The sequence below is a fragment of the Cyanistes caeruleus genome, chromosome 14, assembly GCF_971803275.1.
Source record: "Cyanistes caeruleus chromosome 14, bCyaCae1.hap1.1, whole genome shotgun sequence".
In the NCBI taxonomy this organism is placed as follows: domain Eukaryota; kingdom Metazoa; phylum Chordata; class Aves; order Passeriformes; family Paridae; genus Cyanistes; species Cyanistes caeruleus.
In genome coordinates, this window is record NC_141714.1 from 16,149,487 (window position 1) to 16,257,274 (window position 107,788).

Sequence of the window (107,788 nt, forward strand, 5' to 3'; positions counted from 1 at the left end):
CATGAGAACGTCCAATAAAAAAGTACTAAACAACTTTAAAATCAAGGATTTTTAAATTATTTAGAAGAAAGCCCTATTCTGAAGCAGGAAAACTTTGCTTTTTGCCATTTAAGGTTCCTGAAGCACTACAGAGCATGGAGGACAGGGAGCATGTTTAAGTCATTCTTGTAGGGTCTTCTAAAGAACTAGATCTACATAGGAGAGAGACTAAACTCTGTTCTTGATACAGTGCAAACCTTTAGGCCTCTTATTCCAATCCATTTGACCTTGCCTTAAAAGCCACCAGTGAAGGAGCAAAAACTCAGATTTCTCTCTGAAATGCCCCCCTGAGTCCCAAAAAGTCCCTCATGGGAACACAGAATGGGGGAAAAGAATATAAAAATTACATGAGGCTTCTCCTGTGTTGGACCCTCCAGAAGTTCTCTGCTCCTTTAGGGAGCTCCCCTAAATTTCAGCATACACAATATCCTACAGCAAGGCACTTACAGCTCAAGAACTTGTTCCATGGAAAATCATCTTGTTTTATTAGATTTGGATACTCTGGATTCATCTGCTGCCCCTATAAAGGGGGTATATAAAGGTCCTATAAAGGACTTTCTCCAAAAATTTTGGGAGGACATAAAAGTTATTTTGGGAGAAAATAAAGTTATTCTTTCGTCAATGAGAGTTTTGTCTGATTACACCAACATCACCATAACAAAGTGACCATGGAAAAGTCCCTGTGAGATCTCTTCTGAAGAGCAGGAGTGGGTCAGACCATGGCTTTGTTTCCATAAAAACAGCTTTTCTGCAGGGCTTCAATATCCTGAATGGCAAATACAGCAAGGAGAAGAGTGTGGGAAGGACTCTCCAGCTGCACAGTGAGCAAGAGGGGAATCTCCTCCTGGAGGTCGTTTTACTGCCTGAGCCAAAGCCCCTTTAGATGTATTTTATACAGAGATTGATTGCTATTTAATTAACCTCCCCTTTATGCCATAGTCAATCTTTAATTAAATGCATCCTTAAGCGTAGAATTTAGAGCATCACCAGAATGAGTTTAAGTGCAGAAAGGGATTTTATGTTTTCCTCATAAACAAAGGGAAGGAGGGAAATTGGAAGGAGGGAAATTGAAGGAGGGAAATATTGGAAGGAGAAGCCTCCTCAGCCAAACACAAAGCTCTTTGCAGGAGCCATCCCTGCAGAAGGAGATCCCAATTTCCCACTGGGTGGGGATTTCAGGAGGGGGAATCCAAAGCAGCAGCAAGGTTTGGAAGGAAGGAGACTCCTCCAGCTGCCCTGAGCTCCTTGGAGCCTCATTTCTTTGTGCTGCCTCTGAAAAACCAACTCCAGGAAAGAAAAAAGTGGGGAAAAAATCCAGAGGTATTGTGGATGATTTTCTAATGTAAACAGAAGTGATTAATTTTAATATCTTAAGGAGGTAAATATTGTTTAAATAAGACCCAGCAGTGAAAAGAAGATCATTATTTTATCGTTTGCAACAAAAGCCTGTGTCTGCTTTCTCTGCAAAATTCTGAGCTTTCTTACACAAAAATGCTGAACATAACAAAGTTTAGAATCAACTTATTCTTCATTGCCTCTTGACTCTCATCCTGCTGTGCCTGCCTGGAGTGGAACCCCCACTCTGGTCACACCACAGCCTGATTTCAAACAAATGGTGATGGCTCTGAATTTTCCTCCCAGTTCTGCATTACACAGAGGTCAAGAATCACCACACAGGTTTTGAGTCATTTTTAGCCAATTTATTAATATCAAAGTGATGATTTAAGAGGAATTCACATTATGGATCATTCACACGAGTAAAAGATGTTCTCACCAAACAAGGCAATTTCAAACCAGGTGTAACCATTTCTGAAGAGAAAAAAAAACCTCTTTATCCTCCACAGAAAAGAACCTCCTCTACAGGGCAGTGTATGCCCTCCGTTTTCATACAGATTTTCTTAAAAAAGACATTTCTCAGGCATCCCACTGGTAACTGTTGAGGGTTTTTTCCCTGGATGCAGCCTCCCATGGAAATCCAGAGAGCCCCAGAGCCCTGCTGGGTTTCCCTGGCAGCAGCTGGGGTTCAGCACGGTGAGAACCAGCCCGAGCAATGCCCCTCTGTTCAACCCCACCAACAAACAGCAAGCTAATGGGCAGAAAACATAAAGACTGACACTGAATTATCTGTTTTCTCACCTTGTTCGTTAGCTGTGCTCCTGTGATGTGGAGAAATGAACTTTGCAGGTCAATCCTGTCATTTTTAACATCGTCAGGAAGGGTTGGAAGGGACCTAAAACATCATCAAGTTCCAACTCCCTGCCATGGGCAGAGTCAACACAGCGTGGGTTTGAGATGCTGTCCTGCTTTAGAAAAGTTTTTAGAAACTAAAACAAAACAACTTTTTGGGTGTTGCTGTTGACAAACCAGGAATTATTGAGTGTTGCAAGTGACAAGCAGGAATCTCATTTACAGGAAACACGAACTCCACATGATGTCAGTGCACAGCTGAGTCCAGGGCAGCACCATTTATTTTTATATGTGTCAAGAACAGGGAAGGAAGGGGAGAGAAGCAGAAAAGGATAATTCCCAGCTCAAGGAGGGAGAATTTGGGTTTGACCAGCATGAGATCACAAACTATCAGAAGCAAACTAAGAGGTACTTACATTTACATTAATCCCAGAATTTCATCTCACCCAGAGCAAGTGATGGTGTGCATCAGCCCAGATTTCATCTCCATTGGTGCAGAAGTGCCTTTGGGGCTGGTGGCCACGTGTTTTGGTTGAGTTGGGACCTGGGCATTTCTCTCTGCACACAAGTATTTCTCCCCAGAGTTCACACTGAGTTCTCCCATGGAGGATTTGTCACCCTGGTTTTCTCCCAGAATTAAAAGCATATTTGTTTTGCTTCCAGAAAACCAATTACACACAAAGCTCACCTCGCCTGAATTAAAAATAAGAAGACTGAATGTTTTCCTTGTAATAGCCCAAAAGCTCAGACAGCCCAGCCGACTTCCATGTTGTATTTGAAAGGAAAAAGGAACCCATGTGTCCTGGCAGATCTGTGCTAAAATTGCACCTCATTGTGGCTCCAGATTTTTCCAAGGAAAGAATCTCGAGTGCAACCATTTCTTTTCAAAGCTGACAAACATTTCTATGGCTCCAGACTTGCAGTGGTGGAAGGTCACAGGCTCCCTTCAGTCCCTTTGGGTCTCTTTTCCATAGACGAAAGGTCTCACTGAGCAACCCAGCTTGGAGACAATGATCCATGAAGAGACTCATGGCTTTCCGAGAAAATAAAGTCTGTCTAAATCATTTCAGCAGGATAACGCCTTCTTCCTTCGTGGAAAAAAGTGTCTTTCACTGCCTGTCTTATCTTTGTTATGAAAAAAAAACGCCTTTCATTCAACTTGCAGCACAATGATCTCGTCCTACCAGTGCTAGACATTCCCTCTGCCCGAGCCCATGTCTCCTAGCATTGGGTCTCCAGCATGAATAATTGCTCTGCACGGGCTGGCAGTGGGCAGGGAGCAGGTTTTCCTGACATTCCTACCCCAGGCAGCTTTCCTTCATCCCTCTGGCTCCGTTCTCTCCGCTGGCCTGGCTGGGAAGGTGCGGAAGAAGCGAGCAGAGATCGACGTGGTGCCACACGATCCTAAAACAAGCACCTCTGCCAACACCCCTCATTGATCCATAGTGAAGAGACTCCAAAATTCCCCCAGCTGCCCAAAATCTGGGCCCAGTCCTGCCCTTCCAACCTGTGGCTGCTTCCATAGCTGGCAAAAACGGAGCGTGCCTGGACCATCGTGGGCTGTCGCTCTCTCTGGGGCTGCATCCAGCTCCTCCTCCACCCTAAAATGAACTCATGGATTTGGCTTTGTGTCCCTTCTCCAGGATTAGCCAGAAAGAGAACCCGTTTTTGGCAGAGTTCATTAAAGGGGGGGATGAAAATGCTGGTTAATGGCAGTAAATAATGAAACCAACTCTTAGGTCAGCTGTGATGTGCTTACAGAATTCCTGACATCCCTACAAAACTGCCCAAATGGAAATGTGAACCTTCCTAAAGGATAAGGGATTGTACTAACAAAGAGTGAGCAGGATCCTTGATATTCTGACATTTGAAATATCCAAAGTGAGGAGAATTTCTCTATTTAAGTGTCAGCCCCAGTTCAGCCAGAAACTCAGAACCTGACACAGTGAACACAACTCAGCCTTTAGGATCAATCACCTCCCTGGCCTTACAGCACATCATATACAAGCCTCACACCATCCAGACACTTCAAAAAGAACTTTTTTCCCAATAAAAAAGCAACCTGAGTGCCATCCTGGCCACCTTCAGCCCAAAACTTTCTCCCTGACTAAAACAGACCTCCCAGGTGAGCCCCTGCCTCTGCTCCATTCTCCATTTTTGTGTTATATTCAGTAATTTGCTTTGTTTTCCTGATATTTAGGATTAAGTTATTACATTTCCAGCTATTTCCCCATAGACATTTTCTTAAATAGCTCACATTGCAATAGTAATAATCCTTTGGATGGTCCAGCTGATTGTTCACCTGATTTCTTTTCACCAGGGTAGGGCTGTAAATTAGATCTCTCTTCTCCAAAGTTTCCTTGGATGAATGGTTTCATTAATAAGAAAAGAAACAGAAATCTATTCCAGCGTTCAAAGGGCTCCTAAGAAAAATAATTTCAAAGTAAAGAGAATTTAGGAAATTTCAAAGCCCAGAGAAAAAACCAAAAATTAGGACTTAATCAGTTTTCTATAAATCCTAGCTTAAAAATAAGGGAGAAAAAATACATCAGGGTAAAGAAACTTGCCACGAAATGCAAAAATTTCACAGGTAGAGATTTTATAGTGTTTCTTTCCCAATGATGCTTTTCAGAATAACTTTATCCTCTAAGCCTTTAAGAATTTTTTGTTGTTGTTTTGTTTGAAATCTCTTTTTCTAGTCTCCTCCAATCACTGAATTCCATCTGGCCTTTTATCCCCACATCCCAAATAACATTTCCCTCCCGGTGATCTCCCACCTTTCTCAAGCAGCAGGGACACCCAGGTCACATCTCACACCTTCTTGGTTCTCCAAGGTTCTGTGTCCTCTGCTGAGGAGGTGTAAAGCCAGCCCTGCTCAGAGGTTACTCCCTGTTGAAGAAATGCTGGGACGCTCAGCCCCAAAAAAAAGGGAAATTTAGAAGGAATTTCTCTTTTATTGACCCCACTGCTGAGCAGGAGTTTCCTACTACAGGAGCTGCTGTGTGAAAACACTTTTGCTGAACAGCCTGCAAAGTGTCACTGGCAGCAAATCATCCCCTTCTTAGCCCTGGATAATTTGTAAGGACGTTTGGAGGCTTGTGCTGGGGCATAAATCATTGGCTGCACACAATTGATTCATGGGGAATTTCATTGAGTTCACTCTCAACTCCAAACAATTACCACTGGGCTGATTTCAGGAAATGTCTCTTCCCTTGGGATGAAAGCATCTAAATCAAGCTCAGTTTCAAGCCACAAAAAATTAATGGCAGGTATTGCCATCCCACTGTGCAGGGAACTGTGCACATAAATCCCACCTCATGGAATTTTACGCATCACACAAGCCCCAAATTCAAAATTTATATTAAAAGCTCATCTAAAGTATGAAAACCTCATTCTCACAATTCCATTTGCACTTAAAGAAACTCCATTATATTAAAATAACCAGAAAGCCATGGATTTATATAAAAACATGTACCTTTGATATTGTATTATCCCAGGAAATGCTTGGATATATCAATTTTTAACAGGGCAAAGTGCTGCTCATCCGAGGGTTGGGGTTCAGAGCAAGGTGTCCTCAGAGTAAACTTTTGTCACCCCCTTGTCTAAAGGACACAAAAAATGGATTGGAGACTCCTGGAAGGATTGGAGATTCATGGAAGAACACATGGCCACAGCAAAGGGAAAACTATTTGTGCTTTAGTAAATTATTCCAGACTTCAACTGATCCACTTTGTATTTTCCTTCTCTTTGCTTTCCAACAATTTAGGCTTCTTTTTTTTAATTAAATTAAAAAGGCCTTTGCACTTTTCAGATAATTAATCACTTTTGGCATTTATTAGCTATTCATTTCTGTTTAAAACATGCTTTATAATTCATTAAAGTACCTCAAAAATTAAATTCTTAACAGCCGTAGGCCCAAATTATATTTAAGTAAGAAAATTAAGCACAGTAATAAATAGTGAAGAATTTTGAAATATTAATTTGGCCTGTAGCATTTCAAATGTTTATTTGCAATAATTAATTTGAAACCAAGTTTACATTGCCTTTGCCAGGAGTTTGCTGGGAACTTTGAGTTACGTTACTAATTTCCTCAAATCTGCCCTTATTCCCTCCCTGACAAGCACTGCCAGAACACTTAAATTAATTCTTTCAGCTGTTTTGGAGCTGGATCATTTTCCACGGGGCACAGGGAATGAGCAAGCCCACTCTTCCTGGGCTGGTGGGGGGGGAATTAGCAGCTGGAGCTGTTAATTAATTTGAGGTTCATTTTCTGCTCCCTCCCCCCTGCAGCACGAGCCTGAGCAGCACAAGGAAATCCCTTTTTTGGGTTGGAAAGGACCTTTAAAAACCATTTAGTCCAACCCTCCTGCCATGAGCAGGAACACCTTCAGCTTGATCATAATGTGATTTTCTAACCTGTCAAAGCATGATCTTACTAATTTTTATTCCTAAATTGTTGTCTTAGTATCAGAATTTAATGAGATTTTTTTTCTAGCATACAGTTTACCCCAGATGCTGAACCCTGGAGTATCAGAGCATTTTAAATTGCATTACATTTCCTAATGAAAACAGTAAATATGCACAAAGTTCTGTTTCCAAGCATACAGATGGTTAAATCACCTTTCCTAGGGTTTAATAGCTTTAACAAATCACTGAAAACATACACCTGGTCTCTGCTTGGACCCAAAATGATTCTATTTACCTCAAAAATCTGCGATTTGGGGTTTTTGCTCTTCCAGATTCACCTTGTGCTGCTGTTTCCAAATCCCAAGTTTTTGTGTTTGGCTGCACCAATTCCAGCTGCTCAGGAGGAGCTGCAAGAGGGAAGTTCCACATCCAAGCACTGCCCAGACATTTCCATGTGGGAATCTGTGTTCCCCTGGATGGAGCCGCTCTCCTGGGAACGCTCCCAGCCCAAACCCTGCCAGAGCTCCAGCAGAGTTTGGACACCGCTGCCAGGCCCAGGGTGGGGTTGCTGGGGGATCTGGGCAGGGATAGGAGTTGGACTCGGAGATCCACATGGATCCTCCCAGTTCAGCACAATCCATGATTTCATTATTCCTGCTGCTCCTCCTTTCCCAGCACTGGGAAATCCTTGCCAGGGTGCGACCTCTGGGTTCAGGGGATGCTCCGAGGTTGGCGCTGCCTCTCTGCCCCTCAGCCAAGAGCAGCAAGATCTGCTTCTGGAGCGGCAGATCCCAAACTGTTCTACTCAATCCTTCGGGATATGGACACCATCCCACAATCCCACAGGCAGGAAAACAAGGGAACCAGGAGAACAAGACATTCTCAAGCAGGAGAAATAAATAAAAGAACAAAACACGAACTAATTCCAATGGCACAACTCGGCTCCAGTTCCCGGCCGCGCATCCCTCAGCCGTGCTGACCTCGGAGCTTCCAGGAGGGACCAATCCCGCCGGGAATGTTCGGGGGCCGCTTGCGGGGCGCTGCCTCCATCTCCTGGGAGCGGCGGGGAGCGCAGCGGCTGCACCGGGATACACCGGGATACACCCGGGATACACCGGGATACACCCGGGATACACCCGGGATACACCCGGATACACCCGGGATACACCCGGATACACCCGGGATACACCGGGAATGGGGGCCCGGGATACCCGGGATACACCCGGGATACAACGGGGTACACCCGGGATACACCCGGGATACACCCGGATACACCCGGGATACACCCGGGATACACCCGGGAATGGGGGCCCGGGATACACCGGGATACACCGGGATACACCCGGGAATGGGGGCCCGGGATACACCGGGATACACCGGGATACACCGGGATACACCCGGGACACACCGGGAATGCCGGCACGACACCTGCACATCCCCGGGACAGCAGGAGCAGTGGCCGCATCCCGAGCGGATTTGGGGTCACCGGTACCCGCTCCCCCAGAGAGCAGCAATAAAGAATTGCATCCCCCTTTCCCTACACTGCTCCTCATCCCTGCTCCTCGCTGCTTTCTCAGCCCTGGAATGACGGAATCCAGCCCCAAACGAGCAATGGTGACACAACTGTGCCTGTTTCTAACGAGATCAGCTTCCAGTTCAGCTGCCAAGACCTCCAGACAAGGCTTTGAGCAGAGCCAGGTGCCAGCTGAGGCATCCAGGGCCTGGAGCAGCACTCCACAACTGCAGCTACCACAGGAAAAGATTTGTGATTCAATAAAAATGGGAAGGGATCTCAAAGCCCCTTAAATGAAGAGATATCCCCCACCCCTCTGTAATTCCAACCTTCCCCAAAGAGACCAGGACACAAACCTGGATGCTGAGCTCCACAAGAGCCCCAAATGCACCTGCTCAGGAATAAAGGGATTTGCACAATCAGCCAGCATTAGGGTATTACACTCCTTGTTTAAACACTGCTTGGTACAGGATTGCTCTGGGGAAGAACACTGCATGCCAAAAATCAAACAGCAGTTCCAAACCCAGCTCTGGAGAGTTAAAGATTTGCTCCAAGGCTGGAAATGCAAATGACCCAAAGGGAAGGGAGCTGCAAGGAACCCCTGCCCAAACAGTGCCTTAAGGGGCTGCAGAACTGGCCCCACCTCTGCCAAAAGCTTTCTGTGTCTTTCAAGAGGCCCACAAGAAGCCCCAGACTCTGAGAGAAGTTCCCCAGAGGTTTTTTGGGGGAAATTGTTTAAGAAAAGTTAAAATAAATGCAGTTAAATCCGTATTTTGGCAGAACTGCCAGGAGACACCTGCTCCCTCTTCCTGCTATGACTGGGACAAAGAAAGGTGGGAATGTCTTTACCTTACCCCATAAAAACACAAAAGAGATGTGGGAAAGTGCCACTTACAGCCATAAAGCTTCAGAGATGAATCATGGGGAAAACAGCTCCTGAGAACCAAAATTTGCAGGAAAACAAAGAGCAGGACACAATTAAGGCACATTCTGGAGTCTTTTAACACTTGGCTCGTTCCTGTCCCTGATTTCTCCAAACATTCAGTAAGGTTGGCTTTTAATCCATGACTGGTCTCCTCCCACCCAGCAACACCTTCACCAATCCTGCAGCTCTCAATACCTGGAACTCGGGGCTTTTGAAGTTATTTTGATGTTTTTGTCCAATTTAATTAGTTTTTCCTGCCTACCTTCAATGAAATCAAACAGACCATCACAATCTGGGAAAGTTGTACCTGCTCCAGTCCTCCACTTATGCCACCAGTGCTGCTGAAAGCAGTGACTTGTGTGAGCAAACAGCACCTGGGGATGGACCTGAGGCAAAGGTGGGAAAACTTTTCATTCAGAAAAATAAAGTATCTCTAAACCATTGTAAATACCAACAGCACCAGCAGTTATCAAATACCTCAGGAGGATTTTAAACCCAGTTTTTCATGTCATCCCTGCCACTTGTAATGCAGGTGTCTATTTTTAAAGGATCAGGTATTTGCAGGAAAATTACTTCTTCTTAATATATGGAGTCAAATTTAAGAGGTACCTAAAAACCACAAGAGGTAGATGATCCCACTCATGAAGTAAACACATCAATCTTACCACTGAATGCCTGTTTTGCTGCATGAAACACTTGACTGAATATAAACTTATATGTTGTTCTTGATGTATGTGAGATTTTTGGCAAGGTTTATGAAATAATTCATATACATTTAATTTAGGAATGTTTGCCCATTTTTTTTTATATCCATTTAAAAAACAGAAGCAAGTGAACTTCCAAAGCAGAAGTGATGGATTTCTGTCAATTACCAAATGTTATGAATTTGCAACCCTTTTATTCTAGTACTCAAGGAACTGCCAGCTAATTAAAACTGTACCTTTATGATTATTCAGGGAGTTTGACAAAAATAAATACAATTTTGAAGTTGTCTTTGGTGTGTTGTAATTGAAGGCAGCAGTGCCAAGAGAAACACCACTGCACTGCCAGACCCAGCCTTGCAAGAAGAGAACGTAGTACAATGCAAACTTTAATGTCAATATATACAGAGCTTTAAAGAAAACATTTCTTTTAAAATTAAATGAAATAAATACAGTATGATACAAAATCCACAATATGCTTAAGAGAAAGAAATGACAGTTACAATATCTGATAACGGGGACCTTGTGTAGAGTTTCATCTTTGAAGTACCTCAGAGAGCATGGAATTCATTGCACACTGTTCTCAATTAATGCCCTTTATGGAGATTTTGCCACGTGCCAGGAGAGTTTCATCTTGAACCAGAGCATCAGTGCAAGATGCCAAAGTGCTTGGGACATTATGATAATGCAATCAATTAATTAATTAATTAGCAAACACTGCTCAAAAGCCTAATGCAAAACACCCAAACCTGAACACTTGGTCCTGCAAAGCAGATCCACCTCCAATGTCCTCAGTCCTCGTGTGAAAAACCCCACAGGAGGATTCAGGGTTATTCAAACTCACTGTTGGTAATAAGGTATCAACCAAAAATTAATAATTAAGAGATATAATCAATTAAGTATCTTTTAAAGCTTTCAGAAAAAGTTTGCTTTCATTACACAGGGAAAATCTCAAGAAAACCAGTTGCTGATGATTTTGTGGGGGACTTTCTAATTATGCAAATTCTTACAATACTCAATCAGCTTCAGCCATACATTAAGGATGGGGGTTTTCAAATTTGTATCCATTCTTCTACTCCCAAGGAACAGCAGAACTTGGAGGAGTAAATATTTAAAAAATAACTGAGATGCTGAGACAGAAGATGCTGATGCAGAAGGCTGGTGTGGTATGAATGAAGTGCAGGGGTGCTACTAACAACTATCAGTGCACACCTAAAAGAGCTTTGGAACAAACTTTTAAGGACAATTTTATGTTTTTAACCCTACAGAGCTCCTACAGGATTACATAAGGACTCTATTATGATCACAGCTTCAGAAGCTTTCTGGAAACTTTGAGAAAGAAAAACCTGCTCCTTTCTCCCCTCCCACCAATATTTGCAAACTTTTAGTTCTGGATAGGACTGAAAAGCTTAAGTGCTACAGAAATACATAAAGCCCTGTGTCTGCATTGATGTTTTAGCCTAATTTCACTGATACAAACCAGGAGAATTATTTATTATAATAAACCTTGTGTAATTAATTTAACACAGCTCTACAGACCAGTCTCTAAGGACATTGCAAGGAACTCCCACCTGCTGACAGTTGCTAGAGGTTATTTTAACTATTGGACAGCTGAAAATCAGCTTTGGAAAAGAAATTAAACCATGGAAGACAGAATTTAAGCTTGATTTGGGTTGAGGTTTTGGATGCCTTCTCTGGCTGCAAGAACATGCAAACAGAGGCCTCAAGAGAACAGCAGGCTCAGCCCCCTGCACCTCCTGGCGTGGGCAAGGGGAATTCACTGATTTGGAGCACAGTGGGAAAAAAGAACAGCACACAAGGCACTGATCAGTGCCTTGACTGGACCCAACCAGGAAAGGTCTCAGGAAGGGCCCTATGACCCCAACATGGGCTCACCATGGTGCCACTAAAGTTTTTGGATATAGAACAGGAATACAACAGTTTCTCACTTTATATCCAAAGGATAAATGAAGGTACAAATTGAGATATCCTGGGTGAAAGAATAGCAAAAGAAGTCCTGAGCCCACTCCAGCTCCAGTGGGAATCTGCTTTGTGTGCACCAGAGCTGGAACTTACTGATAATGATCCTTACCAAACACCAGAGCAGGAGTTTTTTTGGCAGGAAGCCACAGCCAAAATATTCTATCATTTAAGATTTAGTTTTGTGGAAATTCCTTTAGTGTGAATGCCTGTGTAACTGGGAGCCTTTGTGAAAATCTTGACTTTTATTTCTAATAAAAGTCAAGATTACAGTTCCTTACAGTAAGGCAGTAAGAACATCACCAGTTTGTAAACTTGAACTCTGCCCACACGATACGAAATAAATTCCACTAACCTTTCCCTGCAGCCAGAGCACTTTCCCATTACCTGCTCTTCCATCTCAAACCTTTAACTGACAGCTCATGAGCAGACCATGCTACTTTTAGATATCAAAACCAAAGCTGGGAAACAAAGGGATGAGAAACAGGCAAGGAATTCCCAAAGGAGCCTCACAAAGATGATCATTACATACAGTAAAAGTAAACTTCAAGTGAACTCTTTCGTGTTCCTGCATATCCCAAATATTTCCAAACTGATATGCTGAAATAGTCAGAGCAAGGGAGCTTTTCCCCCAAAATAAGGATTATAATTGGCATACCAGGGTACACTGGCCTGTCAGATATAACACATCCATATATTTTCCCCACGAAAAGACAACTTTGTAATGTTGCAGTCACTGAAACGTTGTTTTTACCCCTGGAGTACCACTTGCACTAAAGGCCAGCAGTGATATAAAACAGGGATAACTACTTTGCAGGAGATATTTTAAATACTCTGCAATGGATCAGAACATCCACCTTGTTTGTGTTCTTTTCCTCTCACCACCTTTGTGCTGCACATCAAGAACAACTTGAGTCCCTTCACCTGCTTACAACTGCTCTTGTGCAAAATGCTTTTAAGGTGCTTATACCGTGGTGCTTCTAAGCAAGCTAAAAGAAAATACCAACAGAAACAGTGTTAAATGACTCATGGGTAAAGCCATTAAAGACCAGATGCTGCCTTTACAGGAAAGCTGAAGACAATTCAAGTTTGACACTTTCATTGTATTCCAGGCCTTGCATTACCTCTTATTCCCCAACACAACTTTTAAGACTACATTTCAACCCACACTACACCTTGACCTGGGCTCAGGAGGTTTAATTTCCACCACTGGTTTTTTGGGTTGGTTTTTTTTTTGAGTGAATTAAAAATCTTCTGGCAGTCATCTTTAAATTTACATCAAAATGACCCTGACAGAGTGTAGACAAGAGGTTCCCAGGCATTCTTGCTGGAAAAGGTCTTCATTAAGGAAAAGAAGGATGGAGCAGCTGCAAAAGGGGGCAGATTTTGTACTAAACAAGGAGCTTTCCAGTAAGCAGTTGTGTTCTTTGATAAGCTTTCAAGCATTTCAAACAGGCACCTCAAAACTAGGCACAAATGGCCCCTAAAGCTTCCAACATCTATCAAACACTCAAGAAATTCCATCTGGGGGATGTTCTGCATGATACAAAGGGCACACTTATGTTTGCTTATATTATTAAGTCTCAAATCTACATATACTCATACCTAACTATTTGGCCAGATAATGTCCATCTTTCCCCACCACAACAGAAGAAAGCAGCTTATCTAAAGTATTTCCAACACCACCAAGTCCTTCACAAGTATAAGCAAAAACCAGCCAACACCTCTTGTGAGATCTGAGTTATCACCACCACTCCTGGTGCTTGGGCCAGAATTCTCCTCAAAGGTTTTTTTCTGCTGAATCAAAACATTGATTTCTGTCAGCCCTGGGGTCTTGCACTTGATAATTCAATGATGACAAATGAGTCTGATGTTTGAGTTTTGGTCACTTCACAGTCTAATGTCACTAATATATTTAATATTTAAAATCATCCTGCTATGTCACTACAGTTGCTCAGTGTCTACAACTTTTGAAAACACTTCTAAGCATATCTCTGAATCAACTACCAGCAGTAAGCATTGGTTTTGAGTCAGGAAACCCCAAGGTAATTCTGGCCCTGAAATTAATTTCCTCTCCATCAGAGCATTAAGGAACAGCTGAAGTCCTAACACCAGACAGAGAGGGTGAGTGAGTGCTGGCCACAGGATGCTGAAAGGAATTTGTCCCTAACTGTGAAATTTCTTGGTCAGAATTCCCTTACCTGGGCACACAGCAAGGCTTATTTATTTTCCCAAGCTACCCCTACAGTTAGGCAAAGAGAATTTTGCATTTCTGCTCTGTAATATTTGTACATGCGGCGAGAAAGTCAGAGAGAAGCAACCTTCTATTAAAAAAAAAAGTCAAATAAATAAAAAATAAACCCCAAGTGCCAAGTTGATTTAAATAAAGTGTCAGTTTGTCTCATATGCCAAACAAACCTAATATTGGGTGTATTTAGTGGAAAGACTGCTGAGGAAAATAACACAGTAGTTGTACTAATGGATGGGAAATGTAAATAACAAAGGATTGAGCTGCATGATGTTGTTTTCAAGTGGCACCAATGTTTCTGAGCCTGAATTTTGACAGTTTATGCACATATTGACTTTCTCCAGCTCAGTGCAGGACACAATTTGTGCTAAGAACCAGAAATGTTCATTTTCCTGTTAGAGGCCATAACCAGCATTTCTTTTGGGTCACAAGGGATCAAATTGAAGTGCAGGATCTTGCATATCCCTTTGGTTTGTGTTTCCACAGAACCTCCTCAGTAACTGGCACCATGCAAACACAGACCTGCCAAATCAACGGTGATGAATCAACTCTGGCACATCACATTGCTCAACTCTGCATAATAGTCATGGGCAAGGGAAAGGAATTGAGTTGAATCAATGAAGTGCCCAATTACAAAATGAAGAATTTGCCCTTCACAGCAGGGTCTAAAGGTGTGAAGCAACAAAACTCACACTGACACTTTATGTACAACTTGGTCATGGGCAACGGTCCCCTAAACCATTTTTTTTTAACTGAACCCAGCAAAACTATACAGAATGTGAAAGAATATTTCCAACAGATCTCAAAGGACAGTGTAGAGAAATTCATTATGGTGTACCTGATGTTTAAATTAACTTAACAGATACGGCCTGTAAAACAAACACAGTATGAACCTGTGGATTTTTTTTTTTCTTTTTAAAAAAAGGACTTTTACAGAATTCAAGTAGTGTAGCAGGAAACCATAGATGCCTTTTGATCACAGGTCAGGCAAAATAGAGCCACTTGTTGGGTTTCCCCCTTGCTTGTGTCTGCTCAGGTGTCCCAGTGGATCTATAAGTCTGTGGATGTGAGCTTTTTCATGCTCCGTCGCTGAGCTAAACTGGAGGCTGCCACAGGCTCCAGCACTGGCTGAAATGTCTTGTGATTCAGTGCAGAATATGTAGCAGCCATGGCTCCCTGGAGAAAAAGGAAATAGGCAATATTAATTCATATATATATAGAAGTTTTATTCAGAAAATAAAGCAATTAAGCATTAAATACTCAATTAACTCCATTAAAACCACACAAGACTTATGCCAGGTCATGTGAATTCTCTAAAGTTTGTTAGGAAAAAAAAACACCTCTTTTTGATTCCTTCCAATGTCTAAGTGTGGGTGTCTGACACTTCTTTCTCTTTCTTTGGTACCCCTTAGATGTAGGAGTCACCTGTTAATGTAGGTCAGAATTTGTACCTTTCAAGCCAGATTAGCACCAATTTCTCAAATACAGCCACCTCAGTGGCTCCTCAGGTCCTGACCTTGGAGATAACTCAAGAACTACCTTACAGGAAATACAGACAAAAATCTCTTCCTCCACACAGAGGTTAAAAACAACTATTTACTAATTTAATTTGTAGAGGGACTTTATCCAAGGGTATAACCCAGGACAAGGGGAATGGCTTCCCACTGCCAGGTGGGATACTGGGAAGGAATTCCATCCTGTGAGGGTGGGCAGGCCCTGTCACAGGGTGCCCAGAGCAGCTGTGGCTGCCCCTGGATCCCTGGAGGTGCCCAAGGCCAGGCTGGATGGGGCTTGGAGCAGCCTGGGACAGTGGGAGGTGTCCCTGCCATGGCAGGGGGTGGATGGTGGACGGCCCAGCCTCAAGGTCCCTCCCAACCCAAACCATTTCATGAATTTGTCCCACCATGTAACTTAAATGTGTTGGTACTACAGAAAACAAATAGAAAAAAAATGGGATTTCTGTCTGTAGCTCTAAACCAACTGAACTCCTTGCACAACCCCCAGCTGAAGCAGCATCCCAGGTGGGTTTACCTTTACTAGATGTGGGGCATCTTGCCTGTTGAGCTGATAATGAGGCAGCTGGTCCCTACAGGCAATCCAGGAATGCTTCAGCACCTGCTCAGCCGTGTACCGCTGGTGGGGATCCACATGCAGCATGTGTGACAACAAGTCCTGCAGGGAAGGGAAACACAAAGATTGCTCAGTCCAAATCATCTTAGGTGGCCTTTAAAGCAGCAGGGATGGCAGCAATGAGAGAAGCACCCGATGTGGAGGGATTAACACAATGCCACCACACAGAGATCAGCAGACAAACGGGATCATTCTGTGCCCTGACACTGCAGAAGGCTGAGAACAATGTGTGGTTCTATTGGAGCAGTTCAACAGAGCCAGCCTTGATTGCAAAGCAACTCACTGTTGTGCTTTTCATGTTTATTATGAATATAATCTTTAAAAGACTAGAAATCCTATTAAAATGTAGCAGGCAGATTTTATGGAGGAAAGCTATTATTTGCAAATCTCTCTCCTTGTTCATTCTGCACTTTGGGCTCTGCTGACTCCTTACTACAACTGAATTCAGAGACAGTGAGACACCAGCAAGGAATTTTTCCTTCAAGAAGCCACATAAAGCATAAAGCCAACAGCAATGGACACTTGTTTTTGCCTGTTAGAAGCATTAGCAATAAGCTACTGATTAATTACAATGTTGGTCCAAAGGAGAGGTGGGTGGGAAGGGCACAGAACAGAGACAGCAACAGTTTGAAATAAAACCAAAATATGAGCAAGCTGACAGAATGTTCCCTTTGTTTTAGGTACAAAATGTGAAGCATTCTTAAATCCACAGAAGTGAATTTCTCATGCTAAGACAGGAGCAGCCAACAAGCATTCTGAATCACTCCTACAGAAATGAACAAATAATGCAGTTCCAAAGGATCGGGAAAAAATATTTAAACATTAATATTTAATATTAATGCTGATCTTTTTAAAAGGTAACCCTGGTGATTAAGATACCCACAGAGTGGGTCAACCCCATCCCAGGGAACTCATATTGATTACAGATGGAGTCTTTAAATAAAATGTTGGAGCAGATACCCTTCCCTGCAATAAAGTCTGCAGATTAAAATAACAAACTACACTTCTGGAGCAGTCTAGCTGACAAAGCTCAGTAGATTTCATTGGAATTCTACAAAAATATAAAACAAAAACACATTTACACCTTTGCTGCATCTGAAACAGTGTCCCAGTTGCCTCCACTTAGAGAGAATTTTCCACTGCCTATCCGTACTAGGATCTCCTCAGGAGTATCATTGGGACCATTGGCAAATGGAGTATAGCTGGTGAAAGAAAAAAAAACAACAAAAACACCTTGTTTGGCAAAATCTCGTGAATCAGAGTGAATATCCCACTGGCAACAGAAACATATCACAGAATATATACATATACTATTAAATATTTCTAATATTAAATGGGAAGTACAGATTTATCAAGAGAATAATTTCTGACAGGATTTAGCCATAAGACTAAAAACCTGCTCTTTTTCTGTTAGAGCAGAATTCAGCAAGCATCTCTCATTTGGCCACTAGATGCTTCCTAGAGCTTCATGAGGTTTGGATGTTTAGGAAACTCCAAAGATCACAACCCAGAGTATTCTACACAGGAATGCAGCAGGGGCAGGAGACACAGCGGGAGTAAAGGGATGGGGTGGGAGCACAAGAGGCTGGAGGGTAAAACAAAAACCCACCACGTATTTTCACAGCCTCAATTCCCTCCTGAAAACTCGGGGCAGTCTTTGGCACCCCCAAGTCCTGCACTATGGGAAGAGAAACCTTGAAATATTTGTGAGATAAATCTGGGGTTTTTTTTGGCTTTGACTCAGAGCTGCTTGTCCCACCTGAGTGTCTGTGTCATTCCATGAGCCAATGCCTCACCATTTCTATGGAAGCAAGGATTCAGGCAACATTCTGGGATTTAAGGTAAACAAAACAGCTCAGAAATATTCTCACCCTGCCAACATTGTGTAAAGGAGAACTCCCAAGCTCCATATGTCACATGCAGCATCATATCCCTGTCTCATGAGAACCTATGAAACAAAGAGTGTTAAAGACTTGCCATATATTAAAAAAACCACCCCAAACCAACACCACAGCCTAAGGAAGGGTAAGGACCATCCCTGCATCATGTCAGAGATTTGACTATTGATATTCTAATATACAGGTTGCAGTAAATACCAACAGTATTTCTTCTTCCTAGGTCATCCCTTTAAGATTTTCACCAGGCTCACATCTTATTTTTGAGGGTGGACTTAGCTGTTTTTAAAGCAGTTTTATAATAAACACATGCACTAGTGTTTAAAAAGCTCATATGATTATATTTAAAGAAAAGTAGCAGAATGGTTCAAGTTTTTTCCAAGCATTGCTGAAAAGTTTTAGCATTTGATGCACCAAAAACAGCATAAAGAAAACACAGAGCAGATTGAAATACCTCTGGTGCCACAAAGTTCGCAGTGTAGCAGGGAGTTAGGAGTAGTCCATTTTCTCCTCGAAGTTGTTTTGCAAATCCAAAATCACAAATCCTGATGGAATCAGCATTGTTTGAATCATCAGTGTATAAAATATTACTGGGTTTAAGGTCTCTGTGCACCACCTTTAAACAAAGACATTTGAAAAGCCATATTTAGGAGTAGGTACATTTGTTTGTAATTTATCATTTATGAAAGCTGTTCTTTAGATTAATCTAAGAGTTTTAAACAATTATATAACTTTAAAGTACCAAAAAATTCTAGTTCAAGTAATGCAATGAAAACCTCCTAGTTCATAATGCAACTGGAACCAACATCACCATGTGGCAACAAGGAGAACAGGACAAAAATCTGCTGCTTCATAAAGCGCAGAGTCCAAAGGCTTTGCCAGGATAACAGGATAAGTTGTTTCTACTATTCACCTTTGTGATAAAATACAAAACCTTGTAGCATGAGACCAAGTCAAGCAAACAGGGTAAGGGAGTGGTAATTCCAGAGCTGTGGCAGGGGTGTGGGGTGGGAGGGCTCACTCACCCCCTGGCAGTGCAGGTAGTCCACGGTCTTGGCGATGGTGAAGAGCACAGCGCTGGCCTCCCGCTCCGAGAAGAATTTCTGCCGCAGGATCCGGTCCAGCAGCTCCCCCCCCTTCATCAGCTCCGTGACCAGGTAGATGAATCTGCCATCATCATACACCTGGGGAGAGGTTTAGCAGGGCACTCAGAATACACTCAGAGCTATTAAAAGGCAACATCTGGAGTTACACATCCCCATAAATCCCCTCCCTCCCACCAGAGCGGGCAGCACAAACAGCAGGGGCTGCCAAAGCAGGGAGTGCAAGGCAGCAGCTCATGTGTCATCCTGGGAGTTCATGACTCAAGCTGTTAATTCATCACTCTCAATTCAAGTTGTTAATTCATCACTCTGAGTTATATTTTTCAGTGTAAGAACTTCCGTTAGAAGAGGAGAGCAGCCCTACAACTCCCTACTGCTCTTCCCTTCCAGGGCCATTCTGGCACAGACAGGACAAGATGCAGGCCACTGCTTTCTCAGCTTGCCAACACATTGGCTGCTCCTTGAAACAAGAAAAATGGCATTTCTAAACTTTATATCATTTCTCACTTCAGGCTGGTTCAACAGCCTTCAGAAAAAATTAATTTAAGGATAATGTTGTATTTTGAAACACCCCCTCTACTATTATTTACTGCTCTCCCAGTAGATTTTTCTATGTAAAAGAAATTTAATGAATGCAAATAAACTGCCTACATCTGTATTTATTTTCTCAGCACTGTCTAATAAGAGGCAGCAGAAAAGGAGGTACATACATCCTTTAAAGTAATAATATTTGGATGTTGCCCATAACGCATGAGAATCTCAATTTCTTCTGAGGGATCCCTTTTGCTTTTATCAATTATCTGCAAAACATAACAGGAAAAACAACTTGTATAAACAAAGACTATTAAATAAAAACATTTTTTGTATTTATATTCTCATTTCAACAACAGGAAAAAAAATTCTGGAGTTCGTTACTTCTTACTAATCGTCTTCCATTTTCTCATCTCATTTATTCATTTCTTGCTCTATCCTTGTTAAAATTCTATCATTAATGCAGCCTATCCTGTTCCACTGAACAAGGAAATGCAGTGGTCTGAAGCATCACTAATTCCCTGCAGCCCAGTTCCACCATTGTGAATCTCCTTTTATTTCAGGTGTTCCCATTATTGTAGAGGATTTTCAGCTTTTAAGATTGTAACTTATAAACACATAAACAATAACTGGAAAATTCACAAATACAAGTTTTCAAATAGGCAATATTTTCAGAGTGGGATTCATGCCAATACCTTCACAGCAAACTCCATGTTTGTAGCTATGTGGATACATCTCTTGCAAACAGAGTAGGAGCCCACACCAATATCTTCCTTCAGTTCATAGACATCAGTGAACTGTGCACTGTTCCCATGAAGCTGCTTTAAGAAAACACAGGCAAGTGGTTATCTAAAGCAACAGGATTCTCTTTGCCATTACTCTGGTACCAACAGCAGAAGTTTCTCCTGCTTGCTCGTGATTTTTCTTTGAAATTCTGCCTCCAGAGAAACAGTAACTCACTTTTTCAAATCAGGAAATATCCCATAGAAGTATTTCATAAGACACTTTTCATAATGGTCTCCTCAACGAAACAAGAACAACTGTAAACACTGAATATTGGTCAGCCTTTGACACACCAAAGAAGTTTCCCAAAAGCAAAGCATTACCTGGACTATGGGCAGGATGTTGGTGAGGGGTGATATTTTATGGTCTTCTACAGTAGTAGTTGCAACAAAACTAAATCCCTTGAAGAGCTGGTGGGCGTTTGCACTGGGTGGGACCCCTGGAGAATCTGGGGCAGACAGACACACAGGATTAGTGTGGCTACATCCCAGCAAGGCCATTTCCTAACATTCAGGAGAGGTATGTTAGAAAAACCACCCTGAGGGAAAGGAAGCAATCAGAGGAACATCAATGTTAAATAATAAAAAGAACTTCTAGTTTGTTATCTGTGCTCTTCAGTAACAAACACAAACAAGTATTCCAGGGTTTTATCTAAAACTGCAAAGCACTACAGGAATTTATGTATGAACACATGTTTTAAGGAAGAAGTTTACTGAAACAAAACTACTTATGGGAAAGAAATAAAGATGATTGTGTTGTGCTCAACAGCTTTGTAACACAGAAGAGCAACAACAGAATGTGCTGGTTGAGTGGTAAATGAGCTGCTGGCAAGGCACAAGTGAGACAACAGAAGAATATCCAATTAGTAAATTTTCACTGAAAGAAATGTTCCTGAACAATTAGAATTAAGTTTCCTCAGGTTATATTCTGTGTACCTCTGAATTCATTGTCTGAAATCTCACAGTGAACACAGCTCAATAATTTTGTGTAGCCTATTAAAAGCACAGACCTTCTCCAAGAAAATTTGGGAAGAGGGTTTAAAAGCTGGATGCAGCAGGAAAGAAAAAAAATCACAAAAGTGAAAGTGAAATGAAACTTGAAGCAGACCAAGCAATAATAATGATAATGTTTCTTAAAGCAAGGCACCTCAATGAAATATTGACCCTAAAAAGAATCACTGCTGAAATCAAATTGCATTTACTTGAATATTAAATACTTCCCCTCAAACACTGCATGCCTGACTTTAATCATAACTAGAAACCATAGTCCAGTTTTTAATATTCCACTTTTTTTTTCTCCCTGAGTCTAGCATAATATTCAAAGAACAGACACCTGCTGAGTGGGGCATCCTCCTTCAAAGCACTGGAACCCTGATGCAACCTTTCCTTTTAGCTTTGTCCCTGGCTTCTCTGCTTGTTGTTTTAGCATTAATTTGACCCTCCTGTCCCACAAACCTCACCCATTTATAGCCATGCACAGTTACCTTTTGGTGTTTTTGCTGTGAATTCTGGATCAAAGCAGAAAGTATCTTCTGGCTTTCCAGAGGCAGGTTTGAATGGAGGCTGAATTTCTCTTCTGAACAGTTTCTGAAAGAGAAGGACAAAGACTTAAGAGTCAGTGAAGCTTCCATGGGTGCTGTTATTTTGCCAAGATAAAGGGTAAAGGACAAAGCCTCAACCAATGTCAGGCACGTCCCTCTTGGCAAGGAACTGCCCATTCTCAAAGCTCTAGTCCAGGTTTTTCCTAATCCACCAAACTAAATCAGGGAAAGATCTCAAACGTGCAGTAAATCCCATTTACAGCTAAAGAACAGAAAACTTCATGTCAAAAGATGTTGAATCCCCATGCAAAATTCAGGAAGTTCTAAGAGCATTTCCTTGCCTTTTCTCTCCTCCTTTCAGATCTACTTTTTGTATTTTTTTTTTTAATTTAACCTTCCTACACATAGCATACAGTGTATTTTAGTTCAAAAAAAACCAAAACAACCAAATCAACCAACCAACCCCAAGGAAAAAGGGACCTAAATTCATCCCAAAGAAATAAAGAGGTAAAATACAGAAGTGTCATCAAAACTACTGGAGGGAAATACAAATTACTGTCAAACTGAAAAAAAAATAAAAATAAAGAGCTAGAACTGCAGAGCTTTCAAACTTCCCTGCTGGTATTTATTCCAACATCAGTCCCTTCAAAAGGAAAAAAATTAAACAATTAAGCCAAACAAGACAACAACTGCTGAGGTGTATTCACATAAAGCAGTGAAGTTTTGTGCAACTGAAAACTTGTTGCTGAACAGACTCTGAAGTAGCTAGGTAGCTGCTGCCTGAACACAGCCAGAAAATCACTTTTCAGAAATAAATACAGGAGATAAATAGATTGATAATGATGAGGGGCTTTGAAGAATAGGTGAGCATAGCACTGCCCTGTGTGGGTGCAGCTCTGTCAGCACAGCCACATCTTACTTATTCCATCAACCACTGCAGCACCACAGCAAAGGGGGGATTTATTTCACACAGCACCTTGGCTTTGAGAACACTTCTGGCAAACACAGCTCAGAGGATGAGTGAACCACAGAGCAGAATCATAAGGTGCTCATGAGAAACTGAAGCCAGAAGTTGTGATCTTGTAGCCTTTGGATCACCTTGGAGCACTTGAGTTAACTCCTGACCTGTACCTGGGATGGGAGTGATGCAGAGGGAAGTCCAGGACAGTTACAGCCACAGGGAGCTGTTGTGAGACACTTCCTGAAGGATTCCTGGGAACACCAGCAGCTTTCTCCCAACTACAAATGCTCTAATGGACTATTTCAGCTTGAGAATGCTGCAACTCTGAATTATTTAAAAAGTAAATGCACTATTTATAATTAATACTCTCTATCTGCAGTAAATACTGCAGCTCAAGATGCCAGGAATTACAGGAGAAGCCAGGATGTGCCAGTCAGCAGTAATGCAGTGTTTGCTGTGCCCTATGCAGATGTAAATGCTTATATAAATGCTACAACACACAGAAAAATTAACAACAGCTTTATCATTCAGATCCTTTTGTACTCACATTCCAGTCAACAGTAGAAAAAAAAGGATGTCTCTTAATTTCTTCAACTCCATCTGAACCAGCTCCTGAACAAAAGAAATACTGTATTTAACACACTTGTGGGTAAAGTCTTTGAAGATTGCACTAGAAGTTAGTTCATTTCTAAAAAGTCTGTGCAGACATGGTTATTGAGGGAACTGTGAACACAAAAATATTCCAAGGATGTAAAATATTCAGGGAGGCAAGAGAGCAGAAGAAGCCCAAAAGTACAGTGTCAATATTCTTTGCTGTGACACTGGCAGAGCTTTGGCTCACTCCTCAGTCAATAATCCCACACTGTGACCATTCCTTGGCCAAACCCAGGAACTCATGATCCAAACTTACAGGAAATGTTACCCAAATGGTTAATGGTTACTGATCACCCAGAGCTTGACAGTCTCTAGCAACTACTTTTTTTTTTTTTTTTAAATAAAATGTTAGGCTGAGTTGATTATTTAAAGATCCAAATAAATGAACCAACCTAATCTATTTGATGGGTTCCTTTTAAACAACATCCTCAGGAGACTTTGTGCTTCGGGGCTGAGGAACTGAGGCATTCCCAGCTTTGCTCTAAAAGAAAACAGAACAAGTCAGAGAAAGAAATTTATCTTAGTAAAAACTGTCTACATAGATTTCCCTGCACAGTTTGATGTGTCAAGGATCTAGTCCAAAGCCTTGTAGAGTGCACATACTTAACTAATCAACTTTTTAAGTTTCTTATTATAGGAGTGGTTTAAAATAAAACCCAACAAGGAATAAACACATCAGACCACAACGACCAGACCCCACCCAAGCCCCCAAAGCAAGCTTTATGCTGAAACAGAGTAAAATAATTATCTCAGGAATGTGTAAGTATTTTCAAAGATGTCTTCATGTCACCATGAGGTTTTTACCCAAGTAACTACCAGTAGTCTCAGAAGAGACTCACCAAATCCCCAATTACCTGCCCTTGAAGTGATTGTTACTATTCCTCCAGGGTTCATTGAGCCATTATATAGAATGATCTATACCATCACTGACTTCACCATTTATTTTATTTAATGGAAACTCTAATGCCAAGGCAGGAAGCTACTGTGCAGAACTGCAGCATCACTGGGAGCTGCAAGTGAGGCAGCTCGTGGTGTAATCCATCCTTTCACAAGCAGCACCACCATGAACTCCCACTCAGGGCAAGCTCCAAGTGCTCTGTGCGGGGAAGAGCAGAGTTTCTCCCTCCTCCCCTTGCCCATCACCCCTCAGAGGGCCCAAGGTTCTGCCTGTGCCAGGAGGAAGCTTTGTTAGCTGAGCACAGACAGATGAGAACATATTTGCCCAACAGCTCCACTCGCTGAGCACCAGCTCACCCAGTTTGTCCAGTCCAACAGCTTCTGTTGTAACTGGGGTAATTTAAGATGAGAATTTGAGCACATAAGAGCCCTCCACACATCTGTACACAAAGCAACACCTGATCACCTGCTGCTTACAAAACAAGGTGTGCTGTAACAGTAGCAAGGGAGTGTAACAACAACAGGAGTGAAAAATCAAGCTGCTCTCAGTCACTGGGCTGTCCTTATCTTTATTATACGCCCACAATCAAAGTACAGATTCATCCCTGAGATTTTAATTTCTGGGGATACTTAATGGTACTTCACAGTCTGAGATCTAAAGCTTATCAAGGGGTTTTGCTTTTTGCTCCTGTTGGAGCTCAGTGCTCTTAGAATCATAAAATGATTTGGGTTGGAAGGGACCTTAAAGCTCATCTTGTTCCACCCCCTGCCATGGAGACACAAGACCAGGCTGCACAAGGAGTTGTAACAAGCTGTTAAAACACGTTTAAAATGACATTTTCGGACTTCTGAAAAAGGAAGGAGATATACTTACTTCAGTATCATATTCATAGTCTCATTTCGATCTTTACCTTGAAATGGCAGGGTACCAGTAAGCATTTCAAACTGGAAAGAACAAATGTTAATCTAAATCAACACTTCTTCCCCCAATTGCTGAAACAAAGTGTTAAACATTGCACTCTTTCCTACCTCTACATCACACTGGCTGAACTCTGAAAAGATTATGGAAGTGTTCCCAAATCTAAAATTCTGCTCTCACTTGTGGTTTACATGATGACAACAGTGGCAAGTGTAGCATGATGATGATGGAGGAATATTATACATCAAGAAGCTACTTGAAAGTGATAAAATCTCCTCCACAACCAGGTTTTAGATGCTGCCATATTCCAAAAACTGCAAGAATGGTAAATTCTAAAACAGTAGTTTACTTTTCAAGTCCCATCATGTCAGGCTGATGCTCTAACACATCCCAACAAGGGCAGAAGTGGCAGCAGTTATTGACTTATCTCACTACTCCACTCCAGCATCCCTTCCACAGGCTCACTCTCACAGAAATGCCATTAATACCCCTTCTTCAAACCAAATCTTCAAGTCTGTTTTTAAATTTAACTATCAAGTAGCATGCAAAATAAATACACAAAGTGAAGTCTCACACTGACTACAACTGGTTTTAACTACTAATGCACAACACAGGATTTTTCAGGTGCCTGACAAACATTCCGTAGAGGCAAAAAGTCAATTTTATTCCACCCAGTAGCAACTCAGTCATTGAATTAATTGTCCCCCTTACCCAAGCATCCCTAATCAGAACTGGACAAGCTTATTCTAAGTGTATTTGTGTGAGCTTAGCAAGGGAAGCAAGAGGCAAATACAGTACCATGAGGACCCCAAAGGACCACCAGTCAGCACTCTGGTTGTGCCCTCGCCTGTTTACCACTTCAGGAGCCATGTACTCTACAGTACCACAGAAAGAATAGGCCTTCTTCTCTTGGTCTACTGATTCCTTGCTCAGTCCAAAGTCTACAACAACAGCATCACAAGAATACAGCCAGTAAAGAACTTCAGGGGAAAAGAAATCAATCAATATATGGTAATTCAAAATGCAAGTGTTGAGAGGTTTGGGTTGGTTATTTTCAGAAATATGATTAGCACAGCTCTCCATGAAACAAGAGACTGCAGGTATCTGGAGATAGCACATTTAGTTTACTACACGCCTCCAAAACCATTCTAAAAGTAATTAAATTCATGATTAACCATCAAAATTATTACTGAAATAACTTGACATTTGAAATCCTACACGTTTAGAGCTCTAAGATACTCAGAAGTTCTCATTTTCTCTGTTTACTGCCTGCTTTATTCACACAAAAAATTGGATGAAAGTAAAAATCAGTTTCAAAGGGAATGCAGCCTGCATGGTCTGGTCTTACTGAATGATGAATAAATGAAATGACACTGAAATTATTGTTGTTACATAAGGCAACGTGGTTCTGTAACCTGCCTCAGGTTCAGCACAGAACATCCTGCATTCCCAGCATATTTCATTCTCAGAACGCTTTTTTCCCTTTTTAGAATACAGTGAATACACAAGTCCTTGACACTGGCTCAGCTCTCAAGCACCATTTTTTTCAGAGGGGAAAATGATTGCTAATCAATGATCCCATCCATTATTTCCATTCTGAGAAGGAAGTGACAAATTTAGGATTGAATTGTATTTAAATATAGCAGAATTTTAAAAGGTATGCATTTTATAAACCTGATTTCCAGCACCATTGTTCTATCAAGTCTTTGAGGGTTTAAAAAACTTCATTTTCTCTTGGAATCTAACAGCAATATCTTAGATTAAAATATATGATGAAATCTCTAGAAAATCATCACCTTCAATATAATTTAAAACTTCCAGTAACTTACAGTAACTTTTTTTCCAGTCAGTCCTTTATATACATAATTTTCTAGAATATATGTATTTGGATTGTTCCTCACAGGATTACTTTCTGCAATTTCATATGCATTTAAAATTGATAATACAGAAACTCAAAAAAAATTCTTTACAAAGGGCTGTATTAATGAGTGGTGCCTACCTGTTAACTTGATATGTCCTGCTTCATCAAGCAAAATGCTGAAAATTAAAATTCACATTCACCAAAACACATAAAGAGCAATGTTTACATAAAACATTTAAAATACAAGTTAAAAATTATGATATCCAATTGTTATTACTTTAACTAGCAAATCTTATTTCATTTAAACCACAGACAGGTGTTTTATATTTTGTATTTGTTTACGAAGTCTTAACAGAAATAGTTTTAATTATTTACAGTGGAAAAGGCAAAGCAACAAGCAAAATACACATAATAGTGGTAAAATACATTTTACTTTACTTTTCTGGCTTCAGGTCCCTGTACACAATTCCCAAGCTGTGAAGGTGATCCAAAGCAAGGGCCAGTTCTGCGAGGTAGAATTTCACATCTTCCTCTGTAAACATAACCTAATAAGAACTGTATAGATTTACCTTCTGATCTTGTCTTTAGTTTTTAAAACTGCAATCTAAAAAAAATATAGTCCTGTCTACCTAAATTTCAAACTTAGTTTTAAAAGTCCCTTGTGAACTCATAATTCATGAGTTCAGCCAAGAGAAATTATTTACTAATATCTGTTAATTATAAAGTACACAAAGAACTACCTGCAATACTTAAATAAAACCATCAGCATTACTGCAGAGCATTAATTAACTTTCAGACAATAAATTAATTATATTTGATGTAACTGACACCCAGCACTCCTCTTGCCACAATCCCAGACAGTTTTCCACTGCATCATAAAATCTAATATACGGCTGCTGTATTGGGTAAGTGTGAAATCACATTAACAAGATTTAGAAAAAAAAAAAAGCAAAAATCATTTAGGAAAAAAAGCATGCAGAATAAAACACTGCTGGCAATAACAATGACAGCCTGGGAACTGAAGAACCTCCTCTGCTCTTACAAAAAGGAAAAAATAATTAAAGAATCCTGGTGAGACACTGAAATACTGATATTACTCCTAGAGCAGAGATGCACTTCTGTCCTGAACACTCCACAGGTTGCTTCTAATTTAATATACAAAACCTGTGCCTGCTTTGGCTCTTGTCATGTTCTACAAATTCCTGCAGGAGCTTGGAATCTTTAAATGGATTGAACTTGGGCTTTAAATTCCCTTATTTGCTGAATCCAGCTGGAATGGGGAGTGCAGCCACTCAGCAGGGCTGAAATGGAAGTACCTGGGCTCCCTGACTCAGTGCCAGTGCTCTGTATCTGAACTGCTCAGGTGTGAGCTGTTCTCCAGGCACAGAGTATTCCCTGATTTCCATAAGGACAGGTGCTGACCTGGGGTGAACAACCTGTGTCACACCCCACACAGTGTCACCTTCACACCTTTAATGGGAATGGTGGGTTTCATCTCTTTCAAAAGAGCAAAGGGAGACCTTGGATTTCATTACTCCTCGGATTTCATTACTCCTTGGAGCAGCCAAAATGCAAATCTCAGAATACAATGATGTTAAATGCTAATCTACCATCTCCCCATAATTACATCTAAAGCTGTTCTCTGGGTCAAGTTAAACATGATGCAAGTCAGCTTCATTAAATATTACCAATAAAAACTTCATTACGCACTCACCTCACTGCCACAGCTGAAACTCTCATACCCACATTAGAATTTAAAGACCAACAAAAGTCTTTTAATAACTTCATACTAAACCAAATTAATTTAAAATAATCCTTGTGTGCAAGGTATGGAATGCCTCAGGGAATTTATCCCCATGTGCATTGTCCATAGGGATGTCCATAGGGACTAAAATACACTGTATGGTTTTGTGTAGGAAGGTTAAATTAAAAAAAACATAGGCTGTGTTTTACCATGGACTTTAGAAACTACCTCACATTCCCAACAAGAAATAAAAACCTGATTTTTTTTTTTTGTATCTATATACTTTAAACCCCGTATAAAAGGGAACTGAAGTGTTTCAAAAAATAGGTGGAGTCTTAGAAAAAAACTTCAGATTTATGACTTCTTGAGGGAACACACCCCCCCTCTTTCAACCCCCAGCAAGAGTTTTTTATGGATAGCCTTGCATCCCTTATTTCAGAATGTTCCATAGGGGATAATCCCAGCTGGGTTAGTGCAAGAGAACAGCTCTTCCTGCTAGTCCAGAATTCCCTCAGGAATTAGATATTGCACATCAAAGCAGAGCCTGACCTCCTTCCTACCTCCTGCTCCAATAACCTGCGACAAGTCAGTCACTTTAAGTTTTTAACAGCCATTTTACCTTCCAGATTAATTAACTTTGAGCTCAATTTTTGGACATAATCACTGTGTTACCAAGCTCAGCTTTTAACAAAAATACCTTTTCATTATTTCTTTTTTGCCTCTTCCTGAAGTAAAACCTGTATTTTTATAAGGGGAAAAAAATTCTCCTGGCCTTACATACTGGGAATAAACAACCTCCTCCATGCCATGAAAAAAATCAGATAACACAGTTTTCTCATTTAAGAAAGTGGTTTTTCCTGTGCTTTGGCAATATAAACAGATTTACAGTGGTGGAAACATTGAAAACCTCTCTTGCTGTGAAGCTGTTGAGAAAGTGCCATTAAAAATTCAGACCTTTATAAAAGGTTTGTCAAAAGAAAACAAAAGTCTTCTAAACATGTTCATAACACTTAAGGTAACATGTAATAAATATTTGATGGCAAATGTTTTAAAAGAAATAACAACAGCCTGTAGCTGCATCCCATTCCCTCCTCTGGAGCTCTCCCTCCAGGAAACAAAAATAGAAATGAAAAATTCAAGGTCCAGTTGTGTGCCAGGGTTGGATGGAGGGGAGTGGGCTCAAAAGCACTCTGTGTTCTCACTTTGTGGGATTCAGGGTGAGCATTTGCATTGCAGCACGAGGCAATTTTACAGTGCAGCAGAAAGCTCTCAGGGCTGCAGGGTTCCAGGAGCACCTAAAGCTGACTAAGAGCATGAGAACTACACATCCCCTTCTTTCAGTGCTAAATATTCATTTACTTCAGTTGTGTTTCCAAGCAACAAAACATTTTTAGACAAAAGAACTGTACTTTGCAGATGCCAAATTAAAACTTGGGCTACTCATCAATACACACTCGGGTTTCTTAAGGATAGAACAGAATCTAGAATATGTAAGGAAAGCCCAAAAGTTATTAAAAATTTCACTATGACAAGAAATATGGAGGAAAGCAGGTTTAGAAGCCAATCCTGTACCAACAAAACCCAATTTCTGTCTAAGAGTGAGTGGAGATAAAATTTTAGGTACTTACCTCTTTGGATAATCGTGTGAATACATCTCCTCCCCTGAGAAAATCCAATATTAAATAGAGCTTCCCTTCAGTCTGAAAGGCTTTAAAGAAATTTTTAAAAAGTAAATAAAAATCAATAGGTGTATGACAAAGCTACAAAACAGATCTGAATGCTTTTACAACTAGGAAATTTCAGTCACAGGCAATACTTTTGTTGTGGAACTGAAATAATTCAGCAAAACACAAGGTAATTTATTGAATGATTCCTCACTTCCTCACAGAAGAAAATCTTAGTCATGAGAGATGATTAAAATAATGTTCTTTTATTTCTCCTCTGTTAAACAGGGAAACAGCAAAGATGTCAATTACTGTGGTTTGATTTAAATCAATGAAAAGTACAAAATCCCTGCAGAACTTGAAAAAAAAATTTGAAAAGTTCTTACAAGAGGGCTCCTAAAACTTTTATATAGATATGTATTCACATTCCCTTTTTTTTTCCCCAAGCTGCTAAAACCTAATGTGAACCCTCCAAAAGTGAGACAGCACAAGAGCAGCTGGGCCTTCAAGCAAGGAAAGGAAGTGTAGGCAAAGCAAAGGAATCTGTACCAACCATAGTGCAGTTTGACGATGAACGGGTGATTTACTTCTACCAAGATGTCTCGCTCCATTTTGGTACGGACTCTGTCCCGAACTGAGGGGAGACAGGCAAAAATCAGCAGCAGTGTGAAACAAATGCATTTGCTACAACATAAACTCAGCAGAAAGGCTTTGCTGGCTAAAGGAAAATCTTCCCTCATCACCTTGTTTTTAATGTTCAAGCCTCCCACAGAACTCCTCCTTTCAGGCAGTGAAACTCTGGTTTGTTTCTTGCCTGCCCCAACTTTCCTCTTTGCATCATTATATTTCCAGCACATGCCCATATCTTGTGATAATCCATACTGCTTTCAAGAAAAAAGTTCCCATCCACATTCCCAACTTCAACTTTTGAATTAATTCTCTGTCCTGAGAAAGTTAGCATTCTAATATTATTCTATATTTTAATAATATTAAATATAGAATAATATATTAAATATTATTTAAACACACAACAATATATTTTGATGATTATATAATATTATCTATATTATTAATTTATATATTGTTTTTAAAATATTAACTATTTTAAAGATTACTTTCCCACCTTTAACAGTAACAGTCCTATTTACACACAGTGGACTCACACCCATTCAAGTGTTTCCTGAAAGCCAAAACACTAAATTAAATTGTTCTGGCTCTTGCAACAAGGGAATGACTTAATTTTAACCACAGCAGAGTTCTGACTTAACAAAAGACAAAAGGAAAACTGTTTATGAAATTAACTTGTTTTCATATAATGAAAAGTCTAAACAGAATTAAATAATCCAATTTTAAACTTTGAAAGAGCATTTCTGACCACATAATTAAAGCTACCTGGCCAGATTCAAAATAATACTTGAACATGAATTTGCAAGTTACTCTAAAAAAAAAACCACCTCCTGTCAGAGAAGAGTTATGAACTCACTGACAAATATTTAAGATTAAAAAAAAAGCTTTTAAATACAGGTGCACTAAACCCAAAGTCTCAGTTGAAAGACAAACCTACCTTTTAAAGAAGCTTTTTTCAACACTTTCATTGCATAAAGCTGCCCAGCATCAGGCCCAATTATCTTCCTCACGAGGAAGACCTGGCAATATAAAGTCCATTTTTAGATCACTGCAAGGTCAGGAATGAAACCCAAACTCTCACAAAGCATTTGCAAACCTCCCATTAACGTCATGAGACATTCCAGTGCTCTGTACCAAGCACACACCTTTCTCAAGCATTGACACTGGCCAGAAACTTTGGATTCTTTCCTGATTTATCAAAGAAGTTCTTACAGAAAGATGTTTCTCCCTATCACTTTCTTGGAGAATGACAATTCTGCCTGGTCTGCCACCTCCCAAGAGGTTTTTGAAGTTTAAGACCCAAGTCTCGAGTATGGAACATTCATTTTTATTAATGAATTCTGTACAAGTGGTGAGATGAAAGCAAGGAAACCTCACCATTTAAGATCAAAGCGTCCTTTCCCTCTGGAATAGCAACTCTAACAGGTTTTTCTACTTTTTTCTCTCCAGAAGAGTTTTAGAGATAGATGGGCTATAACTTGACACTGAGAAAAGCGTATTAGATAAAATATTGCAGCACAAAGACACTAAGCTACACTAATTTTTAACCATCAGATCTTCCAATTTACAAAATGGTTTGATATGTGCTCCTTCAAAATTGCTGTTCCTGTAATAGCAATTATTAGTTATGAATTATTAGGTTTTGCCTTAAAAAACAGCATACAAATCACAAGAGAAAGCCAAGAGCTCCCCAAAATTACCCCTCTGATCTCACCTTAACCAGACTTTCATTTACAATTAATTTATTTTCAGTTAGAAATTATATGTATTTTTTCAGTGATCTTGTCAAATTTTCCATTCTAGAATCAGAAATTCAAGCACTGTCATGACTAAGTTGTACAAGGTTGGGAGAGGGGTTGTTTTTATTTTAAGCTCTGGTTAGAAGAAAAATGTCATCATGTTTCAAGGTTGTCTGGTTTTTTGTTTTAATAAGTTTTGCCCATTAACTGACCTACAACAGTGCTCTCTTATAGGCCAAGGTGATAGAAAATAATAAAGGGAGTAATTTGAACACCAGCAACTAAGAAAACAGCTGTAGGTGAATATAATCACAATTATAAATATTAATAATAAGCACATAGGAATATTTTAGTCTTAATAACCAACAACTTGTGAGAACATAAGGAATTCACGTACAACTTACAATTTTTAGCTAATAAGACCCAAAATAGCTGAAAACTACTGAAGCATCACCTATTTATTTAATTTGCAGACAAATCCTCCATAAATCCACATCTGCTTTAGAAGGCACATCATTCCAAATAATGAAGAGAGAAATTGAGTAATTCAGGAGGTTTAACCCTTTATTTCTGTGCAAGTGTTAAACCTGCACTGATGTCAAAACCAGGCTCTGGGAAACCACCCTTGTGCTTGCCAATCCCAAAAGAAAAACCCTGGGAGTAGAAACTGGGAAGAGAAAACACCGTGAAGGCAACGGCCACTGATCCTCCTTGTCTGCTGTCTCCTCTCAGTGGAAAGAGCAGAGATGAAGAGCCCTGAGCTCAGGTGTGCAACAGGCACCGTGCAGCTCCTGAAGCTGCTTCCTGAGAGGCACTGCCAGGATTCCAAAGCTCCAGAGCACGTCTGGCCAAGCTGCTGGGATTCCAAGCAGGAGCACTCCTCAGGCTGGCAGAGCCCTGAGCTCTGGGAAGCCAAATCTGAGTCAGGGCTGGCTGTGCCAGCTGCGCTGAACCCTGAGGTAGCTTCAGACAGCTCAAGTCAGGAGTAATAAATATACGGAGCCTTTCAGGCTCCTACAGTGAGAAGTGTGTGAGGGAATTGGCAACCAACATTACCAAGTAAAGAAATGCTTCTGAAACCTCAAAATATTAAGAAATACTTGAAGTCTGATCTCTACGGTATCCCTTATGCACAGATTGCTTTCCTAATGTCACTTTTTTCCTCTCTCATTGCACTCATGCAGGTTTGTTCCTGCCTAGACACACACAGAACCAGCAGAAGAACAGGAAAATGGGAACAAATGTAAAGCTGATTGACTACTTTAGATGTTGCAAAAGATGTAGTTTGAGTCTGGTTCTAAAAAATTAATTACCTTCCTATACACTAGGATTCATATTTCAACTACTGTGTTCCAACACAGTGACTGAGAGATCAGATTTTCAACTTCATTTCTGCAAAGTGACACCCAGTGGCACATTACAAAAGGAAAATATTGTAACAAAAACCCTGCCATATTTCTTCTCTGCGCCATTTGAATAATTAGTGTCTTTTAGCTGTAAATCACTTAATAAATACAGCAAACTAGAAAACCTGAAATACATTTCCCAGGTTATTTACTTTAAGTTCCAATCAACTTTTCTGTAGCTACATAAATACAGATTTTGTGTATCAAAAAACCCCAAACATTCCTAGCATGTCAAGTCCCATCTTTAAAAGACAAACCACCAGTTCCTTCAGAAGGTTCTGTCCATGGCACTGCAGCAAGGCTGGGAAAGGATTCAATTACTCAATACATTTTCAAACATTCCCAGCAACCCTGCTGGCCACTATTTCCCTGGAATGTCTGGACAGGTCTATGGAACAAGTTTATCATCTTACCTTTCCAAATGATCCCTGTCCAAGAACCTTAAGTAGTTCAAACTGTGCTGGATCTGCTTTCTCACATCCTTCTTTCACATGGTGTGTAATAGGAATTTCTTTCACACTTCCTTCATCCTGTGATTTCAAAGCAAACAAAATACAACAGTGAACAGGCCTGCAGTAACTAAGTCTTGCTAAAAGTGCATGTAAATACCTGGATTTTTCTTTGTTTAGTTTTATTTTAGTAAAATATTTGAAATGCTAATAAGGCTTAAAGGAAAACTGTTCAAATGAAGAGGTTTTCCCATCTATCTTTTCTTAAATAGATGCACCTAAATTTCTACTGAAATACTGAAAACTGAAGGAAAATTCTCAAAGAATGCTCATTTCCTTTTGCCATAAATATTTCAACTACAAAAAAGCTGGATTATTTTACATGAAAGGAATAAATGCACAGATTTTTAAACCAAGACTTCTATGCTTCACCTCTGCTTAGCAGCTTTAGTTTTCCCAGTGATTACTCTTCTCATCTTTCCCCCTTCCTGAAATAAGTCTTAATGAAAGCCAAATTGAATTTCATCATTTGGGGTAATTATTGCTTTTCACAGCAGCAAATAACAACTCTGGTCATCCATTTGTAGCTGGAGGAACAGGCAGCATTTGAAGACCATAAATAAGAGATGAGTCATCTTAAGGACTCTGAGAATTCTTGCATCCAAGAGAAGAAACAGCTCTGGGGTACAGAGCTCCTGAGAAGATTATCCTGTGTGGGGACCTCCTTCAGACAGCTGAGGGTAATTCTGAGCTAGGTGAGTGATTTAATGTTCTCTTGACTTTCTCATGTCCCTCTCATCTTCAGCAAAGCAGGGCACAGCAGCCCCAGTTGTGAAAAGACAAACGTTTCTGATGACAACAAATCCCATGATGGATTGCAGCTTTTATGGTGTAAGAGAAGTTTCTGAGAGCCAAAACAAGCAAAGTGTCAAAATAAGCACCCTTGAAATTAAAAGCTGAGGCCCACAACAGCAACCTCAGCTTGCAGGTAGAAAAGGAGCAGCACCCTCAGCCCTACCAAGAATATCAATAAAGTTCCTCTACATAACAAAATCACAAGAGAAAATTCCATCTGATTTGCAGTACTTCACTTTTGGGGCATCAAATGATTATCAGCTCTCTCCTACCCTCTCTTCAGGAGTTCACTTTAAAAGCTTCTCTTAGCAGAAACCAGAAAAACACCCCACCAACCTCCTGTGAGCTACAGCCCTGCGATGAGAAGTGCAAACAGCATCAGAAAAGGAACCTGAGCACTGGATGGAACAGCTGGGTTTTGGAAATAACACCATTCTATTGTCAGGTGAAATTACTGCTCAAGACTGTGCATTAAAACTTCCAATCAGCTTTATCACAGCTCTCACACAGAAGTACCTGGATGAAGTTCTAGTTTTACACAGAAATTCAGAGTAGAAATCTGCTCATCTGAATTTGTACATACTGCAGTAATTAAAGGAAAAAAAGAAGCAATCATCACACTGCATTAATTGCTTCTGCCTTAATTGCTTTGCTTGTCCAGAGGGGGAAAGAGTTCAAACAAATATCTTGGTATATTCCCAAACTGTAGTCCAGCTGTTCCTGCACATGAGTCCTTTCCCTTCCCCTCTCTTATTTCATCCTCCTTCTGGGAAAGGCCTGTTTGTTCTGCCTGCTTCCCACACAAAGGTGAATATTAACACCAGACACTGCTGGAAAACAAAGTTAATTCTATAATTCACAACCAAGCTACTTTATTTCCCTCTCTGGTCACAAACCCCCATCACACACTGATGACACAGTGTAAACATCCCAACTTCCCCTCATCCATCCCTCTTGGTGACTGTGCATTTAGGCACTCAGAGGAAAGATACACCTATCTTCTCATTTTCCTTTACTTTTTAAACACATGCCTAATTTAAGGCAGGTAAGAACAGCAGCATTTCGAAGTCATCTGATGACAGATGAAAGCAGCAAGTTGTCTAATTATACACCAAGTTGTACAACAGACTTAATGGCTGCTTCTTCCTATGAAATATGTAAATACTCTATTTAGAAGCCTTTTTTCTTCACCATCCTAATTTGTATTCCTTAACACCGTGAAACTTTGCATGAGAAAAGCTCTTTAAGAGTTCAGCCTCTCCTGTGTTTATCACCCACCTCGAGCCATTAGCCTGTGACATCACACGTGGTTGCTGAGGAGACTGAGAGGATTTCTAAATGTGAACTCAGGAGAGAAATGTTTTCCATGCAAATAAAGACTAATTTGAGATGGATGAAATGAGGTGTTTTTTTTATATAAAGTGTTTTATCTTCACAAAAGGTATCTATATAATTTCACTTACTTAACTACCACTAAGGTACTAAAAATTGGCATGACTGAGGTCTAGAGAGACCTCGTCATCACCGCCAAGGAATGAGCACACTGAGCTGAGCAGCTCCAAGCCACTTTCATTTTCATTTCTACTCTGGCCTCCACAAACTGCAAATCTATCTCATTTTGTGTTCTGCTGCTTGAGCAGCAGAATTCTTTCCAAGCTGAGGCACCAACCCCTACCCAATGGCCTTGCACAAGAAGAAACTCTTCCCTGCTCCCAGCAGGTTCACCAGGAGCTGAGGAGCCGAAGGAAACACCTGCATCACTCGTGGCTTTGTCACAGCTCCCTGGAACGTGGCTCCAAGCACCCGAGAGCTCAGCAACCTCCTCCTCCTCCTGCAAGAGCAGTAGAAAACTCAATCCACTGCTCCTTTCTTTGCTCCATGTGAGACCACTCTGACACTTTATTTACCCACTCCACACCAGGAAATGTCCAGGCACCACCTGGGTCTCCGCCTAAGACTTCATTTTCCAAATCCCTTCCTTGTAAATGTTGTTATAGTAACACAAAGCAGTGGTTACAGCTGGTGACAAGATCTTATCCCAGAATCCCAGACTGGCTGGGGTTGGAGGGACCATAAAGGCCATCCAGTGCCACCCCCTGCCACGGGCAGGGACACCTTCCACTATCCCAGGCTGCACCAAGCCCTGTCCAGCCTGGCCTTGGACACTTCCAGGGACTCTCTGGGCAACAGATACCTTTGTGACCCTGCTCAAAAACACAAGGATGAGAAATGCTGGCCAATATTTCCATGAGAAGTAAAGCATTTCACCACACACAGGATGAGCCTTAAGTTTAGCCCAAGGTTTAGCCAGCACACAGAACACTTATCTTCAGCACCTCCTACACAGGCACTGGACAAACCCCATGCTGAAGAGGGGCTTAACTGGGATACTTCTACATAAAAGCAAAATTAACATACTGGTGTACCCATTAATTATGTTCTAAAAAAGCAGAATTAAGTACCTTTGAGCTGAAGGTACAGCAGCTACACTAAAAATTACAAAGGCAGAACAAATGATTGTAGCAAGAGCAGCATTCAGCACTCGGTATGAAAGGTTCCACATTGGCCTGAGCATTTCTGAGGTTGAGGGATCAGCAAATGCTCCCTCCAGCACAGGGACTCTTTCCATAAAGCTCTGCCTCATGCAGCAGCAGATTTTCCCAAACAAAGCATTTACAGTCCCTATCCAGGTACTAATTTCCAAAGCCATCTTGGAGACTTAGAGTCTCCTCAGATACTGTCCAAACAAAATGATGGGTTCAGAAGTTATTAAAGAGCAGGGAATGCATAAATTTTGCTTTAACAGGAGGTCATGCTAATGAGTGATGAAGTGAGCAGGAGTCAAACACTTACGTGGTAGGAATATGGTTCACCTTCTTCCATAGGCTCATCTGCCATTTTAAGGCCATTTAGCTGGAGAGGGAAATGCAAAGAAACAAAAAAAAAACAAAAAAAAAAAGGAGAAAAAACATCATTAAGACCCAGCAATTTCAAATTAATAAGAGTTCAAAATTCGACCAATTTACATTTCAGAGCACACAAGTGAAAACTGGTGGTGGGATTGCTCTAATTTAAAGCTGTAGTTTCAAACAAACACTACTACTCAGTAGTTATATTTAGCATCTCCCTTATGTATCATTTAGCATCTCTCTTTGTAAATGCCATCATTATTATTATTATGCCAGTGTTATTTAATTGGGATTAATTTAAAGCTCCTTTAAAAGCTACAGATACCACCCCTACAGGATGATACTAATGAAGAATTCCTCAGTTATGCACAAAACTTATGCTGCAGATGCTTTTCAGAAACCTAGCGTCTTCTAATGAAAATTAATTTGGAGTTTAAAAGAGAAAAGATGCAAAAGTGATTCCAAGCCTTTTGGAAATACCAAGTTCACAGCTGCAGTAAAAAAAAAAATATTCAAAACTTAGCTTAAGCATTCCCTAAATCACAAATAATTCAGTACTCAAACAAAAAAAAAAACAAAAACCAAACCCCAGAAATAAGAAGGACAGGCTCTGTTTGGACATGTAAAGCATTCATTAAAAACTGGAAATACCTGACAAAAATGGGTGAATTCATTATGGATTTTGCTAGTAATAATTGTTCATTTATTTATATATTAATTGTTCGGCATCTCTACCTTTATGTGGCATGGATCTCACATAAAAATACTAACTAGAAATGACATAAGAAAACTTAAACTTTTTTTTTATGAGAACAGGAGTTGAACCAATTAAATTCTTAGGCTGGGTAATGACTTTTTTTCTTGTACTTGTGAATTGCTCTGAAATCCCTGCCTAAGATACTGAAAGATGGTACAGGAATACAAAGAAATGTCCCACAGATTCCTCTGTTCAGAACCAAACCCAGGATCTGGAGGAACAGGTGCAGGGACAGGTTTGTACCACGACTGTGTCACCCAGGCAAACCCTCAACCACTTCCACTGCTGCTACAGACTCCTGGCTTTGAGAGCTTTTAAGTGCTAATTCACAAATTAATGCTTTTGATAAAATTAAATCTCCAATTTTTCTAACAAGATACTGGCATTTATTTTTGTACTGCCTCCTCACTGGGAAAAAAAACCCAACAAAACAAAACAAAAAAACCACAGAAAGCAGATCAAGGAAATAGCATAAAGCTTCATTTATTTTCACTCTATAAGTTTCTATTTATCATAACTCAGTTTAACCAATGGTAACTCCAACCCACGGCCATCATTCATCTCATGTGTTGCCACCCCAACTCCAATGGCCAAAAATCACTCATTTATTACCCTGGATCCAGAAACCAAAACTACCCATTTGCTGCATAACTTATTTCTTTTTTACATAAATATTTTTCCAGATTAGACAGTGGGAGGGACAAGACACTCACTATGTTGTTACTGTATGAATAACTGAATAAATCCAGAAGTAACACCAAAGTTCAGCCCAGCTCTGACCTCCAACCTCTTTTCTATTAAATTTACTTTTACAACATCATAAGACTACATTCAAGTGTGAACCAATGTGAAGCCCACCAAAATTGTCCAAAAAGCTTATTTGGAACTAGAAATAAACTGGGATTCTACTCCAGGTGCTCAGAAACATAACAACAATGCTCCTCCAAGAACTTTAATTCAAAGTGATTTTATTGTGCATTTCACCTTTTCTTTCTATAAATATGGGCAACCTTTTCCAAGTTTTGTTGCTTAAATTTAAACTCCAGAACCAACACTACAGATACAAAAAATGGGGCTGGAGTTGGGTTTTGAACTCAAAACCAGTGTGCTGTAAGTTGTTCCTGAGAACACCATTTAATGTACTTTTACTTGCTGGCAAATCAAATACACTAAGCTATTGGATTTTTATGGCAGGTAATCATCTTAATTAACAATTTCCTATAATACACTTTTCCGCTTCACTGTTGCTCCTTGGTTTGTATTTGTTTTTTCCTGTCCAGTCTCTCTGTACTGATACAGACTGGGATACCTGCCAATTTCTAGTCCAAAGAATTTGATGTTCAAGGACATGAATCTGCTTTTATCGCAGATACACACAGTTGTAGATACACACAACTACACTTTTGCCATATTTGTTTGCGAATCCTGGTCACTGCCCATTAAAAAGAACAAAAAACAAGGAACAAAAATCTGCAAACTTGTTGGAATAAAACCCAAAGTCTGGTAGCTTGTTAAGTAATTCAGCTAAAAAAAGTCAATGACAAAAATCAAATCATTACTGTCTTGTACAGTCACTTAATTGGCCAAGTTTCAATAACCAGAAGCTGGCAAAAAAGAGAAGTGACAGTTAATACTTATTTCCCACCTCTGTGGAAACCAGATACAAAATGCAGCTTCCACAGCCAAGTGAGGCTTCTTTTAGTGATTTAATCATGAATATTTATGCATAAACATATATAGAACAGAAGGATTTTAACCTCTAAGTCATTACTTACTAAATATCTACGAATGCACAAATTTAATTTATTATTGAGAATTAAAAAGCACAGTTCTCTATAAAAAGAACAGGTAAAGAAGTCACTACTATGATTGTGAAGGAGACTCCTTCATCTTTCAATCATTTTGCTATTCAATGCTGCTCAAGCCCTACAACTGAACATTTTAAATATTAACTCCCATGAAAGCACAAACTGAACTCAGACATTTAGGCAAACACTGACAATACTTTCCAAACACACATTCTGGAAATGATACAAAGTACCCCACGTTGTTGATTAGTATAAAATAACAAAAGGAACTGTGTAAACAGATGAGCTCAAAGTTTAGGTCAGAGCACCTGGCAGGTCAGACACTCACATTTGCAGAGGTGCAGGCTGAGGGTCCCAACTGCTGAGCAATGTGCCTCTGGATTGAAATAATGCCATGGATCCCATGGCTGGGATCATCCCTGTTACCTTGGGAGAATATCCAAAGGGCTTCTGTGGGCTGGGAAAAGGCTTAATGACTGTTGCACATGTTTTTCCTCTGATTAGTACAGCAGAACAGAGGATTCCCAGTATTTCCAAAGAGTTGAACCATATGCCCCCCCCCCACATTAAAGATGTTTTCACATGGTAAATGCCTTAGGACTTGGTGGGTCTACAGGTTTTGGTTGAAAGAAGCCAGGCAAAAGGTCAACAAAAATGCCTGATCCCAGGAAAAGCAGTGGGAGATGCAAAGCAGGTTCATCCTGCCCTGGATTTACATGTCTTCACTGAGGCATTCAAACAGAATTTTCAAAGTTCTAGAAAAAGCAGAACGGGGAATTTTATCATCATACTATATATAGAAGTAAAAAACAGTATTCAGCACCACTCACCAAAAATCTTGTCTGGCTTCAAACAGGCAAAATTCTACCGAAGGATCACCATGAGCTCCTGTATCCTCCACAGTTCCTCCTTCCATTTGGGAAGTTACTGTGGTGTTCCCAGAGCTGCACCTCAGTTCTCCCACATGAACAGGAATAAGCAGTTTCCTTCCCCACACACAGAAGGAACGCTTCAAATACTTATTTCAAAATATTTGAGTGGAAGCTTAGATCGGAAATCCCAATTATGTCAAAAAGACTTTGGAAAAAAATACCCTGACAGGACGACCACATTTGTTCCTCATTTATTCTTAATTACATCTATAGAGAGTTTGCATCATTAATTTAATTAGCAACACATTGGCCTACTGAGGATTTCCTGAGATAGGCCTGAGGAATTTGAGGGTTCTGGACATTTCCACTCCCCACCTGCACAAACTCTGGGCCAGCCCCAGTCCCTCAATTCCCCCCACAAAGGGAAGAGGCCTCTAAACTCCCTCACACTCTTTAACACACCAAGTAAAAGAGGGAGATAAAGCAATCAAACACCTGAAAGCCATAATCAATTACTAGGGAGAGCTACAAAGTTCTTTTCCTGTGGCAAATAAATCATACATCCAGAAAGGACACCAAACCTTCAGCAACATATAATTAGTGATTTTAAAAGAACATTTTGATCCTTGCCATTATCAGATCAAAGGAGAATTACATGTGCCTCCTGACAAGACACAAAGCTGACCCCAAGCACAGGGATCGCTGAATTAGCAAAGGACTTGAGAACTTTTCATTCCTGCCTGTGTACATGATCTTAACTCCAGAATCAAAGAGCAGAAAGCAGCCAGTCTCCAAATCATGTTTAATGGCAGGTAATTCTGGAAAAGGATAAGATTTAAACTTGAGGAAAGCAACTATTTCCAATTTTATTCTTAACGTAGTGAGCTACTACATAAATAGAACTCTACCTAGGATGAGTAAAAAAAAATCACACCATTCTTTGGATTTAGGGTTACTGTGAAGCGTCTCCAAAGGTATCCTGCAGGAAGCAAGGTGAGCTACCTGCAACAGACTCCTGGCTCCTGTCAGAGACTCAGAATACTATAGCAGATTTCCAAAATTCATCTCAGAAGTGGTATACAAACACATCATCATCGTTATTGTATTGCAGCACTTTTCAATGCATAAAGACACTCATTGTTTTCCCTTTAAGAGCATTAATCTGAATACTTTTTTCTTTAAGTCAACTTGTTCTCCAAGATCTTTACAAAATCTGTACATTGTTACAATGGCCGAGGGCACTCAAATTAGGGGCAACGTTTTACTTTCTCTCCTTAACAGAACACCAGCCGATCGTGGAGACTCTGAGAGATGCACAAAACTAGGTAGAGCTGAGTCATCCACGTCACTGCCAGTAATTACTCACAAAGGAGTTATGCAACTCCTAACACTGACAAAATTCAGTGGCCTTTGACAGACCGGGCTCAGAACGTGCTCCAGAGGATGGACTGAAAACACTGGCCAAAATCAAAAGATGTATTTATTTCAACTGGCAAAGGCAGCAGCTTATGCACAACAGCAGCAGAGCTCAGCTCACCAAAATGCCTTTTGGAGGGCAGCAACTTTCAATGCAGCCCCATTTTCCAGTAGAATAGTTTTCAGGCACTTTTTTGTTTCAGCCTTGTCTTGCTTGTCACAATCAGGCAATTAAGCAACTGGTTCCTGAAGTATTTGTTGCAAAAATAAGTATTTGAGAAGGAGGTTGCATTTATGCAATTCACAATATTCACGTCTTGCAAACAGCATGTGCTTCAAGCAATTACACAGCTCGTTGTAAATGCAATCCTCCCAGCTCAAGGGGCAGAAAGTGCCCAAATTACTGTGTTCTGCCCAATTCCAACTATTTCTGCATTTCATTCGGCTTGGTCAGTAAAATGTTAATGTTTACTTTCCTGTTTCTTTGTAGACTGTAATTACATTTTAATAATCTACAACAGTTGATTATGATCAACATCCTCAAACCTATTTTTATTACCATGGAAATACTTATTAATCCAATATCCAGCAGGAAAGAAGTTCACTGAATATTTGAAGCTTTAACAGCACAACACTGATCCTTCATACCTGGGCTCAAGGAATTCCCAGAGTCACAAAACAGCTTCACAAGTGATACTGTCACAGGAATATAAACACAGAACAGCACAGTGAACAGTCCCAAATCCTCAGCACTTCAAAGACATGCCCCCCCCCCCCCCAAAAAAAGAAGGGCAAAATAATTCAATCCTGACCTTCAATAATTTCTTCCAAAAGTTCATGCTGTTCTTGTGACTTGAAGCGTGAAAATTTGTTTCCTACTTTCAAGATCACCTCCTTTCCTTGCCAGGTGTTTTTACTCCAAGTCAACACAAGTGCTACTGGAAATGCACTTACTGCTAATAACATAATCCTTAATTTAGTCAACAAGCAGAGTCCTCAGAGAAAACCATTCCTCGGATTTTTCCTCCTGTGCCACAGCTGATGGACAAGAGCACCAGAAGGCACAAGCTAATCTTCAAAATAAAAACCTATTTCACAGTAGCTCTGTTGCCTGTAGTTCCAGCAAGGCCAAGGTCAGAGATCTCTCAGACTGCCAATACAAGGCTGTAATGAGTACTTTGAGCTATCCTTAATTCTATAAAATTTAAGTGAAAGTCCAAACTAAAAATTATTTTGACATAAAATACACCTTTGTTGAATCCTCAAGCTACCTGGATGTAAAAATCCAACAAGTGATAAGTGCAGCACGCCCCTGAGATCACTTATAGAAAGGGTTATGACAACACGAGTATTTGCTCCTGTAATTTGGGAACTTCACACTCAACTTGAAGAAACTGGTTTGGCACAAATGGGCTTTAAGTGCTGCTGGCTAAACCTAACACAACAAACACCAGGTCCCCTTTTAATCAGGGCACAACTGGAGGAGCTTTACACAGACCTTGTGAAACAGCTCAGGTACAGGCCTGAGGAAAATACAATTTAAAGAGTGACTGTCGCTAACAGTTGCCTTCAGATGTTACACACACACACACACGGCCCTTTCGGCTGGACACCCCTGTGTTCTGCTGGCTCCCCTTGCTGGGTTGGGCTTGTCCAGCCAAAAATCACCCAGGGATGCACATCCCAGTTCAGCTGCACCACTCTACACTCGATTATTTTAGCATTGATAAATCATAATTTCTTAATATTTCCTAAAGAACTGATCAACGGGACCAAGAAAGTTCTCAGATCCTCGCTAAGTTTCACACCTCAATTACAACAAACTGCTTTTACAGACAATATGAACAAATAAGCCTTAATACTTCTGCTGATTTTCTGATCATATAGCTTCACTAACATAATTAGAAGTTCTCTAATATTAAGGTAGGGGGACTGCAGGAAGTATTATTAATCATTAGAACATTTTAAAGTGTTAGAGTGTAGCAGCCATGCTATAAAAATGCATATTCAGTAATTACAGTACTTGGCAGTGGTACTAAAATGCCCAAATATTAAACGCACTAGGAAATTCGGGGTTTTTTCCCTTTTCAATTTTTATCAGGGAAAAAAATTTCAACAGGACCCTTTAACGGACATCCTTTCACTCTTGCACACTTTGTACTTTGAGATGATTTTGCTACAGACCCTTTTTACTTACAAAAAAAGTCTGCTGCACTACAGAAAGCAAGTCTGACCAGTTTTAAGCAGCTTTATTTAGATAACATCTTTTGTACGTCTAACAGACCTAGGTGTAATCTTTTATTTGTCATAGCTGACGATACCTGATACGCAACCCTTCACTACTGATTTCAAAGTGCAAGAGTTTTAATACTGGAGCACCACGTTCTGCTGAGACACAGGAATCATTGCAACAGAACCAGTTTTACCTTTTATTTTCTTTTAAATTGCATTTGCTCCTTGCTGATGAAGCTCCTCGAACACCAAGCAATACCTCGAAGTCATTCCTCATTCTTTAACACGTTTAAGCACCCAAACCTCAGCCAGGCACTCCCGGTTCTCTCGGCTCATAGTGTTTATGATAATCATCGCAGAGTTAGTTATTCAACCTTTAAGCATCCAAACCTCAGCCAGGAACTCCTGGTTCTCTCAGGTCGTTGTGTGTATGATAATTAATGCATAGTTATTCCAGGAGAAGGAAAAGGGACCTCTGTAGCGACAACCTACCTGGATGCGCAGCCACATTAGCGCTAGCAAATTTCCAGCAGAACTTCAAGTAACTTTTCACAGGAGCTACGGCCATAAAAGTGAGTTTACAACCCCTTGCACGCTACGTGCAGACGGACACCTGTGACACGAAGCAGCCGGGAGGCGACACAAAGCACCGGCCTCCCCCGGGCGCCGGTCCCGCTAGCTCCACACGTGTCACGGCCCGCGCCCGGGGGGCACGGCCGGGCCCGGGGCGGCGGCGGGGCCGCGCGGTGCGGCGGCGGGGCCCGCGGGACGGCGGGGGCGGGCGGGGGCCGGCGGCCGCGGGCCGGGGCCGGGCGGCGGGGCCGGGCAGGGAGGGCGCGGGTCGGGGCCGAGCGCAGGCCGGGGGGCCGGGGGCGGCGGGGGAGGCGGGGGCGCGGCGGACGGGCTGAGGGGGCAGCGAGGCGAGGCCGGCGCAGCCCCGCGCGGAGGGGCCGCGGGAGGCCGAGCCGGGCGCAGGTGCCGGCGGGGCGCGGAGCCGGCCCGCCCCGTCCCCCCCCTTCCGCCCCGCACTGACCTCGGCGCCGCTCACGTACAGCTCCATTTTGTGGCAGGGCTGCGGCTCGTCGTCCAGCGGCGCGCACGGCACCATGTCCCGGCTGTGGGGCCGCGGCGGCTCGGCCGCTGGCGGTGGCCGTGCGGAGCGGCGCGGGGCCGGGCGCGGGGCGCGGAGCGGAGCGCGGGGTGCGGGCGCTGCCGGCCGGCGGGGGCGGCGCCGCGCTGCGCTGCCCCGCGCACGCCCCCAACATGGCGGCCCGCGGGGGCGGGGCCTGCGCCGCACCGCGGTGACGTCAGGGCGGGACGGAGAATCCCCTGCATGGGGAGGGGGGAGAATGACGCGCGGTGACGTCACCGGGGCCGCGGGCGGGCGGGCGGCGCCGCGCTGAGGGGGATTGGGGTTGGAGGGATTGGGGATGGAGGATGGGGGTGAGGGAATTTGGGATGGAGGGATTGGGATGGAGGGATTGGGGATGGAGGGAATTGAGATGGAGGATGGGGGTGAGGGAATTGGGGATGGAGGGATTGGGTGAGGGACAGGTCTGAGGGGGATTGGGGTGGATGGATTGGAGGTGAGGAGACGAGACTGCGGGGACAGGTCTGAGGGGGATCAAGGCTGAGGGCGCGGGGGCTCAAGGGGCCGGTGATGAGGACTGGGCTGAGGGGACAGGGATGGTTGGGGGCAGGCTGAGGGGACAGGGATGGTTGGGGCAGGCTGAGGGGCCGAGCGCTCTCAGTGATCGGCACTGCGGGGCTCCAGCCGCGGGCCCGGCGCGGGGAGGCTCTTCCTCCCACGGAACTGACGGGGGAAGGAGAAAAAGCAAAACCCGAAAGTTTCGTTTGGTTTTGTTTTTTTTCGAGTTCGCGAGGTGTGGGGACAGGAAGCGCGGGCGGCGGGGAGGCTCAGCCCGGTCCCCGCCGTGGGAAGCGAGAAGGAGCCGGGGCGGCAGCGGAGCCGCCTCGCCGTGGCCACAACAAACCGGCCCCGACGCCTTTGTTTGCAGGCATGTGTTCCGAGAGAAACACGGCAGCACCGCCGAACGGGGCCGGGAGAGAGAGCGTGCCTGAAAAAAATAATATTACCCCTTCACCGTTCGAGTTTGGGAGCTGGGAGACACTAGATGATACTGTCAAAAGAATGTTTTTAAAGGAGAGTAAACTGCGTCAGTGACAGTTTGTATTTGAACACGCTGTATGACTTGTCAATAAGGCCTGCCCTTTAGATAAAGCAAAGGAAGACTCAAACCGTTCTTAATTGCCAATAATTTCGATGAAATGAGCACAAACAAGGGAACAAGCTGGTGCACCCCATAGCTCAAACAGTTTCCATGCTGATTTTTTTGGCTCAGAAGTCAACCACTGCACAGACAAGTGTAGGATGCTTGCACAGCCCTTGATTAAATCCGATTCCCACTCCCCCAAAGCTGCCCATTCCCAGTTCCCTGTGGCTGAAGAGTTGCCTATTGTGAATGTGTCACTGCAGCAGCCGCCAGCTGGCACGTCAGCATTTCCATTGCAAGCCTATTTTTAAAGGTCTGGAACTCAACCATGGAAGACAAATGTTTTGGAGTGTGTACCGGGAATGTTTGTCCTTCAGAAAATAAAAATCAGGTGGGAAAATGGAAGAGCAAAGTCACAGGTAGTTAATGTTGACAGAGAATTTATGCTTTAAATATAGAACTGTTCAGGCTAGGTCACTTTATTTTTGTTGTGGTAGGAGTGTGTGAAGACGGAGATTTTACAGCAATTAAGTGACAGGAGATGAAGTTGGTGCACACAGCCATATCCCTGTGCCTCTACTGGTGACACTGCTGTGGCCAAATCTTCTGTGAGATTAAATCTGTACATACTTCATCAGTGCCATCAGACACTTAATTTAGATATAAAGGAAATCAAGTGAGAAGTGATTTTTGAAAGTTCTTGGAGTGCTCAACAAGAATTTTTGTCTGAAACTCCTGTGGCAGATGCTGTTTTCCTGCATCTGATTTCTCCCATTGCTCCAAATAATAACAGGCTGCAAACGAGTGTTCCACATCCCCAGGGATTTGAGAAGTTCAGAGGAAAGCAATAATTAAAGGAGTTAGGATTGTTATTTGTGTCAAAGGCTAGAAAAGGGAAATTATTATGTATGTAGATATGAGAAAAAGGAAATTCAGAATTTCTTCTACTCTGGGTCTCACAAACAAACAAGGTATTCAATAAAAAGGCAACATTATGTTACTGAAATGTAAAAATTAGCAAGATCCCCCTCAAATGCTCTTTTAAAGAGAAAAAAACCTTCGAATACATTCGCAGATTTAGGAGGACCAGGGCCTCATGTCTTGTGTTTCAAATGAATATTTGGATATTATATACCTGGATATTATATGCCCCTATTTCTAGTGCATCTGATCTGCCTGTAGGGGTATCAGATCTCATTTGGTGCCCAGGTTTCAGCTGGGGGTATCACATCCCTGCTGTGCAATTTGCAGCTGAATATTTCTGACATTTCAGCACCTTCATCTGTTCAGCAGGTTCTGCCCATTCCACCCCTCAGGAGCAGCATGAGAACCTCTGAGAAACTTTGATTAGATGAAGGGTTCAAAATAATTAGTTTCTTCATATAGATTCACTTCAAAATTAATTCTCCAGCATGGTAAAGTTGCTGAGAGTAGTATTTTACTTAGTCTAATAGGAAAATAATAAAAATAATAAAAATAAAAGTGATAATAATATTTTAATAAATGGGATCTGCAGCCAAAATTCAGTTTGTTCAGTATAAGAAAGATGAAATCCAAGCACTCAGTTGTCCCTTTTATGTAGCTGCAGCCACCTGACAGCATCCATACTTACTTCACTATTCAATTTCCCTGAAAATCATCAATCACATGTTGATGAATATCAATAATGAACATACAAACAACAGCTGATTTATGAATTTAAAAAATCCCTGCCCATTTCCTGCACGTCATTCCCAGCAGGACATTTCTCAGAGAGGCCAATTACAGACTGACATTCCCTCTCCAGTTTTCTGGTAATCTATAGCTAGCCTAAACAAGATAATTTGAGAAGAATCCTGCAAAGTTTGTGTTCATTCACCCAGCAGGTTTTCCAGGAAAGGAAAAATAAGAATATTATCATCAGGGCAGTGCCTTTTGTTCCCCTCCTTCCCCAGCTTAGTGACACTGGACCCGAGCCATAGCAAGGACAGCAGAGCTTTCCCCTGGAGAGACAAGCAGTGGAGAATGTGTGGATAGTGCCTCATTTAGCAAGAGCTCAGGAAGGAAAGGCAAAAAGCACAGTTTGAGGAACCTGCCTTTGCTTGCTCCATTCTGCTTTTACGACTCAGGTAACACCCCTGGAAGGGAACAGGTACAAATTTGGCTTTGGGGATTCAGTTCAAGGCAAGCTGAGCTCTAGGATTGATTGTGAAGCTGGTTTGGGGGGATACACTGAATTCCTCAGGGCGAGTTTGTTCAAGTTCATCATCATTTCACCTTTAATCTGTTGTACAATATGGTTTCAGCACATTTGCAGAGTCAGAGCAGCACAACCCTTCCCTGTTGTGTGGATGTGGGTACAAAGCACGTCCTGTTTGTGCCACTCACTCTCCTAGGAGGAGGAAAAACAACTGTCCTGATGCAACAAAAATGTGTCCTTGTATCCTTGAGTCCCTGCCAGAAGGGCTCCAGAGGAGGGGCTGCTTCACACAGAGCCTGGGGAGCTCCCACATGGGCTCAGTGGGACAGCTGTGGCCATTAAAATGTGGAAATCCTCACAGAGGATACACACAGAGGAAATTGCTCGGGTCCTAAGGAGGTAAACGCAGCAAAATTTTCATAGTTTTAGACACTGGTGTCCCAGTACCAAACATCTGTATCCAGATTAATTTATGGAACAGCATCCTGACAGAACCCTCAGTCAATGCTATATTAATGTGAATATAAAACAGAAATGTGAGTGTCCATATCCCACCCTGCATATTCTGATATTTGAAATATGCACCTAAGCCAAGCTCATTTATGTGTATTCACAGAGATGTGGTACCAAAAACAAACAGTGTGAACTTGTTAAAGAGTTTATTGTGTGCTTTGCCCCACAGTGTGAAGGCAAGAGGAGTCACTCTCACGAGGGAGCAGCCAGAACCACTCTTCCACTCTGTTGTGGTTATGTCAGAGTAGAAAGTGCGAGGGAAGAGGCCCGTGCTGAATCCCTGCCTCAGCTTCATTATATTTCCCCATCTCATCTTTGTGCTTCCGTAGAAAGGTTTTAAAAGCTCACTTAGGGATAAAAAAAGGAAGCCAATTGGGAGATGATGCTCCCAGATCAACACCTTAAGAAAGATCTACTATTTCGTTCTCACCGTCAAAGCAAACATATTTTGGGGGATATTTTGGAACCACAGGACAGACTTAGCAGCAAATTTTGCCACATTTGTCCAAAATGAGCTCAAGAAATATCTCAGCCATATGGAAAATACAATGAATTTATCTCTGCTGATCACAGTGCTTTGACAGTATGGGATGAAAACTGCAGATAGGCACAGTGAATGAAGATCCTACTAGACTTTCATGCTTGTATATACTTGTTTTCACTTTAAACCTTTTATTTTCCTTCATTTTGAAATGCTTTTTGAAATCAAATGTCCCATAGTTTATTTTTTTTTCCCCCAAAATGAGTGAATGCTACAAACCAGCCAATTGACACATCTCAGTTCTTCTTTATCCTCCAAGAAAAAGATAAATTAAAGATGCAGTATCCTGTCTCCACAGTGGCCAGGAAATCAGATGCCAGACAGGACCTACAAACAGGGTAAGCAATAGCTGAAAATACAGCTCCAGATTTGTGTTCAGGCTCAAGCAATTCATGTTTCATAACCCAAAGGTAAGAACCTGCACGGAACACTCTTGTGGGATATTTCTTCCATCAGTTTGCCCAAGTTTTCTGGAATATTTGCATTTACAGTGATTATAACACCTCGCAAATTTCCCCTTATACCTCACTCTGAGCCTGCTGCTTAGTTGGATCTGGTGTTCCCTGGCTTTATATTGCAAGGGAGAGGGATTCATTCCCCTCTACAGTTGGGATTTCACACAGGTGAATGTTCCACCTCTCCCATCCCACTGGGCACTGCTCTGTTCCCCAGGCTGGGGATTCCTGGGCTGGTCACTCTGAGTTGAAGAGTGGGTAAATTCTTGTTTCTCTGCACACATTTGCACTGCTGATTTGGAATAAACATAAAAGAATTGTCAATAATGTGCACAAAGAGAAGGAAAAGTAATGAGCAGTCATCAGCTCCTCAAGTCCTGTGGGAAATGACAAGAGACTCAGAGCCCAAATCACAGCCCCACCACGAGGGCACAGCAGGGATGGAGTAAGGAGAGGTTGGTTTTACACCCCAGGGTAACTCTGCAGGGATGCAGGGGCTGTTTTTACACCCCAGGGTAATTCTGCAGGGATGCAGGGGCTGTTTTTACACCCCAGGGTAATTCTGCAGGGATGCAGGGGCTGTTTTTACACCCCAGGGTAATTCTGCAGGGATGGACACTGAGGCTTTGTGGGCACTTTTGGAGAGTGAGTTTAGGAAAGCCCAGCAGAGACAACAGGAACCCTGCAGCCTCCACATAATGACTCAGTGAAAACCCCAAGGCCCAGTTTTGTCCAAGCTCCTCCTAAGGACTCATCAACAAGAATTTCTTTGGTAATTCATCTCTTTCCAAAAGCTACTGACGAAAACATGACCAACTGTATTTCTGATAGAAATTCCCAAGGTAAGCTGAGCCAAGTGCAGTCAGAAAACGTAATTAAATACTGAAATAAGTCACTGCAGCAGTGTGCACACACCAACAGATGGCAAATCTACCACAAGCAATTGATCCTTTTTTAAAAAAAACTGAATCTCACATACTTTTGTCTTTTTCCAGAACTTGCTTCGTTATAGTTCTTCAAACCTGATTTATCCTTGAAGCTGAAGCCAAGCCTGAAAAATCCAACTGGAATTCAGAGCGAATTTTGCCTCAGAGCGCAGAATAAACCACCATGATGTTCCAATATGCAAATGTATCAACAATGATGAATACTTAAGGGATTGATTGCATCCAAAATCATCGTGATCTCCATCTTCTGGGTAGTTCTTGTGACAGCAGAAGGTGTTACTTCTGCAGTGAGAGAGAGCCAAAGATGTTGCCAGTTCCTAACTTTAGCTAGGAGCCCACATACCATGCCTCAAACCAGTATCCTAATCATCCCAGGTGAAAATTCTTCCCGTTTTGGAAGATTATAATTAACTTCCTACTGAGCCATGCTCAGAAAAATGCCTCAACCTGAAAGATTAAATAGGAACTTAGTATCTGTCAGAAATAATTCAGCAGTAGCTGTTTGTGTCTTGCAATATAAAGATACTGATTCCAAATTATATATTTAAAAGTTGTTTTCTCCTTATTGTGTAACAAAAGGACTTGACTGGATGAGTAATAGCTTTACTGGAGCAGAGAGGAGGTCGTGAATGGCACTTCAGAGATATCAGTTTGGCTCTTCAGATAATTGCTGAATTAATCTGAGGTGATATTATCAGTGAGTGCTGAAAGGGTCCCCACTGCTGAGGGACAGAGATCCACACCCTTCCAGTGCCCTGCTGCTCTGGGGCTCCTGGGGGTCACCACAACTCCGCTGATATTTCTTCTCCACCACAATCAAGGTTATTTTCCAGCCGTCTTGACTTTGCTCCTGTTCCAATTGGGGCACAACTTGACTCATCAGTTCTTTATTTGGAACACACATCACATTTCTGCACTTCATCAGTTCTTCTCCCAGTGAGGTCACTCGTTTGTGGCCATTCAATACTTCCTGCAAGTGCCCAGCTCTCAGTTTCACCTTTTCCCACTGTCCTGAGCCTGGAGCCACTCTTCAGCCAAGGGTGCTCTTTGTAGCCCTGTGACTTTGGGTTTCAGCAGGACACAAGATGAGCACATTCTGGAATACATTTCAGAATCAGTCTCTTAAGCCCAACTCCTTTTCCCATTAACTCTGGTGACAACATTCATAATAATTTCAATGGGAGCATGATAATTCTGTAAGTAATTGCTATCAGGAATTTAATTTAAACCTCATTTGACTGACATTTCTTGTTTGCAAGATATCTATTTTAGGAACAATGTCTTGCTAGTATATCTCTCTTCATCTTAGTCATGACTGATAACAGAATAATCATCTCAACCACTTTTCTTTTCCTGCATAATGGCTTTACTGCATTTTACATAGCAAACACACAAGAATAGAAACAATTAGACAAATAACAGTATTACATGGAGACGAGCAGGTAAGTGACTAGAACTCACTTGAAACTCTTTACTAGGCTGAGAAGCCTCTCGAGCCACAATGGGGTTGTTAAAAAGACTAAGGAACGATGCAAGTTGCCTCTAACTCATGTTTCCCTCAGCTGGGCTTACACAGGTGTATTAAATACAGAATGTCACCGTGCCACAGCTCCATCCTGCTCCTGATTTCACTGCCAGAAAGACATTGAGGGAGTCCAGGGAAGGGAGTGGAGCTGGGAAGGGGCTGGAGAATTCCTGAGGATCTGGGAAAGGTGCTCAGCCTGGAGAAAAGGAGGCTCAGGAGGGACCTTCTGGCTCTGCACAAGTCCCTGACAGGAGGGGACAGCCGGGGGGTCGGGCTCTGCTCCCAGGGAACAGGGACAGGAGAGGGAACAGCCTCAAGCTGTGCCAGGGTGGGCTCAGGTTGGACATCAGCAGGAATTTCTCCATGGAAAGGGGAATCAGGGTTTGGAAGGGGCTGTCCAGGGAGGTTTGGAGTCCCCATTCCTGGTCTCTAAGGAAGGTCTGGACGTGGCACTCAATGCTCTGGGCTGGGTGACAAGGTGGGCATTGGGCACAGGGTGGACAAGGTGATCCCAGAGGTTTTTCCCAGGCTCAGGGATGCTGGGATCCTGTGTCGCTCTGCAGGAGTTCACTGCCCATCCTCCAGCACTATCCAATAGCACAGCACCACCAGCAAAGTCAACACTGTCCCAGTCTCATCCTGCCTTTCCAGGACAAATCTGAAGCAGCAATTGCCAGGCAATGGATCTTTAATCAGTGTCTTTCCCACAGGGAAATGTCACAAAACACTCTGCAGGTCATTACCTTGTTCTTAATGCCAGCCACGGGGCAGCCGAGTGCTGAGTAAGGAAGGACAGGGCTCACCACCACTCCCAGTTCTTTGTTGTATTTCCTCCTTTGCTGTAAATCTACAGGGACAAGCAGTTATGAAGAGTCTTCAACAAGTTGACTTTGACACTGAAAGAGCTGCTTCTTTCACTGAGGAGCTGTCACAGGCATCGATGGAGCTGTGGCAGAACAGCTGAAAGTGGTAAAAAATTGACAGACGAGCAGACTTTCAGTGATAAGGAAAAAAATCCCATCCACGCCATGTGAGAGGCAGATTCTCACCGCCCTTAATGGGAGGGTTTTTCAGTAGATGTTGTGAATTGGCTTCAGTGAGAAGCACAAGCACTCAATGGAAGAAATATCTCACAGGATGAGGTCAGACTTGTAAAGAATGGCTCTTACCCAGAGCCCAGCCCAGCAGCAGAGCCATGTGGACAATAAATCACCTGTAAACAGCAAGAATAATTCTGGTTTACTTCAACCTCCCTAATGAAGCTACAAAACCTCAGCTTCCACCTAGATTCAGTTTACATTTCACCAGTTTGTGGTGTTTTGAAGCAAGTTTAGAGAATGTAATTCTGAGCATCAATATTTATATCGTAAAAGGAGGAGGAACAACCTTTGACTTTTCTTCCTGCAGCAAACACAGTGTGGTACCACCTCTGGAAGGCCAGCAAAAAAGCACCAGGGCAGGGCTCCTCAAAAGAGGAGGATCTGCTTTTTTAATACAAAAAATTAATAAACCTCACTTTTAAAATCTGCTAACAGTAATCTCGAGGAAAAAAGAAATAATGCTGAGTTTGTGTGGGAAGGAAGCAGATTTAAATCTCAAATGAATGACGTACCTTGTAATTACAGGAACCATTGAAAGAGATAGTCAGAATTAAAATACTTCCAATATTCACGGCGAAATATTAATTTGAAAATTTTCAAGGATGGATAACTGCACATAATCAGAGGAAAATGATCAAGGGTTGAAGTTCAAATTAACTCAAAGAAAGAAGTCAGCCTTGTTAAATGATATCTAAAATTGTCCCTGAGCTCAGCAGCGAGGGCTTGAGGCAGCGTGTGGCTGGGAGAGGAGCAACTTGGATTTACTGTGAAATTGTGCCTTTGTGGGTGCCACAACTGCCTTCCAACCCTTTCAGAAGCACATGAACTCTGAGAACGCTTCAAAATTTAAATTAAAACACCTTTCCAAATTTTCAATCACCAAACAATGGGTGATTAAGCACAATCATTAAGCTTGCAGCAACAGAAGTAACGTGTTTCTTCCGTTATGACAAAGTCCTCATTGCTTAATGAATTTTAATAAGACAGTTATAAAGTATTTTATGTTGCACCTAGCTATTAATATTGGTTATTTAGCACTCTAGGTGGAAGATGTTTTCACTCAGAGATGATTCCATCTGTATTTATGCTACAAATAAAACTATGAAGCTGTTTTATATCAATTAATGGCATTTTTTTGGACACAGTGGACCCAATGGATTCAATTAATGGCATTTTTTTGCACCCAATGGACTCAATTAATGGCATTTTTTGAGTGAGGGAGATGATTACTTGAGCACAGAACCAGCAGGAGACCCCCAGACCCCACAGGTAAGATTTTAATGGGATAAACACACGCTATCAATTTTCTGTACAGAACATTTTGCCATAAATATTTTCTCCACAAAGGATTTTTCCTCCATAAAATGCCACACTGATTGCTCAGCATTTCCCTCTGACTCCCTTTGTGTCACTCTGATGGATCTGCTGAACCCACTGAGAGCTGCAGAAAGCTCAGGGGAGCCCAAAATTGTCATTCCCTGTTTGTCTGCTTGTTTGTTTAACTCCAACCCCGCGGTTCTGGCTTCCTCCAAACTCACTCAGAGACTCTGGGAGTGCTTTTTCAGAGCTGTTGGCTTGTCACGATGACACCTCTGTTTCATTCTGCTCCATACAGCTGGAAAACAGGGAGAGCTCACCTTGGCTGCTGCTCCCGTTCCTGGCTCGGCCAGGGAACAGCCAAGGAATCCTCACAGGTTGGGAAAAGCACCTGCCAGAGCAGCTGCCATGGCACTGCAGCTCACCAGGACTCAGATATTCCAGAGGAGGCACCAGGATATGGAGCAGCTCTGCTGTATGGAAAGGCTGGGAGAATTGGGATTGTTCAGCCTGGAGAAGAGACCTCATTGCAGCCTGAAGGGAGCCCACAGGGAAGATGGAGAGAGGCTAATTCCAAGGCCCTGGAGTGCCAGGACTGAGGGGAAATGGCTTCAAACTGCCAGAGAATAGGGTTAGGTGGGATATTAGCAAAAAATTCTTCCCTGTGAGGGTGGGGAGGCCCTGGCACAGGGTGCCCAGAGAAGCTGTGGCTGCCCCTGGATCCTTGGAAGTGCTCAAGGCCAGGTTGGATGGGGCTTGGAGAAGCCTGGGATAGGGGAAGGTGTCCCTGCCCTGGCAGGGGTGGGGCTGGAGGGGCTGGAAGGTCCCTGCCACCCAAACCCATTCTGTGTCCTATTGACACCTCCCAAGGACTCGATTCCCTCCTCTCTCAAGATATTTTTGATCTGGAAATCATGGTCTGAATTTTTACAGGTGTCCTTAACCCCTCAATGCCCAGCAGGCTGATCAGCCCTAAACACATTTAGAAGCCTCAATGGTTATATTGCAAATTACAAAGCAGTTCAAGGAGTCACCCCAAAAACCTAAATTAAAGATATCCAAGGTAAGATCTTGGCATGAGAAAGCTGGAATGGTTCAGTTTATCCAGAGTATGAGTGGGATCTGTTCAAGCTCTCATACATTGAACTAAGACATGCTTCCAGCAAAAATACTTGTCATTATAAAAGCTTTAGGATATGGAAAAAAATAAATAACTCAACATTATTAGTAGATAAGGGTAAAAACAGCTTTTAAAACCTCTTAAGCAGGGGATATTCTAATGGATTGTATTTTAATTTTTGCTTATTACTGCTTTTAACACAAATCATTCTTTTGTGCACGGGTTTTCCTTTCCTTGCACGTATTCCAGTCCTAAAACATTCCAGTGAAAAGTCCACAATATGAAGCTCGTAGTGAGGCTTGAAACAAACAAAAAAAGGTTGGGTTTTATTTTTTCCTTATTGAGCCAAAAAATCACCCGTCATCCCAGCCCACAGCTACTCCCACGGGCAGCGCCGTCAGCGCTCTCGCATCCCGCCCCGCGCCGCTTCCCGGGAGCTGTTCCCGCTGAGCCTGGGCTGGAACGGCCCCAGGTGACACCGGGTGACACCGGGTGACACCGGGTGACACCGTCCTCTTGAGGTGACCGCTCTGAGCCTTCTGAAGGGTCAGCCAGGGCCAGCCCCTCACGCCCCACCGCGTTGTTGTGTCGTGCTCCCGTTCCCAGCTGCTCTTGCTCTCTCCCCCAGCACCTAGATGTCCATGGCTGGCACTCTGAGCATTCCCAACTCTTCTCCTTGTTTTTCCAGTTTCCCTTTCTCCATCATGCACGGAACACTTGGTGTCTCGGTTTGACCTTTGTTGCCTGCAATTCCAGATTGGATTGGTCCTGTTCCCTTCCTGCTGTGGCCCAAGGGATGGATGAAAGGAAGGTTTCACAGAATCCTCTAGGCTGGGAAAGAGCTCTGAGGTCATGGAGTCCAGCCTTTGGCTGATGTGTGATCCTGGATCTTGGATCCCTCCTTTAAGTCCAAATCGTGATGGTGGCAAAGGTGGGAGGCCACAAATCCAAGTCTTTGTTTTCCCTCTGCTCTTAGTGCACTTCACAGCTCGTTCTGGGCTCAAACAAGGAAAGCTCTGCTTTGCCCAAGCTGAGCTCATGCCAGGCCTTGAGGTTTGGGTGAGTGTTGCTCCTGCTGGAGAAGCCCAAAGCAGGAGTTTGGGAGCTCTGCCTCTCCAGACACGTCCTGTCATTCCTGCTCGGAGCTGCAGCAGCAGAGCCACTCCAGGATGGGGTGACCTGTGTGTCTCTGTCCCCATCCACCTCCCAGTTACCTCTGCCTCTCCTGTCTGCTTCAGAGCTGTCCTCTCCCCTAGGTACACCGGTTTTCTTTCCATGCCCTGAAACCCTGAGCTCACAAGATGTTGTGTGCAGCTCCAGCTCTCACAATACCCAACTGACTTAACCTGCATTTCCACCTTTGTGGGGCTTTATTGCTGGACATCCAGAGTGAGGTCACAGCAGTTTCCTCTCCCTTCTTTGGAGATTTCCTTTATCCAGGAAGCAAACATTCACTGCTGGAAGGGAGTGATCCCTGTGTGAGCCTGGCAGGGGTGTGGAGGTGATGGTGAGGAATGACAGGAACAGCAAACAAAATGTCCCTCACCTGGCTGCACCAGTCACTGCCCCAGGTGGGAAATCTGGGATCACTGCTGAGAGGGAAAATCCAAAATCAGTCTCTAATTACTGCTCATGGCCTGGCTGTTAATTGGAGCTGCACTGAACCCCAGCGTGGTGGAGCCAACTGAGCCACGGTGAGATACTGATTTTGTGGTGACTCAGAGGGGCTCCCACTGCCCCAGCCCCCTCAGAATTCCAGCCACACACACTTCCCTGCCCAGCCATCCACGGCCCATTCCCAGAGCCCATCTGAGCGTGGCTATAAATACACACCCAGATCATCCATCGACATTTAAATATAATACACTGCCAGAGAGAGGGGTTTTAAATATCTGAAGGATGTGGTATCTTGGAAACCGATTGCCTCGAGTTGCCCAAATCAATTACAGAGTGAATCAACACATGGCTCTGGCGTGGGAGCAGCGAGCAGCTGGCACTGCCACCCGTCCCTGTCCCCATCCCTGTCCCCATCCCTGTCCCCGGGCTGGGAGCACGGCAGGGAATGGCTCCGGGAGCCCCAGCTGCTCCTGCTCCCCCAGGACAGGGCACATCAGGGCACTCCGTGGTTTCATGTCTTAGCTCAGCTTCTTCAGCTGAATTAAAGAGAGGAAAACCCATGGAAAACAATCTGCAAAGGTGATAGGAGTCTTTATCTGGGAATGTTAGCACAAATTCAGTTTTACTGCTAATTGCTGACATTGTTTTGTCAATATTTTCTACCTGTCTTCAGCAGCACTCTGAAAATTGTGATTCCTGGTTCTTGCTGAGGACACAGGTCAGAGCCAGCTCACAGCCCCCCATGGCAGCAAGAAATGTCATTTTCAGCCACACACTCCAGGGTTTTGTATGAAAAAACCCCAGATTATTTAATATTTTAAAGAACGGAAACCCAGAAAATCAGATATTTCTGAAGTGTGGTTGTAGAACATGTAAAAATGGATCCATCCTTTTCCCATGGCCCAGATTAGGCAAAAGACACATTCCAGCAGGATTTTTCCCAAAAAGGGCTAAACCAGGGAGCCTGTGCCAGCGTTACTGGGCTGAAATCAGACTCTGCTGCTGGGCTGTGCAGGTGTCTCGTGAGGAGCCCACGATCTCATCCCCACACAGGAGCTGAGCACCTTCAGCTGCTTCATTCCCCCCTGATCAGTTTTGATTCCCTGGCCAAGCTCTGTAAAAAAGCCTGAAATTTTAAAAAATGGTCCAAAAACGGGATGATGTAGCCGGTAGAGTGTGGGTTGCTGAGAGAAGGCTGAGCTAAATATTTGGCAGAATTAAGCAAACCAGGAAAGACATGTGGGCATAAAGAAATAATTCAATATTCAATTTCTGGCAGAATTCATGAAATCTGTTTATAGTCGGGATCAGAGTGAGCCATTTATTACTATTATGGGAATGAAGGCCTGGGGGGGTTGGTTGCAATGGGTTTGCAACTGTTAAATGATTAACAGAACATTAAATTCAGGTTAATGAACCCGTGGTCTTTGGCCTGATGGGGAGTTTATTCCCAGATGACATTCTGAGGATTTGGCCTTCCCAAAATGGGCTCTCCTGGTGTGGCTGCTGCTCTCCTGCTCTGTCCATCCTTGAGGAGGTGGGACCTGCTGGGTGACTCCCTCAAATTCACTTCAAATTCCTCTGAATTCTGACCATGCCCAAAACCTTTGGAAGAAAGAGGTAAAGGGCTTTTAATTGAAAATTTCATGTTTAACAGAAAAGAGGAGACTTCCAGGGAAGATTGACACTGAGTTTTCCTTCAAAAAAAAGTCAAATGAGCTTTTTCTAGTGAAAAAATTCTACACAGTCCAAGATTATTCCAGATTTCCAGCAAGAAATAACCAAAAAGCAAGATCAAATAGTAGGTAAAGTCTGATAAATTTTACATTTCTTGTCCTTTCCTCCCCCTTCCTTCCCCACTCAAATAACAACTGCAAGTAAATAACCAGAAAACACCTTTTTTTCCTGTTTCTTTCTCCTCCCATTGCCCTTTTCCCCAGTCTGGAGTGGCCACTCCAGCTGTCCCTGCTGGCCACACATCCTCTCATCCCATGGAGCAGCTTTGGTGTCCCCAAACCTAAATCCACACAGGGAAATTGAACTGGAACATGCTCCTGGTTCATGGCTGCACCTTCAGTCTGATCTCAGTCTCCTCTTTACTAAACGCCAGATTTATTTTAATATTTGATTTTTCATTGAGACAAAAGTAGTTGTTCATTCTGAAATATGGAGTATGGGGACAGCTCAAGGCATTTTTCTCCAATTCCTGGGTTTTTTTGCCACCAGGTGGCAATGGAGCTGCAGCACCACCCGGCTCGGGAGGACTTTTCCCAAAACACCCGAGTTCAGGGTCCCAGAACACTTGTTAATAAATCTTTAGGGTCAGACAGGTTTAACTCCTCTCCATCCATGCTCTCCCTGGTTTTCCCCTCCCTTTCTGCAGCCGTAATTCCCAAGCTGGAATTTGGAATCTGGGCTCCAAAGCTCGGAGTTTGGGTGACTTCGGAGCGTGGGGAGTTCCATGAAGCGGGTTCTGCAAAGCCCCGGCCAAACCCGCAGGCACGGAGAGCCGGGAATGCGGCTGTGGGAGCCGGGAATGCGGGATCCGGGAATGCGGGAGCCGGGAATGCGGGAGCCGGGAATGCGGCTGTGGGATCAGGGAATGCGGGGTCCGGGAATGCGGGTGTGGGATCAGGGAATGCGGGAGCCGGGAATGCGGGAGCCGGGAATGCGGGAGCCGGGAATGCGGGATGTGGGATCAGGGAATGTGGGATCAGGGAATGCGGGTGTGGGATCAGGGAATGCGGGATTTGAGATCAGGGAATGCGGGATCAGGGAGTGCGGGATCAGGGAATGCGGGATTTGAGATCTGGGAATGCGGGATGTGGGATCAGGGAATGTGAGATCAGGGAGTGCGGGATCAGGGAATGTGGGATCAGGGAATGTGGGATCAGGGAATGCGGGATCAGGGATCAGGGAATGCGGGATCAGGGAATGCGGGATCAGGGAATGTGGGATCAGGGAATGCGGGATCAGGGAGTGCGGGGTCGGGAATTGCAGAATCCGGGATTACAGGATCCAGGACTGTGGCATCCTGGAATTCTGAGATACAGGAATTGCGGGATGCAGGATTGCAGGATCCGGGATTGTGGCATCAGTGATTGCGGGATGCGGGAATTGCGGGATCCCGCTGCCCTTTCCCGTATCCCGACACCCCAGGATGCACCCCGCACCAAATCCCTTTTCCGTTCCCTTTCCTGGCTCGGAGTGAAATTCCCGGGCTGTTTCCCAGCCTGGAGCCGCTCCGGGAGCTCCCCAAGCAGCGCCAGCTGCAGCTCCCCGAGCCCCCAGCCACGGGCACTGCCAGCGGGGTTCACACACCGAACTCGGGAAATGCCAAGGGATGGGATGCAAAGAGCACAAAGGGCTCAAATTTGGCTTAAAAATGGCTTTAAAAAAGCCCCAGAGCTCAAACCCCCCTGATGTGAACTGAGCTGGGTCCACTGGACACAAATTCCCCTTGGGAAGGGACATCCCACTGCTCCTGGGATATCTCACTGCTCTGGGACATCTCAGTGCCCCTGGGACATCTCAGTGCTCCTGGGACATCTCACTGCTCTGGGACATCTCACTGCTCCTGGGACATCTCACTGCTCTGGGACATCTCAGTGCCCCTGGGACATCCCACTGCTCCTGGGACATCTCATCTCACTGCTCTGGGACATCCCACTGCTCTGGGACATCTCACTGTTCCTGGGACATCTCACTGCTCTGGGACATCTCACTGCTCTGGGACATCTCATCTCACTGCTCTGGGACATCCCACTGCTCCTGGGACATCTCAGTGCTCCTGGGACATCTCAGTGCCCCTGGGACATCTCACTGCTCTTGGGACTCCTCACTGCTCTGGGACATTTCAGAGGGCTCCAAGTTCTGCATAAAATTCTAACTCTGAAAAGCCACTCCGTAAATAATGAATTAATTTCTAATGTGGGAACTGAAGAATTAGGGTTGAGCCCCAATGTGGATTTAATTCTTGTTGCTCTGAACAGAACTGAACATTTATAAGGCCATAAAAAAGACAGAAACGGAGAAGTTCATATAGGAAAAGGAGTTAATTCACCTTTATTTCATTTCTCCATAGTCCCAAACTTGACAGACGTAGAAAAATATCCTTGAGTCAGTAGACAAATTTACCAATGCTAAATAGCCCTTTTCTCTGACTATCTGGGCCACCCTAAATACATTTGTACAAGCATTACTTCAGGGGGTTTCAATAAAAGGTTCTTCTAAACCATAAACAATAAACTACAGAGGAAAAACTCGAGCTACCAAAGCATGCAGATGAAGGGATCTTCCAAAACTTAAAAAATATAATAAAATAAAGAAAGCAAACCAACCTTGAGATGCATTTGGGAGAGAAAACAAATTAGGACAATTTGAGGAAAAAAATAATTAATTAAGAGAAGTCAAAGCAAACTCTGTAAAGGATCTGTGGATAAGTTAAATTATCTATGGCACAACTTTTCACCAAAAAAAAAAAAAAAAAAATGAAGGCAAAGACCAACGTTTTATATAAAAATAGCTGAGCAGGCTTCTAAAGCAGGAAATCAGCATTTCCAATGATGACTCTGTTAATACAAGATTATAAATACCCTTTATATACACAGAAAACCAACTCAATACAAACGTCTGGACTGTTTCTCCGGGCATCTGGCACTCCAAATGCCCAGATCAGGTGTCCTGGACCATAGTGGAGGTACTTCAGTTGAAGGTTTGTAGTAGTTTCTTTGCTACACATACTGATACAAATGATAAAAATGCAATATAAATAGTGATTTTCACACAGAAACTTAGGAATTTGCTCAGGTTACAAAGCTTAAGGAATTGGCCCAGAAGGAAATGATAAAAGACTTAAAATTATCAATTATCCTGTTTTGTAGGTGAAGGAAAACATCCAAGTTATATAATAATATCTAAATTTTCATAATTTTTTTTTTTTAATGAAACTGATTCCTACAGTGAAAACAAAGCAGAAATTATCATGGCAGATAAGATTCGTTATCTTTTCAGAAATACAGCAGTTTATTTCCAAGATCACTTAGAAATACCATTATTATGGGTATTTTCATAAATTTCCAGGCCTCAAAGTTACCAGTTGCAAGGACATAAACAATAAACCATATTTGTATGGATGTATCTGACTCATTTTCAGAACTATGCAATTGATATGCAGCAAGACACAAAAATAAAGAGCAAATGAAATATCTTTGAGAAGAATGCCATTAACGTTTCAAGTTAAAATACTTTTGTAGAGCTACCGTGATCAAGTTCAGTGTATCTGTGCACATTGTAAATCTGCATCTGTGTGCTCACACACACTCAGTAACCCCAGAAATAACCCCAGAAATGATAAAATTTCCACTGGAAAAGGCAATTTCCCCCCAGCACGACTCAGTGGATTTGCTAATGACCTTTTGAACTGTGTTTCACAAAATCTGCAGATAAAGCAGAAGCTCTTGTTTTCCACAGCACAGAAACCTTTCAGTTCATTAAAATTTTCTTAACTACAACTAAGCACCTTCATTTCTGCCTCCTTGTGCCTGATTCCCTCCATCCCCCTTGTGCATCCTGCCACCCTTCCCCTGTACTCCAGGGAGAGAAATGTGACGGGGGAAATTCAAGGAACTCCTTTCAGATGAAACCTGAATACAAACGTGGTCTAAATCTACATTTGACCTCGGTTTGTTACTGACCCATTTTCATCTAACACTTCAAAATTCTTTCTACAAGGTCTCTATAAAGTTATGCCAAAAAAGGGAAACAACTGAAACAAAAATCTGCAGAGGTATTTATGAACTGTGATGTCTCAGAAAGTGTAAAATCCTTTTCCTTACAGTGCTGAGATCACTGACTGCTCTCTCAGATTAAGTCATCTGATGCACTGAGCAAGGTTCCAACAATCATTTATACCAGAATTAAGGATAATATCCATTTCTCACAGTAACTGCACCAAAACCAGCACAGCCATCATCCTTCAGCTTTAACAGAAATATTTTCTCCCATTAACACACGCTAAGCTTTTCTCCCTAATATCCCATTATTTCCTTCTCCACGGATTGTGATAAACACAAATACAGGAAAATAGCACTAAATTAAAAACAAAAGTGATGGCTCACACTCAGCAAAAACCAAGCACAAACTGAAGGATGGATGTTGGGAATAATTTATTGCCTATAAAAGGTTAAAAAAAAATTCCTAAGTTCACATTTTCTGTGTGGGTTTAAGGGGTGTCACGTTTCAGAGGTAGCATTGTGTAAAATGTAAAACAGAGCTGGAAAAGAGTTATTGACTTAGTTCAGTAACATGGGAAACTGCTCCCAGAGCCAAAGCACTGACCTGAACTGTTTTCCTTCCAGGAATATCCTTGAACACCTCCTTTAGCCAAGAGGATTTGCTCCTTTGTGGGAAAAGAACCCCCACAAGCCCAAGGCTCTGACCCGTTCCTGTCGCCTTCTGACCAAAGCAGCTGCTGTTTTTCAGAGCAATAAACACCCAGATTAAACTCCTGTTCTTTCATGAAAAACACCCATTTTGCTGCACTGACTTTCTTTTCCCCCAAAACTTTTCAGATTTCACATTTGGTCGATGTGATAAAACGTTCTTGATTAAGGAAATCAAGGACCACGCTCCAGCCGGTGTTCTCTGGCAGCCAGCTGGAGTTTCCTCACTGCCCACCCCTAACTTTGCTCAGGCACCTCCCAGCTGAGCTGGGAGCATTTGGGGCAGAAAAGGCAGAGTCTGGCTGGGCTCCAGCCCTGCAGCCCCTGGGGGAGCTGGGCAGGGGCTGGAGGCTGAGACCCGAGAGCAGCGGCTCCGTGCGGAATGACGAGGGGAAGGTCAGAGCTGTGCAGGAGTTTGTGTTCAGGGATGCAGCAGTGCAAGAGATCCCAGCGGGGAGGGCAGATCCATCTGAAGCAGGGATTCCCATTCCCAGGCCAGGATGTCCATGGTGCTGCTGGTTTGTTCCATCACTCCACCTGTCTGAGCCCGGCAGCACACACAGCTTCTCCCCTTGGAGAACAGACTCTCTAAAGCTGCTGCCCAGTTCAAGATGAGTTCAAGTTCCCTTCCTCCCTCACAGGGCTGCAAAGCCCCAAACTCCTCATTTCACACTTTTTATTGCCTTAGTGAAAAGGAATACTTGGAGAGATTAAAGTGCAGAGCTGCCTCAGGGCTGGGCACTCCAGAAACCTCGTATGGTTCATCTGCTCAGGTACCTTTAAACCTGCCCCAAAGTCACCTGCTGGAGTCTTTTCTGTTTTATTGGAGTATTTCCTGATACTGCTACTCCTGTCAGACCTACGGATGAGACTGAAACATCACCTGCAGGGGGAGGAAAGGAGGTAGAGCTCCAGCAAACAGGGTTTAAACCATGAGCAAACCTTCCTGCATCAAAAACAGCTCCCCAGGGAGAGCCTGCCCTGCCTCCGGGTGAAGTGTCTGTTCTGGGCTGCTTTCCCACCTTTTCTTCAGAGAGGTATCACTGATGTTCCCATGGATGCTTTAGCAAAGAACAATGCCAGGGAAGTCACTGTTCATGGACAAAATAAATGAGAGACTTGGCAGGAGGGTCAAACATTGATACATGGCCACAGAAAGGTGATAAAACCACCCACACATGGCCCTTCTGCTGCAGGGATAATTCACATTAGAGTCACTCCCTGCAACAGAAAGGGGGCTGATTCCTGGCACCCTGAAAAGCACAGGATGAGCTTTATCTCCTATGGAAGGTTATGAAATGATGAACTGCACTTAAAGCAGGTGTTTGTTACCATCCTACAGACATGGGAAACACCCTGAACCCAAACCCACCCCAGAGCCAGCCCCACTGCTCTCCACCAACATTTAACCACCACTAATGGTAACAGGCTTTTGGTGGAAATACACTGATTCTGAAAAAAACCCAGCCAAGAAACCCAGCCAAGGAACTGTGGAGCATCCTCCTCCCCAGACTTCATTATTCAGGGATAGAATTTATACCCTTTTTCCCTGACTATCCTGTAGTGTTGTCAAGGCTGTGTTTTGTCTCCCCACAGGAGAAAGGACCACAGAACATCCCCCAGGGATGGGGTGGGCCTTGACTGCAGCTCATCTCAGCTGCACATCCAAGAGGATTCCAGATTCCTGGAGAGCAGGGACTGACATAATTGCTTGTATCTAGCAAACAGTTTTCAAAATTCACTCCTTCCATCTGTTTGGATATGAAATAGCAGCAAGACAACAAAATAGGAATCATCAATAGAAGTTTCTCTTGCAGGAAGGCAGATGATTTAATTGACCATGAAATTGGGAACTCCTGTTAGAGTATCCTGCCCTCTGTCATGGGAATTCAAGTGGAAGAAACAGGAAAGCAGGGTCCAAATAGTGTCAAATCCCAGCACTGTTTTGTTTTTTTGTAATTTCACAGAAAACAAGAGGTTTCATTGTCAGTGGCACAAATTTCCTATCTAAAAAGAACACCAACAGAAACCATTGTTGGCCTGGCATAGAAAACCCTTTATAAATGAGTTTTTCAGAGTGAGAATTCCAGCTCAGCTCTATCCTCCCTGTGAAGGACAGCTCTGTGAGCTCTGCTCTCAAACCTCCATTTCCAGCCGAGTTTTAATGCCTCAACTCACACACAGGCCCAGCAGCTTGGAACTCTGGGCTTTCTCTGTGGAAGGGTAGGTCTGCTGGGAACTTACAGAATTGTGCAGGAGGCAGAACTGTGAGGCTTTTGGGTTTTCAGAACACCTTTTAAAACCATTCCTGCCCTTTCTGCAGCTGGTATTTAACAGTATTGCTAAAAGCTCCTCGTGCCCAAGGAGAGGAGAGACTAAAAACCTGAAAGAACAGAGCTCACTACTCATACTAAACAAAAAGAGCCGTACAAGTGGTTAGGGAGGAACTGATCAGACTGAGAAAACCCTAAACCCCGAGTTTAATCCCTGTATTAAAGAAAAAAAGGTGTTATTTCCCCAACACTCTGGGTTTTCCGAGCTTAGACCTCCCACTGAAATTAAGGGGATTACTCACTGCATGAACAAGGATTCCCCAGAGTCAATTATTATTTGGCATAAAATGGGAAGATCAGGTTTTTTACCAGACTGAAGTATCTGTGTGAAAAATGCTTGCTGAGGGATATTCAGGTTGGAATTGGAGCACCAATGCCATGGGCAGGCACCTGCAGCATCCCACAGAACCATCCTGGAGGAAAAGAGCTCCAGACCTGCCTTGGACTGGTCACCACCCTGCCAACAGCACTGCCATGGCCAGGCACTCCCTGGCCACAAACACACCCCACTGAATCCATCTGAACATCTCTGCACATCCATTCCACCACAGCAGCGAAGGGATCCAGTGCCAAAAGCTCTGGGAAAGAAGAAATTCTTTAATTAACTTAACTTTAAATTTTAATTTTTAATTAACTTAAATTTTTACTGAATATTCAGTTTAGCCCCTGCCTGCAATTGAGATCCAAGTTTAGAAATGGCACTTGCCAAAAAATGCACCTGGCAGGGCTTCAGACCAGATCTGCAAAACTCACTTCCAAACACTGGGAAACCTTTCAGGATGCAATGACAGCTGTGAATTCTGACTGGCTTGGTAAACTGGAGCAAAGTTTGTGAAAAAATATATAACCAAGACTTAAAATAATAAGCATAAAATTAGCATTCAGGCTTTGACAAATAGAAACCGTGACTACAATCATTAAACTCTAAAGAGTGTAAACATCCAATCCCATTGCTACAGTATTAGGAAGTTGTGTCCTGCAGCTATCAGGGTTCCTATTTCCACCTCATTTCTTCCAACACTTATCACTGCTTCTTTGCATTAATAATTTATTGATGATAATTCAATTTTTTCAGTTAGCCTTTCAAGGTTTTTTCAGCTATTTTGGTCAGAAAAATGGAAGATTTAACAATCTCAAGTCAGAAAATGAAAAACACTTCAGTTTAATTTCAGGTTTGCAAGCACAACTCAGAGAAAGCCTGTTATTCTATTTGGATCCCCAATTTTTAGTCCACCTACCTGAGTAAAAATGGGGAAATTTATAATAAACAGGCCTGGGGAGCACGTGGAGCTGGAGAATTTGCTTTGTGTCACATGACATTTGTTTCCCACTCTTGCATCCCTGCTCAAAAAGACTTTGCTACAGAGCCAGAGTTGTTCTGGAGAGTCAAAGTTAATCCTACCCAAGACCAAGCTGATACCAGTGAACCTTTCCCTCACCCAGTTCTTTGATTTTCCAAACCCAACATTCCCAATTCCTGCAAGGCTGCGAGGAGCCACAGCCGCCCTCCAGCACAGCTCCTCCTCCTCGGGCTGAGGACACTGCAGAGCAAAAGCCTCTCTCTCTCCTGAGCCCTGCACCTCCCGTGGGGTTTCTGTTCTGTCTCTTCCAAAAAAAGGGAATCACAAACTGTCTGAGGCGTTCTTCTCCGACAGGGATGAGAGGCTGAATGAGGTATCATCGGGCTCCGGGGAGGTGTGGTTGAAATCCATTTCTTCAAGTTCAGGAGGTAAGTCTGAAAGCAGAGCCTACAAGGGAAAAAATATATCTAATATACCGGATATCCACTATTAAGTGTGGTTTTTATGTCAGCAGTGCTTTAAACAAAGAGTGAGAAAATGAATTCAGTTTTTCAATCATAATTTGAGCCTCTGGAATAATCCCAAGGGAGGGGCACAACACAAAAGGACAAACATCCTCTGATATTAAACACAGATATTAAAGCTGCTCCAGGATTTACCTGCTGCTGTTCCTTATCATCTGCTTTAATTGCAAGTATCAAACTCCGGGTAAACGTCTGCAGTTCAAAATATTTCTGTTTGTGGTTCTCCAGCTGACTCTCAATGAACCTGACTTCTTCACTCTGTGGGGAAACCAGAGAGTTCTGGGAATAATCTCAGAACCATGGAATCTTTTAGGCTGGAAAAGCCCTCTTAGACTGAGCCCAACCATTCCCCAGAACTGCCAAGGCCACCACTGACCATGTCCCCAAGTGCCACATCCACGTGTCTGTTAAATCCCTGCAGGGATGGGGACAGGACAGAGCTCTGCAATAACCACACCCAAACACCCTTGGGTTAAAACCAAATTGTCACTAAAGAATTGTTACTAAAAACTATTTTTAGTGTCAATGACAACCAAAGCCCAGATCTCTTCCTAGAAGTGATCAGGGGGCTGTGAGAAGAGACAGCAAAAAAAAATCCATTATTACAGCAGAAGGCTTGACACAAAAAACAGGGGAAATGACTTGAAAATTCCTCAAAGCTACCACGGATTAAAAGATAACATCCTCCAGTGCAGCTGGCTTTGACATGGATCAAGTGTCAGCTCACCAAGCTCCTCAGGATCCCTCGGGTTCCAGAATAAACAGGAATATCAGAGTGACAGAACAGTTTGGAAGGGACCTTAAAGACCATTTAGTTCCAACCTCCAGAGTTGTTTATGGGGCTGGAACTGGATGTAATGTATCACAAAATGAGGAAATATCAATAATTTGTGTGCTTTGGCTAAAAAGGCATTTTCCCAATCTATACTTGCAAATCTCTTAATTAAGAATTCAGATTTGATAAGAATTTCTATTTATTACAAGTATCTCTTCTCTTTCGACATTACTGGATCAAAATGCTAAACTTGTAGATCAGTGCAGAGCTAAAATTCATTTTGTCTGGTTATTCACCTTTGCAAACATCATGAAAATCAAACTGTTTATTTAGGTTACAAGATCAAAGGCATTGCTCATTTTTGCAGCAGGGCTCTGTTTAATAGCACCAAATCATGAGAGAATAATTAAAAAAAATGTATGATATTCATACTCACACTGGCTGGAATTCAGCTTTAGCTGACATGAAGAGCTATGACTACATGATGCTCTAAAGGTTTGCAACAAACCTTTAAAAATGGTTGTATTTTTGTTGGGTTTTTTTTTCCCAGAAAATTCACATTTTTTCAGTGAAAGCACTGCTCACCACACTGTTCCAGGTGACAACAGCTCTGGGAATGAGAGAGCAATATTCTGAGGCTTCCAAAAAAAATCAGCCGAGTTCTTCCCAATGGATACTCAGCAGCTGCCTGGTTAGCTCTGGATTTTGCCCAGCCCAGGAAGAATTCAGACTTAGGCAGAAAATTCAGGGAGTGATCAGTGCTGTCAAACAACAGCCATGGCTCTGCAGGGCACTGTCACAAGCAGCCTCTCACTGCACTGACAGGTGACATTAAGAGAAGGTCATTCCCTCTCCTGATTCATTCTCCACTGTACTTCCCAGGAAACTGCTGCTGGAAGGAGGAATTTTTGTTCTGTAGAGATGATCTGTTTATTATTTTGGTAATTTATTTTCAGGACAACAGACCTGGTTTCTAAGGGAAGAAAACAGCAATGGAGGTAAAAACTCCAGGAAACGTGGAATTGTGGCAACTCCTGGGAGAGCAGTACATGTAAAAACCCCAGCGAGACAGGAGCTGGCAGGATCCAACTGCTTCTCCTCCCTCCCACAGCCACCACTTCCAGGCATGTCCTGGGGAATGATTTCTCCTCAGATCCCCCCATTCCAGCAGAGGATTCCAGCTGCTCAGTCCCTTTCAGAGCTGGCAGCACCACGTTGCGGGAGAAGTGTCGCAGCATTCCAAGGAACAATTCTGGTGGAGTGGGTCCATAAATCCCTTTGTTGGGACACATGGAGGGAGCTGCAGCTCTGTAGAAATGGGGTTTTCCTGCCTCCATTTGGGTTGAAATGTGGATAAAGTGGCTGGAGGTGGGATGAGGGCATAATGTGCACACTGGGAAAAGAGCAGAGGAATTCAGGATCCCACAAGCCTTTGCTGAATTCCTGACACATCCACCCCCCTGAACTCCCTGGGGATTATCCCACTGTCCCTGACATGGCCCAATCACTCACCTTGTAATCCAAAAGAGAACTCATCTGATCCACTTCAGAATTGCTGATCAGATCACTCTCTTCATCATCTAAAATTTCTATTTTCTGAAACAGAAGCAAACAGCTCATTCCAACGCACAGAGGAGACAAACAAACGAGGATCCTCATCCCAAACGAGTGGGAAGGACGAGGGATGAAGGATGAAGGATGCACAGGAAGCTCTGTGCTGGCTCCTGAGGAGCTCTGAGCCGTGCAGCTCCCATTAGATGGCAATCATGCACCTCAGCCAGGAGATCCAGCAGGAATCCAGCGGGAGCTGCTGCCATGGAGACTCTGGCTGTTGACACAGGAGGAGCTCCCTGGCCCAGCTTTTTGACTTTAAGTTGCACATTTACGCTTTCACAGCCCCTGCTCTGCTCTGCTGTTGCAAAGGAGGGTCTGGAAATGTATCCCCTCTGGACAAACCATCACAGCAAGTCCTGAGCTGCTACTCACCTAAAGAAATCAAGGAGTTCTCTCCTCTGACCTTCCCTGACCAGAGTGCAAGGAAAATGCCTCTAGCTGTAGGGGATGCTGATCCAAAGGACACTTCCAAATGCATAAATGTGGACATTTTCACCCAATTCACAAAAATCTGGGGAGATTTTTATACTGGCCTCTAAAGACACCTAAAGCACAGTGTTAAGGCCAAGCTTAACACTGACTAAGACTCAGAAATACGTCCCAAGTTTTTTTACTGTTTTTGTTTTGACAGTTGTGATCATTTATGAACCTGTCCACAATAAGATAAAGCAATTTTCCAATTATTTTGGATGGTGTTTAACCAGTGTAGGGAAGGGCCCCCACTGGCCCAATCCATGTCCATGGGTCATTCCTGAGGTGTTAATTCAGGTTTTTCCTGCAGCATGTGGTCCCTCCTGCCTGCACACCAGGAATTTCCCTGAAATCACCGAGGAGAAATCCCTCCAGGGGCATTCCCAGCTCCCCCTGGCAGGACCCACCAAGCCCCCAAGCCTGTGCTGAAGGCAGGGAGGATAAAGCACATTTTGTGTGGCTGGCTGCCATCCCAGCTGAAGTGACAACAGCTCAGAGCTTCAATGTCCCTGAGTTCTGCTGCTCCACCAGACCCTCAGTAACACTGGCACTCAAATATTTTTGGTTTTAGACTCAGCTTGAGGAGAGAGTCTCTAAATAACTGCCATTCACATTCCCCTTCTTAGACACACTTTTTAAGATAGGAGGGGAAGGAACAGATTAGAATTTCAAATAGGAAAACCGTATCTCTTATGCAAATACAATGTATTTTTGTCCAATTTTAAGTGCATTTTTACAGTTTTGTTACAGTGTTTTCAGAAAAAAGTATGAAGAAACTCTTCCTTGGTTTTTTTCCGGTGTTGTATCAAATGACAAAATCTGGGGTTCAGGGGAGCTGAGCCTCTTGGACACCATCCCTGCAAACCACTTCTACTGAAGGTTTTAGGGTTTTTTCCTGCTGTGTCTAAGTATTTTTAGTACAGTTTTAAAGCTCAAATAGGAAATAATAGGAAATTCTCAAATAGAAATTTAACACACACAACTGAAGTTGTCAACTAGTGAAAAACACAGGTGCTGAACAACCTCAACATTAATTAAGGAGTTATTAATTGGTGGAAAAGGAAAGGTAAACATACCACATTATCAGTGGAAACTGGATTCTGGTCATCGTCTTTGTGGCCAATTTCTTCATTTTGAAGAGCTTCATTTGTCTCTTCTGCAGAAATAAATTGGTTTTGTCAGATTTCATTCCAATTTTATGCTGTAGGACCGTTAATGGTGTTTATCACTAAATGTCACAGCTGCTAAATCCAACAGCAAAGTCATGGTATCAATGTCTAATCATAAACAGAATATCTGCCTTATTAAAAAGACATCTTGTCACAAGCATTTCAGGCCGACATCAAACTAATTGTGACCTGAAACAATAACAAAACTCAGTTATTCTCTGTACCAAAACCTTCCCATTTGTAGGTTCAGGTTGGAATATTCAAAGTTGATGAAGAGTTTCACATCAGAGGTGTGCAGAAGTTGGGGTCTTTTTAAATGAAAATAAATTCCCACATGAAAAATTCTGCATTCCCTGAAATTCTGGGGGGTACATATCTGAATCCCACTTCCCCCTTGGTGACACTGATGGGTTTGGAACCAAAAACTTATCAGATTATGGCAAACACTTATCCCCAGTGAACCTAAAGTGCTTTTTTATGTATAAACACCTGAAAACAGAGCTGAGATTTCAGCCACAAAGCGTAAGATGATTCCATTGCCCTTAAAGGCCAAGGAGAACACAAAACCCACAAAAAGGGAAGCCTATTTACCCCTAAAATTTAAGTTTGTTTCTCATATTTACTTGACTTCTGCATATTAAAACATAAATCTATTACACATATTAAATATAAAGAGGAAAAGAGGGAAGGGGCAGCAGGTTCAGGAGATTCCAGGGACTGTCACCTTCTCTCAAACACAGGGATAACAGGATTTCCCTGGCATTACCAAAGACAGGGGAATGTTTAGGCCAGACCATACAGAGCCAGTTAATAGTTTTAAACAACTTTGATGTTAAATATCTCTAAACTGTGCTAGTTTGATTGGAAATTGTTTCAAATAAACTTCATGTGCCACTGGTCACAGCTCCATAGGACACTTTGTGCCAGGAGCACGTGGGATCAAAGGGGAGCAGGGAAGGGTGAAGGTCACTGGGTGAGGAAGCTCCTCAGGGACATTCCAAGGCACCAGGAACTCTGTAACCCTGGCAGTCACCCCTTGGATTCAACAGCTCCCTACAGCATTCCCAACTGCTTAAATATTCATCCTCAGCTCATGGAACCCGGCACAGCCCTAAGGACCTCCACTTACACACTGTGGATTCAATTAACACACAATTAAAAAAGGTGAGGCAATATGAGAGCTTTAATGATCCATTTTGCACCACAGCACAGCTTGTTTTTTTACATTTACACACTTCTTTTTAGAAGCAGAAATCATCAACTGTAATTCTAATTAGGTGACCAAAAATTGCTTTTGTTTGTCTTTCAGAGTGTTTTTTTGCTGTTGTGGTTTCGGTTTTTTAATAAATTAGGACCAAAAGTTATAGTTCTCAAACATTAGAACAATTCTCTATCTTGTGACTGAACACAGCCCATGAGTATTGGGGGAAATATTTTCCAGGAAGTTCAAAACCAGCTGAGCTGCAGCAGTGAAACCTCCTCCTTTGAACTGGAGAAATGAACAGAAATAATTGTTGTGGGAGAATAAAGGAATGAAAGTGGGACTCCTGGATGCTGTGGAAATCCTGTTGTTTCCTTGCACTTCCTTAGGCTTTGACACCAATAATGCACCCAAGTGCTCAGCCTCACCTTGCCTGACGAAAGCCTTGCTCAACAAACATGGGAGTTATTCCTCACTTGAACTACAACACATCAGACTCTTCCCTGTCACCATTTGCTCTCAAGCAGATCTGACTTAAATCAGCTCCTTCCACACCTCAGGTATATCAAGGATTCTGAGATTCCTCATCTCACTTGACCCATTTCTTCATCATCTTATTCCCTCTACAGCCAAGTATGACAAAGCTCTCCCAAACTCATTCCCAGCCGCTCTCCGTTCCCCTGGCTCTTCCCTTTAAATTGTTCTGAGGAAATGACAGGATCCAGCCTGGCACACTGAGCTGCAGCAGCAGCAGGCCCGAGGTCAGACTTTCTTTCAGCTTGGAGAGCAAAGGCTCCATTGATCTCCTCTAAGCAGAAGCACTGGGAGCAATTAGTGAGTGGGGGATGTGGCAGCTCATGGACAGGAGGGGCAGGGAGACATCGATCCCATGTGCTCCTGGGAGGGAAAAGGGAATTAACTTGAAGGCTCTTCTCACTCCAGATGCTGCAGTTTACTGAGGACACCCCCCTGTGTGTGCAGTTCCAAGGCTTCTGAGCTGGCCCCTGCTCCTGGCTTTGATCTGCTGGGTTGTGTTTGCCTGTCAGACAGAGCAGCAGGAGCCCTGGGCAGCTCCTTGCTCCAGCCTGAGCCGAGGGGTTCCCTGCCAGGAGAACTGGGAATGCACAGTCCCAGCAGCTCTGCTCAGTCCCAGCAGCAGCTCCAGCCACACCTGGGGTGGCTCAAGATCACAGGGACAGAACCATGGATTCACATGGAATCACAGCATGGCTTGGGATGGGAGGGACCTTAAAGCTCAACCTGTTCTACCCCCTGCCAAGGCAAGGACACCTTCCACTATCCCAGGGTGCTCCAAATGCCATCCAGCCCAGCCTTGGGCACTTCCAGGGATGGGGTGTCAAATGGAATGGCCACTCCAGCTGGCTGGGAAGAACTGAGCAGTTGGCAGAGAGCATTTCTTAAATCTGGCTTCCTTGTGAAGTGAGGCTTCCCCACCCATACTGACTGCCCAGCTCTCACTTGCACCAGCAAAACGTGAACTCTTGATCTGATTTCAGATGAATCTGGCAGAAATGGGGCTCCTATGATCAAAGGTTTATCCCGTCTTCGTACAACAAACCAAACAAAACTCTGAGACACAGAAGAAAGAGACCAAACAGTACCTTCAGCCCAGGTGGGGTGGAGCACTTGTGACTCTGTCAGACGTTTTTGAATGTGTACAACAGAACCCAAAGCATGCACACTGCACAAAATGGAAAATACAGGCACAGTAGTAACTGCATTCCAAATACCTTGTGAGCTTCCTTCAGATAAGCAGATTGATACTTCATCATTCCTATCATTATCATCCCCCACTTCAGTAGCAGTTTCCTCTCCTGGATTAAGTGCTGATTTAGAAACAAATTCAGATTGATCAGAGAAATCAGCAGGACCTCCTCTAGGGGGTGGGACCTCAATCCCCATTAAACGATATTTCCGTCTTCGATTCCCAATCCAAGTCTTGGAAGAGAAATAAACATGAGTGATATTAGAAACTATAACAACCAAGTGACATCAGCACATCTGGGCTACAGGAGCAAGGATGCAGCCAGCAGTTCAGGGACCTGATTATTCCCCAGTATTCCATCCTCCTGAGGCTGTTCCCCGAAATCCTGTGTCCAGGTTCAGCTTTCCAAGGGAAACAGGAAGGTGCACAGCAAAAGGAAAAGAAGCAATAGGCACAAGCAGCAGCCAAGGGAAGCTCTGACTGGAATTGAGAATATAAAAGAAAAAATAATGCTTTACAGTGAAGCAGAGGGACAGTTTGTCCATAGGAGCCTTGGTACATCCAGCCTTGGATGTACTCAACGTTTTACTGGACAACATCCTGAGAAACCTGACTTGATTCCAAAGTCAATCTTGTTCCAGGTAAAGAGCAGGAATAGGTGACTTTGTAAGGCCCACCTAAATTATTCAACAAATTTAACATAAGATCTTTGATCCAAGTTCTCCTCCTCCCCAACTTCCATAAGGAGACTGAAGCATCCGATGACCCAAACATCCCCCCTGTTCTAGGATTTCCTACAGCACAGAGGGAACTGGCCAAGGTGACACATCTACAGCACTCCCCTTGGAGGACAGAAAGCAACTTGGAAGAATAAAGCTCAGAGCAGCTCATCCTTCCAAAGTCCCCTTTGGCTGCAAGACAGAGCTTTAGGAAAAGTTGTTTGCAGTGAGTGCAGAGGAGTACACTGGGAACAGCCTGGGACATGAAGGAAACTTTGCCATAGTGGGATGGAGAGGGATGCTCTAAGTTCATCTTACATCAATAAATGATTTTCAAAGGGGAAAAAAAATAAGAAAAGGCCAACATTCTAAATTCTCCAAGTGGATCTGTACACCTGGTCATTAATTTGCCTTCTCTGACGAAGAAACACCTACACGAAAAATTATTAAAGATTCAGCATTTAACATGATGTAACAAGAATTGTCTGCAACTCTTCACCTCCTAAGAGTCTCCCTTCCCTTGTGTCACTCAGGCTTTCATCTTCTCATCTCAACTCTGCTCAACAGCCCCTGTACCCCAGACTCTTCATTCCATCAAAACAGTTCTCCATTGGCAACCCAAGATCCTTCCCAGAGCCAGGAATCCATTTCTTCACCAACTGCTACTCCCACTCTTCTTGGGCTGGCTCTCGTTCCCCTGCCAAACCACCTACACCCCCAGAAATAGGAGCAGCAGTTCCTGGGTTTGAAAACATGATCAGGTCATGGCAAAATGCACATCCTTTTCATGAGGCCTCTGTTCCAAATGGGTTTCCCAAGATATTAAAATATTTTAGGATTTTCTTTAAAGACTGACTAAACATCACTCTGGCCTTATTTCAGAAACACCTGCCCTGTTCCTCTTCCTAGGGTTCTGAAAAAGTTGAGTAAAAAACTTTTTGCTTATAATACTTTGATTACCAAAGAGAAAAAAGCAAAGGAATATTAACAGCAGTCTCATCTACTAAACACAGTTTCATGCTGTGCCAGCCTTAGGAAAAAAAAAGCCCTTTTAAAGCTGCATCTCTAACAAGCTAAAAGATAACATGCTGAACACTATTTTTAGCAAATCATTTTTGTTGGCTCATATTTGCTTTCCCAGCTTGCTGATTTTCCTCTTTGAAGAATGCACAACAGGTATGAAGAGAACTACCTAGATAGTTTTTTCTATTGCCTACAGTTTTGAGGAGAAAAATTAAAGGAAAACCCCCACACAAGCAGCCCTTTGAGATCTGGGTCTCTTTTTTCCAAGCTATGTATTGCCATTCTTTTAAATTTTCCCATTGTCTCGTGATTTTAACAAACAACGTTAACAAAATTTAAAATTGAATCTACCTCTTTTTTAGTAAAAAAGGCACTTGGGAAAGGCAGATCTTTTTACAGACTCTTCAAAGCAGAAAATCATTCAACATACTGAGAATGTCAGAGAAGATGAACATGTTTTGACAGTGTCTCAAATTAAATGGGGAAGAGAAGGTTCCACATCCTGCCTGCTCTGCTGAACAGAGAACATTCTGGAACAGCAGAACAGTGAGAGCAAGAGCAGACTGGAATTGCCATGAGGAAAATCACCTTGAGACTCCCAGCCCTAAAATACATTCTCCTTAAACATTTCCTTAAACATGTGAAGTGCATGGGATCATTTGTGAGTCTGTTCTGGTGCAGGTGATGCCAGAGCCTTCCTGGGCTCTCCCGGTCTCTGCCCCGAGGACAGAAACATTCCAGCAGGTGGAAAGGCTTGCACAGAGTTCCAGTGTCAGCCCTGGTGTGCCAATGAGGGTGTTCCCAAGGGAACAGACCGAGGGAGCCTGGGTGTCACTGTGCTGTCCAGGAGGTGCTGTCAGGGGGAACAGCTTCACCTTTCAGAGAGCAAAGTGAAGGCCTTGGTAAACAAGGAGCAGCTTTGCTCTCTACAGAGAAAAGAGTGATTTTCTTCAGCCTCCAAAAGTACAATCGGGTTTTTTAGAATTCCTATGTGGCCACAAAAACAAATAAACAGATTGGTGCTCAAGCTAAAAGCAGCTTTGGCAGCGTTTGGATGCACCAAGCCAGAGGTCTCCACAAGAGAGTTTCACCAAGGGCTCTCAGCTCTGCAGCAGTGTCAGGAATTTGGGTAACAGGTGGAAAAAGAGGATGAAGCCTGAAAGGAATAATCCCAATTGTCATGCCTGTCATGAGGGAAAGGAAGGCTCCTGTACTTGTCTGACTGCAACAGTGGGGCCATTTCCTGAGGCTGGGATGAGCAAATGAGACCCCAGAGCTGCAGGGTGCTGCTGCGTGTCTGCTCATCCAGGATACAGCAGCAACAACTTCCCAGCCTCTGGAAGAGATGAGGTACAGTGGTTCTTGGGAGCCAGGTTATCTGCAGCACACCTGTGCCTCCCTCAACCACTTATAGGGACCATCAAACTACACTAACTCAGAATTCCTCCATCACATCTCAACCTGCCCTCAAGACAGTCTTGAGAAATTTTTCTTTTCCTATTTTGGAGGATTTTCTTTCACACAATTTTCTTTATAAGCATGAATGAGAAGTATTTTCCCTGTATCTTTGGGAAAGCCCTTTTTTGGTATCTTATTAGCAATATAAATAGTACCTTTCAGTCTTCTAGGATCTCCCTCAAAAATGTAACACTTTTACTTAAAATCTTACTCAAGAGAATGTCAAACAGCTCGTAGTGCTGCTTCTGCTGCTGATCAATAAGACTCTTACCTGAGGGCTTTTACTAAATATAGACTCCAGAAAGAGCAGGAGAGCACTTCCCAACATGGTCATTCATTATGTAATACGTGAAATCTATTTCAAGCTTCCTCATGAAATTTTTAAAGCCTTTCATCTGTCCTATTTTTGCTCCTGCGACAAGATAAGGGAAGACTCTGGATTTCTTACCCGAACTATTTCACAGTCAACATTTAATTCTGCAGCCACAGCTTCAATTTTCTCTCTGCAGACTGAGCCCAGGCTGGTCATGCCATTGTCCCAGTATTTCTTTAGGGTAGCTAAGTCTCGGTCACTAAACTGTGTGCGGTCCTGTAACTGCAAGATAAAAAAAATACTGTTAGATTGAAAAAAATCTGCTTATCCTGAGCATTCATGTCCAGAGGTGTCCCACACAGTAACACACACGTTCTACTGTCTCCATGGCTCTTCTTCTCTTTTAAGTCTCCCTTAATAATTTGGTTTTTTTTTTATTTCTTTTTCTTTATCCAGGACACTTCAGAGTTCCCTGGGATTTGCTGTAAAGGCAGTGGAAGCATTAACACAAATTTGAGGCACTTCAGCTTTGTTTCAGCTCCACCTGATTTTTTTGGTAATTTGTTTTATCTCATTCTATAAGGCCTTACTGAAAATAACTTTTTTTCCCCCTTGTGCTGTTTACTCTCTCCACCCAATTTATGCAAATTATTCCCTAAAGGCTTTTCAAGTTTCTCACCCTCCCCCCTTAAAGTTCTTTTATCTTACTGCAAACTACAACATATGCATAATTCAAAGGATTCTGACTTCCTAAAGGGAATACTTTAATGTTTATGTGGTGAGCTTGAGTTTAAATTGGTTCCACTGTTTATCTGTGAGTTCCCAAACTCTTTGTCTACATTTATCAAAACATGTGATAGTGGATCAGTGATAAAAGGACTAACACTGAAAAAGAATTCCTAAACATCTTACCACTGTTTGAACTGGTGTGAGCACAGAATGTATTTCTCTAGAAGAGCTCCCAAGCTTTATCAAATGCTTTTTACACAGAATTTTATCTAAAATCTACAGTTTCCTTACACCAACTCATTTTTACTTCTGCTGCTATTCAGAGGACAGAAAATCAACCACAAAGTCTGCACTCATAACTTGTAGCCCATGTGCCACATGTGTCATTATTTCAGTAGCTGAATTGTGCTCATGATTTCAATAGCTGAATTCTCTGTTTGCTCATTTAAAAACCATTAAAAGTTGGAAAGAAATAATTGTAAATGGAATAAAAAGTAATTTCACAGAACTAGGATCATCTGACAATCTTGTACAGTTCCCAGTTCTAGTTTTTGTTATCTTCAGAACATTGTAATTGTTGCAATTTTCTTCTCTTAAAAGTTACTATTTCTCAAAATGTTAGATGTACTTGAGTCTCATCAATGTATGAACATAAAACAGGGGCATCAATTATTGTCTTCCTAAAATAATCCCAGTAAAAAGATGCACAGATAAATTCAAATATGGTCCTGTTACACTTGATCACCTTAGAGTTTTTTTCCAATTTTCATTAATCCACGATTGAGTACGTAGCAGGCACTCAGAGCTTTTCCTGGCTATCATTCCATCATGCCAGTCTGGAATCAGAGGAGCTGTTCCCAGCCTGCCTGTGCCACAGCTGATGGTGTCAGAGTGGGGATGGTGAGGAGCACCCTGGACAGCCCTGGGCAGCCCAGCACAGGGGATGCTCCCAGCCAGAATGCTCCAGGCCAAGTTCATCCCAAAGGAATCCACTTGGCTCACTGAAGGCTGCTCCAGGCTGAGCAAAGCACAGCTCCACACTCAGGCAAAGCCAAATCCCCGCTTCGCCCGGAGCTGCCGCTGCTCTCGCTGCACGCCTGACCTGAGCTCCTCCTGACGCCAAGCCATGTTCAAGGAACAAAAGTACAGCCATCTCCTGGATCACTGCAGCAATAACTCCTTTTATAGCTGCTGGCAAAACAGTTTGGGACTTGGGCTCTGCTCTGCAGCAGCCCAGCACCGAGGAGAGGGAAGGCAGAGGAGTAACAGCAGTGCACAGAAAAACAAGGCACTCTGTCTGTCCATACTCCTGAGTGCCCAGGGCAACCTCACCTCCTAAAGGACAGTGGGTGTTTTTTAAACATAAATAACTACCATTGCCTGCTGGCTCTGCAGAGTTCACACTGCTGGAGGCCCTCGCAGTGAACTCACAGAGCTCCCTGTGATCGGTGCAGGGACACAAAACCCCCCTGGAACACCCAAATTTGCCTTCCCAGGTGCAACTCTCCCATTTCAGCCCATTCACTTCAGTGTTGCACTCAAGGATCCTTGTGGGGTCCCTTCCAGCTCAGAATATTCTGTGAAATGCTGTGGAGCACCAGGAAATGTGCCTGGTGTTACAGCACAGGTAAGGGAGAACCCTTGCTCAGGTTGTCTTCTCCCAGCCCAGTGGTTGCAATGGCCAAATTAGAACAAAACCAATAAAAACAATTAGAAAGTCCAGCTGCTGGTGGAGGAAGCTCAGGTTTCTTCTTGCCACGTTTCCCAGTTATTCAGAAATGAAAGAAAGCCAGGGCAAGGACTTGGTAACAGGAAAAGTGATCTGCAAGAGGATCCTGCCTGGGACAAAAGACACCCAGTGCCTGCCTCGAGTTCCCTGAGAGATGGTGCTCAGGAGGGTGCAGAGTCTGCTCAGCTTTTAATTACTCAAAACAAGGACTTTACATGAAAAAAAAAAGAATTTAGCAAAAGCCTAGCCTTCAAAAATTTTCCTTAGAAAGCAAAGTCAGATCTTTTCCATTTTAGTGGGTAGATATTAATTCTGATGACCTACTGCAAATGTTTCAATAAAAATCTTATTAGATCATCACTATTCAATGATTTTCACCTCACAAATACTCTATCATCATGATAATATATCTTATATTTTCTACTTTGGAGTCTCTGTCTCATTTTAGCCATTTTGTTCTGCCAAGACCAGCGCTGAGCTCTGCCAAGTGAGCAGCTCCGTGGGATTGCAGAGATCCTGAGGGATCGTCATTTACACACCCTGCTCTCAATTGCTGCATCAGCATCATGGGATCAGTGTCAACCTTTAAGCTCAGTAGATGTAAATGACACTTGAGCATGTCCAAATCTCAGCTCCAGATTAGCTGCCTTCGTGTAACACGCTGTGCCATGGGCTTTATCAGCAGTTTCTTAGGGAAATCACAAACTACCTTCAATTACAGGATCATCCCCTCGACATGGATCATACCCAAGTTTGACTCCTGCATTATGAACTGCTTAAAAATTACATAATGACTTTTGTCAGAAAATAAAGCATAGAACTTCTACATTGTACACGTAACTAAGCTTCCATCAATTTAGTTAATAACCTTCTCATCAGAGGAAATGAAGGACCAATGGGAAATCTCAGAGCCCTACAAATATCATGATATTCATCATTATAGGAAAAAATAAAAAAGATTATATTGAAAAGTTTCATATTTATGGCAATTCTTTTAGGTGAAGTCAAGCCAGTAATTCAGTTCTTATTTTTTACATCATTAACTCAGCTCTGAATACAATTCTCATTTTCTTTCTTCAGATACCCGGCTTGCTGATTCAAGCCTTGCCTTTATCCTTGATGGTGCTGGCTGTTGGCTGAATCCTTTGCATTTCCCACTTCTGTTGGCCACAGTTTAAAAAGCAGGAGATGCTTTGTCCAGCAGAATCCAGCCTATCCATTCCCAAGGAAAAGCCAATCGAATCAGCAGCTGTGCCTTGCGCAGGGTTAAACCCGGCTTATCCCCGACCTCCCAAGTGTAACAACAACATCCTTGGAAGAGATGACCCAGTTTATTAGAGACATTTCTGGCTCTGTGCCGAGCCCCTGGTCCCCCCCCACACTGTGCAGCAATATCTGTGGTGCAAATCCGGTGTCTATAATTGGGATGAATAATTGCACGGAGTGGAGTGTCCTTATCCTGCCTTTTCTTAGAGCCTGCGTTTTTAGATCGGGTTTTATGCATCAGTTGAAAATGTTTCAGGCCACGTGCACAAAAGCTATACACAAATTTCAGATTATTAATCAAAGACATGCTAAAAAATGGAAGAACTAGAGGTTTTATACATAACTTGCATTTATGCTGCAGCTGAGCACTGTGCGTGGTGTTCATTTCAATTGCAGTGAAATCATATTAAATCAACATTCAGTTCTGATACTTGGTGATGAAATGGGCTGAGGTAATGGTTATTTTTAGCAAACAAACCTCTCACAAACAAATTTTCCATGCCTTTGATCCCTGTCACTGCTTCTCTGTTATATTTTGGGAGAAATGGGAAGATCAGAAGCACTCAAAGTATTCAAGGTATGAACAAATCCCAGATTTTCTGTACAAGCGCAGTGTCACTTTGCCTTATTCACCTTTCCCAGTGACACCAGCACGGAGCTCTCTGAACCCTGACACTAATTAATATCTGTTTCCTTCAGAGGATTATCAATTCCCACCTCAAGATCTTACTTGTATGTATTAACAGTGATTTCTGAATAATTCCACTATGTTTCTCCTTTCCCATCTGCACCATTTAATATCACTCTTGCTTTCCAGTTTATTATTTCTTCATTTCCCACACACAAATTCCAAAGGTCTGCATTTTCCCTTAATAACCAAGATATTTAACTTCATTAAAGCTGTGCCAGATTACACATTCCTTCAGCCTGAGGTTTCAGCTTCGGGTTTCACCAGTGCCACAAAGCTGCCCCTGGCAGTGACACCCATCCTGAGCTGGACACAGCTGCACAAACTCAGGCACAGAGGTGTCTGAAGGCACCCTCCAACTCTCCCTGCTCACACACCATTGAGGAACACACTTTTAGGTGTCTGCAGCAGAGACTTTTTGCATCTTTCCCCACTGGTTGGGTAAGCTGGCAGTTTGCTCTGATGGAGGCATAACTGATAAATATTTCATAGCACCCCATTGTGAGAAGAGCTGTAACTGCTTCAGCACTCAGCCAAAATTACAGATATTCTGTTAATATCTGTTTCTAAATCAAACTCAACTAAAAAGATGAGAAAAAAAAGAGAGAGATATCAGTGCAATGAACAGTCTAGCAAAGAAATGACACTCTGAGCCCCAGTCATCTCACTCTAATTTCCAAACCAGCCCTCAAACCACACAAACTGACAACTCACCCTTCTGGAGCTTTTGAGCTGATTTATGAAACAGCAAATGTTCAGCCTCAAAGTAAACTGATTTTTAGATGGTAATTATCATGATTCTTACTCGATCTATTCATGTCTTCCTCGCATTGGACCAGAAAGTTTTGCAGTTCCTGTTCAGAAAGGCTGCATTCCTTGGCTGCAGGCTCACAACAGACAATAAGCCAGGGTGATTTCTGGCACTGAGGTGCAGCACATCACGTAATAACAAGATGACCAGACTTTGCATTCCTTCAGCATTGCTGGGGGACAAGGAGGTGCTGTTCCCAGCCAGAAGGCCATGCCATGCTTTTATTACCAATGGAGAAATACCTTGAGATATGTAGTAAAATATCTCACAGGAGGGAACACTTTAGTGAGCATTCCAAATGCCACAAAACAGGAACAAGCACAGTGTTCCCACCCAGAGACCTCCAGCTTGGCTCACCTCTCACTGCAGACCCCGACTGTCTCACTCAACACCATCCCACTGACTTGACTAAAGCACCATTTTCTCCCCTCCTGGGAGAGCAGAGGAAGGTGGAGAGAGCTCCACAGGTTCCTCCTGGAATAGTTTTAAAACAAAAGGCAGAGCTGAGGTGCCCTCTGACTGCAGGCAGCTTTAATCCCTGCTGGGCTTTCTCTGTGAAGCTGCTCTGAGGTGTTTGCTCTCAGCTCACGTCGTTTTTCCCGAGTCTTACAGACTCCAGGCCAAGGAGGAGCTTTCTTTAGAGTTGTACTGATGTGTCTCCCCCACAAAATCCAGCTGTGCTGCCATGCCCAGAACAGCTGGGGGCAGGTGTCACACCTCAGCACCTCCACCTGCCCAAAGTGTGTCTGCACCCCTGCGACTGGCAGGGCTCAGAGGGGACACTTTATAAAACTCCATCTCCAGAGTTTTATTCAAAAGCCAGTGTGCAAACAGCGATACAAAAATCAAAATCTAGCACTCTCCACCCATTTCAGATCTTTCCTGCCCCCAAACACATCAGACTGAGAGCCCAGACACCCCAAAGTGAAGCTCAGAGCAGACAAGCCCCCTCTCTCCCCTGAAATAAAACTTCACCACTAAGGCACAGCTTACCCAGAGTCACCAACTGTGTGTCAAATGCTCTCCAGAGCACACCAGTACTTTTAAATCTACCACAAACACAAATCATTCTGCTCAGACCTCAGATGACACAGAACTAAAGCACAGGCAGTGCACTCAAGACTTAAGAACAGCAGTGAAGATATTTTCTCCCTTTTAATTCCCCTTAACTGGTACCTTCACTGCTATTTTTGAATCCTTGTTATCCTTCCACCACCCTGTGAAAAACCAAAAATCAATGCTTTCATAAAGGCCACTTCACATGCATCAGGACAGAATACAGAACTCTGTCATTTCCAAAGACACTCTCACGAGTTACTGAGAGGGTGATATTTCTAGACTAATATTCATTAACAATCAGGATTACATCATCCTACAGCAGAGCTGAGCAGACAAGAAAGAGTTTCTGCAGAACTGCACAGCTTTTATTTCTCTCCTGATACAGTTGAAGGACAGGGCAAGGGAAACAAAACATCAAGGCAGAAGATTAAAAATTCAAAGCATCTAAAAGACAATCTTCTCCATTTTAACCAAAATACAGATTAGTCTTTTTCCTGTTTGAATGGCAGTAATTGCCATAATGGCACTTCTACAACTCTATCCATTCTATTTCTGTTCCCTCACACTCTTTATTCAAAAGAATTTCACAGTTGAAATCAAAGTTTCTAGGAAGTAGGAGTTTTTTCTCCTTTGCTTGTCTTACCCCTGTATGTACACAGCAGTTTTAGAGTGCCAAGTCCTCAACTTGTCTCCTGAAGGAGGCTGATTCTGCACTCAGACTGCAAAGTGCATCCACAAATCTGGACACAGATGTTGTCAAACAGATTGTATTAACCAATGGGGTTTATGCATTTCATTGATTAAAAAGGCAAATGAGTAAAGGTCTAAGCCAAAAGAATTCCCCAATAACCATCCTTAATGGTCTCTCAGTGTAGGAAAGGTATTGGGAGGCTGGGGACAGAGAAGGGAATGAGCTGGGGCAGGGTCTGGAGGCTCAGGAGCAGATGAGTGAGCTGGGAAAGGGGCTCAGCCTGGAGAAAAGGAGGCTCAGGAGGCCCTTGTGGCTCTGCACAGCCCCCTGACAGGAGGGGACAGCCAGGGGATCGGGCTGTGCTCCCAGGGAACAGGGACAGGAGGAGAGGGAACGGCCTCAGGCTGGGCCAGGGGAGGCTCAGGTTGGGTATCAGCAAATGTTTTATCACTGAAAGGTTGTAGAACATTGGAACAGGTTGCCCAGGGCAGGTGTGGAATCACCATCCCTGGAAATGTCCAAAATCATGTGGATGTGGCCCCTGGGGACATGGTGTGGTGATGACCACGCTGATGCTGGGCTGACAGTGGGCCTCAATGATCTTAAAGGTATTTTCAAACCTTAAGGACTCTATGATTAATGAACAGGCACCTCCACATCCTTGAAAGTTTAAAATTTACTCCACAAATATCTTCTACAGCTGGGGCCAGGTATCCACAATGCCCAACACCCCCCCTCAGTGCTGCAGGCAGGGGCCAACATCACCCCACTCCCAGGCCAGTGCTCCCACTGTCAAATCTGAGCTGCCCCTGACACTCACCTGACACCCAGAACAGCACTAAAAACAACCTCAGCAGCAGAATTTGTACCTGACAGATCACACAGCCAACCTGGGTTACCTTACAACTGGATATTGGCTATGGATGGAGTGGCAGGGTAATGGGAGGGAGGGGAAAACCTCCTCAGGTAGCTGTGAAACTCTACCCAAGGACACTCCCCAGTTCCTTGGTGAGATGCTCTAAAAGGCCATTAAGTGATAGAGGGGATGAGCCTTCCAGAAAAGAGCTGCATTTTAAAAAGCCTCCTCAAGAGAATTAGCACTTAGGAAAGAAAAAAGATGGATTGAGCACAACAGGGTTTGTATAAAAGTACCAGTTCCTCTGGGAGATGCTCTTATAAAGTGCTCTCTGTATGAAAAGAAATAAGTGATTGTACCAAACTCTGCAGAAAGTAGAAGTGCTTCAGCTGAGACCTAGAAAAAGTCTGAGAGAAAACACCATTAATGTGATGGTCCTCAGATTCCTACTGATACAGGAAACACTGCCACACTCACACCTTTTGAAGACTAAAGAACTGAAAATAATAAAGGAAAAAGCACTGGATACAGCAAGAGAAAGGCTCTTCCATTGCCTAGACCTCACTGCCAACACAGCAGCCACTGCCAGGGCACTGCCAGGACACTCACTGCAAGGACACTGCCAGGACACTGCCAGAGCACTGCCAGGACATTGCCAGGACACTGCCAGGGCACTCACTGCCAGGACACTGCCAGGACACTGCCAGGACACTGCCAGGACACTGCCAGGACACTGCCAGCTCCACACTGGGGAGTTTGGTTACCACGACAGACACTGCTCCAGATGTTGCTTCTGCCAGAGCTGGACTGAGATAGCAGCCCCTGGAGAGCCTGGCTGTACCATCCCACCTGAGGTTGGATTTCCATGGCAAGGAGGCAGAACTGACACCTCCTCAAAGACAAGCTGGAAATGCTGAGAAGTAACTGAACAGAAGTGTTGGGCAGAGGTTTTTTTCCCCTCAGGCACTTCAGTGGCACAGGACAAAAGCAGGTTCATACCTTGTGTCATGGTTTGGAGTTGTCTGTGAATTGAGGACACAAAACTGGCTGATTCTGCTACTGTGAAATGACATTTATGTGAATAAAATTAAACTTGATTAAGTTTCTACAGCCAGCACTGACTAATTCTGTGCATGTGCAGAGAAGCTGCAGAGGGAGTTACTCTCTTAAGCATTCAGTTACCTCAATTAACAACCACTTCACTTTCAATATAAAAAACATTCTGAGCTCCAAGCTCAATTCAGATGTTGTATTTGAGCTAAGAGCACGATTCCTGCCTGGGCATCACTTCACACTGGATTATAACCTTGACCTGCTTTTAAAGACAAACATCAACTTCACCTCAACTGAAACACTGCACCTGCAGATCATGTTTGTATCAAAGGAAAAAGGGAAAGAACCCACCCAAGGTAAATAGAACTGACATTTTCAAAATGCATTTTTATCAACTTTTCATTGCTTCACTTGATGCATTAAATACTTTAATGGAAATGTACTTACTGCTCTTTTTCTGGAACAACCTGTAATCCAAGGCACAGTAAGGTTTCCTGAAATCTGCAGAAGGGAAGGAGAAAATAAAACAGAAAACAAGAGCAGCTTAGGTTGCTGTGAGAGCCAAGACTGAGATTTCAGCATTCAGTTCTGACACCAATGTCTGTAAACAGGTTAAGATTCAATACCAAAGTCACACTCACCTTTACTGCCAAGAATAAAATACTGTTTCTTTGGGTGAGGGCAAGATAACACAGTGACAACTTGGGTGTTTCTGTACTTTTGGAACCCCAAAACTTGTATTTCACAACAGCAGTTTGCCTTTCCATCTGTCCCAACCTGGCAGGATGAGCAGACTGGAGTCAGACAAGGGCTGAAGACTGAGCTGCCCTCACACCTTTTTCAATTACATCACTTAAACTTCCAGAAAAAATGCTCTCGTGTTTGTCACTGAGTCGTCCAATGTCTGATGTTAAAGATTTGAGTACCAGCAGAAAAATTAGGGATATCAGGATAGAGAAGGAAGGGGAAGGGATGTGAAGGCAAAGGAGAGCTGCTTCCATTCCTATTGCTTCTCCATTATTCCCAGAGGTCAGACTTTATTAAATAAAAATTTCAGGGATGAGGCCAAAACCAGCCCAGTTCATCTCAAGAGAAGTCCCTGAAAGAAGACAATGTGCATGGCACAGCTCTGAGCTGCCTTTGTCAAACAGGCACGAGGGCTGGGCTTGGGAACAAAATAAAAAAAAATCCATAAATTCTCAGCAGTGTTCTTGTCCCTTAGGGTCGGGGGAAGAAACCAAGCCTAAATCCCAATTCGGCCTGGACAGCAGCACAAATAACCTCTCTACTTCAACACACTCGAAGTCAAACTAAGACAAGCAAGTAGGCTGAAGAATTTGTTTACTGAAACTGCTCAGGCATTAAAATTGATCACTTAATTAAATTTAGTCTTAAGTTACACTAACATGAATTTGATTAATTGAACCAGTAAGGAAGCTATAACTAATTGCTAATTAGATACCCCACCAATATATGACAGTAATTACTTCATCAAAACATGAATCACACAGTCCTGACTTTGAAGAAGCATCTGCTTGGATGTTCAACTACTCCAATAATCATTTAGCTCAGGTTTAATCTATTTTTAAATTCAAGAAGATTTCCCCAAGTTTAAGGATTTTCATCTCTGTGCTGATGGATAAATTAGCTAAACATGGGCAATAAAATTAACATAAAGTGACTACAAAAAATGGAAGTGTCATCCTGTACAAGCCTAAAAGGATTCAAGACAGCACCTTAGAAAGTCTTTAATATCCAGAAGTGTCACCTCAGGGGTTCACAGAGTGCATGTTCACAGCAGTAAGAGAATTAACAACATCCTGCTCATCTTTTCTAAGGTTTAAAAGTCTTCTGGAATGACAAGGGATATGAGAGGAAACAGAAGCTCCCTCCATCCACATTCCAAATCCAAAGAACAGAGTGTCTGAGACAGGCAGGGAGGTCAGCTGGGGTACAGATGAATTCCTCACTCATCAAAAAAACAGGTATGTTGTTAAAAGAAAGAAAAAAAAATCCAAAACAAAGTTCCAGAGGTCTTATTCTGATCCATAAAACACCACAAGGACAGATAAAATATCATCTACCATGCACTGTTCTAGCTCTTCAAAAAGACTCAGTTCCTACGCCATAAAACCCCAAAACAAAGTTATTCTGAATTTAATTTAAAAAAAAATTATAATAGAAGAGATCAATCTCTCTAATGCTTTTTCAAGAGTGAAATAAAGCACCATGAGCACACAGCTGATGGAGGCATAATGATTTCACTTCATGAAACTTAAAAAAATGTCCTTAATGACAAGCACTTTTACCAACCCTTTATTGAACTTATCTCCACAGCTTTTCTTCTCCTATGAAATGGGGATGGCAAAAGTAAACAGCATTTCAGGAATTCTATAACCAAGTAAGAAAAGTGACAGCAAACACTGAGAGACCGTGTGAGAGAGTAAAGGAGAGGCCAGCTCATCTGATGGGCCATCTACCCCCTGCATTTACTCTCTGTTCATCAAACCTCTGGTTTACCCAGGAAAGCAATAATTCAGGTAAAAAGTGGCACTGGCTTGGACTCAGAAACATTCTCTCAAATGGTCACTTGATATAGGAACAAGTCAGGAAAAAAAGAAAAGAAAAACAAAAAAAAAACAGGTAAAAAAAACATGACTCACAAAGTCTTGTTCTTTATCCTGGTGAGCAAAGCAGGAAAAGCTGATATGCTGTCAACATGGTTTATTTTCAGGATAAAACAAAAAAGGCAATAACAGGCAAATGCATGCAGGTGACACACACAGAATCATATCCTGTCAGCCTTAAAAGACTTTTACCTCAGTGTCCCCAGGCTATGTCATGCCAGATGGTGCAAAAATCCACTAAAAATACCAGTTTGGATGTTTCCTGCACAAGTATCTCTCCCCTTGTAATATCAAAACCTAAAAAAATGTGTCAAGTGTTGCAGTTTCTCCTAAACATCTTTTACTTCTTCAGTTATCTGCATTTAATTTCCCCTCAGTATCACTAAAGGGGTTTTAGTACAGGAAGAGGAATAAAGGGATTGAATATAAAACTGATTATTTGAATTAGATGCTGTGGGAAAGGAAGCTGAGTTAACTCCCTGACAGGGGATCCTAATCCCTGACAGAGCACAGGTCCAGAGACTGCCACCTGCACAGGGGGTACAGGAGTCCAAGCTGACATTAATGGGGTGAGCAAATGCACAAAACCCTGTCTTGTGCCACGTGTGAGGTGTGGGAACACCCACATGAGTGGCCAGGGCGTGTGCTGGAAAGCCAGGCTTGAGCAACCACCAGCTCGTAGGTATGACCCTTCTGCAGCCAAAATTTAGCCATGGAATCCCTGAAATCCTCACTGATCTTCAATATTTGGCTACCAGGGGCTCAACTGGACAGGCAAAAGTGCTACCACACTGCAGTGCTGCCTGCACTGAGAAGGAATTACCTCCACTAAAGGGCAAAAAAGCAGCACAGACTGCAGAAAGGTGAACCTATTGCTTAATAGCTACCAACTTTGAAAGGAAACAGCATTATCTACAACCTCAGCTTTGAGGTTTGAAAGCAGAGATAAACTGATGAATTACCTGGTAATTATTTTGGTTTTGTGACAGCTTCAGTTGACTTGAAGATGTAAAATGAGGAGAAAAGGTACTTCTGGCCGCGTTGGAAGTGTTATAAATCGTGCTGGATGTTGTGTGCAATGAGGTCCGTGCAGGAAGGTGGAACTCTCTGCTGTGGTAGAGGAGATTGTCAGGCACATCCCTGGCACTGCCCAGCTGTGCCCCACAGCCCCCACTGCGGCCCGGCCCGGCCGCGCTTTGGTTGTCCCAGCGGCCGGAGCCGCTGCCCTCACAGTATCTGGAGCAGCTCTGGATCTGCGCTCCCATGGAGGCCAGCTCCTCCTCGCGGGCGTACTCGTCGTCCACGTCGCCTGTCTCCATCGCGATGGACAGGCAGCTGCCCTCCAGGGAGGGATGTTTCTGCGTCGTGCTCCCCGCCACCAGCCGCTGGGGCTGGTCGGTGACCGCCAGCGAGAACACCTCGCGGATCTCCAGGTTCTGGGTGCCGCACGCGGGGTCCCTGGGGTGAGCCCTCGGCCCGGGGGGCACGTGGGACGCCAGGGCCGCGTGCTCGGGTTTGTGCGAGCGCTGGCACCCCAAGGGCTCGGCCTTGCAGGGCCTGTGGCAAATCATGGGTTTCTGAGGTAACACCAGCTCCGCCGTCTGCACCGAGGAGCTGCCGTAGCTTTTCTTCGTGTGACTGTAGATGGAGTTTGCAGAGTTGAGCACGCTCGTTTGCCTGGCTAGAATAATGGTCTTTTCCCCCACTAAGAGGGAAGCGTTTTTACAGTGGGGTATTTGCCGTCCCAGGGGGATGTGCTGCTGCTGGAAGTCTGCGTCGCTCCTGCCCGGGAGCCGTGGGATGGAGGTTTTGTGCAGCTCCGCCACGGAGGCGTTCGTGTACTTGGAGGCTCCGGGCCGGCCCGAAGAGCTGGCAGAGCTGTAGATACCAGTCACTATCACGTCGTTGTTAGAAGAGGTCCAAGAGGATTGCTGGCTTTGGGATCGAGCAATATTTACCACATTTCTCACTGCTGCCTCCGGGGGCATGGAGGGAGTGGCAGGGGCAGTCCCTGGGGGAATGCCCCCAGATTCCGTGGCGATCTTGCTGCTCATCTTCCGCCGCTTGTTGCCAACCCACGTCTGCGAACGACGACAGCGACGACAACAAACACAAAACAAAGCGTCAAGGAGGCAGAAAAAAATCAGCAATTCCATTTTTAAGCAGATTTGCTGACATGTTAAGCATTTGAGTTGAGACCTAAGTTTACAAGTATGTAAATATTTGCAAATATTGTGAATATGACGGGGTAGAAATCCAGGCCTCTCCTCCTTGGGATCCACAACACCAGCCTCAATTCCAAAGCCCCATCTCCTCAAAAATTCTGAGACTCTCATGCCTCCTGTCTTCAAGTTACCCTTGAGATTTATTTCATCGACAGCACCGTGACTAATTTCCTACAGGAAAACAAACATCCCTGCCATACACAATTCCACTCTACTAATTTTTTTGGTCAAATTTTACAAAATGTCAAATTTGAGGCACAATTTGTAACATGCAGTAAAATGTCAGTTACTGGTCAGCTTTGCCTCTGCTGAGAGTCTCAGTCTCCTGACCAATTGTATTTAGGGAATTCATGTGTCTATTACAATCCTATCTGCAAGTGCCAGCTGCAACATCATTTTGCAAAGAACTAATCACTCTCCAGGAGTTTTATAGGGAAAAAAAGAAAAAAAGTTAAAAAAGGGGACATTAAGAGAAGCATAAATGAGGGGTGTAAAGAGAAAGGTGAGATCATGCTAAAATAGGACAAATGCAGGACAAAAACTGGATCTGTTTCCACTGCACTTCCTAAGTAAGAAGTAGTTTAAGTGCAGCAAATCAGGGCTCAGAAAGGGAAGAAATCAGAAGGAATGATACTTGAGTGCAGGAAGGGAAACGGAGAGGGAAAGGAAACATGAAGATGGAGAGAACTGCAAGGAGAGGGGAGCTGGGCTGCCTCCTCTAGGACATGCAATCAGCACAAAAATAGCAAACCAGGCCCGGCTGCACCATCAGCATCCAGATTCCTGTTACAACTGCCCCAGGAGCCTGAATCCCTGGCTGACTTTCACAGCTCCTACCACCTCGAGCTGAGAAAGTAACTTTTAATGTTTCCAGAGTGTTCTGAGGGAGGGGGATGCAGGTAAGAATTTGGATTTGGGCTGTTCTTGTCAATGTGCCACTGTTAAACCAAATAAAAACCAACCTAGACTTGTCCCACTTGCTCCTCCTCAGTGTCCAGTGTCACAGCAGCTCCTGGGAGCTCCACCACCCTTTGTTATTTTTCCATCTAATGCCTCAGGATTTCTATTTCTGCTCTCGGATAACAGCCATTTTGTTGTCTAGTGTTTCACAAAGGGATTATTATTTCCCTTCCCATGGAATTCATAGACTCTGGAAGAGCTCCTGTTAGCACTGGGACATTCTTGTTTTATAGGAAAAGAATGTCCTCACTGTAAATAACCACAAGGGAGCACAATATTTATGACTGTGATGTGGAATACAAGTGTGACAGTGCATCAAAAGAAATAGTTCCACAATTGTTTGCCCCAAGTATATTAATTTATAGAAACTTATTTAGCTTAAAAATAGTTTCTTGATAACGTGACCTTGCTTTGATACATTATATGAAGTTTCTATAGGGCGAATCAACTCATAATTTTGTGAATAATAATTTAAAAAATCCCAACAAAAGACAAAGAACAAAAAACGACTCCTTGTGCAACCCAGGCCCCTGCTAAATTCAACAGTCATGTGAAGTTATTTCAGTGAAAACAAACTCTAAATAGGCTCCCTGGGTAAAAATGAATGTCACACACAAACAGAAGTCTGATTTAAGACAAGGATAAAGTTAGAGACTCTGGACCTGCCTATATCTTATGTAAAGCAATGAATGTGTATGCTTAACAAATCTGGAAGGCCTCAGTACTTACCCTGACCACGCTGAAATCCAGTTTAGTTTCTTGTGCACACTGTAATATGAGCTGAAAGCAATTTTTACTTTGATTTGTCATTCCATTTTCATAGTAACGCTGTAATATCCTTTGTTGTTCTACAGTAAATACAGAACGCAGATTCATCTGAAAGGAAAAGGAGATACTCTGAAAACTGGAATGGAAACTGTAACACTTGCAGGATGCACAGGCTCTCATTTATGCCTGTGATAACACTGAGGATTGACATGTTTTCTCTACAGAATCTTTTACCAACACTCTTCCTGACTTTCCAAGAAAGCCTCTTGCAATCAGCCTTGTGACAGACTCAAGCTGAACAGGTGAACTGGATGTTTGGAGCAACAGTGACTGCTTTTCATAAGTAAATAAATATTCCAAGATATTGCTAAGTTCATGAGGTTCTAGTTTGAAAGTAAACGTTTCTCCTTTAAAAATATAAATGAAATAAAGGCATTGGGCAAAACAGAGAAACATCAGCAGCTCTGATATCAGCAGGTCTGTTGCCCATCCCTAACAAAAAATAAATAAATCTGGTGTATCTGGCAGTCTGGTATAAAATCAAGGTGACTGTTTGACACGAGTCAAGTTTCCACTGTTTCCAACTTCAGCAATTCCTGCACTCCACAAGAGCCAGTCCTTCTGCTGTGTCAGTACTGGCACTTCCCATTGCAAAGTCACAAGGATCGAGGATCAAAGACCAATCTGGGGGAAAATCCCCAAGGAAGGGCTTTGGGAAGCCCTGGCCCTGCCTACCCAGTTTAACAAACGCTCCAGTTTTGCAGAGCAGGGGCACCCATGTCCCAGGCTGAGAAAGGTTCTGCTGCTGTGACACCCCCTGAAGGCTGGAAATCTGAATTTTTAAGAACATGTAAGGGTTATTTTCCTGGGATATAACCAGCACTGGCTTTGGGACCTTGAGATGTGTTCCTGCTCCTTGGCTTTGTCTAAAGTGGTGCTCAGGAACTCAGCCAGGATAAGAGCCCCAGGTTCCTCCTGGGTCAGCAGCAACTCCTCAGCTCAGCTCCCCTGAGTTTCACTGTGAGGACTCACCTCCCAGGGAGTGCTGGCCTGGACAGGGCAGCACTTTGAGGAACACATTAAACCAGATATTGCCATGATAAGTGTGAAAATTCATGCCCTGGATTGGGAAAGGCAAACATTATTGCCAATATTATCATTATTACCAAACACACAATATAGTCCTAACGGCATACTGGAGTTTGATGCTCCTGTTACACAATCTACAAAGGCAGAGAAGGTAATCCTCTGAGCAGACACCAGAAAAGAAGAGCCCCATCATCACAGATTTTCAAGACAGAACCTTTTTTGTGTTGAGATAATGCAACTGCCAGCCAGGAACAACTTGCATCCAACTTGGTGCCTTGGGAAGCAAAAACGTCACCAGCCACATGTTATTTTAATGCAGTAGATTCACCACAATACAGAATGAACCACAGGCAAGAAACCTGCCATCATCCTGTAGGAAAATAAAAGGGATGAGGGAACCCTTTGCAGCCAAGCATTTTTGAAAATTCTGAATGGAAAGGATCTACCTAATCTTTACACAAGAGCTGATTCTAATATAAAGTAAATAAAATTATTAAGGGCTCAAAAGCATAAGAAGATATCCAACTGGTTTCACTTTATTCTCCAAGATGATTATACAATGTAATGGTTAGGAGTTCAACAGGCCTGTATGAAGAAGGAGATTGATATCTAGAATTTGGAGTAAACTGCTTGTAGGCCAGAGCTTTGACTTCAGAGTTTACTTTCCTTTCTATGTCAACAGGCAATAGAAAAATCAGTAACTACCAATTTGTAAAAATTACTGTTTCTTTGAAATAACAGATAAAATAGAAGATGAATTTTCAATCCCATGTTTTACCTCTGTTCTCAACTCTTATTTACCCTCTCAATCCAGTGCATTATTAAATGCAGCACCAACTGCATTACAAGACAGGTTTGCCCAAGTTCTGCCTCCCCCAGAACACTCATTCAGTCACAGCCAGAGCTGGGCAAAGGAGAATCTTGTTCTGAATAATCTACTCCTTAAAGAAATTTATAGCAAGCAACAGAAGAGACAATTATTAGTCCATTAACAAATCAATAAAGTTCATAATAATCTACTTTGTCATGCTGAGAACTGCCTTCAGATCTCCCATGTGGATACACAACGATGAGGCCACCGACTGATTTACATCACTTTGAAGGAACATAGAAGAGTTAATTTTGTGATCCTTTTTCCTCCTGAATGATTGGCAGGACCCAGCTTCCACTCCTGTCTACTCTTCTTCCAGAACCAGTGCTCCTGTTTTATTTAGTGGAGCTTAGTTCCCACAAATGACCCTATCAGAACTAGTTCTGAAACTTCCATCTTTCCCATTCCAGCTGAAGTCATCCCAAAGCTCCAGCATTTCCATACTCAGGCTCATCACATCATGCCCTCCACACAGTTCACCAACTGCAGTGAAAACTCTTCCAATGGCAAGATAAATTTTTAAAGCCAGACCTGATGACCTGCGAGGGAAGACCTGTGTCAGGACATATTTTTTAATTATGTGGATTTCTGTATCCAAGGTCACTTCTGTGTTAAAATACTTTCATTGCTGTGTTTGACATCTGTAATTTAGATAAAAACAGGGTGGAGCCTTTTGATTAAATCACTTGACCTTCAGACAAACCCTTGAGCATTGCATGACAGGCTTGGCCCAGCTAAGCTCAGGAGAGGTCATGCTTTGCTTTAATAAATCTTTTTTGCAGTGGATTTTAATCACCCCTGAACTACAACTGCCAACCAAAGTCCTGGTAAGATTCTTTGGTAGCCTCTGCCTTGAATCCAGTAAAGCAGAGCTCAAAGGATCCCTGCAGAGACCATTAGAAACTGATTTAAATAAACAGATTACAGGATCCTCCAGCCAGAGTTATGAACTGAGTCATAACCTCAACTTACATTCCAACATCTAAACCTTCAAATAAGCAGGTGAGATTTATTAAAGCTTTTTGTGTCTTGGATATAACAAATCCTCAGTCAACAGACAGTCCTGCACCATTTTCCACCGATTTCATACCAGTGTGAAGGACACCTGGCAATATTCTATCTCTGGCAGGTTCAAAGGTCTCTGACACTATGTCATGTGTAAAACGCAGATGGAAATCAGTTTGCCATCAGCAGTTCTTAAGGGCTGATTCTGAATATCTAAAGCAGTACCCTGTGTTGAATAAACCAATTGAGAGATGTTTGGGAGCTCCCCTAGAAAACCACAGAGTCCAGAGCCATCCCATTAATCCAGGAAGGGCTGCCTCTGCATATCCCACCTGCACAGGCAACAAGTTCTGCTCACTTCCCTTGCCTGTTACACCTGGGAATTCACCTACAGTGAGTATTCACACAGCTGTAAGAACAGAGTGTTACTGTCTCTGAGACAAATTAATTCAGGATACATTCATCAAAGGATTATGCTGATTATTTTTTTGGAAAGTATTACATGTTTAGCATCAGTTTTCATAATTAGAACAAGATATGAACTCTTACATTTTTTTTTTTTAACACAGGAAGTAACTTGCAAAGTGCTGAAATTACTGAACATTGGGGCAGCCACATCAGCATGAAGGAAATCAGCAGGTCACACACCTTCATCACAGACTATTATTCAAAACAACCTCAGCATCTTCCAAGGAAATAAACTCTTTTTCCCAATTTGTGCATCTACAGAGCACTCCATTCTCTTCAGGATTTCTCACCTTTGTCTCGAACCTCAGAATCCACATGGATTTTTATTATAATTTCATTTTGATCTTGACTTGCCAAGCTTAGCAAACATGCATGTGAGCTTTTGGGAAGCCGGGTGTCCAGCTGGTTGGCAACACATTGGCACTGAAAAGAGAGTTTGTTACAGAAAAGAACTCTGTGAAATTTAATAAAAATCAGGTAAAGCATTATGCAAACAAATTTCATGAATGTAGTACGTTGAATTTTCACTTTAATAAAAGACAGAGGTGGCAAAGCTGTATTTAAGGATTCAACATCTGCCTGCTCTAATAAAATAAAGCAGCCTTGGCCAAGTGTGTTGGCGTCTCTGGCAGTCCAAAGAATAACCTATGGCAGCTGAAAATGCAGCTTTTTCAGGATTTCCCTTGCCCCTGCTACTTGTCCTAGGCCAACCAACACTGGTGACTCTCCACTCCTGTGGAGCCTGCTGTGAACCCAACAATATAAAGATGTTTTCACTGCCTTTCTGAACTGAACACTAATTCAAAAATTTGCTCATTGTGAGATCCCTCTGCTGTGTCGTGGTTTGGGGGGTGTAAATGGAGTGCAAGTGCTGTCAGGCACTGGGAGATCCCAGGGAGGTGACTGACAAGGACAAAGATGGGAGCTCCATGGCTTTCAGTTTGTCCCAAGGACAATTCCATGGACACCCTGAGACCCTGAGACACTGGGGTTGTTCTTACAGATGAACTTTTCCAGGCCTCCTTAGTGGTTTGAGCAACTTCTCCTCAGTTATTTCCCTTCCATCCCTTCTCCAGGAAGAGCGAGAATGAGGAGAGAGAGAGAGCAGGAGGACCTCCAGCACAGTTTGCTCCTGAAGCCATGGCTTGCCTCATGGAACAGGTACTCAGTGCACGATCCCACAGTGTCTGCTGCAAATCCAGCCCTTCCACCCCAGTGACTTCATCCAACATTCCAAAACCAGGAATCTCTCCAGGGAGACCTGGTGAAGCCAGTTCATTCCTTTTTAGCAACTAATGGAAACAACTCAATGTCAAGGAGTGCCACAAAACAAAGAACAACTATAAAGAAATGGGAAAAATAATGTAATCAAATAATTCAGGAGTTACTGAGCTGTTCTGCAATTATTTGAGATCTGGGGGCAAAAATAAAGAAAAAATAAAGGAGAAGCATAAGAAGGAAAAATAATTTATGCCTACAATGTACAGCAGTATGATCTTAGTCCCCAAAAGTCCTTAAATATTTGGATTGCTGAATCAAGTAAACATTTAAAAGGTAAATCTTTAATAGTAATTAATTTGAAAAATGGGAAACAAACCCATAATTATATTCACTTCAAACAGCAACAGAAACTAGTCTTGGATGTCAAATAAATAATAAATAAATCAATTAACTCAAGAGTACAAGCCACAAGGAAATAACTAAGTATAAAAATATTTATGGTATAACACATTCTAAAACTGTCAGGGATTAACACAGAGAGATAAAAGGGAACAATCAGTTTCTGAGAATTTTCTTTTTTAACTTCAGCTCCAATAAGGCATTTGCCTAGAAAAAAGTCACCTTACAAAGACTATTTCTGTTCTAGTCTCTCCATCTGTAAGAGGTACAACAAGAAAATCAGCACACTCCCAATTTATCTTTTTTTTTGTTCCCTCCACAGATCTCCAGTGGCAAAAAATAGCAAGTCTTAGTGCCAATATAAATCTGAGACAAAACTGTGGTAAGAAAACTACCACAGACATAAATAAAACAAGACTGCAGTAGTGACACTATTCCTCCAGCTTTAGAAACTTGAACTGAAATAATCTCATTCACTTTCCATGGCTGCCAAAAACTCACCATTTCTTGCACATCCCAAATGGAAAGAAAACAACCAACCAACAAACCCCCAGCTTACATGGTCAAGCAACAACCTTTAATAATCTGAATTTTAGGTTGGTGCCTCTTTCCTACACAGGCCAAACCAGTTACAACCACTCACTCCAAGTGCAGTAGATGAGGCTGATGCTTGGGTGAGTGTAATGTACAGACCAGCTTGTAAAACTACTTTTAAATATCCGTGACTTGCAGCATAATTGCTTTCCTCTCCACTAAGTACAGTGTTTGTAGGATTGCATTACAGCCCTACCTATAAAATGCAGCCCTTTATTAGGGACAAATTAGACAGCCCTCAGTAACTTAATAACATAATAACCCATGACCACAACACTGCAGGTTTATGCATCCCATCCTGCTTTATTAATGCAAATGAGACTCCTGACTGCAGCTGGATTAGCCACGTGTTTTAAATAAAGCATGTACGTGTTTTGTAAGATCTATGTCTTACAAAAAGGGAAGAAACATTAAAATGCAGTGTTACTCTGAATATGTGAGCTGCTTCAGGGCTCCAGCTGGGAGGACACAGTTAGATGAGTTATGTGTGATCCCAAAGAATGAGAAACACCAGGCTAAGAGGGCAGGGGACAGGGTTGGGGACTGTTGGGGCAGGCGAGTGCCACACAAGCACTTCCAGGGGTGAGACCTCCAGAGCTGCACAGCCACGGACACGTCCTCAAACACCTGAGGGATAAAAGTGTGGCAGCACAAGGTCCCCTGTCCAACCACCATGACTGGCATGATATCATGGAATCACAGAGGGGTTTGGGTTGGAAGGGACCTTAAAGTTCATCTTCTTCCACACCCCTGCCAAAATGGGCACACTGAGGCACCGGGGCACTAAGGGATGAGGCAACTCGACACAAGAGGACACAGGCTTTGCCAAGGTAGGTTTAGGCTGGACATTAGGAAGAAATCCTTCATGGAACGGGTGATAAGACATTGGAATGAGCTGGCCAGGGAGGTTTGGAGTCCCCATCCCTAGTGTCTAAGGAAAGCCTGGACATGGCACTCAGTGCTCTGGGCTGGGTGACAAAGTGGGCATCGGGCCCAGGCTGGACTCGGTGACCTCAGAGGTCTTTCCCAGCCTCAGGGATGCTGGGATCCTATGACTGAGGCACCGGGGAATGAGGAAATCAGCGATGACAGGACCTGTGCCACGGGAGGTTTAGGATCGACATTATAAACAATTTCTCCACAGAAAGGGTGGACAGACATTAGAATGGTCTGCCCAGGGAGGAGGTAGAGTGCCCGTCCCTGAAGTGTTTAAATCAAGGCTGGACGTGGCACTGAGTGCCGCTCGGTGACAGGGGGTGCAGGGGACCCCGGCGTGTTTCCCAGGCTCTCACGTTTCTGCGCCCGAGATGTTTCTGTAACCGAGATGTTTCTGTAACCGAGATGTTTCTGTGCCCGAGATGTTTCTCGGGCCGAGATGTTTCTGTAACCGAGATGTTTCTGTGCCTGTCACTGAAGCACCCGTGGCTGAGGGGCCGCTGCCGGCCGGGCGCGCACGCGCAGAGCGGCCCCGGCCGGCGCAGGCGCGCGGGCGCACCCCCGGCGCGCGCGGAGCGGCTGCGCGCGCACGCGCAGTTCCCCCGGCAGCTCCCGGCGCGTGCCCGGCGCTGCCCCCCCCCGCTCGGGGCCGCGCCGGGGGGGGGGGGGGGGGGGGGGGGGCGGGAGGCGCAGCAGCGCCTGCGCGCGCCGGGCGGGTCCGCGCGCGGGGCCTCCCCCCACCCCCACCACCGGGCCCGGGGGAGTTGGGGGGGGCATCGCCGGCATAATCATCATCATCACCATCATCACCATCATCATCACGATCTTCTTCCTCCTCCCCTCCCGCCCGGGGGCCCCGCCGCGCTCCCCTACACCCCCCACCGGGAGGGGGGGGGGCTCCCCCGCGCTTACCGTGTAGCGCGGGGCCGGCGCGGGGGCTCCGGGCTCGGCCGAGCTCGGCTGGGTCGGTCCCGGCGTCACACAATGAAATCAGCGGCCCCGATCATTAATTCTCATCATGATCGTGACGTGCGCGCAGACAGCGGCCAATGGCGCGCTGCGATCAGCGCGGCCCGGACGGCGCCCGCCCCCGCCGCCCGCCGGGGGGGCGCGCACGGGAGCGCCGGCACCGGGCGGGGACGGGGCGGCCACAGGGCAGGCCCCGCACCGGCCCCCCAACTCTGCACCGGCCCCGAACCACGCACCGAGCCCGGGCCGCGGGGCACGGCCGGCATCACCCCTAGGAGTGATCCTGGAAAGCGATCCCTGAGATTTCGGGGGCAGAGAGAGAGAGAGAGAGAGAGGGAAGGAGTCCGCAATCCCTGTAAAAGACTCCAAGAGGGTGGTGCCAGGCTCTGTCCAGGGACAGGACAAGGAGCACCGCCCATAAACCACAACACAAGAAGTTCCACCTCAACACGAGGAAGAACTTCTTTCCGTGAGGGTGGCAGAGCCCGGGGAGGGTGTAGACTCTCTCTGGAGACATCCCAAACCCGCCTGGACATCCTCCTGTGTCACCTGCTCCAGGTGACCCTGCCTTGGACTGGGTGATCTCCAGAAGCCCCTTCCAGTCCCAGCCATGCTGTGATTCTGTGGATGGCCATCCCTGTGTCCCTGAGCCCAAACCTGGGCTCATAAGGCGGTTGTGCCCAGTGAAATCCAAAAAGCTCTATGAAGGACCTCATTTGCATCAATATTATGGCACACAATAAATAAATTTTATTTCCCAGGATGGATACATTTGGTCTGGGACGGGAGGAAATGCCAGTGTTTCCAGGTGGGCATAACAGGGCAGGTACCCCGTGGGGCCAGACACCTCCCTGGGGCCGAGGCCAGCACGGTGACAACACAAACCACACTCACACTCACTGTCTGTCCCCACGGGGATCCAGGTACAGCCAGGTGCATCAGGACCAGCCCTCCTTCGGGCTCCATTCCCCTTCCAAAAGGAAACCTCCTCAACAAAGGAGCAGGAAGGACACTGCTGATCCATTCTGATGGATTGTGTGGCAGAAATCAGGTAAAATCACTGTTTAATAGCTCAGCTGCAGGAGCACTGAGAAGTCAGAATCACATTTGAGACCTGTGTTCATTACAAAGCCTCTAGACTGACCATATCCCTACTCCAAATAGTTTCCTCTGAAAGTCACGATGTTAAAACATTAAACAGGCAATTCTGTGCGATGCTTTAATCAGAAATACCAGTAAATATTTCTGCAGGACTGAAATAAGAGAATCACTGCTGGCTCTCTGTAGGCAGGGAGGAGAAAAGCAGACAGTGTTTATGTTTGTTTTAAAATTGAAAGAAGTTGTTTACATTGTTTAAAAATTTAAACACTGACTTCTGAATTAGTGGTGGCATCCCTTTGGGGAGTTTGGAACAGATGATCTTTAAGGTCCTTTCCATCTGAAGCCATTCTATAATTCCATGGTGTAGTAAACATCTTGAGTTTAGTAACAGGATTTTAGGGATAGCCCATTTATTTAAGCACTAAATCTTCTGTTGTGTTGCTTTGTCTCCTGGATATGTTCCTTTCCTCTGTGTGCCATCAACACTCACCCTGTAAAAATTAAATACAGCAACGAAACCTCTACACCACCACTTTTATAGAAAATAATTGGTTTGGAATTAGCTGTGGAATGATTCCTGAGAAACTTGGTACATTTTCTTCTCACGTTATCTGCAGCTTGGGAAACAAAAAAAGGTGAGACAGTCTCTCTAAAATCCCTTGAAAAAAACAGTGGTGTTTGATAAAATGCAGCTTATTAAACTTCTTTAAAATGGTGAATAATAGAAAGTAATATTTCAAGGGCTCTAATTTGACTAACAATGGACTCACAGGTGCCTTTTCTATCATTTTCATAAAAAAACCTCATAGAATCGTTCTTGAAGGAGACATGAGATGTGTATTTAAGTTTTCAAATAAACCAGTTTGCAGACTTGTGGCCCCAAAAAAAGATTTATTGATCAATATAATGTGGAGAAGAGGAGGCTGAACATGCAGGTTAACAAAGCTGCTGCTGTTTGCAGCAGAGGAGTGACAAGCTCCAGAAAGAATCTCGTGTTATCTATTTCCCTCCCTGGTAATACCTCTCAAGGAGCCAAACCTTGAGGAAACAAACTACGGCAGGATGAAATAAACCAAATATTCTTCTCCTGCCATGAGATCCAAATGCTTCCTCCTTCATTAATGACAGATGTAAATTAACGGGGGCCAGCAGATTGGTCTGGTACTTTAAACAGTAGCCTGGGACATGAAAGAAGTCCTTCCACGAGGGAATTAACATCAAAGTGGGGCTCTGTGCTGGAGCTCCTCTGTACAAGCTCATTAAAGTGATTAGCCCCAGTGTGCTTCTACGGGCCAGGGCTGGCTGTGGATATTTCCTGCCACAGCTGGGAACATCTGCATCGCTCCCTCAGGTGACAGGAGATTCCACAGCCAGAAACCCAGCTGTAGGATCACACAAAAGTTCCAAGACCTTTCCCTTTTCCAGCAGTTTGTAGGTTCTCAGGCTTTGAGCAGATCGTGCAGGTAGGAGAAGTCTCTGTAGGGATTACTCAGAATTCCCAGACGAGGACTTGGGAGCTGGTGTGTGACCAAAGCCTGATTGCAATTTCCATTTCTCTGGCTTTTTATGGAGTCTAGAAAGCCCTGAGGAAGCCACAGGGGCAAACCTACCTCACCCCACAGAGCCCTTTCCCAGGACAGCTTTACTCGCTTCAGGATGCTGTTATTTAGGTGATGTTTTAAAGGATGTAGCTCTAAGCCAGACCTTGGAGTCACCTATAAAGTCAGAGGCCTTTCAATAAGGAGTGAAAACAGGGTGTAAAAGAGCCTATTTTCACCTGGGATTTTTGTATTTGCAAGTCCTCATCACATCAAATAATTTGGCTCTGACGCTGCTCCAAGGCATGAAATTGTGTGGCTGCATTGCATCAGCCAAAAAGGGACCTGGACTGAATCTGTCCCCTTGTCCCCAGAGTCCAACTTGTGCTTGGGAAAATGTATGGAGAATCCAATGTGGAAAAGCCTGGAGTTAATCTGGTGCTTGACCATCCTCCCTTTGGGAACTTTCATCCTGAATCTTTGATAAATTCAACCCTTATAAGAGATTTATTAAACTTCAGGTTTGAGAGTAGCCAGAGGAAAACCCCGCTGTCCTTTCATTTTGTTGGAAAAATGTATCAGCAGTTTCCTGAGGAGCTCCTCAGGCATTTCTGGGGCTTGGTCCCCTCAGTTTCACTCCAAGAATGTGTCTGACCATTCCAAAAACCCTGCTAAATCCAAGACATGTAACATTTACTGCTTCATGTCTCTGCAAGGCTCCTTATTCTGCCACCAAGGAAAGTTTGACGTGATTTATTCTTGCAAAATCCAAGTTGTTTCCACCAAAATATATGTGTCCTTCTTTTCCTATCAATGCCATTGGATTTGCAGAGGTAAAAGTTGCTCTGAAAAGGAAGTTCTTGGTTTAGGTGCCTGCTCTTCCTTTTTAAAAAGCAGGGTTTCTACTCAACACACAAGATGACAACAGCAATGCTCATTTTACACAAACAGTATAAAGACACATTAAATATTGGGAGTACAAGGGTGTAATTAAAAATCCACTAAATCAGGAGGTTCCGTGCGAAATGGTGATGGAGAAAGGATTACAGTGTGTAAACCTTAGGAAAAAATGTTAATATGGAAAATTCCATGTGACACATTTTCTGCATCTAAAAGCCCAGCCAGAATTAGTGGTCTTACAAGATTTACAAATTTTCTGTCTTCTTTGAACTTGGTTTTGCCATATTAATTAAAATTACTTGTTAATCCTTACCCAGTGCATAAACAAAGCTCCCATAAACCGAATCTGTAAATATGTCCTTTGTGCTGGTATGGAAAAAACAGCTGGTGTTTATGGGAAAAAAATGGAAAAGAGCCTGGCTGGGTAGATATTTTAAGGATTTGTTCCACTTTTTATCTTATTGGGATATTTTTAAGAAAATAAGGGATGCTGTTTCCTTGCATTTTTATTGCCTTTGATAATTTTTCATACAGGGAAACAGGGAAATTATGAACTCATGGAACATATAAAAATGCAACACACCAAATATTTTTGAAAGGAGGAAGATAATTGTATATTTATTTTTCACCCATTAGTATTCCTAGCATAGAGAGTTTTATAGTACAAAGAAAAAGTTAAAATATTTTTAAAATAAAAATGAAAACAAAACCAGGCATGATGAAGCAAAGAACCAGGGAGAGAACCATCATTTAAAAAACAATAAAAACATCTACACAACCCCTCCTTTCATCATTTACCTTCCCCCTACAAGCCCCAATTCAACTGGTGAGATGATTCACTTAAAGGTGATGCCCAAGCAATTCT

General features: G+C 43.2%; 2 protein-coding genes and 2 long non-coding RNA genes across 13 annotated transcripts; 1 reads left to right on the plus strand and 3 right to left on the minus strand.

The window, feature by feature from the left end:
• Positions 1–1,717: 1,717 nt before the first annotated feature.
• Positions 1,718–6,430, minus strand: LOC147650594 (uncharacterized). The gene is made up of 4 exons (XR_015276259.1): positions 6,265–6,430; positions 5,702–5,828; positions 5,004–5,129; positions 1,718–4,649 (listed from the first exon to the last, which is right to left on the minus strand). It is a non-coding gene; the product is annotated as an uncharacterized LOC147650594 (long non-coding RNA).
• A 3,715-nt stretch (positions 6,431–10,145) lies between these two features.
• RPS6KA6 (ribosomal protein S6 kinase A6) lies at positions 10,146–46,986 on the minus strand. 8 transcript variants are annotated; one of them, XM_086851080.1, is made up of 22 exons: positions 46,786–46,986; positions 38,612–38,671; positions 34,868–34,984; positions 32,247–32,328; positions 31,236–31,316; positions 30,647–30,726; positions 27,713–27,819; positions 27,413–27,450; positions 26,212–26,354; positions 25,369–25,439; positions 23,990–24,078; positions 23,491–23,555; positions 21,926–22,028; positions 20,766–20,890; positions 20,355–20,477; positions 19,839–19,928; positions 19,051–19,209; positions 18,480–18,641; positions 18,002–18,078; positions 17,215–17,332; positions 16,032–16,172; positions 10,146–15,176 (listed from the first exon to the last, which is right to left on the minus strand). In XM_086851080.1, the coding sequence occupies exons 1-22, from the start codon at positions 46,858–46,860 to the stop codon at positions 15,051–15,053; spliced, it is 2,232 nt and encodes a 743-aa protein (XP_086707206.1). In that variant the 5' UTR covers positions 46,861–46,986; the 3' UTR covers positions 10,146–15,050. The 8 variants fall into 8 exon arrangements, with proteins under 8 accessions (XP_086707206.1, XP_086707205.1, XP_086707208.1 ...); XM_086851079.1 differs by having other exon boundaries at positions 20,355–20,480; XM_086851082.1 differs by having other exon boundaries at positions 20,355–20,480; positions 27,708–27,829; positions 46,786–46,957.
• Positions 46,987–47,103: 117 nt separating this feature from the next.
• LOC147650595 (uncharacterized) lies at positions 47,104–54,223 on the plus strand. The gene is made up of 4 exons (XR_015276557.1): positions 47,104–48,377; positions 49,921–50,094; positions 50,848–51,629; positions 52,670–54,223. It is a non-coding gene; the product is annotated as an uncharacterized LOC147650595 (long non-coding RNA).
• Positions 54,224–63,340: 9,117 nt separating this feature from the next.
• Positions 63,341–103,553, minus strand: HDX (highly divergent homeobox). 3 transcript variants are annotated; one of them, XM_086850028.1, is made up of 11 exons: positions 103,328–103,543; positions 99,556–99,688; positions 95,794–95,940; positions 92,842–93,960; positions 89,700–89,753; positions 80,506–80,652; positions 76,883–77,090; positions 73,838–73,917; positions 72,189–72,272; positions 70,037–70,159; positions 63,341–69,824 (listed from the first exon to the last, which is right to left on the minus strand). In XM_086850028.1, exons 2-11 carry the CDS (start codon positions 99,580–99,582, stop codon positions 69,699–69,701), a joined length of 2,115 nt encoding a protein of 704 aa, XP_086706154.1. In that variant the 5' UTR covers positions 99,583–99,688; positions 103,328–103,543; the 3' UTR covers positions 63,341–69,698. The 3 variants fall into 3 exon arrangements, with proteins under 3 accessions (XP_086706154.1, XP_023781691.1, XP_086706155.1); XM_023925923.2 differs by lacking the exon at positions 103,328–103,543 and adding an exon at positions 102,772–103,022; XM_086850029.1 differs by lacking the exon at positions 99,556–99,688 and having other exon boundaries at positions 103,328–103,553.
• Between the last annotated feature and the right edge of the window lie 4,235 nt (positions 103,554–107,788).

Bases quoted from the DNA above. Each gene is read 5' to 3' on its own strand.
- HDX (XM_086850028.1), bottom strand. From the start codon at position 99,582: ATGTGGATTCTGAGGTTCGAGACAAAG. The intron at 73,918-76,882 runs GTATTTGGAATG...TTATTTCTGCAG, and splicing joins ATCTGAAGGAAGCTCACAAG to AAGAGACAAATGAAGCTCTT. The intron at 69,825-70,036 runs GTAAATCCTGGA...TTTCCCTTGTAG, and splicing joins ATGATAAGGAACAGCAGCAG to GCTCTGCTTTCAGACTTACC.
- RPS6KA6 (XM_086851082.1), bottom strand. From the start codon at position 46,860: ATGGTGCCGTGCGCGCCGCTGGACGACGAGCCGCAGCCCTGCCACAAA. The intron at 34,985-38,611 runs GTAAGTGTTTGA...TTGAAATCACAG, and splicing joins GTGAACCATATTCCTACCAC to GATGAAGGAAGTGTGAAAGA. The intron at 17,333-18,001 runs GTGAGAATATTT...TTCTTTCACCAG, and splicing joins CTTTACACAATGTTGGCAGG to CTATACTCCATTTGCCAATG.